This window comes from Eleutherodactylus coqui, chromosome 5, assembly GCF_035609145.1.
Source record: "Eleutherodactylus coqui strain aEleCoq1 chromosome 5, aEleCoq1.hap1, whole genome shotgun sequence".
Lineage (NCBI taxonomy): Eukaryota > Metazoa > Chordata > Amphibia > Anura > Eleutherodactylidae > Eleutherodactylus > Eleutherodactylus coqui.
The window spans coordinates 197,979,850-198,124,028 of NC_089841.1; the positions used below are offsets into that span (position 1 = coordinate 197,979,850).

A 144,179-nucleotide genomic window follows, 5' to 3' on the forward strand; every position below is an offset into this window, starting at 1 on the left:
TGGTTCTGGGGGCCGCCCTGAGGAGTGGGGGCCACTATTGGTTCTGGGGGCCACCCTGAGGGGGAGGCCACTATTGGTTCTGGGGGCCGCCCTGAGGGGGGAGGTCACTATTGGTTCTGGGGGCCGCCCTGAGGGGGGGGGGTCACTATTGGTTCTGGGGGCCGCCCTGAGGGGGGGGTCATTATTATCGCTGGTGCCGCTGTGGGGTGTCACTATTATCGCTGGGGTATGCTTACATGCGACAGAAATGGACAGGGCTGTTTCAAAATAGATGGGGTGCAGATTTTGACTGCTTTTTGGATGCGGAAAGGCTGCAGAATTTTCCAAAGTATTTTCCGCTGAGGACATTCTGCAGTATTACCGCATCCAAAAAGCAGCCAAAATCTGCACGCTGTCTATTTTGAAGCGGCCCGGCCCTTTTTAGAACGACGGAGGTAAAAGCATGCGTCGTGATAAGCCCCGCCCCCTGACATGTTGGCACTTTGCGGTAAATAGGTGGGTTTTGGGTTGCAGTTTGGGCACTCTGTCTCTAAAAGCTTCGCCATCACTGCCCTAAAGGGTGTTCCGGGCACAGACTAGGACTTTAAAGTCTAATGTACATCATCACAATAAGTCATTTTGTAAAGGTTCCCTGTACCCGGTCTGGATGCTTTCTTCATTTTCTATCCATGCCACATGACCCTGCGCCTGAAAAATATCTCCATAGTAGCCTGAGGGACGGCTGAAGGCTTATGTACCCGACAGTCGTCCCATGTAAGAATTCTCTAAGGCTACAATCACACGGTCGAGTGCAATATATAATGCATCGCACTTGTTAACCTATGTTTTACCTGTGGAGGCGAGGCTTTTCATGCATCGTTTCTGTGAAGTGCCGCTCATAACGCAGGATAGAGGATGGCAAGGGTTTCCCATTGATTTCAATGGAAAACTTCCACTTGGATACACATCATAGGGCATGCGACAGCCATGCGAGGTTTTTAAAGGTCCCATTGAAAACAATGGGCAATGCGTTTCGAGGAATGTGAAAATAAAAATAGTACATGCAATGATTTCCCCTCCCCCAGTATCGCTGTAAGGGAAGACATCACTCATGTGAATGACTGCGTTCAAAAGAATGGAGTTCATATTAGCACAAGTTTGGCGCTGGAGTGAATGTAGCCTAAGGGTGCTTTTAGACAAAATAATTATTGTTCAAAGAAAATCATTCAAACGTGCGAAAGTGAACGATAATGGTGCGAAAGTGAACGATAATGGTGCGAAAGTGAACGATAATGGTGCGAAAGTGAACGATAATGGTGCGAAAGTGAACGATAATGGTGCGAAAGTGAACGATAATGGTGCGAAAGTGAACGATAATGGTGCAGGGTAACGTGAGCCAACAAATGAATGACAAACAAGAATCATATGCTTCTTGCTTGTCATTCATTTTATGCAGGCATGATAATTAGAGATGAGCGAGCGTACTTGCTAAGGCAAACTACTCGATCGAGTAGTGCCTTATGTGAGTACCTGCCCGCTCGTCTCTAAAGATTCGGCTGCCGGCGCGGGTGAGAGGTGAGTTGCGGGAGTGAGCAGGGGGGAGCGGGGGGGAGAGAGTGAGAGAGATCTTCCCTCCGTTCCTCCCCGCTCCCCGCCGGCAGCCGAATCTTTAGAGACGAGCGGGCAGGTACTCGAATAAGGCACTACTCGCTCAGTGAATGTGAAAGACTGAACGATTCTCATTGACGGAGACAACAATGAATCTGCCGGCCTACATAGGCTGCACAAGAGCCAAAGAGCTGACGGTGACGTCACTTGCTTGTGCAAACGAGAATAGGGTAGTGTAAACGCACCCTTATGCCTGGTTTAGACAACGATTATCGCTCAAAAAATCTTTTGAGCGATAATCGTTGCATGCTTTTTTACAGCGCAAGGTGATCACTCAAACGCTGTCTTCTGCATCCAGCTGTTCCTCACTCGGAGCGCCCCGCTGTTATACAGCCAAGTGGCGTATGGAGAACACAGCTGGACCCTCTGGTTTTCATACCCCGCCTGTCATCAGAGAGCGGGATACAGCTGAAACAATAGTATCAGCTGTATTCCGCTGTGAATCCCTGATAACTGATCGCTGATCTTTCAGCATGCTGAAAGACAAGGATGAGCGACGCCTTAACGAAAACTGCAGGATGTCAGTGCAGTCAGACACAACGATTATTGCTCAAAAGACGGCATTGAGCGAATTTTTGAGCGAAAATAGTTGTGTCTAAAAGGGCCTTTAGATAAGTTGCAGTAAGTGCCGAGGCAACATCTGGTGAGGGTAAAGGTCCATTTAGACGGGGCGAATGTCGGTCAAACGATGCCCAACACTCATCCCTGTGTGCCCTCGTTCCAGTGCTGTTGCATGCGAGCTGGTATCGCTGGCTGGCTCACAGTGCGACCAGCAGGGGGCGGGGAAACTGCAGGAGATTTCTCTTCTTGCACTCCCCTGCCCCTCTCCATTGAATAAACATAGCAGCTGTTCAGTACTGAACGGCTACTATTTACACTAAACGATCAGCTCATCCTCCATCGCTTATGCTACATATTTGAAATATAAGCCCTACCCTGGAAATAAGCTCTAGCTGCAGAAAAAAAAAACACATCACCTAGAAGCGCTGTCAGCTCCGGCCTGTCTTTTTCCCGGTCCCTGGCAGTTGTCTTCAGCATCTCTTCTGCTGGGGGATTGGAAACTTCCTGCCTCCAGGAAGCGCTGCCTCTGATTGGCTGACTGCTGTGACACTCAGCCAATCACAGCCAGCGCTCGATGAGCCAATCACAGCCATTCATTGGCCATGACTGATTCATTGAGTGCTGGCTATGAATGGCTGAGTCGTGGCCCTCAACCAATTAGAGCCAGCGCTTCCAGGAGATGGGAATTGTCTAATTGCCAGGCACAAGAGATGCTGAGGACAACTGCCAGGGACCGGGGAGAAGGCGGGCTGGAGCTGACAGCGCTACTAGGTGATGTATGTGTGTTGTTCATTTTTCCTGCAGTTAGGGCTTTGACAGTCGCAATGTCGCAGGCTACAAAACATGGCTAATGTGAAGGAACCCATAGAAAAGCACGGGCTTCACATACATGAGATTTGTAGCGCTGCCGCATCGCAAGAAACATCACACGGCTTTGTCGCCCGTGTGAACGCATGGATGTGACCGGAATCAGGCAGGAGGGACCCACTGACTTCTATGGGAGAACCTGTGCAGAGCTGATTGTGCAGGGAGGGGAGGAGGTGAACTGTGACCATCAAATATTGTGAATGGTGGATCCTGTGTTATTTATATATAGGCATCACATATCACTGTAATCATGCGGACTGCTGAACAATATTCTCCATATTAGAGGAAGTGTCAAACTATTATTACGCTGTGTGGTCACAGTACAAAATGTAGATTAAGATTTGTTTTAATACAGATTGTGCCATCAAAAGTTACAAAACAAACAAACACAATTCTTTAGGCTGGGTTCACACAGGGCGGATTTGCCGCGGAGATTCCGTGTGGAATTTCACCGCGGCAAATCCCCCTGCGGACGCTAATCCCGGGATTAGCCAGCCATGTGGACGAGATTTCTCTGAAATCTCGTCCACACGGGACGGCAAATCTGCTGCGGCTAAGCCGGCACAAGCCGCCGCTGCGGCGTGAATTTGCTGACCGCAGCATGTTCATTTTTTTTCCGCTGCAGCCGCGCTCTCCTCTATGGGAGCGCTGACCGCAGCGGAAGAGCAAGCGGCCGGGCCGGTTCAAAATCGCCGCGGGTTTTGAAGCAGCGGTTCTCCCGGAGGAAATCTCACGGTTTTTCGCTGCGGCCAAACTGCGAGATTTCCGTCGGGAATACACCCCATGTGGACCCAGCCAAAAAAAAAGAGGTTTTCCATGCCCCAAAGTAACGTACTTTCTGTGAAGAACACAAGGTTCAAAAAATGTCAATCATGTGAGTTTTCTCATGCAGCGGTGTGGAGATAAAATGAGAAAGATGGGGAAAACACCCAGGGAGATCCAGATGTAAACACAGCAAGGATGAAAGGGGTCGGAGGAGGAGGTCGAGAATCGTCCAGCAGACTGCAGCTTCTCTGAAGTACAGACAGATCTATGGAGACCCCTGTGAATAAGATCAGCTGCAGCTACAGGGGAGGCTATGATACACTAGCGCCCCCTGTGGTGATGGGTTGTCAGTCCTCCCCCACGTACAGGACAATGCTAGCACTACACAGTACTTCTAGCACCCCGGTCCGTGCACGCTGATACAGTAACACATAGGGCTGCTGACTGCTCATTGTACGTGCCGGCAGCTGCATCCAGCACGGGGTGCACACAGCCATACACCATTACATAGCAGCACTCACCTGCCGGACCTCGTACACCGGAAGCTGCGCTCTACCACTTCCCAGACCAAGCACCGCCCCGCCACCTCACAGCCCACCAATAGCTGCGTGTCTTACCCCCGGAACTGCTACGTCACGTCATGAGCCGAGGGCTATGATTGGACGCTGGAAGAGCCGTCCAGGAGAAGCGGAGATTTCACAGGAGGGGACGGAGGAGTCACGTTAGAGGCTGTGGAGCGGAACTACAAGTGTCTGCGCTTAAAACTCTTCAGTCTGCTGCAATCTATTGTGGTTTTTTTTAACTGGTTTCCTTTGCAGCTTATTTAAAAAAAAATCCTATTAAATAATGGGGCAGAAATTGATGTGGATTTTGGGGCAGATTTTCCACAAATTTCTTGGCAGTTTGTAAAAGTTGGCTTTAAAAAAAAAAAAAAGGAAAAATTGAAGTTGGCAACCTTGACTGCACCGTGTGAATACAGCGTGGGGTGGGGACTGCACCTGCAGTTACAGGTGTCGTCCACTACATGGAGGTCGGAGCCATCTGCTTCCACTCTGTAACCTGGGTTTTATGGGTGTCAACAGGTGCCAGGACAGCTGATTGGTCGGGGTCTCAAATGGCAGACCCTCTCTGATCTACTAGCATTGTGTACTACAGACCTGTGTACCTTTACACAATTTTGGCACTGAGACAATGACAGAAAGCATTATAGTGTAAAGATACCCATTGTCAAAACATCCCTCCCCTAGAAGTAGTTGTCGGAGTGAAACTTTCTCTGTGTGATTGTAACATTGATAGAAGTGATTACAATATCAGAGCATCATGGCGGGGGCCCTTGTTGGCAAAGGGGCTGGGTCGCAATTGCAACCCCTAGCGGTATGCCGATGTTTGGAAGCCGCCATGAGAGGAACACATGTGGCTGCAGGATGTCCTAAACATATCACTGAGCTGTCATTGTCCCTCGTACCACTACTAGGGGTGACCGACTTGTATACGATGGCACCCCCGCCTCCCCAGACCATCACACCAGCAGGGGGCAGTATGCTGCTACACAGCACATGTAGGATTGAGGCGCTCACCCCTAGGTCTCCAGACATGAACATGACTGTCATCAGCACCCAAACTAAACCTGGATTCATCAATGAAGACAACCCAGCTCCCCTCCGTAGCAGTATAGTTTTGTTGTTCACAGCACCGCTGCAAACGGAGGGTAAATAGAGACGCTACAGAAGGGGAACGAGCTTCTGCATACTTGTGTGACATTTTGGAGGACCTTACCCTTTGGCCGCCTGCAGACGAGCGAGTCAAATCTGGCTGCGAGGATTCTCGCCGCAGGACCCGACCTGAGCGCCTGCAGAGAGTAGCGCGTACTCACCCGTGCCCGCGGCTCCGGCTGTTTGATTTGCCGGGCAGCCGGTGCATGCGGAGACCGGAGCCGGCGGCCGGGCAGTAACGTTTCTGTGCGAGGCTCTGCGAGCCCCGCACAGAAATAGAGCATGCCGCAGTTTGTTTGCTGCGCGACATTTCGGGCGGACAAACCATGGCCGTCTGCCTAGGATTGCGTTTGCTAACACAATCCTATGGCAGCTTCCAAGGGCGGAAATCCCCCGGAATTTCCGCCCGTCTGCAGGCGGCCTTTCTCAAGCATGAGCAGAGCATCCTCCGCCGTGTTAAATACATTTAGTCACGTATGTCCCGTGTAATTAAAAACACATTAAACGAATGTCTGTTTCCACTGCCTGCCATTATACCATCATTTGTTCTATTACCCATTTTATGTGAACGCTCATTTCTAATAATGCTAGGGTTACTAGGCAACTGTGGTGGAGGCACGTGTTGGGTGCGCAAAGTGCAGCTCTGTGATCCCGGAATCTAATAGAAGTCAATGCGGGGTGCGTTGTGACTCGCAAGTAGCTTTAACCTGCAGATCGTAAAAAGTGCAACTTTGTGGTATTTTTTGCGATGTTGCCAGTTGGGGTCCCGGGTATTAGCATGGAGACCTGCATTGACTTCTGTTAAATTATCGGTTTGCAGAGCTACACTGTGACTTTTGGTTGCAGCTGAAGTTGTGTACCCCAGGCTGATACTCTTGTACAATATCATATTACTAAAGGATGTTAAGGAAGAGCCCCAACAATTATCTTTCTATAATTGACTATCAATGCAATTCAAACAAACTAAGGGTGCATTCCCACGAACGTATATCGGCTCGGTTTTCACGCCGAGCCGATATACGTCGTCCTCATGTGCGGGGGGGGGGGGGGGGGGGGGTAGAGGATGGAAGAGCCAGGAGCAGGAACTGAGCTCCCGCCCCCTCTCTGCCTCCTCTCCGCCCCTCTGCACTATTTGCAATGGGGAGAGGCGGAACGGGGGCGCGGCTAATTAGCGGAACTTATCCCCTCCCCTGTCCCGCCCCCTTTCATTGCAAATAGTGCAGAGGGGCAGAGAGGGGGCGGGAGCTCAGTTCCTGCTCCTGGCTCTTCCATCCTCCCCCCTGCAGATGAGGACGACGTATATCGGCTCGGCGTGAAAACCGAGCCGATATACGTTTGTGGGAATGCAGCCTAGAAGAGCAAAAGCTCTAAAAAAGAAACATAGTAACAAACCTGATATTATAATACACTAATTAACTAGATCTCAAAAGAGTACATTAAGGCCACTCCCACATAGGTGGTTTTTTCAGCGTTTTAGCAGACATTTAAATACCTGCTATGAATGCTGTACTGAGCCTCCATTGATTTCAATGGGGCTTCTCAGACGAGCGCTTTAGTGCGGCGCTTCTAACACTGTGCTCATCGAACGCTGCTTGTTCTATTTTAGTGCATTTCACGCACAACATTACACATTTCAATGATGGGGTGTGTTAAAAATGCTGTCAAACGGGTTTGAAAACACTGTTCCAAAACGCTATAAGGGCGCATTCAGACGACCGTATATCGGCCGGGTATTCACGCCCAGCCGATATACGGCGTCTCTCTCTGCAGGGGGAGGAGGCTGGACGCAGGTTTCATAAGTCCAGCCTCCAGGAAGCAATGGCTCTGATTGGTTCAGTGAGCACTGCTCTCAGCCAATCAATGCAGCCCTCACTGAACCAACACAACGGCTGTGATTAGCTGAGAGCAGCGCTCACTGAACCAATTACAGTCGTCATAACAAACTCAAATATATGATTTTACGGCGGTGGTGAGGCCGTGACAAATCTAATGACACCAAAATCATCCACCAAACGTCACGCAACGGGGTCAAAGTGCGGTGTAAGAAAAAGCCTGTAGACTTGTTTATATTCGATTTACCAAAAATGAAGTTTTTGTATTGAAAAATCCCTCTAAAGTACTAAGCAATAGGGGCTGCTCTCTAGAGAACCAATCAGTGTAGACACTGCTGTAATACAGGTGATTTATTAGTGAAATATCCATGTTGATTGGCCAGCAAAGTGCATGTGTGGCCAATCTGGACATGTGGCACTGTATGCCAAAGGGGTATTCCAGCGATTCAAAGTGAAAGCCACATGCTTCATAAGGCGACAACATGGGATTTTGCATTAGAATGTTATAATTGGCATTACAAAGCTGTAGAGATGTCACTTTACCTGCGGTCTCCTGCTTAGTTCTCCATTGGCATCCAGTGGTTATGACCTGTCTGCTCTGCTGTCTTACTGGTCAGGCATGCTCAGTGCCTTCAGATTGTGTAATCATGACACTGTAGGCATAAATTCATTTTGACATTGTTGGATTACTCCCAGACATAGAATGAATCATGTGACCTACTTGAGTGCACAGCTGATGCAGTCATGAACAGCCTGTAGAGGGAGGATCTCCTTCAACCCACTCCAGTCTAGCCCTGCTCAGTACAGACAAGCCAGGTCACACCGTGCAGAATTACTATCACATTGAGAATTGGCTTTATCCTTACTTCACAGGTACATCCTTGCAGTTTCTGCATCCATTTCTATGTTGCACAACTGCCCGTCCAGGATAAACTGCATATGAGCTTTTGCACTGGGCAGTGCCGTTTTGAACCCTGTTTTTGGATGGAGCCCTGGCAGCACAATCCGAGCATGCTCTGTGAAGTGTGCTCCGGTAAGGATGAACGGCTAGGGTAGTTGCTGAAGAGATGTTCCTGGCATTCAGGAACAACCAGATTATGTGTTCTGCACTCCGAGTATGCTCAGAATGTAAAAAGAAGGGCTTATTTAGACGACCGTATATCGGCTCGGTTTTCACGCCGAGCCGATATATGGTGTCCTTGTCTGCAAGGGGGGGGGGATTGAAAAGCCAGGAGCAGGAACTGAGCTCCCCCCCCCTCGCCACTATTTGCAATGGGAGGGGTGGACGGGGGTGGAGCTAAGCGGTGGGACTTAGCTCCGCCCCTGTCTCGCTCCCTGCTATTGCAAATAGTGGCAAGGGGCGGAGAGGGGGCTGGAGCTCAGTTCCTGCTCCTGGCTCTTCCATCCCCCCCCCCCTGCAGACAAGGACACCGTATATCGGCTCGGCGTGAAAACCGAGCCGATATACGGTCGTCTAAATAAGCCCTAAACCTGTACCAGTTATAAATGCGCACTCCTCACTAACAGGCGATGGGGCATTGTGGGAGATGTACTCCCTGCTGGCCATTTTAAATTACAAGAGGAAATCTGAAGCTGGCTGGAAAGCAGTGGTGGTGCAGGTCAGCAAAAAAAAAAAAAAGGTACTGGAGTTCAGTTTGATGATTTACACAGATGTTTGGAGCTGGGTAGCCCTAACTTGTATATACACTCATTGTCAAAAAAAAATCAAGCTCCTAGAAGTTGTTATTTTGCTACAAAACTTGGCATGCAGTAACATCTCAGGCAGATATGAAAATAATTTGAGTTGCGTGGTGATTAGATAGACAGTCTTGACAGCTGAGGCTCCAAAAGTGCTTCCACTTTTGGCCTAAAGAAAGGCTCCCAGAGGCTCCTTGTGTGTAGTGACCTCTTTGCCCACTTGTGTAGAGCTTGTTGACCGCTAGACGCCTCTACGCCGCAATCATAGAGATTATGCGCAGTTAACAGACTTTGAGAGGGGCGCATTATTGGAATGTGTAAAGCTGAAAGGTCTTGTTGATGAATTGCCTGCCCCTTGGTTGTTCTGACCAGACTGTTAGGAGGTTTTGGGACCAGTGGATGCGCGAAGGCAAGCACACAAGATGCCCTCAATACACCACCAGTAGAGAGGATCATCTGATCTTTCGGCAAGCACGAATAGCTCCAACTGTTTTGTTGTCCCCTATCCACAGACAAGTGACAATCATTACAGGACCCTGTGTTTGTCAGAACCTTTTCCAGGCGCTTGACTGAAGGATATTTGGTCTCATGGCGCCCATTATGTATACTGCCTTTGATACCCATCCACTGTTGCCTCTGTTTGCACTGGTGTCGTGAACAATAAAACTGGACTGCTGGGTTGACCTTAGCGACAAATCTAGCTTTAGTTTGGGCACTGATGACGGCCGTGTTCATGTCCGGAGACCTAGGGATGAGCGCGTCAATCCTGCCTTGCTGTGGATCAGCACACTGCCCCCACTGCTGGTGTGATGGTCTGGGGCGCATCGCTTACAACAGTCGGTCACCCCTAGTAGTGGTACGAGGGACAATGACAGATCAGCGATATGTTCAGGACATCCTGCAGCCACATGTGTTCATCTCATGGTGGCTTCCAAGAGGCATTTCCCAGCAGGATAATGCTTGGCTGCACACACAAGGGGGTCATAGGAATGTATCCACAACATTGTCACATTTCCTGCCCGGTCACCAAAGTTATTGCCAATAGAACATGTATGGGACCATCTGAAACACCAACTTCGACAGCCTACGAGTTTACTCGATCTAGAGGCTCAGTTACAGCAAATGTGGCACAATAGGCCAAAGGATACCATATAAAACTGTATGCCTCCTTGCCCACCCGTATCACATCTTGCATCCAAGCTAGAGGCGGTACAGCAGGGTACTAGAGCTTCCATGCCCACCTGTATCACATCCTGTATCCAAGCTAGAGGCAGTACAACAGGGTACTAGAGCATCCATGCCTGCCCGTATCACATCTTGTATCCAAGCTAGAGGCAGTACAACAGGGTACTAGGGCCTCCATGTCTCCCCGTATCACATCTTGTATCCAAGCTAGAGGTTGTATAACAGGGTACTAGAGTCTTCATTCCCGCTTGTATCACATCTTGTATCCAAGCTAGAGGTAGTACAACAGGGTACTAGAGCCTCCATTCCCGCTCGTATCACATCTTGTATCCAAGCTAGAGGTGGTACAACAGGGTACTAGAGCTTCCTGTCAAGGGGTCACTTTTCTTTTTACTCTGATATTATAATCACTTACTTATATCAACTTTGCAATCACACAGAGAAAGTTTCATTTCATTCCGCCACTCCTTGTAGGTGCTTGATATTTTTCATCGATGAGTATTATTATCCATTGGTTAACTGGTCTTTGCTTGTGTGTGTTTATTGTAATCCACTGACTGAGTTGCTTTTGTTTATATATAATGTAATCCAATTTATTGGCCTTGCTTATGTATATTGTCATCAAAATATACGTATCTATTTGTAATCCTTATGTATATTACTATTAATTGTTAGGAAATTATAGCACCAGTGTTTCTGGTGGCACCACACAACTCTGCGCAGAGGGGCGGAGAGGAGGCAGAGAGGGGGCGGGAGCTCAGTTCCTGCTCCTGGCTCTTCCACCCCCCCCCCCTGTACATGAGGACGACGTATATCGACTCGGCGTGAAAACCGAGCCAATATACGTTCGTGGGAATGCAGCCTTACACACACAGCTCTACTACATCCACTCTGATTACCACACATTACACACACAGCTCTATCACTTCCATCCTGATTCCCACACATTACACACACACGGCTCTACTACATCCATCCCGATTCTCACACATCACACACACAGCTCTACTACATCCCTCCTGATTCCCACACATTACACAAAGAGCTCTACTACATCCCTCCTGATTCTCACACATCACACACACAGCTCTACTACATCCCTCCTGATTCTCACACATCACACACACAGCTCTACTACATCCCTCCTGATTCTCACACATCACACACAGCTCTACTACATCCCTCCTGATTTCCACACATTACACACACAGCTGTACTACATCCCTCCTGATTCCCACACATTACACACACAGCTGTACTACATCCCTCCTGATTCCCACACATTACACACACAGCTGTACTACATCCATCCTGATTCCCACACATCACACACATAGCTCTACTACATCCTGATCCCTTCAGCTCATCCAGCAATGATGACAACCAGCAACAGCAGACTCCTGGATACAGTGATCAGCCCCTGATCAAGTGATCCCTGACTCCACCCACACAGGTGATCACATGATGGTGACATCATCACAGGTCCTGACATCTGCTATTTGGCTCTGTAGGTGGCTCTTTGGGTTGGTGCTTATCCAGTATACAGTACTTTCTAACAAACTCCAGAATAGCTCATCCCACAGAAGCACTGGTCATGTGGAAGTGACATCACCGCAGGTCTTTTAGCCTGCTGGATTTCTGTGGTGGCGGTAGGTCGGTGTCTCCTGTCAAGATAATGATGGTTTAGTTGTATTCTCATTTTGTTATTTTTGTTTTCCCTTTCCAAGAGCCCCAACTTTGTTATTCTTCTCTTGGTCAGGCTCTGTGTTTTACATATGCTGTAGTACCTGCAATGATGTCACCGTTATGTGACAAGGGGCGTAGCATGAGAAGCACCCACACACATACTCACGGACAAGTGATCATTAGTAGTTTGATGATGTCACTACTATTCTTCTGAATTTTTATTTTGCCTCTTCTCTATTTTGCTACTACTGCAGAGTATAATGTGGTGGTGAGTTTACAACATCCACTTCCTGTCAGCATCACCAAAAGTTAACATCTATCCATAAATTGACATTTGGACCAACTGCCAAGTGTCACTTTCTTCTTGTTGCATCATCGCCTGAGACTCCTCCCACCTGCAGCAATCTGAGGAGTTCTAGCCTCAAATGCATGTCTTGTCCCACAAGATCTGCAGACTTCATGTGACATGGCATACATGTTAGTATTTAGAGGTTAGAGGGGCTCTATATACATTAATATATATATATAATTAGTTGAGTATAGAGACGCCAATAGGACAATAGTGGTAGCCTGGTTATATCTAGTCATTAGAGACACAAGGAAAATATTTAACCTCTTCCAGCTTTCTTGTTTTTATCATTTACAGTTTTCCATGCACACTTTCAAGAAATCTGAACTTTTTAAAGATTTTTTCAGGTACAGGAGGGCTTTTGTTTGTGGGACGAGTTGTATTTATCACTGGTACCATTTCTAAACCAGTAAATTAACACACACACACACACACACACACACACACACACACACACACACACACACACACCCCCCCCCCCCCCCCAATAAAAGGAGCTCTGCATCACCAGGAAGTTCAAACTGCTAGCTATGGACGAGCCAATCATGTACAGCGTGTTGCCTTACTCGTGAATACATTATCACTTGGACTTTCCTTGGGGTGCAGAGTTCCTTCTGTTTGTATGCAGTGGTTTGGCACCCTTTTCTTAGATTCTGTTGTGCAGTGGAACAACCTTAGGTCTTATTCAGACGTCGGTAGTTTTTATCAGTATCTGAAAGCCAAAACCAGGAGTGGAACCTACAGAGAGAAAGTATGGAGGATATATTTGCATCTCTTCTGTATTTTTGACTACTGACGTGTAAATAAAGCCTTACACGGTATATATCTACTGAGCATACGCTTAGGCCTCCCTCACACGGGCGTTTTTGTACAGCGTTTAGCGCTGCTTTTTCAGCACAGGGTAAACGCTGTACAACGCCCCTATTCATTTCAATGGGGCTGCTCACGCAGCGTTGCATGTCCTATTTTTGTCTGTTTTTAGCCCTGCGTTGCCCATGGAAATGAATGGGCAGTGGTTTCAGCTCTGCTAAAAAGACGGCACAACTTGGTACCACGCTTTTGGCTGCGCCAAACTTCCTAGCTACACTACCTGAGTAAAAAAAAAAAAATCAATACTCATCTCACAGGTGATGTCGCTGTCATCGGGATGCGCTCTTGGGACTTGTCAGCTGGCTGGGAAACTTTTTCACTGGTGATGGGGATTTGAAATCCTCGCCTCCAACGAGAGATTGCTCTGATTGGCTGAGCGCCGCTGAGTGACAGCCCACTCAGCCAATCACAGCTAGCGCTGGATGCTTCCAATCACAGCCATTTATTCATTGAATGGCTGTGATTGGACGCATCCAGTGCTGGCTCTGATTGGCTCAGCCAGCTGTCACTCAACGGCGCTTAGCCAATCAGAGCATTCGGCCGACTTCACAAGGTCCGCACAGCAGCATCGGGGACAGCGACTTCACCAGCTAGGTGAGTATTGATCTTTTTTCTTTTATCAGCAGCCTTGGCTGCGCTTTCAGCTGTGCTGAAAACGCAGCCAAAACGCTGGCATAACGCATGCTGGAACCGGGCGGAATCTGCAGAAAACGCAGCAGTTTTAACGCTGCACTTCTGCAAACGCCGGTGTGAGGGAGACCTAAGGGTGCTTTCACATGACAGTTTTTGTGTTCAGTTGTTTGTGAGCCAAAACCAGGAGTGGAGAGAGAATAAATGGAAAGATTTGGAGTTCTTCCATATTTTGGACCCACTCCTGGTTTTGGCTCCCAAAGAACTGAACACAAAAACTGCCATGTGAAAGCGCCCTAACACCCTCATCAGGTTATAAGGCAGATGTACCACTAGGTGGCGCTGGGTAGGGACTTTTTTTTTTTACTACAGTACAGTCCATTATTGTCTGTACAATCTCAGATTATACTGCATGTAAATGATATAATTTAGATATCTGCTATTCTGCCAGAGAAACAGCAGTATTCATGTGTCATACAGAATTTATTTTCATTGTGATCTCAGTGTAACTTGGTTAATATTTAAAGGAGATTTACAGGTTTTTTTTTCAGAAACACCAGGGCCACAGCCAGGTAGCAGTTGCATCATTGCATCGGTGCCTGAGCGGGCCCAGACCCCTTTGCAATATGAGAATACACTAGTGCTTAAATGACACATGGTAGGTGGGGGCCCTGTTATAGATCTCATAATGGGGTGCCCAACAAGTGGGAAGTTGGAGGAAGCTAGGTTCCACTTCTCATCCGTCCTCTGGTAACACAGTATGTTAGGCTGAAAAAAGACCCATGTCCATCCAGTTCAGCCTATTACCCCCCAATGTTGATCTACAGGAAGGCAAAAACTCCAATGAGGTAGAGGCCAATTTTCCTCACTTAACCCTTCCCAATCCAATTATTTTTTCTCATTCATTCTCCCCAGCTCCAAATAAATTGGAGCTGGGGAGAATGGATGAGAAAAAATACATTTCCCTGCACCCTCCTGAACTGACAGAGTTCAGGAGGGTGCAGGTGCTCACTGCACCGTGGGGAGGGGTGGGGGGGGGGGGGGCCTGCTTACCTGTCCGGCGTCTTCTGCATTCTCCCTCTGCCTCCCGGCTCGGTGATCATGTGACCGCTGGGGTCAGGTGGCACCTAACGGTCACATGATCGCCGAGTCGGGAGACAGAAGGGAGGATGCGGAAGACGCCGGACAGGTAAGCAGCCCCCCCCCCCCCCCCCCACAGTGCAGGCTCCCAGCTCGGCGTTCATGTGACCGCTGGGGGTCTGGTGACACCGGCGGTCACATGAACGCCGGCCGGAAACTCCTGCATTACATAGCGCTAATTGAGCGCTATGTAATGTGTAAAGGAGAAGGCAGAAAGGGTTAAAAACCCTTTCTGCCTTCTTCTCGGTGGTCCTCAATGAGGACCAGTGCAGGAGTGCATCTGCACCTGATGTGTCTGATGATCAGGTGCAGATGCACTCCTGCACTGCAGTGTCGGGCCTGCCCCGACATCGGAGCTGTGGAGGGAAATGATGATGTCGGGGCAGGCCCGACATTCGATTGGAAAGGGTTAAGGGAAAATAGTTCCTTCCTCAAGTAATCAGTGATATAACATGTAATTTTATTACACTCAAGAAAGGCATCCAGGCCTTCTTGTACTCTTTTATCAAATTTGCCTCACCACATCCTCAGGCAGATAGTTCCACAGTCTCACTGCTCTTACAGTAAAGAACCTCCTCCTGTGTTGGTGATGAAGCCTTTTTTCCTCTAGACGTAGAGGATGCCCTCTTGTTACCGTCTAAGTCCTGGGCATAAACAGATCATGGGAGAGATCCTTGTATTGTCCTGATATATTTATACATTGTGTGACAACTTGGGAGTTGTTAGCTCATCAGATCGCCATCTTTATCAGATCGCCATCTTATTTAGAATATGCTGCGGTTTATTCGTGAGCATTGAGCTATTAGGTTCAATAGAACCTAATAGCTGCGGGGCCACGCTGCGTAAAACGCGGCAGAAATCCAGCTGTTGGCATTAGCCCTGATTCTCAGACTAGATCCTTTCCCTGCCAAATATTCCTTCAGAAAGTCTGCTCTCAAGCCCCCTAAAGGCCATTACTGGTACTGCCCTCCTATAATACTTATTAGCTCACCACTCAGGCGTCTTTTTTCTAAACTAAATAATCCCAATTTTGATCACCTCTCTGGACATTGTAATCAGCCCATTCCATTTATTACTTTAGTTGCCCTCTTCTGTACCTGCTCAAACACTGATATGTCCTTCTTGAGTATCTGTGCCGAAAACTGTACACAATATTCCATGTGTGGTCTGACCAGTGACTTGTAAAGAGGTATAATGAAAACAAAGATCTGGTACGGTGTTAGCCAGTAGAGCAAAGTGTGATTGTTCTCAGCAAGAGAAACGACGTAATCTTGTAGATATGATACCTTTTAATGGCTAACAAAAATACATGATGTAATAATAGCGAGCTTTCGTACCAACGCAGGGTATTTAGTAGATGCCCATGTTACCCTATAGGAGGCGATCATCCGCAATTCAAATCCGCCCGTGGACACTGGGCTCTATTCTAGTCAATAACGGACAAGCAAAATGGCGCATTAACTTTGAGCCTTGTCTCTTGCCAAGGGGTCACCGAACGTCAATCAGAACCTTACATTTAATACGCTGTACCAATATTCCATAGACTTTCACTCCGCCTCCGCGCAGTGTGAGACATACACACGGAAAAAAATATTGTGGCATGCACTACCTTGGCACATATTACACGCCAAGATAGTGTATGGGCATTGTTGGCATGCAGCGGGTACACACGTCATTGCGGACTTGCCCTGTGCGGATGTACACTCTGTGGGGCGGTAATGCATCACGTCGGCCATTGTTTTCAACGGGACGGGGAAACGCCTCGCACGGCGCGCACGTGAGTGCGATACGAGGTTGTCCATTGAGAACAATAGGAAACACTTGCTGATCCTTCGCGCTGAAAGCCGCGCCGCAGGATCGCCACTTTACCTAAAGTGATCAAAGGCGTTTTTAAACACCACGCATCCGCGGGTAAATCGCATGTTGGCGAGCGTGATATCGGGCGGCGTTTGTACGAGGCCTTAGGCTATGTTCCTATTGACCCGATCCGTCACATTGTACGCTTTTTCCTCTTCACGCCTGTAATGACCGGAGCCATCAGTGTTCTTCTTGGCAGACTGCAACACTGCGTGGCGCTATAATGGCCAACCTTAAGCGTTGCGGACCATAACGCCAGCGGGGCCTATTTATTAAGATGACATTTGCGCCAGTTTTCTATTAGCTCCCGACAGCCGTAATCTGCGCCATATTTAGGAAAGAGGCGAGCGCTACTTGGAAATGTGCGGAATATTCAGAAGAGCTGGAAAAATGAGTAAATGTGCCAATGTTTTTCGAAATGCCCCAAATTTGGACTAGGTTTCTGAAAAAGACGCACATTGGTCAGGAATCCGACAATAGAGGAGGCGGAAGAGGCGGAGATGCGCCACAATTTGTACGAGCGTTTTTTTTTACGCTGCACAGATGCAATCACATTACGTACGTGGGGCGTTTATACGAAACGTCACTCAGCGACAGAGCAGGAGGTGCGCCGTCATACGCAGGCGAAAACCGCTGCCATCCGCGGGTCCACACTGCAGGAAAGCTTTTGGTTTGCGCGAAAAAAATTGTGCCAAATTCATCAACTACAGAGCGGGCGCCATTACATATATAGCGGGCGCCGTAAAATACAGAGCGGGCGCCGTAAAATACAGAGCGGGCGCCGTAAAATACAGAGCGGGCGCCATAAAACACGCCACGCTCTGCTATCTTGACCCATTTTACTCGGCTAATCTGCGCTTATTTTCAGCCTCATAAATATGGCGCACACCTCTTTTAATAAGTGGATCTTTAAAAAGCGGCGCTGTTTATCACCTTTCATTCTTTTTGGCGCAAATCAGTGGTGAATCTAGAAGGCTGGTATTCTAGTGCAAATCAGACCACAAAGCGGTGGGAAAAGGCTTTATGAAGGAGCTGAGGGGCCACGGGGGCCCCACGGGGATGGGCGGCGGAGGCTGCGCTGCCCTGTGCCACCACCTGTGGCCGCTCGGGGTGCCCGGCTTTGTCTCCTCCTCCCAGCCCTGATCACACTGACTCACACCGAGGGAGGGGGAGATGTGAAGCCATTCAATTCCTCTCAGCAGCCATCTTCACTTCCTCCCGGTACATCTCCGTGCTGCCGGCCGGGCTCGCTGCACCGCTCGTGGTTGCCCTGGCAGGGCGGGAGGAGCAGCCGGCGGAGTCCCAGCACATCCCTCACAGCGGCGTCGGCGGGGAGCCGGGAGGACGGAGCGGGGAGCCGGTGAGTGCCCGGTGAATGCTCGCCATTCCTCGTCCAGCATAGTGTGCGGGCGGCAGCATCCCCATCACTGCCGGCAGCTGTGGAGGCTCCACCGCTGGCAGCCTGCCGGCCATTGCTGTGTGCCCATGTTATACCCATGTGGGAGATGTCTATATGTCATGTATGTGTATATAGGGTATATACTGGCACCTGCTGTGTACCTCTAGACAATGGTGCCCACCTGTGCCGCCACCATGCCCGGGCACTGTGGGCACGGACGCGCCTGGATTGCTGTCACTTTTCGTTTTCTGCCATTTTCCATTGATTTTGGGTGTTTCCCCTTTTTCCGTGCTGTATATCCCCATCTATAGGCTCCGTGTTTACTGTCAGCGCTGCGACCATCGCGGTCATGGCGCCATAGACGACTAGTGCTTTAGTTTTTGGTGGATTTTCGTTGCTGCCCTAATTGCTGGCGTCGTCATTGCGCCGTGTAGATAGTAGTCGGCGGCGGATCCGGTGATGCAGAAGCGGGTTGCATCGTCCGCGAAGATCAGCAGTAGATTCACCATCATCATCAGGTCTTGGTACAGTATTATGGCGGATTCACGCAATACCCGTGTTATACCGTAGCCACAGATCCCAAGCGCGCGGCGGATTGACTGGTGGGGTGACGCCGCTGATTTAGGTTATTACCGTTGGAATGGGATTTGCGGCCGTAATAATGACATTTTTGGGATGGGATGATGGATCGCACGCTGAGGTCGGCGGCACACGGATGGATTTGCGCACGCAAAGTTTGCTTTCGCAATATACAGGATTGATTTCAAGGGATTCGTTGACGTGCGAATTTTGACTGCGCAAAAAAAGATAGAATGTGCCGTGTTTTTCAGCGTTTCTGCGCAGCAAAGGTCCCAATAGAAATCAATGGGGGGCGCGGCGCAAATGTGCGGGAAATACACAAGGAGATGCATTAAACGTTACGCAATTCCAATGGAAAGAGAACTCGTTAGATATTTCAGGCATTGCGTGTTTGTGTTGCGCAGGCGCAAAAAAAACGAAAAGCCCCGCAGGCAGAAAAAGCGTGGCGAAGTAAACAGACGTGCGCAAAAAAAAAAGCTTTGTCCATCATGTGAAAAAGTTGCGCTACGCATGTGCAGTTACGCATAAATCCGCGTGCAGCCGGCCTTAGACTGGATTCACATTAACGTATTTGCGCGCAGTGAATGGAACCCGATGGGCTCGTTCACATAAGCGGGTTTTGTTTGGCACGCTCTATGTTCCTGGGTGTTTGCGTAGGGCGTGGGCACAGAATGAAGTGATTACACTAATTGCCCATTTCAATGAATGGCAGCAAGGTTGTGCGTTTTTTTTTTTTGCGTGCGAGTACAGTAAAACACAGGCAAGCGGGCGCAAATGCGCTTACGACGTGTGACACCGGCCTTAATGCGGCACGTTTTAGTTATTCCATTTGCATGCGGTATTCCGTAAGGCGCCTATTTTCCGTGGGGGCCTTCAGTACAACTTGTAGATGGAGGTTGTTGGTGATAAGACACTTTACCCGTCATGTGATGGCGCCCATCCTGGAGTCCCTGCGGCCGTGGCGCCGTATTCTGTAGAAGTCATACCTCTAGGGAGGAGTTCCTCCACAACGTGGCTTCTGGCGGGCGGGACCCTTTTTTATGCTTTGGACATGTTTGGGGAGGTAAGCCACTGGTGGACAGCTTTGGTGCCAGCTTATCTGCTGGGTATTGAAATGCAGCATCCCTGATGATATTGGGGGAAAGCCGAGCCGCCTCCATACGTATCAGACAGGCGTTAACTTAAGTGGAGCTGGCCATGCATAGCCCACACAAAATCGCAGCATGCTGCGATTTCTCCCCCGCGAACGGAAAATCGCAATCTTTTTCCGCTCGTGGACAGAAAATCGCGTATTCTCATATGCTATGGGCTTGATTTGCTGCAGAATCCGGACGTGGAATCCCGTTCCAAATTTCACAAAGCAAATCCTCCCGTGGTCAGGAGGCCTAAATCTATGGCTTACACACAGAGCAGTATTATGGGTGAATGCAGCCAAAATCCGGTATTTCAGGACTATTGATAAGCTATTCTTAGGATAGGTCATCAATAGTTATCAGCGGAGGTCTACTGCTTGGCATCCCCAGTGATTAGCTGCTATGGTGCCCGCTGTCACTGGTGATGGAGCTTATTTATAGCGTGGCAGCTTGTTGGTCATTGCAGATATAACTCCCATTGAATTTAATGGAACTGTGCTTGCAGCTACCATCCCGGACTGCCACAGTACGGACAGAGCTGTCAGCGTCTAGCTCCATCCCTGCTGACAGCTGGTCGCCACGGCTTCTGAGTGGCAGAGCCTCCACCGATCAACTATGGTGACCTGTCCCGGGAATAGGTTAGCAATACAATACTACCCCTTTTAAGTGTTTCCACGCATGCTGTTATATGTCGGGTGTCTTTTGTACCGAGCTATAAGGGTTTCCATAGGGAAGAATATCTCCACACATACAACATAGGGCACTATGGCGGCACACCGAGGACGTGCGGCTTTGTATTGAGGAGCTGTATGGCTCATGCTCTTCCTTAGGCCACTTGCAGACGGGCGGAAATTCCGCAGCGGGATTTCCGCTGCTGGAAGCCTGCATAGGATTGCGTTAACAAACCGTGCGAAATATCGTGCGGCAAACAAACCGCGGCATGCTCTATTTCTGTGCGTTACTCACCCGCCGCCGCCTCTGGTCTGCTCATGCGCCAGCCGGCACATGAAAGAGCCGGGGGCGCGGGTGAGTACGCGCTGCTCTCTGCAGGCGCTCAGGTTGGGTCCCGCGGTGAGAATTCTCGCTGCCGGATCCCACCCGCCCGTCTGCAGGCGGCCTTAGGCCACATTCACACAAGTGTATTATGGACTCATTTTTGGGTTCCTATTATGGACAAGTGTCCAAACCCGACTGCAAACTACGGCCGCTCAGGTTATGATGCTGTGGCTTTAGGTGAGTAGAAACACCATTGCGTAGGATACCTGCCCATAATATGGGTGCTGATATGGACCCATAATACACCTGTGTGAAATCAGTCTTACAGGCGCAGCTGTGTACAGGAGGAACGCTTACACGCAGGCCGGACAAACCCAAGAATGTAATATCCAAGGTGTTGAGATACTTTTGGATTGTTATCGTCAACCTGAAAATGAAACCCGCGTGGCTCGGAGCGGCGCTCTTCTACCTACTTACCTTTGTTCTGCTGATGACCCACCTGTAGGAGTGTCAGACAACATGTGTTGGTGAATACAGGTACATACAGTCAGCGCCCAGCGGGACGTATTCCTGTACTTCAAGACACCGTCGACATGTTCACCATCCGGTAGCGCCTGTCACACTGATTACACTGATATGTCTGCTGTGTGGATCTGTGCAGTTGTTTTGGAGAAACTTGCGTTTAATTAGTAGCACTGGAACACAGAAGTAGTCCTGTATATTCATGAGTTGCAGCTAGCCACACCCACCGCGCCCTCCAGCCAATGATTGGCAGCTCTCTCTCTATGCACAGTAATAGGCAGATGGCTGTCAGTGATTGGAGGGCGGAGCTAACCTGCAGCTCATGAATATCCAGGACTACTATAAGTAGTCCTCTATGCATGTGCTGCTACTGATAAAAGACAAGTTTCTCCCAAACTACTGCAGAGATCCACGCAGCAGACATATCACTGTAATCAGTGCGACTGGCACTACCCTGTGCTGCCCTCAGAGAGGGGTACTAAAAGCTGGTGACAATCACTTCTAATAATACTCTGCCTCAATAGCCTTAGTATGTTGGTGCTGTCAGACAGCTGTGGCTCCTGCTTCGCATAGTGGGCCAGCGGATGAAAGAAAATCTCTATATAGTAGCCAAGATGTAGCCTGGTGAGCCCTGGGCACACGATTGTTGTCTAGTTCGTGGATTCGGCGCCCCCCCACTGGTCGGAGCTGTGTGTTGGGGCTCCCAACCTTGTCCGTGGGGGGTTACACCGGACCTCCACTTTATGAAAGCATTCTCTCTTGCTTTAGTTATTTGCATGGTCATAACACAGGTGACTGTATAGTGCAGAGGCAACGCTGCTCCCAAGAGCTTACACTCTACTGTATAATGACAAGTGACGCGGGCAGCGCTGTCTTCACCAGTGCCGCCATCAGTAATTAGTGGGTGCTTCATCCCCTTCTTCCGGAAGGAATTTCTTCGCCTCTAACATGGAAAGGATTTGACGCTGCTCTCAGCCGCCCGCCTGGGCACCCGACCCTCATAATCACTCGGCCTTTATACAACGGCTGCACATAAATGGGGTTTGTGGGCAGCTGTTCTTCCCCGCCCTCCTTATGCCCGTGTAACGGATACTTACATCGGTGGGCGGCAATGTTGTTTCTCTTGTCTGCCGAGGCCTCGCCTTCACTTCTGCCGCGTTATACGTATACGTGTCCGCCACGATTATTGATACACGGCAAAGTTAAATGGGGGTGTAGAGGAGGCATGACAGTCAGGTGACGGTGCAGAATACTGTGTGTCGCTTTGTGGCCTCTCACTAGTACGTATAGCGATAGTTAAAGAATTACCAGTGACAGGTAGTGGCTGTTGGAGCTGTCTGATCCATATTTACACATTTTGTGTATATGTATGTGTATATGTATATGTGTATCATTATATATATATTCATATTCGAGTATAAGCCAAGGCACCTAATTTTACAACAAAAAAACTGGGAAAGCTTAGTATAAGCCTAGCTAGACTAGGTAAAAAAAAACAAAAACTCAATACTCAAATCGTAGCCGGCGTCTGTGTCCCCCACTATGGTCTCCCCAGCAGTGCGGTGGGCTGCTCTGTAATCCTCCCCGCTGTCATCTCTCTGCTAATTCCCCCACCTCCAGCAAGCAAGTGCTGTGATTGGATCGAGTGCCAGCCAATCACAGCCAGGGCTTGATGAACGAATCACAGCCATTCAATGATGTCATTCACTTGCGTATAAAGGCCCCGTTACACGGGACGACTGTCGGGCAAACAATGCCTGACACTCGTCCCTGTTTGTTCTTGCTTCCCTGCATCTTGCACGGGAGCTAGCAGAACTGTCTCGCACACGGAGCGGCCAGCAGGGGGGCGGGCAGTGCTGGAGATTTCTCTCGTCTCGCTAGGGCATCGAGTATCAACAGTCTTCTGGCTTATCGTGTGTGTGTATATATATATATATATGTGTGTTTTATTTATTTATTTATTATATATGTGTGTGTGTGTAAAATATATATAAAATGTGTGTATATTTGTTTTTCGCTCAGAGGGTGTAGTACAATGTGGCTCACGCCTTATTCACGGGATATAAGATGAATATCTGTTTGTTTTGTTTGTAAGTTATTGATTATATACAACTGGTAAAGACGGTCAGGTGTCCGTGCGACCAGCGATGCGCTTTGTGCCACCTTTAACTCTCTGCCAACGGCCGTTCTGTTGGTTATTAGATGGTACCAGCTCCCCATTACAGTATTGATAAGTCTCCCCCATTGTTTCCTGTTACTCTGGCAGCGCTGATAATGACCATTTGAAGTCTCTGCAGTGATGTAGGGTGACATGGAGCATTTTTAATGCTTTTTTAAAATAAAGCTGTGATTTCCCCCAAGAATGTGGCCCCGCTGCAGTGTCAGAGATCATGCCGGCGCTGCATCATTAGCAGACCGGCCTCTTCTGTGATGTATTGTTTGTGCGCACATCACCAGCTCATTCTGTAGTTTGCTGATGCCGGCTCTTTGGTTTACACTGCGGCCCCTCCGTGGTTTACGGCTTGTCGGGTCTTTTCAGGACACAGTGTTGCCTCTAACCTGATGGGAGATCCATCAGCTAAAGGATGCTGGAGGGGGAGAATGGCAACTGGGGTGTAACTGTGTGTCACTTGTCTGCAGGGCGAGCTCACAGAACACGCTGAGGGACGTCAATGAGGATACATCGGGGTACAGCACGGAAAAACAAAACAAAGTTTTAGAACTCCTTACCCCCCTCCCCCTTTGTATCTATCTATCTATCTGCCATGTAATGTTAGGACTAAAGTTACAAACATTCAAGAAGATGTTACATTTTTATGGAGCGATTATCACTTGAATTCTCACTGGAAACGGCAACTTTGGGCAGCAGTTATTACCACGGGACCGCCATCGGGTACATAATCACCTGACTGTCGTCCTACCGGGCGGGCGGAGATCTCTTCTGGCCGCCCGCCTCCATTCACTGCAAGAAGGCAGTCATTTAAGGGTTAAATGGCTCCTATTTACATCGAGTGAGAAGTCTCTTTTGTTTCAATCATCTGATCAATGACTGAGATTTCCCGCTCGGTGGCTTTGTGTTCGCGGGACCACTATCGCCAAAGATGGCTGTTTCGAGCAATTATTTGGGAGATAATCGCCCCTCGTTAAGGTCCTTTTACACAAACGTGTCAGTAGGTGTGACGGAACAATGGTTCGTTGACTTGCAGTTTCATCGTCGTTAGTGGGACATCTCCCCAATGTAAACAATGACTTGTAATATTTGTATACGAGGTGCCGTTGACCGACAAATGAGTTTGCTTGTTTGTCAACTGATCACTGGATTGTTGATACTAGGTCAGTCATCAGCCATTAATAAATACGCTTATGCCCCTCTCACGATTCTCGTATGCCCGATGGTACAAGTTAATGACATCCTCACCCGCTCATTGGCGCCCGGGCCGCCTGTACGATTCTCGTTGAGCCAAAACTGCCATTTTCCTCCCTGTTTTATGAACGCTATTAACCAAAAGGACAATTAAAAGACCTTTATCTTTACTATCATAAGGCCCGTGTGACATGAAATCCTGTAAGCGCTTCTAGCAGTGAGATGTCACGGAGAACTTGAGTAAAGAAGGCGCCGTTCATCCAAATCCGCTCGCACATGTTCTCAGGAACTCGCTTGCTCATAAGAAGACTCGATGCCACATCAGGCAGCATAATAACAAGCGTAATAATCCTCTGGACTCCGTAATTATGAGACAATATGATAATAATTATGAAGGTATTATAAGGATGGTGTACGTCCCCCTTCCTGGAATAAACACTAACTAGCTGTGTGTTATCTGCTGTCTGCTATAATTGCCAGTAAGAGGAGCAAATAGTAACCTGCTGGAAGTGTTGTCGTAAGGTGTGGTGTTTATGGGCAGCCATCTAGGCCGCAAGACACAGGTATGTGTCACAAGGTGCAGAATGTGGACGCCGCGCCATAGAAGTGCCGGCGGCGGACGGTTCTCTTATCATTCCTGACTCCTTTAAGATTGTAGCAAGAATTTCCTGTGCTAAATGTACTTTTACAGGGAGCTGAGTGACCGCAGCGGTGTAAGAAATGAAAGCTGCGCTGTGATTGGTTGCTGTTGGAAATTACACAGGAAGTCGGGGAGTTTCCGTTTTTTTTTTTTTATTACGTTGGCATTCATCATGCAAAATGTCACTCAAATCAGACGAGAACTGTGGAATTGTATACGACACAAACAAACAGATCTGCACATGCTCAGTAGTAAAGCTCCGCCTCTGCAGAGCAGAGGAAGGAGGTGCTGTGCAGCAGGCATGACTGCACTCCTCTCAGAACTGCCAGAGAGAACAGGTAGACAGTATTAAGGCAGGTAAAAACATACATTATGTTTATGATTATTTTATCACAATGGTGATGAAAACCTTGATTTCACCATTTTAATAGAGTAAGTACGCCGCAGCGGTAGGACACGAGCCACTTATCTAGTGTGCGTCGTAAAGCAGCAAGGAGGTACAGAAGGTCAGCCGTGACTCAGCCGCCTTGTATTTACAGGTGTGCTGCAGGTAAGAGGTGTGTTTTACAGCTCCGCTATAGCTTCAGCCTGGTATGCGGATGGATCGCTCTGCAGCACTGTATAAACCTCGCTAACATATTATAATTGTCAACCCCATAAACTTGTAATAATAGGTTGTGGAATTTTGCGGGTCATCTTTATTTTGGTGACTACAAGTTATGGCTGTCATTGGAATAGTTTGTAGCTTTCCATACTTTGATGGCTTTATCAGGGAGCGCTATAGTCAGGCAAGGAGAAGATAATTGGGGGATTGGACATCATTTCAAATATTTGGTACTGTCAACTTTGCAGCCGCTTTCTTGGGCACAAATTACAGTTTTTTTTGTTTTTTCTTGTTAGAGTAAGGCCGGGCGCACATGAGCGTAATTTAATCGTGTATTACACGCGCATAAGACACGGTGAATGGAGTCCGTGAAAGTACACTGATGTGCATTAATCCAGTCTCGCTTCCGTGTATTCATTGCGCAGAAAAAAAGAGCACAACGTGTTGTATTTTACCGAGTGTTATGTGCGATGGAGCCCTGTTGTTCTCTATGGGTGCATACGAAAACGCTGTACATGCGCAATTGCATTGCGTATGTGCGGCGTTTCTACGCAGTGTCACTGAGCGAAAATAGAAGGAAAGTTTAAAAGCCAACCGTGAAGCCAGTGCATGGCAGCGTGCGTGGGACGCACCGGTGTACGCGGTCACAAACGCGGTGATATGCAGCTTCCAATGCCGATAAAGCGCTGCGATCTTTTTTACGCACTGTTTTTTTATCCAGTGACGTGAGCCCGGTGGCGCGGCCTCGGAGTCCCAGATTTATTACCTCTTCCTTTATGGTGGATGACCTTGTGCTATCCTGTAGTGTGACGTGTTAAAGGATACGGCTCTGCATTGATCATAGTGAATGTGTTGGTGAGCCCCAGGCAAACTTTCTTTTTTTTTTTTTTTCATTCCCTTTTATTTTGTTGCTTTTATGTCTTTTTTTCCTGATCTGAATAGTCTGTTTAATGGGAACCCCAGAGCAACTTTGTGAATGAGCAGATGTGGTCTTTGGTTTTGGTGGAGAGAGGTGACCGTCATGAACAGAGAAAGGGTACTCCACCAACTACCCAGCTCCGAGTGCCATGGTTTGTAGATTACAGCCGTACAATTCTTCTCCGACCTCCACGATCTGACTTCTATGATGTGTTTGAGTACCTGGGATAGTTGTCTCCACCATAGTATATCTTTGTATCTCTACACCATCTTGTATAGTTTTGAGCCTTTGTGTTTGCTAAGTACTTTATTCTTGGCTTTGGTAACTTAGTATAAATAATCTACAGCCACAACAACCGGTGATTCTCTTTGATCGTTCTACACCAATCTATTGGAAGTATCCCGTTTAGTAGATGGGGTCATTTGGGTGATTGTTATTAGAACGTCTTTCCATATTTGAGAAGTCTCCCTGCTTCAGACGTTCTATGACGTCGGTAGTGGAGTTCTATCTGTTGGCACATAGAGGAGACGGTGGACGGCTCCTGATGATCTTGCTATAGTACCTTCACACAGAGCAAGGATCCTTCTAGTAGTCGCTCAGAGAAGTTGACGCATACGAGGGACAGTTTGCTTTTACACAGAGACGATTGTTCATAGTCGTTTGCCAAGACATCATTCCTAGATGGGATTTCCATCCAAATTCTTTGACTCTGACTTGACAGCGGACAACTTTTAATCAACCATTGATATATATATATATATAATATATATAGTCCCCGGGATCTCTTCTGTTATCACGCGCTATTTGTACCGTTTAACGTGACCAGCTCGTTCTGTCTGGAAAACGAGGCTCGCGAGATTCTTGGCCTGTGTGAAAGGGCCATAAATGTGTAGTGAGGATGTGCATTGGTTTCTGATGACCTTCCTTTTAAGGGGGTTAAAGAAAATGGATGATGTCAACAAAACTATTGTTTTCTTGGATGAGACTTAAAGGGGTTGTCCCGCGGCAGCAAGTGGGTCTATACACTTCTGTATGGCCATATTAATGCACTTTGTAATGTACATTGTGCATTAATTATAAGCCATACAGAAGTTATAAAAAGTTTTATACTTACCTGCTCCGTTGCTGGCGTCCTCGTTCCCATGGAGCCGACTAATTTTCGCCCTCCGATGGCCAAATTAGCCGCGCTTGCGCAGTCCGGGTCTTCTGCAGTCTTCTATGGGGCCGCTCGTGCAGAATGCCGGCTCCGTGTAGCTCCGCCCCGTCACGTGCCGATTCCAGCCAATCAGGAGGCTGGAATCGGCAATGGACCGCACAGAAGCCCTGCGGTCCACGGAGACAGAGGATCCCAGCGGCCATCTTCAGCAGGTGAGTATGAAGACGCCGGACCGCCGGGATTCAGGTAAGCGCTGTGCGGGTTGTTTTTTTAACCCCTGCATCGGGGTTGTCTCGCGCCGAACGGTGGGGGGGTTAAAAAAAAAACAAAAAAACCCCGTTTTGGCGCGGGACAACCCCTTTAACAACAGTCATTTTAAGGCTGGGCTGTGGGTATATCTGCAGCCATGATGCACAATGTCACGGATTCTGCGCTAAAATGGAACATCCTGCGCTAGATTTTCCGCAAGCAGATTCTGGAATTCCGAACCGCTAATGTGAGTGGAACTGCGTAATCCAATGCATTTAAGTGATCCTCATATTACTGCGGCTCAATCGCTCACAGAATCTGCAACTCCTATCTGGTCGTGTGAGACCGGCCTTAGTCTAGAAAGTGTGTTTTTTTTTTTTTTTCTCTTTTGTGTGTTTTTTTTTTTTTTTTGTTCAATAGTTGGATGAAAGATCTATTAAAAGATATATGTATATACCCAAAAAGAGCCATCACCCCGGTGACACTGATCATGTCCGGTCAGTTTGAACAATAGTAGTGGCCAATATGAAATAAAATGTGCACAGCTGTGTCTATGGAGCGATTGTTCAACAGTTCATCCATCAACCTACTTCTTAATGTGCCCCTTTATATGGTACGACTGTCCGGCTCTTTGGACTGCCGGAGATCTCTTCTGCCCGCCCGCCTCCATTCTCCGCAAGCATGCAGTTGCTCAAAGCTTGAGCAACTCCTGGTTACACTGAGCGAGTTGCAGCGGAACGACTAGCAACTACCGAGCGACTTCCCGTTCAGTGCCCTGGCGGGGGCTGTTTTTACACGGGCCGTCAGTAATCACCTGTTTCAGTGACTATTCGGGCGCCTATCGGACTGTGTGAAGGTACCTTTAGTAACTCGGGTCTAAAATTTCCGTATTTTTTTTATTTTTTTTTCACTCCCGCTGCCCACTTTTACCGTGCACTACTCCTGATAGACCAGTTTTGGCTGGGTTTTTCTCATAGCAGAGAATCTGCCCCCTTGTGGTGGTGGTCTGTATTGTGGGCCTCGTTTCTGAACTCTTATGTTCCTGCTAGGTTAGGCCCTGCGTCTAGACATGGCCTTCTTCTCAGTCCGCTGACACGGTCTGTCCCGCCGTAATCCAGTTGTCGTCTTTTGCATTTCATCTGTAATGACCTTTGTTCCAAAGTAGAAGAGTAGTTTATTTTTACCCCAATAAGACGGCCGTGTCCCTTCCTGACCGCACGGTGTGCCCAGCCCGGAGATGAGCGGCACGGTGTGCCCAGCCCGGAGATGAGACATGGCATTTTACAGGGTTCAGTTTATTACTAAAACCTCCCTGGCAGCTGTCCTCATTACTGGTTCTATAGGGCTGGGAGGTCAGACCTCCTCTCATAGTATTGTGTTAAGTGGCGACGTTCTGACAGTGCTAATAGATGGCTGCACACAAGGGAAATCCACTTATGATGTGTTGTGGATGGTGACAGTCTGTCATATAAACGGCTCAGTAATTGCAGACATCTTCTGTCTTACATGGCTTGTGTCCCCTGTCTTGTACGGAGTGTAAATTTTAGCTCTTGGCCTACTTTACTATCCTATAATGCTCTATATTAAGTGTGATCTTTAAAGGACCCCAAAGCCCTAGATGGTTCATCAGCGAATTTAATTAGTCCTGTGTCCCCTCTTGGCCATAGGTGCCTAGTATGCAAAGCACACCCCACTTGTGCTCTCCTATTTAATGTGCTGCTAGTAATAGGTGTCACTTAAAGGGGTTGTCTCGCGGCAAACCTCAAAATTTTACCATACCCCATTCCCCCTGTCACCCCCCTGGCATAAAATAGCAATTTAAAGCAGTTTTTAAACCGCTTGCTACTCACCGATCCGACGAAATATGGAGTTATAAAAATCTTCTGCCTAAGATGGCCGCCGGTCCTTTCCCAGGCATGCACTGCGGTTTTCTCCCATGGTGCACCGCGGGTCTTCTCCCATGGTGCACCATGGGCTCTGTGCGTTCCATTGCCGATTCCAGCCTCCTAAAAACGCCAGACGACATCAGAATTAGACGGATCCATGGCGACGGGGACGCCAGCAACGGAGCAGGTAAGTGAATAACTTCTGTATGGCTCATATTTAATGCACGATGTACATTACAAAGTGCATTAATATGGCCATACAGAAGTGTATACCCCCACTTGCTGTCGCGAGACAACCCCTTTAAGGATGATTTTAGACACGAGAATCGCTAAAAAATTTGCATCAAAATCTTTTGAGCGATTCTCGTTCTGTCTAAATGCAGAAACACTCTGTAGTTTTCGTGCACGAGTCACTGATCGCTGAATTCTAGCTTCCTAGAATTGAGCGATCAGCTGTTATCAGCCGGCTGCACTGATAAGATTCTCTGTGCCTGTGTCCTGCTGTCAATTCACAGCTGGGCACGGGCTGTAGTGTTCGGCAAGAGATAGCGGCAGTGTCCCGCTGCGCCTGCATAGCTGTATAGTAGCGAATTACTATAAAGCATGCGAAGATGATCGCTCAGAACTGCTACTCAAACTGTTTGAGCGATCATCTGTCAGTGTAAATGGGGTTTTACTGAAAGCATTTCATGTATTGTTCCTTTTTGTATGGCACATTGAGAACCATTTTACAGAACTGGAAAAGCCAACATTAGCAATACATAGTCCAAAAGGAGGTGCTTAAAGGCAACCCGTCACCAGATATGGTGCTCATACGGCAGGTTCCTTGGAGTCCGGGTAGGTATTTCTTATACGTACCCGGCTCCCTAATCCAGCCCCCCTCTCTTCAAAAAAAAAAAAGTCATTGTGGACCGTGCTGCAGGTCTGCGGGCTGCACTCCCATAGTAATCACTGTTATATGGCAATCAATATTCCAGTGCATGTTCCCTCCAGGGCTGTGGAGTCGGAGGCTTGGCTTACTGACTCCACAGCTCAGTCACTGGCAGTCCCATTGAAATGCTTGGAACGATGGTGCATATGCTTAATCTCTGCAGGTTAGGGGATAGCTATCTTATCGTGGAGGTAATACTGCTGGGACCCCCCACCATTCACCAGAACGGGAGTCCCGTTGCTACAGAGAGGCGAAATTAATGAAGTGGCAGCATGCCTGACTCATTTCAATGGGAGTGACGAAATTAGTCAAGTTCCAAGTTCTTGGCAATTTCCAGTGCTCCCATTGAAACAAATGGAGAGGTGACTGAGCATGTATGCTGCCAATCTATTCATTTTGCCAGTTTTTCGGTGGACACGGGACCCCCCGTTTTTGTGATCAGTGGTGGTCACAGCAGTTGGACCCCCCCCCCCTCCGATCAGCTAGTTATCTCCTATACCGCAGATGAAAGATAACGGTTAACGTCACCAGAATACCGCTTTAAATATAAGGACATGGAACGCTAGAAAAAAACTCAGGTTTGTAAAATATGAAGCCTAATTCTTGGTTTAAAGAATTGTCATTTTCAGACTACACCTTTCCCTTACAACATACCTGTCATTGCAGATGATATTACAGAGGAAGCAGTCATGCCAGTGTGCAAGAGCAGTATGTCTGGCGCTATATTGCCCCTCTGCAAGCTCTGGAGAGAGAACTCTTTAGCAGTCATCTCATTGTAGATAACACAGGACCCACCATTCACAATAGATGATTATCATCACAGCTCACCTCCTCCCCCTCCTTGCATAGTGACCTCCACATTGGTTACAGATCATGCCTTTAACAATTGAACAGTCTCACAGTGAAAATCCCCGAACTACAGGGTTCTGTTGTTCATGTGGTCGCCGTAAAGAATTCTGTATATAGATATTAAGTGTTCCTCTGCAGATCCCCTCTTTTCTACAATTGACCGATCCTCGTTTTGATAACTAATAGATGAATAACTTGCTGATTATTCTGAATTAATCACTTATTTCTCTCCATGCAGCCTATGACCTTCAAGTTAATGTCTTTATTACACTAGTAGTTGTATAATCTCCTAGAAATGTCTGCCCGGTCCCTCATAGGGACTTGTAACAGCTGCTGACGCTCTGCCAATGCCAAGCACATTTATACTGGTCCCTGCCAAAAATGGTTTTAATATGCCTTAAAATGCTGAAATCTGACTTCGCCACCACCACCGCCGGCGGCTCTGGCACATTCTTCAGGCGACTCATCCGTTTACACGTTCCATCCCACTAGTTTTGGGCAGAGCAGTGTGAGTAGTTTCTGTGACATGGATGTGGCCGGGGCATATTGTCACACAGCAGGATAATCCTGTTGTCACACAGGAAGCTGAGCAGCACTAGATTCTGGAGCAGGATGGCACTGCTTACCCAAGATATTGCCCAACATGTTGTGTTCGTGCTCTGGTGCTTGTGGAGAATGTCTGCTGTTTTGGCTTTGGTTTTCTGTTTGTTGATGTTTTAGATCTTGTTTTCTGTAATCGGGGTTAAGCCGGCTGCACACGACCGGTTCGGATTCCGCATGAGGAAGCCCGCAGCAGAATCCGTCCCTAACCACAGTCAGCGTCCGCACGTACCACCTTTATCAGTACTGCGGATTGCTGTGGCGAGCCAGCGTCAGACATGCCAAGTACAGATAGATATAATTTTATTTATTTTTCCCGCACCATCACTAGGCAATTAGCGAGTACCCGCAATGATAATTGCAGGTTGGACAGCTCCCACTGACTTCACAAAATTGTTTTTTTGTTTTTTTTTATTTTCCTCCTCTTCGCTCACGAAAATTACAATTGATTTCTGCAAGACTGTAGGAAAAAGCAATTTTACGTAGCGTGTTAAGAACTGTATTTGCTGCGGATCCGCGGTACGAACACAGACTACGGGTTCCGCAATGCAAATGCATTCGTGTCCAGCTGCCCTAAAACGTTATTTGCATCATTTTTTTTTTAATACAAATTCCTACTGAAATATGAATTTCCCTGACTTCCTATGTGCTAACAAGGTAGACAGAAAGTAGAAAATAAAGTAGATTTACAGAAAAACTGAACACTTAGGGCCGGGCTCACACGTTTTACTGCTGTGGAGCTGGCCTGTCGCTGCGTATGGCAGCGGTATTGTACTGTGCATGACGGCGTATGTCAAGCTGAGCCTTCCTGGTTGTCTTTTTTTTTCTTGTTTAAAAAATTGCGTTCGCTACACGTCCATAGAGAACAATTTGCTCTCTTGCGTGTAAAACTTTGCCTGTGTGAGCCCAGCCTAAAGCAAAGTGTATGGACATCGAGGCGTTGTTACATGCAGTAATATAACCGTGGCAGTACTGGTGAGGGGGCAGAAAGTAAAGGCAATAGAGAACAAGTACAAGGGTCCCTCAGATGACCAGATTAATTCTAACTTGAAAAAAATATCCAAAAACCATAAAATGTTACCCAAAATAAACTAAGAAATGGAGATCAAGGATGGCTAAAGACTTGTTCACATCTGCATAAGGACTTTGCGTCTGTCTGGTCCAATTTGTAGAATAGAAAAACAGATTTATAACAGAAATACGGGTTTCCGTTTTTCCCCATTGATTCCAGTGGGTTTTCAAAATAAAAAAAAAAAAAGTGCTTTCTTCCATTTTGTTAGTTTTCCATTTTATTTATGAATTCATTTAACGGGCCACCTAGCGCTAGAGAGAGACTGCGCTACTTGTCCCCCTAGGGGTATCCCAAGGAGGTGGCGGTAAGCTTTCAGGGCTGACCCCTGGATGTCCTACAACTAGCTGCCGCTGGGCTCTACATGGGATGTGCTAGCTTCTTGCAGGTATACTGAATGATGCCCCCTGTGGTTCCTACCAGCTATTACAGTTGTCATGTGGACAGATCTGGAGCCATGATAATAGGTTACGGTAACATGGAATCTGGTCGGACTAGAACGGTGGCCATTACTCTCCAGATGACTCATGGCTCCACCATGTAGGCCAGTCTATAAAAACCAATAGTACTATGTAGTGTATTTATAATAATAGTTGTCTCCACCGGTGAATGCACGGTGATGGCAGTGAGACACTTTTACTACAAAGCCTGAAATAGTTTCTACATATATAGATACATAAATAGGAAAGTTGACTGGATGTGTCTAATATAATATGCAGTAATCATATAATATGTACCCTATGTGTTTCTAACCCTGTTATCTCATCCCCTTCCCTACATCATTATGGTAGTGTATCTTTTGAATGTGCCATATATTAGTCATAGGTGGTGATGCCAAGGGATGTTACCCTGAACTTTCAGAAAAAGGAGTCTGTGTGACCCCTGCTTGGCTTTAGAAGAAGTGGAGGGCCCGCTGCTTATGTGCCTGGCTCTCTTTGGTATAATGGCATACAGGAATGGCTCTGCGAGTGTTTCTATGCCTGTAACCCCCTGTGTGCGGCACCTTACAGGTCTGGTACATGTAGATACAATTGTATCTAAATACACTTGCAGCACACATTTGTGTCCCAGTAGTTTCTTACAATGTATCAGTGTCGTTGTAAGGAACCTTTATGCTACCCTCACTGGGGGCACCATAAAGTAGCACCAGTAAAGCTGATTTCAAGAGTCTGTCATGTATGGGGTTAATGTGCTAAGCTTTTTAAAGGTGTTTTCGAAGTTATTGCCCCCTACATGCCCAAAACTCTAAAGTAATATACTCATTGTGGCCCTGGACTGCCCCTACAGCATCCGACTGGGGATGTCCTCTAAACCTGTCACGTGAGCTTCCAATTTAGAAGCCCCAAGGTAGGTTTATAGAACCTCACTAATGACGTGTCGGTCCGGCCTCCTATTGGCTGCAGCAGTCACAAGGATAATCAACCCATGCTGCCTATGTAAACAAAAGATCAGAGCAGTGACAAGTGGGGGGGGGGGGGGGGATTTGGGTTTGGACCTCCGCTGCCATCAATGATTTTTTATTTTTTGGGGGGGGGGGGGGGGGGGCGGACGCCCTACTAAGGAACTTCCAGCTTGACCGTGCAGCGCCCAGCAACAGATGAGTCCAGTTTCTTCATGGGGTGCTGCCAGCTCCGCCCATCCTGTATAGCCAATTTTCTCAGTATGCAGTATAATGGCTAGAAGGCAGTACGTCAGGTGGGTGGAATATTGAATACATTGGGATCATCAGTTGCTGGGAGCTGCAAGAACAAACTGTAAGAGTGCTTTTACACTGGAGACCTGTCGGGGGCAGATACCCAACAGGTCATCCCAGCAATAACCATCCCTGTGCTTTTACATAGGAATGATCACTGGTGAATGGAGGCAAAGCGGGGCCGGGGATCATTCCCACCCGCCTACATTCACAGTAAGCAGGCAGTGGTTCATATGTTAACTGCATGTTTACACGGAGCGACCTGCTGTTCTCTGCATGCAGGAACTGAACGAGTAGTACTACTCAGTAAGGACTTGCAGTGAATGACCCGGGCTTGTTACTGTATGTGCGTTACATTGTGATGTGTAATGATATATATTGCTATATGATTTAAGTCTATAAAAGTTACTGCAGTCTTTCACCCTCATCACCTAAATCAGTGGCATTAAGTCATGGTGTGTCATAGGGATTGCTCCAGTGACTCAGAATGTTATATCGGCACTTCTGACTATCTGCTGCCCGTGTAGAAGCTGAGCTGCTCCTGCGGGATCTATCATCTGCTTCATAGCCCTTCTGGAAAGTTGCTATTGGTACATGCACTACCTTGAGGGTAAGCTGGAAATGTCTTGGATCACTTTGGAGTCTAGTGATGTCTGTTGGGTACATCTGGGGCTGTGCGCTGTCCGTGATACGGCTAACAAGTCCCCCCTTCAATGTCATGTTGGCTGACACGTTCTATATATACATATTGATCTGAGACATGTAGTTCAAAGGAAAGGCAGACAATATTTAATGGAAGTGTCATTACCTATTTGTAACCTGCTATGTAGTCCAGAACGAGCCCTATAAGTTCTGCTCTCCTCTGGACACGGCATGACAACGGCACCGAAGTCCTAAATGTCCTCGGCTGTCACATCACTATCCCCTCCAGCCACTTCTCTTCTGTCCTTTCCCCCATCCACACTGAGGACTCGCTGAGGACGGTTCAGAGCCGCGGTGGGATTATGCAGGACGGAGCCTGGCTTGGGCTGATGGTTGGGTAGTACATGTAGAGGTAGGTGAAATTGTACCGGGTGGCTCAGAAGCGCTTCTAGCCTTTGTAACGCAATGCCAGGACAAAGCCAGTTCCATGACACAAGTTGTAACAAATGGAAATGAACCATTCAGAAAGTTCATCTAATGTCTGCTTTTGAGATGGTGATCAATCATTGCAGCCTTGGAGACCCAAAGCCACATCTTCACATTTGAAGTGGAATGATATTGAATTCCTCAGTGATGGCGAACTTCGATTTGTCCACTGGTGAAATGGGACAAATGTACACTTTATCCTTAAGATGGTCTCAAAGGAAAAGGTCAGGTGGGGTAAGATCTGGGAAGAGAGCCGGCCAGACCACTGGCTGATGTGCGGGAAGGAGGACATCGCATGGCCTTCTCTCATCCATGAGTTGGACCAGAAGAGGACATTCTGTGATACTTCTTTTCTTTATCAGGACCATCAGTCCATTAAAAAAATCTAATGTCTGAAAAACCCCATTGATTATAATGGGTCCAAGTTTTCTCAGTTGAAGGGTTGTCCAAGTTGTAGCTCCTGTGTAAAATCCATTCATCATGCAGTAACGTAACTAATCAGCTTACACGCACGTCTTCCTACTCCGATGTTTTCTTGCGACGCTGCTCGGTCCTCCGCTGCGTTGTGTACAGCTGCAGTCCGGTTTACAGGAAGTGGCAGGCGCCGCAGCCAATAACAGAAAAACAAATCACAGCCATTTCAGTGCGGTTCCCGCCCGGATAGCATTAGTCAATGGAAACCATTCGAACCGCGGCCGGCAGGTGACACTACGGACGGGCTGCGGATCCCAGGGGAAAGCGGGAAATTAAAAAAAAATATATAAAAATCGGTATTGCGCATGTCCGCACTACAGAAAACCTGAAGGTGCAGAGGTCCACACGGATACCGCCGCCTACCCGCACAGGTACGCAGGGTCCTTCGGCTGGTGGACGTGAGGACGTTGGTTATGGTTGAATGAGTGATCAGCACTGCGCTAATCGCTGTATAATGCTCCCATTGGTTTCAATGGGATCACTCAGATAGCCGCTCGATCGCAGCACTTTTCAGTGCCGCGTTTTTCGAGTGGTGTCCTTTCTATTTTCGGGAGTTCTAGCGCTCCTCATCGTTTATGTCTGTGTCAGGTAGAAACCGCGTTTTACTTTGAAAGTAAAACGCGGCAAAGCACTGCCATTTTAATCGCAACGCTTACTGCAACGCCTGTGTGAGGATTTCACACATCTCCCTGCGGATTGTGCGCGCACTTGCTCACCCCCCATTAACTGCTATGGGGATCTTTGGTGCGCAAATATGCAGCAACATAGAGCATACCCTTTTTTTTCTTTGCAGTATTACTCGTACGATTGTGTATTTACTTTGTTTTTTACGCAACCCATTAATTTCAATGGGCCGTCCCGTACGTGAAATACGCACTACAATGCTGTAAATAGAACATGAAGCGTGTGATTTTGCGCGCATTAAATACGCTGTGCAAAAACCCTGGCCTGAGAAACCCCACTGAAATAAATAGAGCTTTAGTGCTGCGTATTTCACATGCGTAATACTCAGTAATAATACGCTGGTGTGAGAGTGGCCTCGCTGGACATGTGTACATCCTCGGGTGCACAAACCGCTGTCCATATCGCTTACCAAGCGTGTTTAGCACTTCTGAATGAAGTAGTGATGGTGATCTGGGAGGGCGGCCTTGGACGAGTGTGATATCCTGTATACTTAGAAGCTGGTTACAGGCCGTCTGTACGGCTCTCGGGTGCAGTGTGAGGGTTGTAGTGGTGCAGCCGTGTGGGACGAGACGTCTGAGCCGCTCCTCGCTGGCTGCAATGTGTTACATTAGCTGAATCGCACTGAGTATTGTTTCTATTTTTACGTTCATCATGTCAGAGAGATGAGCAAGAGCCGGGATAGTCAGATCAGCGGGATCGTGTATCCATGGTAATATACAGCGTGGGAGGCGCACTACAGGACACTACTACCCCCATCCTCCACACCTGGCCAAATCAGTTGTGGCCTCCAAATTCTGCCGTCAAACTGGTAAGAAATTATGGATTTTTTTTTTGAGGGACTCCCAGCAATAGGGGAACGCACATCTCCCTCTGCTTTTGTCGCATCCCTGCCTAGCGATGACATGGGATCCACGACCTTTCCGCAGTGTTATTGTGGAAGAGCCGCGGATTCCATTAACTTCAATGAAAGCCATCCACGCGGAATCCACACAAAAATACAACATGCTGTGATTTATTTATTTTTGTTCCGCGTGGGGAAAAATTGCAATTGATTTCGACCAGTGTGGAGGAAAAAGCGGTTTTCAGTAGAATGTTATGGGCGGTATTTGCCGCAGAGTCCAGAGGCGATCGCCCGCTCTGCGTTCCGCAATGCAAATCTACCCGTGTGCACGAGGCCTTCCACTAATTTTCATAACTCTTCCTCCATAACTTGCATGGCTGTATGGGTCAAAGCCTCTTGAATGAACGGTCCGCTGTTCTGATACAACTTGCGCATACGAGGATACATAAACTAGGACAACACGAACAAAGCTTGCTTACATAATAACAACCGTAGAATGGTGGAACGCGGACTGTAACAACAACCTTAATGATGTCACTTACATGCCATAGGATTCTTCTGTCCCGCTATTGCCTACTAAATGAATTGTCTTTTATTGCCAGGGAAAGAACAGAGCCGTCGTTGTGGGAGACGTATATAATGCTTCATTCATAGTCTTCCATATGAACAGCCGTTGACTTTGACACTTTGTAAGTGACTGGATTGACTTGCAGCATAGTGTCTGGTTTTAGGTGTAGGTGGCCAAAGTGAAGCACCAGTACAATGTGCTCCTTCATTCTATATTTGGGGACCAGCTTCCACCTACAGTATCCCAAATAGCCCAATGCAACCCCAGTGTAGTCTTCCAGTAGAGCTTTAAAGGGTGGCTTGTAAAAATGCCGGCTGTGTTCGGGATGTGGGAACTTTTTGGCTATTTGTGAAGGCTCCCATAAAGTAGCCCGGTCAGTATATGTACGGCAGGATGGCAAGGGTGCCATTATAGGGTAAGCATGTCATTTGCTTAGAATACAGATATTTTGATTTTATAATAAAATGAAATACATGTGCCTGTTAAAAAGGGACCGAGGTATTGCGGTGTGCATGTGAGGGTTGGGGGTCACTTTTGTTCCAGCATACTGCAGATAGGGTGTCGTCAGTGGCAGCCCACCTGTTAGTGATGGGAAATAATCACTATATAATATCATATCTTTAGATGACTACTTGTTTATCATTTGGCTCTTAGAGGGGTTTTTGAGGCAATTGTTATTGATGAACTATTGTCAGGATCAGCTGGGGTGCGCTTGACTCAAGGCCCCGACCGATCAGCTGTTTGGGCGCCCGCTGTCAGTGCCATTATACCCAAGAGTAGGGAGAAGAAACAAATCATTCCAACCCATTTAGTGGCCAGCGCTGGTAACGGCAGGCGCAGCTGTCATTGAGTTTAATGGGAGCTATATCTGCCATTACCACTGTTCAAAGCTTTCTGTTTCTGCTCCTTAGCCAGTGTGTTGTGGCGCTGACAGCGGCTGTATGATCAGCTGATAGAGATTCTGACCAATCGGCTATGAATGATGTATCCTGACCAGGTATTAGTGTATCTTGACGCCACCGGAAGCTAGGGGTTTGACAGTAGCAACGCCCCGTCACACCCCCAGCTCCCGATAGGGTCAAGTCTGCCAGGTCGTAGCAGTGCATTGTGGAACAATGTCAGGCGGCCCTGCTGCCTTAGGCTGTCGGTTAGTTGGATTCTTTTCCTTGCAAAAGAAGACAAGTAATCGCCAGCGTAAGGCAGCAGGGTGGCTGAAATGCATGGAAAAACAGTTGTGTCTCACCTCTGTCGCGATTGGAGATTCGGTTATGTATTGCAGCACACTGCCGGCCGGACACCTCCGTCCCTGCGGCAGCTGTGAGTTCCGTAGCAGCCGGCAGCGGCTGTATTGGTCGGCGCCTGTGAGCTATGTGCCGCCAGTCCATTCTGAGCTCTGTTGCAACTGTCGACTGTCCGTTCCATGACAGCCGGGGCTCAGAGGTGCGTTGCCACTGGTCGTTTGTACTTGCTTTGCGGCCGGCGCCTGTGAGCTTTGTTGCGGGCAGCGGCTTCTGCGTTCTGGCGTGGCGCGTGGTAATGTACTTGCAGCTGTGTCTGCACACCCAACGGCCACGGTCAGCCTTTTCTGCCTTTCTTCAGTGGTCTTGCAGGACCTTGTGGTCCAAAGGCTGCAGAGCCAATCAGCTACAGGAGGCATCACCCACCTGGTGATGCTGGTGGCATCAAGCTACACTAATACCTCCTGACCATAGGCCATCAATAAAAATTGCTTGGAAAACCCCTTTTAAAATCCAAATTATATACAAGTAATCATCTGAAAATGTGATCTATGGTGAAAAAAAAGTATTAAACATTACATTTTTTGTGTGGGGGCACACAAACTTGATGCTTTGTGCATCATCTGCTGCATAGTCAACTCTGCTATCCTGTCCCCCAAACATAACGGCAACAAACAGGTGGATTGTCAGAGACCGTAATGGTCTCCATTCAATTAATGAAAGTCATTGGCTTATTCCGGAGTTCCTCTGAATACAGTTTTTTGGGGATTTGGATGGAATTCCGGGACCTACTTGTAGGCAATATTCCTGTGTGAATGGACCCTCATATTGAAGGTTTTTTGGTCCCATGTATAAAAGCAGTTTTTACATCTGGAGTCAAAAAGTGCCCACACCAAGTAATAGGACTCCAACTGTCATTTCTACACAGCAGGTTTGATACTGGATTGGATTCCTGAGGAGTAAGAAGAGGTCTGGCATCGGGTTGCTTCAGGACATTCCTCCAGTTCTCACAGGCAAAAGTTTTGATAAACTTTTTTTTTTTTCCCTCCTTTCTTGCATTCATGGCTCACTGACAGTCCGTGTGTTTCGCACATGTATCGAGTTGTCGTCTAAAACCCCTGGGATTTGAGCCTTCTGTGATTGCTGTTACGTAAGTGAAGAATGTCTGTAGATTCCATAAAGATGCTACGTGGTTAATTGTATAATAGAGATCTGAGGAATCCGTGTGGTTTGGTTATTGTCATAGTGCGTTTTCTTCATTTCCTAGGACTATAGACTTACATTACAATGATATGGTGGCCTGCTGCCACATAAGAAGTAACCTCCCCATGTAAATGGCATCACGGTAGCAGTTGTCTTCTATCGTCATGTGACCTCGTTAAGGACGGCACGTCACGACCTACAGCATTGTGCATGTATTCATTGCCTGCGGCCGTGACGTTGACCTAGAAAACATTTGCGCAACTTTCAGTGCCTTTCCAGTTGTTTCCCCTTGCAGACAAGGCTCTGTTTGTTTGTCGCCGTGTCGTCCCAGCTTGTGACCGCAGGATCATTACCGCACACAATTGGATTGTACTTTTTGTAGCAGGTTATCGGTTCTTGCAGCCGCTTGAATTGCCTTTGTAGACAAAGTGTCACGCACTTGCTACATTGTCCCTGTAATGCTGCTAGATGGCAACATTCTTCATGAGGATCTGCTCTATACACGGCACTACATGACTTTGCTTATAGTATATTCATCTGCCGGACTTCTGCTTCCTTCTCTCTAAATTGGCCTGTTTTGTATTAGATTTACTGAAAAAATAGAGAAGAAAAAGCCATTTAATGCCTTTGAGCCAACTATGCTGGAACAGATGTCTTCCGCTGCATCCGTATGTGACCTGCAGTGGTTGGCAGAGATCCTGCATCTATGGGGCACTGGAGATCAGCGGCTTAGATTTCCTAGATGTGCTTCTTTTAAAGGGGTTTTCATGCAAATGCAGTTGATTTTAATGCATACATGGAAGTGCGGCCTGCAAGGAGCGAGAGGCGCAGTCCGTGACCGGGTCACTGACCAGGCTTTACATTTGTAGTATACTATTTGGGATGTATTTTAGAGGTTGGATGGAAATGATACAAATACTTTTAATCAAGTTAGATGCTTTTCTTTCTTATGGCTGATATTTACAATGATGGTTTGTGGCAAGAATAATGGTGAACCTTTCCTGGCTCATTTTATAATTCCTCTAAGTTATGCCCAACTTTTCCGACACTTTTCCAAACTTTTGCAGTAGGTGTGGCAAGTGTCTAAACACATAATGAATTAGACACAGCCCAACAGAATTGTGCTACGTATTTGTACATCTTCTATGCATCTCATAAAGTAAATCAATGGCTGACTTTTTCAATAGTTCTTGAATTTACAAAATCAAGTAAACCCTACCATGTTGGGTATAGAAAGGAGTTGTAGGCAGATGTACCTCCATGCTTTCAGATGACAAAACTTGTGTGCCGTCTGATCCTTTATACTTGGATACCTACTGAACCCATGGAAACAAGAAAAGGGCCAGATGGAAGAGAATGACTGCGAAACGAGGCTGTTCCAAGTTTGTAACCATGGAGACACATAGTTCTGCTTGGGAGCTGTAGGGAAACGTGCCGTATGTTACTGAAGAATACTTTAATTTCTGTATTTGATACATTAGAGCAATAAAGAACAGCTGATAAAATGCACATATTCTGTAAATTAAAGTTTGTCTTGCTTTTTAAATCTCCTGCTCCCTTGCTTAGTGACCTTGCATAATAAACGCCGCACATATGCAATGTAATTGCGTATTTGCAGCGTTTATTATGCACCCATAGAGAAAAATAGGGCTTGATCGCACATAATACGCGGTGAAATAGGACATGCTGCGTTTTTTTTAAATGAGTGTATTATACACAATAAAACCGCTAGTGTGAGTGGGTCATTGAAAATCAATATACTGTGCGTGACTCCATTCACTGCGTAATACGCAATAAAATTACGCACATGTGAGCCGGCCCATAGAGTTACAATACAGTTACAGCAGTAAATTCATAGCTTTTTTCCCCCCTCTATATGGGAACAAGATTTGCTTTAAGCCCATTAATTTTAACCCTTTCTTATCCAATTTGTATCCTGGTTTTCCTAGGTTGCTTACTCTTTTTTTCTGCCATTATACAACGGCGCTATCTGCTGGATAAAGCCAGTACTGCATGAGGTGACACGTTGGATAGGCACCGACAGCAGAGTGGCTGGCAATATACAGTAAGAGAACCCCGACGGGCGTCTTCCAACATCGGAGCTGTACAGCCTTAAATCATAATGTCTTCAGAGGTCAGACAGTGGATTGGAAAGGGTTAATATTAAATGTTTCCGCTGCGGTTTTATAACACAGAATGATTATTGTTAGAAAAAAAATCATTTTCATTTATTCAAATTGTAACAATCATTGCCGGCTCACTAGGTGTTCAGTTGTTCTCGGTCACGGGTGCAGACAGCTGAGCGGTCCTATTAAAAAAAAGATTTCTCTTTTTGTAAAATCTTTTTGTAAGTCCGTAAGTTGACTGAGCGAACGGTGACACCATTTGCTGGCTTACTCAGGCGAACGTTTACCGCTGCGTGTAAAAGCACCTTAAGTATATGTTGAATTTCATTGGTATCATTAATTACATAGTCATGCTCCAGTCACCGTTCTTAGTATGCATGTTTATGGAGAAGTCGAGGGGAAGGAGGGATAGAACTGCAAGGTAAACTGCTTTCTGGTCTATGGTTTCTAGTTTTGTTTTTTCGTCCACCCCTTTTAGAAAATCGTAACTCCTTTATTTATCCATTGACGTCGCTGTATGAGGCCTTGTTGTTTTTTGCGGGACGAGTTGTATTTTTCAATGGTGCTATTTAATGTACCATATAATGTACTGAAAAACTTTTACAAAATTCTAAGTGGAGAGAAATGGCAAACAAACCCAACATTCTGGAATACTTCGGTGTCTTGTTTCTACGGTAAACAAACTGCAACACAAATGACATAACTCTATGGGTCAGTACGATTGCTACGATACCAAACTTAGGTAGTTTTTAAAGATATTTAATTTTTTAAAATTATTCTGTCTCCATCTTCTGCGCACAATAACTAACTTTTTTTTAGTTTTCTGTCGACATAGTTGTGCGAGGGCTCATTTTGTGCGGTACGTCCAGGAGTTTCCGTTGGTACAGTTTTTGAATACATGCGACTTTTTGATTGCTTTTTATTATATTTTTTCTGGGAGACAGGGTGACCAAAAAAAGGGCATTTCCGGCGTTCTTTTTTTAAACTTTTTTTTTTCGGAGGAGCTTCACCATGCTCAGTAAATAATGCGTTACTTTGATAGATCGGACTTTTACATGTGCAGCAAAACCAAACATGTATTTTTGTTTTATTATTTAGATTATTTTATTGTTAATATGGCAAAAGGGTGCTTTTTTTTTTTTAAACTTTTTTTTTTCAACAATTAGTAAAACTTTATTCTTATTTATACATTTTCTTTTAGTCCTCCTAGGGGGCCACAACATGCAATGCTTTGATCGCTCCTGCAGTATGATGTAATGCCATAGCATTACATCATACTGCAATCTGACAGGCAGTCTATCAAGCCACCCCCTGGGGCCTTTTTTATTAGGCCCCTCGGCTGCCATGACTCCCGCATGGCTCCCTGTGCTCTCGCATTGGGGGGAGGGGGGGCACGCGTAGGCGTACGGGACCCTCGAACATGGGGGTCTGGGAATTTATCTGTCGGCAATTAAAGGGTTGACAGGCCAGATTGGCCACGCTGCTGACACCCGCGATGTATGGAGGGAGATGGCAGCGGGATCACCGTCCATACACGTCCTGCAGCTGAAGGACGTAAAAACCCGATGGCGTGGTCGCTAAAGGGTTAAAGAGCAACTGCGAGCTGTAACGTCTGTTTTAGTGAATCCGTGCATCCTCCATAAGATAACCGCTCTGGAGCAATGAATTGTGCTGTTCCTCTGTTATTCCTCCTGGGAATGTTAAAATAAAATGACAGCTGGATGTTAGCACTGCCTGTAGGCCCTTTTACATGGAATGATTATAATCATAATTATCGTTCAAGCGAGTGAAAATGAAGAATGATTGTTCAGTGAAAACGCAGCCAACAACCAATGATAAATCCGTCGCTTTTTGTTCATTTTATGCAGCACAAGTCCTCATTGGCTCGTTCACTAATTGTGGAGCTTCAATACCGATCGTTCAGTCGTTCTCAGTCACTTATACAGCAAGTGTGAACGACTGAACGATTTCTTGTTTTGAACGAGCCAACGATGTATCTGCCCGTATCAACAAGCTGCCCGACTATGAGCGAACTCTGACATCGTTCGCTCATTCAAACGAGAAATCGGCAGGACTAAGCAGACTCTCTTCTCAAAAGGTCGTCCCCTACACAGCGTGGACCGTGCAAAGGGGAACTCAAGCTTTTAACAAAGTTTTCAAAGTCTCTTCTAGTTTGGCAATTAGTCTGGGGGAGGGAGATCTAGAACACTCCTCAGCCTGATGGGTCATCAATCTAATCCCAGAACATGCACAGTCACAGTATAATGAGAGGAATAGGAGGGGTAGAACTAGCTGTCATTCATGGCCTTTGGGAAGTTGTGTGACTGCTGCGAAAACTGTCATTCACGGCTTTCCCTAGGCAATATATACATTTTTTTCCCCGGATCCTCCCATCACGGCATCAAGAAAGTCACATTCCTGGTATTTTTTCCGAGACCTGTGCCCTTTCCATGTATTGTGTACGGCATGGGTAAAGTACATCTAGGTGTCTGCGGGTTGGGATGTCCTTGTTTTTACAGACTGCAGTTTATTTTTGCCTCTGGTTGCACTGTATTGAGGGTTTGCAGCGCCAGCCGTTTGAGTCTTAATGTGTCTGTTAGGCTGGCGGACCGCCTGTCAATGTTCCCTTAATGACACCAGCCATGATCTTGTGGGGGAGGGCGAGGTAAAATAAAATGTGGCTTTCTGGCCTCCAGAAAAAATGTGAAATGTCCTTCCAAGGTGGTATTTACTTTGCATCATTAGAGGTTTGACTCCCACTAGATAAACATGAGCGCCATAAATCCGCAGCTCCTCCTGTCTCTATAGAAGGGGCTCTTCATGTATTTGTGGTAGCAGCGCTGCTCCGGTGTCTTATTTCTTAGTACAAGTATTAGTTAGATTATCTGCTTTGACTACATTGTAGTCGTGAAGAATCACCTTTATAGACTCTGCATTCATACTGGGGAAGGGATGGAGTGGCTGTCGCCAGTTGCACCATAATCGTGCATGCTGGGGTCTGTGGTACGTGCGTAATTCAGTGGGAAGAGGATGAATATGCTTTTTGCTGGTTGGTATCTCCAGTGCAACAAATAATCAGGGATGTTGAAATCCATTTCATTCAATTTAGTTTTTCTCATTTTAACTAAATGGTCACACAAGTTCTGCTCATCTAAGAGCCTATGTGTGTTTCCTCAATCTTGTAATGTATCTGCATTGCATTTTATTTTGTTTTACTGCTGAAAATCAAGTGTAAGATGGCTGTCGCTAGGGGTCCCCCTTTAAGCAGTTTTGCAATCCACTGCCTGTGATTGGGCATCTGGCTTCTCAATAATGGGGACACTGCTAGTTACTGCATGCAACAGACAGGCGGGCATTCAGATCAAAATTGACTTCATTGCTGCTTAAACTTATGTTGAAGCCTTCATCTTAAGCATGGGCACGTTATTACCGGCATCTGATGGGTACGGGGGCCTTCAGGGAGTTGGAAAGAAGAGCTAACGGGAATATTGCTGTATAAGGGGATAAGAAACCTTAATTGGGGGTAAAGTAATATCAGCACTATACTTTTACAAGCCGCTCTTCATGTATTGCTAATGCTGCTTGGGTGATTCTTAAAGCTTTAGCCACTTTTCCAAGTGGGGGGGCGTAATTCTTGGGAGCAGCAGGATACATAGAAATCCGGCAACTGTACTGTCTTGGAGGAGGATGGCCGATTAGTAATTTGTCTGGAATTCTTCATTAAGAGCTGACGTCCTCCCTGTACATGCTGGGGGTCTGCGGCTGACATCACGTTGTGCTGTAGTTGACGAAAACTTGTTTGAATGTGCCCTTTAAAGGGACCCTATTGTCTCGGGGATAGAACTTGTCCAGAATCAGAGAGGGGGGGAAAGTTCTATTACCTGCCAGGGTCCTTCTTACTTGTTCTGCTGCCAGTCTGCTTCTTCCTGGGGCCTCTCCTACTTGGCCTACATTCTTCCAATATGGCCGCTGTGTCCCATTGCTACATGAAGCACACTTGGGTGTTCTTAGTACCAGTGCATGCTGCTTTCTGATTGGCCAGTGTAGTGTCTTAGAGTACCGATGCGCCAGCAGTAAACCGTCTGCATCAGGTAGTCTGTGAATCACTGCAGCCATCTAGAAAATGCTGACCAGTTGTTCGCCAAGCCACTATCACGGTATATGGAGCAGGAAGCTGATGGCTCCGCACAGTGGGCTGGCCTGGTATTGCACGTACAGTTCCCATTGAAGTGAATAGGAACAGTGCCTGCAATATCGTGACTGGCCACTGCAAAGTGTATGGAGCTGCCTGCTTCCTGTTTTATACATAAACACATAATTTAGCAAACAGTTGATCGGCCGAGACTTACTCTTGCCAATCAACGAACGATGACTTGTCCTGAGAATAGGTCATCAACTTTTTTTTTTTAGAGCTGGAAAACCTCTTTTAACCCAAATCGCTAAAAGTTAAGGATTTAATAATGAAATGTATAATAATCCAAGATGTGGCCTGTTTTCAGCCCACCATCGGCATGAGATGCCCTAGTGCGGAGCCAGGGGCAGTGCCATTTCTGACCGCGTATCATGACTGAGGCGAGTCGGAAGGAGAAAAACAGGAAATGGGATTAGTAGGCATGAAATAGCATGGCACTTGATCCTGTCACTCTGTGCCACCTGTGACCTAGATATGTCTAATGATGTCAGAGGCTGGCAAGGGCTCCTTTCCCCGCAGTTCATACAGGTTCTACAGGTATTCCTACTAATTAGACTCAAGGCTATGATCTGCACCAGGCCTCTCACACAAGCCGTTCTTTGCAGCGCACATATCTTCCGCACGGGAACACGCGATGATGTGTACTTGCTGCGTGCTGACGATCCCCATACACTATGTTGGCATGTATGCGCGCGTAATACATGCTGCTGCGTACTAGGCATGCAAAACCTGTGCATATAGAACGCAGTAGCATCCTCGCGGGTGAGAGCGCCCTTACAGTAGTAATAGATGAAGTGTCTTCAGTATGACACAAGCGAGTGTAAAGTTACTTTGTCTTTTAGTTTGGAAGGGCCCATTAATTGCTGACTTTTCCTTCTGTGGCGGCTGCAGTTGTCTGCTATGTGTGATATGCTGGTGGTGCTCACAAGAATAGCGGGTGTAATTGATAGGACCAGCGCCTTCCTGCTACCTGCCTGACACCTGAGATAAAGCTGTCAGCAGGCGCTCAGTGATTCTCTCTATATCAGGCTCATAGCTCTGGAGAAATCTGTGAAATGCTGGGAGGCAGCAGACTGGAAATGATGCTGAGTATCTCTGAAGTGCTCCTTACCCAGATAACACTACAAAAATGCCGGGCGGTGTGAAGCGGATCGGTATATGTGCCCACGTTGTGCGCCCAACCCCAACAGATATCAAGGAAATCTTCCACCGCAGCTTTAGCTGCTGGTGACTAAGCAAGCATGATTGCAGGGGACAATGTCACCTCACTGAAATATTGATGCCCTTGGAGGGCTTCGGGGGGGAATATCTAAATCGCTGTCTCTGTGGCACCGTAGGAGGCCGCACGCATCCACGGCTAGATCTGTTAAGCCTTTAAGACCTTATTCGCACCGAAGCAGAATTTGTCTGGCAATGTGAACCATAAATAGGGCCTCAATACTGAATAGGCTTTTTCCTGGGTAGAAATGGCAGGGAGGGAAAGTGTAGCCCAGAGTCAGGAGATGTGCGTAGTTCTAATGCTAAAATGGGACATTATGGTTGCATAATGTGATGTTAAAATGCTTAAAGGGGTTCTGTCATTGAAAAATCCTATACTTGCCTATTCCACCCCAGGCAGTCTCCTTACCACCTCTTCTCCTCCCCGATCTTCTCTTGGCTCCTGCAGTCCCCCGGGTCACGTCATCTCCATCGGTCCGGATCCTCTTCTTCCTGTGACGAAGCGTACATTGTCTACGTTCTGCTTCCTGCAGGGCAATGTATCCAGTCACTAGTGACGTAGCGTTCACTGCCTAGCAGGGAATGCCGAATCCTCGGCATCCTGCTCTAGCGCGCGCATGTGCAATGTCTCACCGCTAGAGTTTCACATGCTATATGAAACACTACTGACGAGATATCATGCATGTGCGCTAAAGCAGGCTGCCAAGGATTCGGCATTCTCTGCTAGGCAGTGAACGCTACGTCACTAGTGACTGGATACATTGCCCTGCAGGAAGTGAACTGCAGCAAGTGAGCGCCTCAAACAAGAAGAGGAGGAGGATCCAGACAGCTGGAGGTGTGGTGACCCAGGGGAGTGGAGGAGCCAAGAGAAGATCGGGATGGAGAAGAGGTGGTAAGGAGACTGCATGGGGAGGAATAGGTAAGTAATGAGATGGATGGAATTTAAATGACAAAACCCCTTTGAAGGTAACCTGTCACGTCCCCACACAAGTTATGCTGCTGTCAGTGGAGGTGACAGGAAGCTGGTGAAGTCATGCTTTCAATGTTAGTGTCATCATAGGATTTAATTCACATGAAAGAAACTGAAAATAAAGCCCTGTGATTATAGAGTAACAGCGTGAGACCCCATAATATAGAGGAGCGCATCACAGTGCTGTAGAAAGGTTTTGTGAGATGAATACATGTAGGTACATAAAGGTACCTGCTATAGAATACCCCTTGTTGTGTGCCCTTTTTAATGTGTACCTGAGTTTTCAACAAGTTTTCTAAAGCTCTTATTTGCTGCTGTTTGCACCCTGTTTTATGTCTAAGTTCTGATTTTCAGGTGGTCTTCTGCCCTACTGTTTGCAATCTACATTCAGGGAGGGGGCGTGTAGCATCTTGACATTCTGCCAGTAGTTCATTGTCTTGCACTTTCTTTCCCTCACTTCCCATACTACAATGCTAAGTCTTTGGTCCAGACAGCAAGAAGGCAGTATATGATTGCCCACCCCTCTGCTTTCTCAGGACAATTCTGGCATTTAGAGACATTCTGGCCAAATGGTTAGTAAACCCAATATAATGTGTGTGTGTGTGTGTGTGTGTACACTCACACTCACACTCTCACTCTCACTCACTCTCACACACTCTCACTCACTCACTCTCACACACTCACTCTCACTCACTCTCACTCACTCTCACTCACTCTCACTCACTCTCACACACTCTCACTCACTCACTCTCACACACTTTCACTCACTCACTCTCACACACTCTCACTCACACACTCTCACACACTCTCACTCACTCACTCTCACACACTCACACACTCACACACTCTCACACACACACTCTGTTAGTGCAGGGAGTGGCCTCTAAAGGCCCCCCCCCCCCCCCCCCCAACAATTTATAATCTAGCACTCTGTGATGTCTGCGGTCTTCCACTATGTAATCACAGAGGGTGGATGGGTTGCCATGGCTTGTGATCCCTATTGTAAGCAATGCATTGAAGTACTACAATGCATTTTCATAGCAATCATAGCTTTTCTGGTTCAAGTCCCCTACGGGCACATATAAAGAAAAAAATTTTTTTAAGTAAAAATTCAATATTTTTTTATGCACTTTCCCCTTCGTATAAGGGCTCATGCCCACAAGTGATGCTGAAGATGCCTGCCGATTTACGCCGTTTAAACAAAAAAGTGCCAGCAAGTGATTGTGTTTTTCTGTGCGGAGTTCCGCGGTTTTGCTTCCTTTGATATCAATGGATATCAATTTTTTTCATGTTCGCGGTACAAATCCGCATGCGTGCGTTGGCAGGCAGAAAGCTATTGGCTTCAATAGAATCTTGCCACTGCGGAATTCACTCGCGGGAAACACAATGCAAGTCCGCCCATGGGCATTCGCCCTTACAATAATACAAAACATGTTTGTTTTTATCTGTAAAGACCTGCACAATAAATTGAACACCCTTTTTATTCCGTGCAGCAAAAACTTTAAAACAACAAAAAAAAGCAAAGCCTAAAATCAGAGCCCAAATTCTTATTTGTTCATTTCATCCCCTTTCCCCCCAAAACTCTATATGTGATCAAAAAAGCCATATGTACCCAGATACGGTCACAATAAAAACTACAGCTCATCACGCAAAAAATAAGCTCTCACATCACTTTTTTATTTTTCCATTGAGGAGGTTATGGGACAGTTTTTATTCTGCAAAAGTGGAAAACCTAACGGAGAAAATTAATCTCAGTATCCTCAGGATCGCACCAATATGCAGAAAAATGTATTGTGTGTTTTATGTCATTTAGGCCGCCTGCACACGGGCGGAAATCCCGCGGCAGTATTTCCCGCGGGATTTCCGCCGCTGAAAGTTTGCATAGGAGTGCATTACAATACGCACTCCTATGCAGACGGCCGCGGTTTGGCCGCGCGAAATCTCGCGCGGCAAACAAACCACGGCATGTCCTATTTTTGTGCGGGGCTTGCACTCACCTGGCCGCCGGCTACGGTCTGCGCATGCGCCGGCTGCGCGGCAGCCGGCACATGAAAGAGCCGGGGCTGCCAGGCGCGGGTGAGTACGCGCTCGTCCCTGCAGGCTCTCGGGTCGGGTCCCGCGGCGAGAATTCCCGCTGCCGGATCCGACCCGCTCGTCTGCAGGCGGCCTTATGCTGTATGTTTAATGCTGTTAAAAAAGGTAGAATTTGTTTTAGTTTTTTTTTTTCTCTGTGCCCCTTGGAAATGTATTAAGTTTTATAATACATTATATGTCCCCTAAAATGGTACCAATAAAAACCTACAGTCCACGCAAAAAAACAAGCCCTTATATGGCTGCGTCAATGGCAAACTAAAACGTTATGGCTTCTGCTAAGTAGAGATGAAAAGCCCCCAAAAATCGTTGTCCTTATGGCTAAAATAGGCCATGTCCATAAGGGGTTAAAGAGCCTCAGGCTTCCATTAAAATCCATCAATACTAATGCAGGGAAAAACCTATCTTCTTTACAGCTGTGATACCCCGGTAAGTGGAGAGAGCGGAGCGTGCCGGAGCAAGCTTCACACTAAGGGTGCCTGCACACGAACGGAATTTCCAGCGCGTTATTTTAGGCACATTATGGCCGCCTGCAGACGAGCGGAAATCCCGCCGCGGGATTTCCCGCGGGATTTCCGCCGCTAAAAGTCTGCATAGGAGTGCATTACAATACGCACTCCTATGCAGACGGCCGCGGTTTGGCCGCGCGAAATCTCGCGCGGCAAACAAACCGCGGCATGTTCTAATTTCCTGCGGGGCACGCACTCACCTGGCCGCCGGCTCCGGTCTGCGCATGCGCCGGCTGCGCGGCAGCCGGCACATCAAAGAGCCGGGGCCGCCAGGCGCGGGTGAGTACGCGCTCGCCCCTGCAGGCTCTGGGGTCGGATCGCGCGGCGAGATTTCTCGCTGCCGGATCCGACCCGCTCGTCTGCAGGCGGCCTATCTGCCCCAGACCGCAGCCAATATACTCCTATGAGGATCCGCAGTTGTCCCCAGATGGACGGATTTGTATCGTGTTTTTTCACGCGCGTGAAAAAATCTGCGACCTGTTCTAATTTGGGTCGGATTCTGCGCGTGAAGCCTCCAATACAAGTGAATGGGTGCGTTTTTTCACGCAGTACATCCGCAGTGCAGCTGCGGATGGAGTCACTGGTTGCTATGACTACAGGAAGTAGGCATGGTAGGAGGCGTCCCAACACACAGCACAGAGCTTCACAGGCAAATTTGTAGAGGGAGATAGGTAGTATTTCTTGCCAATGCAGGATCTAAGAATGCAAAATCTGTAGTAATGAATTCGGCCGCCTGCAGACGAGCGGGTCGGATCCGGTGGCGAGAATTCTCGCCGAGGGACCCGACCCGAGAGCCTGCAGAGACGAGCGCGTACTCACCCGCGCCTGGCGGCCCCGACTCTTTCATGTGCGAGCCCCGCACAAAAATAAAACATGCCGCGGTTTGTTTGCCGCACGAGATTTCGCGCGGCCAAACCGCGGCCGTCTGCATAGGTGTGCGTATTGTAATGCACTCCTATGCAGATTTTCAGCGGCGGAAATCCCGCGGGAAATACCGCCGCGGGATTTCCGCCCATGTGCAGGCGGCCTTAAAGTCACGCTGGAGAAGCACCTGAAAAAAGTTACATGGATCAACCATGCCCACAAAGACATCTGCTCACCGGGTGAAAGCATGTTGCCAGAATAATGTAACGGTGCTCGCACAAGCAAGAGGGACAAAACGGAGTCTGGGTGTTGGTTTTTAAGCGGTTTTCCAAGGAATGGGCAGTTCTCTAGGGGTTGGGTTTACAATAAGGGGTGTCTGCTGGTTTTTCTGCGCGTTTTTTTCCGCAACACATCCGCGTATATCTGCGCGTGTTTTTTCACGCATCCGCACCTATCCGCAAGCACATTTAGGCCTCATGTCCACGGGGAAAATCAGATCCGCTGCAGATTCTACATGTAGAATCTGCAGCGGGTCCCTCCTGCCCCGCGGACATGAGCGCCGAAAATAAGAATTTAAAAGTATTTACCATCCGGCGCGGGCGGAGAAGATCAGCTGTTCCTCACGGCCGGATCTTCATTTTCGGCCGGCGGATGAATTCCTGACGCCGGCGGCACGTCGCCGGCACGTCGCCGACGTGCCGCGCGCATGCGCCGGGCACATCCGCCGAGCCGAAGCAAGGAAGATGCGGCCGTGAGGAACAGCTGATCTTCTCCGCCCGCGCCGGATGGTAAATACTTTAAATTCCTATTTTAGGTCTCCCGCGGATCCGGACGGCTTCCATAGGCTTCAATAGAAGCCCGCGGGAGCCGTCCCCGCGGGAGACCCGCACGAAAATGGAGCATGGTCCGGATTTTTCCATGCTCCATTTTTTTTAAAATCCCTTTTATTGACGATCCGCCGGTATTTATCTACCCGCGGGTGGTCAATGCATCCCTATGGGATGCGGATCCGCATGCGGGAGATCCGCTGCGGATCTTAAATCATATTTTGCCCGTGGACATGAGCCCTTAGGTACCATACGCGCGTGAAAATCCGCTAGCGGAATCCGGAACGCTCGTGTGCAGGCGGCCAAAGTCCTCACAATGCAGAAAACGAGATGCGGACGGAACCCTGGAGGAAGCCATAGACTGTCCTTACAAGAAAGGCCCCCTGAACCTTAAGCTTCGGTCTCAGCTTCAGGCATTCATCTGGACAGAACAGCATAGTCGGAGACACTATTCTGCCTGGAACAGACGCTGGAAGTGAATCTGAGACCAGCGCTTGCAACTTTGGTCTCCGCTTTAGTAAAGACCGTCTATGGTTTCTTTCTTTACTCCTCTCAGTAGGTATAACCTTTTTGAAGCCCCGTATGCAGTAACTCTAGTGCTCCGCGATCCGGATACCTGGTGAAAAGTTTCCTGCCCAGGTTTCTAGTTAAATAAGGAGCCCGAGGTTTGGGCATTGTGGCGGCTTTGTTTCTTTTGGCTGGGTGGCGTGTAGCAGGGAGATGTGGGATGCCATGGTGTCCGCAGTGTGCGATGTGCACTCACATAATGGGTGTCTTTGTGCCTCTATCAGGACATACATTCTAGGAGACAGTGACAGTGCAGCTGCATCCCTGGCAACAAGACCTTGGGAGAAAGAAGTAGGGCACCCTTCCAAATACAAAGCGGCGCTCCGCCTGCAGCCAGGCACATTAGTCTGTTGGACTGATTCACGGCGCACATCCTGACAATGACATGCCAGATCCTAGGCTCACATCTATAGAACTTTCTTCAGTGCATAACTTATGCTAGCTGGTGGATGGTGGATGGGATCTATCGCTTGGGCTTAACTTGTAGTAAATGTAAAAAAAACAGGTCCATTGTCATTTAATATGAACCAAAACTAGCCACAAAAGCATCAGATACAGAATCGGAGTACAAGGAATATGGTGGAAGGACTTTAAAGGGCTGTCTGGTTGCGAAATGCTTTTTAAATGACAGGTGCACAAGGGTTCAAGAGAACAAAACCAGCAGTACTCGCCTGGTCCTCTTGGGGTTTGCTGTGGAATGACTACCACACAGGTGCTGTACTATTGGCATCATGGCACCCAGGATCTGAGCGGTGATGCCAGGAGAATGGCACGTGACCCCTGCGGCCTCTGATTGGCCACAGCAGTCAGGTGGTAACCATTTCACCACAAACACTGGGAGGCCTGCAATGGGTTGCCAAGAATGAGGATGGGTAAGTGCCATTGGTTTTGTTAGTTTAACCCTTAAGTAACACAATGTCTTAGGCCAGCAATTCCCAGCCAGGGTGCCACAAGAACCCGCTGGAAGTGCTGTGACACCCCAGTACTATCTGCATCTAGCAAATGTGCTGCACAGGAGGCATGTCTGCTAGAGGTAAGCTGCCGGTCTGCCTTGATGTCACACGCATACCCTGATTTCGGAATTTACGCAGTCCGAAATGCACAGAATCTCTATCTCAAAGGGTCTGGAGACCTCTATTTTTGAAGGGGTATGGTTAGCAGCAATGGATAAAGAGAGCCCATGCCAGTCCAGTAAGTGAACCACTCATCGGACAGGCGACATAGTGCGTGCGCAGCTTGAAAATGAAAACCTTTATTTATTTATTTTTTAAGACAGTCCAAAAGCCTGAAATCTATGTTTTAGATCTCTGTTTTACAACATGCTTTTTTTTTCTCCTTTTTTCCGTTTGGTTTAGGCGGCAATTTGGAAATGACAGACTTTTTACTTTTTGGATCACATATCCGTTAATTTTAGGCATGTTACTTGTTTTTATCCATGTGTTTTAACAAAAACACAAAAAATGTAATATTGCGTCTTTAGTCCAGGTAGAGCCGCGGCGTATCTGCTGCAAATGTGCAGTTTGGCTTCTGTACTGTAAATCCCCAGCAAGTTGTAGTAGAGTACAAGTGAATGGGGCTTTACAGAACGCCTGCAACATGCAGGGAGTAACGTATACAGACTTTATGGCGCACTGACTATCGGCCGCATGGTGCAGTTGGGGAGGATTTAGTGTGAATTTTTGCCAAATCTGTGGTGATGTACTGGAACATTCCTCCACATCAGAACATGCGTATAAAGCGGACTTCTGGCTTTCTGTAGACACATCGTGATTGTAATAAGGTGTTGTGGGTTTTGACGCGGGTCCGCAGCCGCTTTCACCCTTCCAATTGAAGGAATAAAGCCTGTAGAAGATACACAGCACAATCAGCCCCAGTGCTGTAGACGAGACTTGATACAGATTTTGATACAAATTTTCTGCTGTGGAAAATCCACACCAAATCTGCTTCATGTAAACGCACAGGAAGGCTGTGTTCACACGGGGCGGAATTGTTGCCGTATTTCCACTCGGAAATTCCACCGCCAACCTGAAACCCGCGCCTAAGCAGCAAAGTGGACGAGATTTGCAAATCTATGGGGAGAGTTGGCCACAGCGGAATACTGCACGGCGCGGGTTTTCAAGCTGCCTTTTTGACGTGGAAGTCTTGCGGGATTTACGCCCTGTGTGACCACAGCCTGAGGCCTCCCTCACTAACATTTTAGTACAGCATTTAGTGCTGCTGCGCTGAACGCTGTACAAAGCTCCCATTCTTTTCAATGGGGCTGTTTATACAAGTGCGGAAACGCAGCGTCTTCAATGCTGCGATTTGACAGCAATGCATGTTCTACCTTAGGCCGTTTTCAGACCTGCGTCGCCCATTAAAATGAACTTGGTACCAGCGCTGACTGCACTACCTAAAACAAAACAAAAAAATCAATACTCTCTTTTCTGGCACTGTCTGGGTGCCTGACGCTGGTTTTTGAAACTCTGGGCAGGCTGCCGGGCACTTGTCATCACCGATGGAGCATCTTTCGTTAGTGACAGGGGTTCGAAGACCCCCACCTCCAGCAAGACCTTGCTCTGATGGGTTCCTCAAGCACCAGCTCGAAGAACCAATCAGAGCAGTCTCTTGCTGGAGGCGGGGCCTTCTAAAGTGCAGTTCTTTTCTGGCATGTGTCCGATCCGTCCCCGGCTGGTATCTCAGTAGTTAGAGCTATCAGTTACCTACAGAAACGCATTACACATAGTTTGGCATTATTTTAAGTCATGCTATCATCTAGGAAATGAAAACTCAATCCCTTCTGCTTTTATGTTTGACGGACATGAATAATTGTGCCCCTTTTACACGGGGTGATTGCTGGGTTTTCCCGCTACAGGGATTTCCAGCACATGAGTTATCCCTGCTGCAGGTGGGATCAGTGATCATTAATTCAGAGAGCATGGTGGAGTTACAGCGCAGCGTCCTACAAATGGTGATAAGGTCAGTCGGTCCGGGCTTGCAGTAGTCTGTGCCTGGAAAGCTTACGTCTGACGTACAAGCCGCTCTCTATGCTGTGCAGCCCAGGGAGAACTTCCCAACAATTGTTGGCTGCTGCGCCTCCTGTCTGTGACTCACCTGTACCAGGCCAGAAATGTGCAGGCGGCTTCACCCCTATTGTGCTTCATTTCCAGTCTTTCCAAAGATTTAGCACATTCCTTTATTGGGTAATCGTGTAACAAACCAAGTGTCCTAATATTTGGGCATTCCTTGATAAAAGCAGGGCAGCGTCAGAGGAGGATGAGCTGTGTGCAGATAGATGCCCCATTCATCTCCTCCATCACATGAAGGTTTGTCTGCAAGGACTGGGTGAGTTTCACGAGAATCCTATTTTTACACAGTAGACTTCAGAAAATCCTGTCCAATTAGTTCTAGGGAGAAGTCTGGAGTCTCCAATTGTCATTCTGTATTTTGGAACTTTTCATTTTCTTTTATTTTTTTTCTGTGGTGGTTGGTTATTCTAGCTAGTTGCGCTCTTGTAGTGTATGCCATTCGCATTGTGGGTAAATACATGTCGCTTCCAACGTTCTTATAGCCGCGCTATATGTTGTGAATTAGCGGTTCGTTTCCATTGACTTTATTGGGGAAAAATCTCAACAATGTGCAAAAAAATTGCATGTAAAAACTGAGATCATGGCTTTTCATAGAAGTAGCTCCAGGAATGTTTTTCCATAAAGCAAAACTGCCTAGTTGTATTTTTTTTTTCCTTCTGGGCACCAATGGGGCATCTTTGTGTTGCATTACTGCCAACCGCCATGTATAGTACGGCATATGTGACCGATGCCATAATTCCAGCTTTGACTGCCAGGAAAAGGAAAATGCCGTCGGAATCATTGATCTTTTTGAAGCAATTTGGTCAATAGTCATCTATCGTAAAGTTACTTGAGACAAATGCGCTTGACGGTAGGCTGTCTTTCCTAACGGCAAAAGAACCAACATGCCAACCCTTCTTTATCCTGATATCTGCTATCAGGGTAGAGTCGGGCAGCTCGCATACTGATTACATGGTTGATTGTTCTTACTGAAATTGGTTGGGGATCCTATGGTGCCACACAAGGGTTAATTTGACCCTAACATTCATTGTGTGTGTGTGTGTGTGTGTGTGTGTGTGTGTGTGTGTGTGTGTGTGTATATGTATATATAATGTATACATACATACATACATACATACATGCATCACATGCATACATCACACACATATATATAATGAAAACAAAGATCTGGTACCGTGTTAGCCAGTAGAGCAAAATGTGATTGTTCTCAGCAAGAGAAACGACGTAATCTTGTAGATATGATACCTTTTAATGGCTAACAAAAATACATGATGTAATAATAGCGAGCTTGCGAACCAACGCAGGGTTCTTCTTCAGGCTTATGGATTGGATCTGAAGAGGCATGGATATTTATACACACTTATAACATACATACTTATGACAAGGCACAGATATGGATGTGATTGGTTCGCACTTAAAAGGAATTCTGCAACATCAAACAAACTTTTTTTGTCTAGGCACTAATAGCGGAGTGAAAGTTTTATGGTCCCTAAATTACTGTTGGAGGGGGGAAAGTCAGCAGGCTTGAATTGCTACAAGAGATACAAAAACATTTTTATATTTTATATATTTGGGAATATAAATTGAGAACAACCTTTGACACGCTGAATACTGGGTTAAATTATTCCCCAGGATTTATGCGTGAATGGGAAGAGTGAGACATTTATTGCACAGATAAGACCCCCATCAACAGTAATTCAGGGACCATAAACTTTCACTCCCTTATCAGTGTTTAGCTAAAAATGTTTTTGTATCTCTTGTAGCAATTCAAGCCTGCTGACCTCCCCCCCCCCCCCCCCCTTCCAACAGTAATTTAGGGACCATAAAACTTTCACTCCGCTATCAGTGCCTAGACAAAAAAAGTTTGTTTGCTGTTGCAGAATTCCTTTTAAGTGCGAACCAATCACATCCATGTCTGTGCCTTGTCATAAGTATGTATGTTATAAGTATATATAAATATGCATCCAATCCATAAGCCTGAAGAAGAACCCTGCGTTGGTTCGGAAGCTCGCTATTATTACATCATGTATTTTTGTTAGCCATTAAAAGGTATCATATCTACAAGATTACGTCGTTTCTCTTGCTGAGAACAATCACATTTTACACATATATATGTATATATTAAACTTTTATTGCCCACATGCACAGTGCCCCCTCTTCTGTGGTGGTAATACGATGTCCTATATAGCCCTATAATAAAGTAAGACAAGCGTCGTCTGCAGCGCTGGCGTCGGAACGTGCCTCGTTAGAACAGTCTCCCCAGTGAGCCGTTGCTTGAAGTCGAGCTTGAGGTGATATATCTGATACCATCAACATTTCATATGCTGCTTCCTTTATAGAGGAAACTAGCAGGGGAAATAGTAAGTACACAGAAGAGAGCGGAACTTCACACAGCATCTACTCTGTTCCCCTCTGCAGACTGTATTCATAATGCACATAAAAAGACTTGTGTAAATATATACATATACGGTGAATATATATTACCTGACCATCTGCTAGGCTATTTAAGAATGAATGGCAGACTTTAATGCCAGGCTCTTTCCTCTTACTTTCTACTCTCACTATTAATATATTAATTCTCCTGTTTCTTGTGAGCGCCTGGAACACTCAGAATTGTAGACACAACTTATAGTCATAGCATTGCTGATATTTTGTAACTTGTTGTTGTGGTCTGATGTTTGGCTTCTAGGTGTAAGACGGGTCTCACTCGGGTTTTTGACTTCTTGTTAAGTGGCTTTACACTTTTGTTCACTTTCCACCACAGAGGCTCTCTGAACCGGGCTGGAAGGGTCCGTTTCCTGTAGAGTCAGACCCCCCCCACACACACACACCCACCACCACCACTTTGTATTGGCTGATAATGGAGAACAGATATATAGTCTAACTGCAAAACATATTGCGTAGAGAGATTATTTAGATTTTGTTATTTTACACAAACGCATATATGAAGTGTTATTGCAGCATCCTGGTCCATAACACTCTGTGAGATCATCTGGGTACAGTAACACATGGTGGTTTGGCTTTAGGTGTGACCTCAGGATACGGCCTAAAGTAACCCGGTCTTTCACCCTTTAACCCCACCAATTGAGATGTGGCCTTCACTGTTGGTTCCCCTGGCCATTATGAAAGAAGTGGTCCTAGTACTGTGGCAGCTGACACTATCAAAGGCCTAGCAGAGGTATTTGAGGGTGTGAACAGGATTGTAGTCGGACAGTCAGAGCAGGCGGCACACATCAATAGTAATCAGGCCAGAGGTAAGACCAGGCAGCGTCCAGAAGCGTAATTGGTATCACAAGCCAGGGTCAGGAACGTGGTCGGGGGGAGCCAAAGTTGGGAAACTAGGGAATCGGAACAACTTGAAAGCATCTTGAGTAGGCCAGAAGGACCTCTATACCCGGGCACCTCCTATAGAGGAAACTGGTAGGCAGCGAAAGAATTTGACTGAGGCGCACTGGCACTTTAGGAAAGTAGCCTGAGGCACGTGCGCCAACCAGGCTGTAGACGCCAGGAGTGGATTTCTGCTACAGGAGGTGGCGGGGGGCGAGCCACGGCCGCCAGGAGTGGTAAGTCGGCGGTTGCATATTGTAACACCGGGAGATTATACACTATAGGTCTTTTACAGACTATGTATAAGCTGTTCCTCAGAAACTCCGCATTGTGAACCACATTACGAAGACTTCATTAGCCTTTCAGCCATGTGAGACAGCCTGAATTTAATAATTGTTAATCATGTTAATGAAACGAAGCCATGTCAGCACGGTTCACAGGCGTGTATTCATTCTACAGAGCTGGAGGCATCCGCGGCTAGATAGTCAACTTGGAGAAGAATTGTTGATGAATTCCTTGTGTATACCCAACCTCGGGCTTGTGCATACAGACATAGTTAAATGGCACAAGGAAGAGCAGAGAACGCAGACAGATTCGATTTGCTTATGAAGCTGCTTAGTCTTTTTTTTTTTTCTCTCTTTTAATAGATCATTTCTCATAAAATAAAGATCACCACTACAGTCCTTCATTTGTCCTCTTCTGTGAAGTCATTAAAAATTCTCTGTGATTTCTTATATCAGGGATGACTGCCATTACATCCATTAAATAGTTACTGCTATTGCAACAGACTTTGCATAAATCAATACTACAAGCATATATAGGAAGCTCTCTACTATATCTTATATCTTATTAGAGAGAAATGCCTTTCATTCCAGTGATGAGAAACTTCTTCCCTTCCTGCCTCCTGCACTTATTACTCACTCTGGAGTGCTGCTATGGTACATCTTGAGAGGGATCTTCTCATTGAGGCGCCAGGTTACATGCTGCCCATAGACGACCATGGAGAGGAGGAAGCTTGCAGAGACAGTTTTCGATCTCTTTCCAGACCTAGATTCGCAGCTACGCGGCTGCTGCTGTATAATGTCCTCCATGCTGCAGCTAATGAGGGTCTGGTAGAGGAGAGGAGCAGGATCTCCCCTTCTCTATACATCTTGTGCGTGAAAGATGACATAGGAGCTAGACTCCATCCATTAGCTATGGGAAAACTGGTGAAAAATTACATACACAAGAAACAAAAATGGTCAAAATAGCACTACTCCTCATGTAACATGATGGCTTATTGTAAAAAGTCTCCTGAAAACTGGGTATGCGTTAAGCTTGTGATCCTACTTTTCCAAACTACGGAACAGAAGACTATGCATTTGTGGGGATGTAACTCTGTTATCTTTTTAATTATTCACTTGTTTGAAAATATTAGGAAAACCTAATGATGACCCCGGTGACAGTTGTAGCGACCGCCATATTGGTTGTCACTCAGACACAGAGATAAGAAATGTCTAAATGGGTGTTTATGGAAGACAATTCAAGGACCTTTATTTACTGGTCATTACCCTTTAGCTCATTGCTGATGTGTGATCATGCTAATAAACCCAATTCTTGCCAAGAATTAACCTGTAGGCAAGGAGAAATGGAAGCTGTTCCCATTTTAGTGAAGGTAAATCCAGGGACTTGACTCTTCAGCCTTCAGAGAAGTTTGAAGAATTTTTGTTAATTTTGCTTTTTTAATGTTAGCGGAGCAGAATCTTCTCTGTGTGCAGAGTATAGAGGACATCCTAGCAGCCAGTCTCCACCCACCAGCTCAGGGAAAATGTAAAGAATTTAGAGCTGCAGTCTGTCTGCACAGGCGGAAATCTGAAGTGTCATCTGAAAAGTTAGGTAGACTTGAAAGAAAAATATATCATGAGTGAGTTAACAATATATAGACAGATGGTGCAAAAATGGATGGGAGACTACTGTTACCTAGATCTAGACTTGAATGTCGTAAGATGATTGTTCTTTACATTAGCTGTGCGGGCATGGGCTCTGATTTGGAGCAAATGCATTACTTGGTGGTTTCAACCAAAGACAGACATAAGGCCTCATCCCCACGGCCGTGGAGAACTCTGCAGCGGAATATCGCAACAGAGTCTGACACAGCGCCCCCAAAGACTCCTTCCTCGCCTCTCTGGATCCGCTGTGCGAGTCTCGTCCGGCTAGTCGGCACGCATGCGCAGTACAGCACATGATGCATCGGCAGTGGGCGATGACGCGGCCGGTGACGCGTAATGACGCAATACTTCCACTGTGCTCACAACGGGAGTATCGCGTGACAGACAGCTTCCATTTCCCGCGGCAATTAGATCATGCTCTGGTTTCTTGCACACAGTGGAATTCTGCAGTGTGAACATTGAGCCATTGGGTTCAATAGAACCTAATAGCTGCGTGATAAGGAAGTGGCTTTCCACCGAGTGAAATGCGGCAGAAATCCGTCCATGGGCATTAGCCCTAAAGCGTACATTCACATATTCGAGTAAGCAGAAGATCAATGTATAAACATGAGATGTTTACTTACAATTTAATCAAATTGTATAAGCCCACTATCCACGTCACGGCGACCTCTATTAGTGGGTCCTCACACTACATGTATAAAATCTTGCTGAGAAGCAATAGATTAATGTATAATATGTGGATGTGCGGTCCGTGTTTTTCTTCATAAGCCCTAAATATACATGTTTTGTAGCTCCAAAGAAGCAATTCTTGCTACATTTAATAATTCAACTATAGCTACTGTGATATCTTCTACACCCCTTTCTACATGCTGCTACATTAAATGTCACCTTCTCAAGTGTCGTCATGTTCTGTTCCGGAGTCTCGGCATCTGACAGACCCCTTAGTTTTAAGGCACTTTACAAACCATAAATTGTGTTGGCTTGAAGCCTTGGATCACACTTGTGAACAGATCTAGTATTCGCTGTCTGGGCACTGCTTTGTCACGCAAGGCTGGTGAGGGGCACAGGTGGCACAAAGCATTGAAACGTGACGCTATAGTGGCATCCTAATGTGTGAGGTTACCCATCAGGGATGGATGGGTATAGTTATAGAACTTCTAAAACTACCCACAGTCACCAATTACACTTTATACTGTACATAGATTTGATGATCTGCATCAACCTCATCAGTTTGCTTACTTTATGGACTGTTTTGTTTTCTATATACCCTGCTTTCCTGAAAATAAGACATAGCATGATTTTCCAGAAGTTTTGAGGCTGCAAAATGATTTTTCAGGCTTTTTGAGGATGCTTGAAATATAAGCCCTACTCCAAAATTAAGCCCTGCTAACAGTTAATTAAAAAAGTCAATTTAAATAGTGTCCAGGCAGCTATACATGTAAAAAAGTTAAACCTTTTTGAACAAAAATTAATATAAGACACTGTCTTATTTTTGGGGAAACACGGTATTCTAGTCCAGAGCCATATTCTCCCAGAATTCCTTGCTGGATCAGTGTCTGCACAGAGCTGACTTGTACCATTGACATGTGATCAGTAAATGAGTGCCTTGAGCTACAAGTAGTCTTGTTCCACTCCTGAAGTCTTCGAGTGTCCTCAGCTTGACTGCCTAGCTTGTTCTCTCGTTGGAACCTGAAGGGTTATTTATTATTTGCACAGTAAGGAACGACAAGTGGAAGAATTAAAGATAATTTCTCTTTTTGGGAATAATCAATTGATTCAAACCTTGGTATTTCATAGCGCATTTGGCTCTTGTGAAAGCTTTGGCTGCAGAAGCGAGGTTAGATCAGGTCAGTGCAGCTCTCTTCATGCTGAACTGTAGCACGCCGCACGCATCCGAGTCCAGCAGACTGCAGACGCTCCTGCATTAATGAGATGGCAGCGAGGTTACGGTCAGGGTATAGTCTCTTTTAATCCTCTTTTATATAGCAAGTACTGCCGGTATGAAAATAAAGTTGAAAGCTCAACGATTGCTGTGAGGAATGCCTCGCCTTCCTCCTTACTAATAAAAGCAATTTGCCGGTATTCATTAGGAGGTCCCTTAGACCATACCGAATCATATCTGCAACTAGGTATTGGTGCCGCAACCGGGTGGTTGATATAGACTGATTCCTACACTGCTATGCTGATCCATTGAGCTTACCTACTATAGACCCCAGGGGCTTGTCATACTGTATGTTCCCATATACAGGAGGGGGTTGGGGACTGCATAACACCACATGAAGATGCTTCTCCATCTCCAGTACATCAAATACAGGGGGTTCAAAAGTGCGGATTTGGGTATTTAATTACAAACTATAAAAGAGAGCTACACAATTCACACATCACTGAAAAGAGGAAGGTTCATTGTTTTTGATCACATCCCAATAAGTTCCATTTTCTACCACATCGCAGCAATGCTTCTTGTTGACAGTTTATAGATATTGGTGACGCCACAGGAGAAACCGTTTTTCATGCTTGGGTTTGCTAATTCTGAATCCATTGTTCAAGTGCAACAGGAATTCAGTCGTTGTTTCCTAAAACCGGCCGCCTCGTCACAAGCAAACTTTACAAGTGGTGCAGAAAGTTTGTTGAACTTCGTTGCATTTGCACACTTCATGAAAACATGGAATGTGGCCGGGTTCCTTTAAATGCTGCCGTTTTGAGAAGGAAGCTTTCTTGAATTGCATTGACAAAAACAAAATGTACATGTTTTTTTAAAAAAATAATAAATTTTTTTTTCTTTTGCTTAGGTTTCAATCTACACAGCGAACGGTGAAATCTCCTCGATGCAGGCGCAACTCTCTGAGGATCCAGCGTCGCTGAGCACCTGACATCGTATTGGATATTTACCTCCAGGACTCGACGCTGCTCCAAGTATTTTCCACCGGGTCGTGGAGCGCGACTGTCACCATTTTGTCTGCACTATAGAACAACTTTTGGACTATTAGCAATGAGTGAATTCTGGTTGTGTTTCAACTGCTGCATTGCAGAACAGCCGCAGCCTGTAAGTAGTTTTTCCACATTTTATTTCGCAACTTTGCAGGCAAATTGCAGACAGTTCTCAACTCCTGTTCCATACGATGAGGCAAATGTTGGTGTCTTCGTATCTGCTTACGAAATGTGAAGGTGTTCCATCTATACTACCTGTTTGTGAGTGCCCCGCAGCTGGAGGAAGTAGTGGTCAGTGTGGTGAGGGTCGTGCATGTGACGGCTGTCTGGCAAAGCACGGTTAATTATGTTCTGCTATTAATCTTGGAAACACATTGTCGTTTGGTGATAGAAACTCTTCTGCAATAGTATATCCTCTTATCTTTGGCAGCAGAGGTTAGGATTCTCTAGTCACTTCTAGGAAAACCTCTGTAGGAGGAAACACCTCTGCACAAGGTCAGCGACACATCTCCTTTTCTCACGTTACATCTGCTGGCCCATTTTATGTTTTTCAACGTAGAAAAGAACATCCTATGCGCACGTTCTGTATCGTATCTCCAGGACGTGCCTGACCGGTGGCATGGAGAGGCCAACCGGCCAACCTCCGGCAAAATGTTTGCAGTAGTCATACAGCTGGTGGAAAGTTACAGCAAACACCGGTAACAGAGCTGCTAGAAGTATATGGCGAGGACAAAGCTACAGACATGATTAGAAGGGTTTAGGGGTTTTAACCGTGCTATCTAAAGTAATGCTTTCAACTTTTTGCCTAATAATAGCAGAATCTAATCCTATACTTTATGGATGATGACAGAAAAAATGTAATTAGTCTACATGGGGGGGAAGGGACTTGTTATGTGTATAGCGCCAACTTATTCTGCAGCGCTTTCAGGTAATTTATGTATTACCCCCCAGCAAGCTGGGTACTCATTTTACCGACCTCAGAAGAATAGAAGGCTGAGTCAACCTTGAGCCAACTACCTGAACCACGCAGGGATTGAACCCACAACCTTCAGGTCGTGAGTGAGTGCTTAGGACTGCATGATGCTGCCTTAACACTCTGTCTTGTCCTATGAGCACCATAAACTAAGTGTATGGGCTTATAGAACAAGGGCTGCAGAGTCCGGGGATGTATTTTTTTTTAGAATTACTTTTCTCCCTGTTCCCTCTGTCAGCCAGGAAAGTCGACACCGGGTTCATTGAGCGGACTCTTCTTTGCTACTACTCCTAATTGCTACTACTTTCTGCTATTCCTGCATCCCAAAAAAGTGATCAAAAAGTCAACTGTAGCCTGAAATGATACCAACAAGAGCTACAAGCTGTCCCGCAAAAAAAATAAGTCCTTATACAACTCTTGCGCTAAAATATAATAATGTTCCTGGCCTTGTAATGCGGCGATGGAGAAACTATTTTAGTGTGCAAAAGTAGTAACACAAACTCTATAAACTTGGTCTCGCCATTATCGTGCTGATCCAGAGAATTTTTTTACTGCACAGTGAATGCCAATAAAGCAAAGCCCAAAAAGCTAAAGCCCAAAAAACCTGCCCCAATTATACGTACCCCAAAGTGGTGCCATTTAAAAAAAAGAAAAAAAAAATGCAACTTGTCCTGCCAAAATTCATGCCCTCATATAGCTACCTTGGTGAAAAATTAAAAAGTTATGGCAATTTCAATGAAACGATAAAAAACTAAGAAAATAGCTTGGTGTTCAAGGCACAAAATATGTGATCACTAGGCTGGGTCAAAGCCAAAAACAGACATCTGAGTGATGGTAACTGAAGCAAATGGATCCATCAAAAAGCAGTTTGTATCAGTTAGGCTGCCTTCACTTCTGTGCTGAAACCTCCATTCAGAGCAGAAACCGAACGGACGCCACTATAGTCAATGGCGTCCGTTCAGAGTTGTTTGGTTCCGTCATAAGACAGACCCGTTCAGCCACGGGATTCCCTTTTTATGCTCCCTGAAAGGAGCACGAAAACTGAAACCCCCAACGCAGATGTGAAAGCAGGCTTAGATGTCTCTTAAGAACGGTTTTTAGGGGATCCGTTTTTTTCTCGTTTTTGTTTGTTTGAACCCTAGGTTCATCTCCCAGCTGCTCCTGAGCCCGGGGTTACACTTGTGATGAAAATCATTCTGCGTGATTAAGCCTCTATTCGCACTTCTATCGGGGCTCCCTTCAGAGCCTCCAGCACAGATCCGGCATGAAGTGCCAGACAAAGTTGTGCATGCAGGAAATTAGTGCTCCTTGAACTGACTGACTGCTTGGTTTTTAACAGCCTTGCTCTTTTGCACAGCAGTCATTCTCAACTGAAGAAGCTGCAGTGCAAAGCATGGGGGAAATCTCAGCTGCCTGAGCTTGCGATGAGACAAGTGGTGGCTCCCAGTCTACCAATAAACAATAGTCACTAATAATAGTTTTGCCATAATAGAGCAGCGCTTAAAAGCAGCAAATACTAAAGAGGACTGAAATAGCAGCAGGCATTAGCCATAGTGGTAAAATGGATTTTCCGTTTTAATGTAAGTGCACTAGTGGACATCCGCTCATAATTCAGGGTATGGATTGTGCTGTCGCCTTATGATTGTTCTAGAAGTCTTTGTTGAAGCCGACTGCATTGTTCCGGCTGTTTAATACATGTACCAGATGGCTGACCAGGTCCAGATTGTGCACCTACTGGGGGCCGTATTACAGCCCTATAGCTGGCTTCTTATTAGTGACATTAGCTTGCAGAGAAGTCTAAAGGCACATTTACATGCAAAGACAGTTTTAGCAATCGTTTTGCATAAAGTGTTAATGGACACTAATGCCAATTAGCACTTGGCTTCATTTGCATGTAAAAGGGCCTCCAGGAGCTGTTTGCGGAGCACAGCATATGATCTGAGCTCTGCACACAGCTCCATTGTTCTCACACGGGCTGTCGGCAGAATACAATAAAATCTCCGACTCCCGTGCAGAACACAGCGTGCGGTCCCTGTTTAAGCTCACCTTTAAATCATCGTTGAGCCGAAGTGTTTTTTTTTTTTTTTTTTTTTATTTACACAGCATTTAGCGGGCGTTTGTCTAAATCCGCAGCTCCTGTTGCAGATTTGCTGTGTATTTTCAGGTATGTTCTCACGGGGCGGGAATGCTGCGGAATGTCTAACAAACTCCGCAGCATTTCCACTTCCAAAAAAAGGTCAAAATCCACTGTGTATCTACAGCCAAATTTCGCAGATACAGCACTCCCCTCACCTCGCTGTCAGCGCGCCCCAGCACCCCCTAGCAAGGTCTGGTCTGACGAGCAGCTCATCACTTACTAGAGGCGGCTGGGACATGCTGACAGCGCTAGCATTGCGCGGTGAGGGGAGCGCTGTATCTGCTGAATGCTGCGGATTTTGACTTTTTTTTTTTAAATTTTTTTTTTGGTGTGGGAACGTTGCAGAACTTTCTGCAGCGGACATTCTGCAGCATTTCCGCCCCGTGGGAACATGGCCCAAATGCAGATTTTAGCCTCTCCATCAAAGCTTACACCAGGAAGTTGCACATCGTATCTGCCCTGCGTGAACATGGCCTTCTGGAAACAGTAGTGCCGCGCTATTCTTCCCATGAAATGAGATGGGATTGCTGACGGAGCCTCTTGCATTAGTGTGATAACAGCCATAACGCATGGACTGCTTGGCATCAGTGACCTCTTACACTTGTTCTAGACCCTTACCCTACAGGAGTCCCCTAGTGACAGAGGAAGAGGTGACAGAAACGGCGTCTGTAGTCTGTTGGCAGGAAATTAGAAAATGTTCCCGGCTCTGCATGGATTTCTCCATCTTATAAAGAGAGGAATTTCACTAATACACTTTATATTAGGGAATTATTAGATGTAGCTGGCGTCCATCCCCGCTATATCCGTGCAGTGCAGCGCGGTCTGCCTGCCGGAGGGGAACAAGGTGGAGAGGAGGAGGATGTAGGTCTGAGGTGTTGGCTCTGAAACCAGAAGTAACAGAAGTGGAAACTATCTAACTAGTCGCACAACGGGCTTCTTTCAGTAAGTAGCAGAACGTTACAATGCTGAATGCCAACAGATCTAGTGAAAATACCAAGACCTGTCATTTCATAAGATGCGAGTGAGCATTTACTAGTGTGCAGACAGTTCTGCTCCCGACGGCTTCTCGGGCCCCATCCCACCGGCAGTACTTATAAAGTATATTTACTACATGATCATTTAAAATGCTCTCAGTTCCTCCTCCAAACCACAACTTGTAGACTTGTTAGGAGGGTTTCACATCTGCGTCTGGGGTTCTGGTTTCCTGCTCCGTTTGGGGAGCTGGAAAGGGGAATCCCCGTGGTCGAACGGCTCCGCCTGAGGATGGAACCGAAGAGTGCCGAGTGGACACAATTGACTATAATCAGGTCTGTTCGGTATCCACTCAGCTGCCCGGCTTTCAGACGGAAGAAAAAGGTGCTGCATGCTGCGCTTTTTTTTTTCTTCCGACAATTTGACCGGGATTTGAGGTTCCATCGCAAATGTGAAACCACCCCTAGTAACTCATGTGGATGTGCCAATTGTTACGTGGTACCCAATATTTGCATTATGAGTAGACGTATGAGTGGAGCTACAGTCGGGAGGGGTATCATCACTCCTCAGGGAGAGCATCTAGAAGGTGAGTGAGGAGACTTATAAGGCCATGCATGCTCCTCTGGGAAATATATGCAAATAAGGAAGATGGAACAATGCCTCTGCAGCGCCACCTATATTGGAGGGCAGCATTCCTGAAAATCAATGTCAGACCCTTTTATACAGGGCTTTGCAACACTATTTGGGAATGCAGAGGTATTGTTCCATCTTCCTTATTTGCATATTTTCCAGATTATCTTGAGGAGACTTAAAGGGGTTGTCCCGAGGCAGCAAGTGGGTCTATACACTTCTGCATGGCCATAATAATGCACTTTGTAATGTACATTGTGCATTAATTATGAGCCATACAGAAGTTATAAAAAGTTTTATACTTACCTGCTCCGTTGCTGGCGTCCTCGTCTCCATGGTGCCGACTAATTTTCGCCCTCCGATGGCCAAATTAGCCGCGCTTGCGCAGTCCGGGTCTTCTTCTTTTCTGAATGGGGCTCCGTGTAGCTCCGCCCCGTCACGTGCCGATTCCAGCCAATCAGGAGGCTGGAATCGGCAATGGACCGCACAGAAGCCCTGCGGTCCATGAAGACAGAGGATCCCGGCGGCCATCTTCAGCAGGTGAGTATGAAGACGCCGGACCGCCGGGATTCAGGTAAGCGCTGTGCGGGTGGTTTTTTTAACCCCTGCATCGGGGTTGTCTCGCGCCGAACGGGGGGGGGGGGGGGGTGTTTAAAAAAAAAAAAAACCCCGTTTCGGCGCGGGACAACCCCTTTAAGCCTGGTTTAGACAGAACGATTATCACTCAAAAGATGTCTTTTGAGCAAATTTTGAGCGATAATCGTTGTGTGCATTCAGCGCAAGGTGATCGCTCAAACGTTGAGTGATCACTTTGCGGTCTGAACAGGGGATGCAGAAGACAAGCCGGGCCGCTTGTCTTCTGCATCCAGCTGTTCTTTGCTCGGAGCACCTGGCTGTTATACAGCTGAGCGCTCCGAGCTGGGGATGCAGAACACAGCTGGAGCGCTGTGTTCTTCATACCCCGCTTGTGTTCAGGGAGCGGGATACAGCTGAAACAATAGTATCAGCTGTATCCCACTGTGAATCCCCTGATAAGGCTCATTGTTGTCTTTCAGCACGCTGAAAGAGAACGATCAGCGATTCCTTAACGACAACTGCACGATGTCAGTGCAGTTAGACACAACGATTATCGCTCAAAAGATGGCTTTGAGCGAATTTTAAGCGAAAATCGTTGTTACCCCTCCCGAACCATATCACAGGCCTCTCACTAGCTAAGCCAGAATTCTACTGTACACTGATGAAGGGCAAAACCCCCCAAACAGCTGTCTGTGTATGGGTATTATTGTATCTTGACGCCACCAGGAAGAACTGGTGAAGTCAAGATTGACGCCCCCTGGACCTGGTTGGTTGCAGACCTGGATGGGCTGCAGGTCCTGGCAGACCACTAAAGTAATGCTGCAGCTGCAATCTAGGGAGCCGTGCACCTGGGTTCATTGCCGGCCACCGCTGGAGGGCCGCATTGGGGCTGCTAAAACCCTCCTCCCCTCCGCTGCATTGGCCCTGCTGAAATCGCCTGCCTAGAAGAAGGCACGCTGCAGCAATGCATGGAGGCCTGCATATGCGTTCATTCCCCGCCACCGCTGGAGCCGACTGCGTCTCCGCTGGCCGTTCAGAACCAGGCACCATGCTCTGTGTTACATTGCAGAGCGGGGTCACCATGAGGTAGGCCACAGGGGCATCAAGCCTCTATGCCAGCGGCGCCACTGAGTGCCCTCCCCTCTCACCTTCCTTCGCCCTGGTCGGCATCTGCGAGAACACAGCGGCGGAGCTCCATGAAGTAAGAGACGCCGTCCACCCACAGCATCAGAAGAGCGGGGAGCCAGCAGCGGAGGCAAGACTTCCTCACGTGCCGCACACTGTATTAGGAGAGCAGCCAGGGAATAAAGGCGGGGGAGTCAGCCTTACAGACCCCGGGCCACATACAGCAGAACGAGGAGGACAGACGCTTAGCTGCTGAAGGTGAGCGCCAGCTAACACACGGAGGCCTCCTCTGTGACTTACCTCTTCTCCATGCACTTTACCTCCTTCCAGGCCCTTAGGTTCTTGAGCCAATCAGGAGCTAGGGGTGTGAGATGGGCGTTCCTGTTGTCAAACCCCTAGCTTCCGGTGGCGTCAAGATACAATAATACCCTGTGTATGGATCCTGGCTTAGTTTTCAACTCCCAATCAGTATTGCAAAGACCTGTATAAAAGGTCGGACATGGATTTGCAGGAGTGCTGCTATCCAATAGGTGGCGCTGCAGAGGTATTGTTCCATCTTCCTTATTTGGAGCTACAGTGTGATTCACAACTTATACTGGGCTTCAGCCTGCAACACCAATTGATACTACAAGCTGAAACCCACTTCTATAGGACTTATAGAACCAATTCGGCTAGAAACAGCTAGAAGCTAGAACCAAAACAGCTAGAAGTGGGACGACCCCTTTAAGCGGGTGGGTATACAGTGTATATATGAATTACTTCTGTGTTGTGACCTTCCCAATCATTTCACATCCTGTAATGTTTGGTCTAATCTGCACTGACATGTAACAAGCCTGTATATTGGTCAGATCTTAGTTTCTCTAATACAAGGCTCCAGATCCCCTGCATACAGAAGCTACAACTATATGCAAATGTTTGCCATCACAAGGGGATGCATGGAGGCTCACTACATCCTGTGTGTTGAGTTCAGTGTATGACGGTTTGCACTAAGCTCCACCTAGCTGTAGCAGAATCTTAGGACCTTAGCGAACACTGTAAAAACACACATGGGCGGTCACGAAGGGGCCTTGTATATAAGGCTTTCACAGGAGTCCTGTGCTGCAAAGAGCTAGTGCTCAGCGGTCTGACAGCCAGGCTCCTGCTTTAAGGGGCCAGATCAGAGAAATCTCCAAATGGTTGTTTAACCCCTTAGATGCCATTGTCAATATTATCCGCGGCATCTAAGGTGTTCAGAGGGAGGAAACTCCATCAGTACCCTGTCTCTCACAGCACAATTGCAGAGTGCTAGTGGGTTAACTTTGCCGCTGGGGGTCTAACCAAGGCACCTGGGGCTGCCAACAATCCTATTAGGCCTTGGGCAGGTTTAATAGGAGACCTGTTACACTACTGGCCAGCATAATTCCAAAAGTAGTGTAGTGTATTGTGGAAACGATCGGACGATCATTTATGGGACTTAATAAGCTGCCTCTCGAAAATGATTGATTAAAAAGTGGTCATAAAGTCACATATGCCCCAAAAGCAGTAGCAATAAAAACTACAGCTTGCCCTGCAACAAAAACAAACAAGCTTTCATATAGCTCTGTCGGCAGGAAAATAAAACCGTTAAGCGTCTTTCAATGCAACCGCACAAAAATAACTTATTTTAAAAACTTTTTTGTTGTGCAGAAGTAGTACATTGTGGTGTAATGGTAAGTTTATTCTAGGAGTCAATACTACTACCAAATTTATATAGTTTTTTTTGTTGTTTTTTTTTACATAGTGTTGGAAAAAGCGAAATTAAAAAAGATGTTCTGTATAACTATATATCAATCAGCTCCGCTCCTCATACTGTATAACATAATGCCTGCACTTTGGACGGCATGATCAAGCTGGCAGGTTCCCTTTAAACCTGTCACTTCCCTACAGCACCATAAACTAAGTTATAGCGCAGTTAGGGAGGTGACAGGGAGCCGGGGATGTATTTTATTTATAATTATCACTCAAAATTCGTTCAAACGACCGAAAATGGGTGCTAATCGTTACATGTAAACGCGGTCATCGTGCACTTTTTGTTTGAACAGTGATTTTAGGGTGAACTTAAAATCCATCGTTCAGCTACTGAGAGATAAAGCAAACACATGTATCTCTCCATAGACCACAGGCTGTTATCTCTGCGGGTGTCAGCAGATAACAAGGGAATCTGCCATCAGCTGCAAGCAGAACAATGCAGCTGTCTGCACAGCTGGGCCACTGGGCTTTGGAGGCCCCTTTACATGCAAATGAAGATGACAGTCTTAATGGCCATTCATGCAAATAGATTGCTAAATATTTCAGTCGTTTGAAAGATTATCTTTGCGTGTAAAGGGGCCTTTACCCACAGGCTTATGCGATTTGTGCGTCATTATTATGTGTACAACTTGGCGCTCTCACAGGTTTATAAGGATTGTGTGACCGTGATCAGGGGACTTTTCTTCGTTCCAGAGAGGACCTGGTGGTAAATGGACAAGTGCTCTGACCTACCATGCACTTTGTAATGCTATCTTTACCTCTCCGTCTCCTGCTCTAGGACAGTATACATTGGACGGTCTCCCGCTCTAGGACAGTATACATTGGACGGTCTCCCGCTCTAGGACAGTATACATTGGACGGTCTCCCGCTCTAGGGCAGTATACATTGGACGGTCTCCCGCTCTAGGGCAGTATACATTGGACGGTCTCCCGCTCTAGGGCAGTATACATTGGACGGTCTCCCGCTCTAGGGCAGTATACATTGGACGGTCTCCCGCTCTAGGGCAGTATACATTGGACGGTCTCCCGCTCTAGGGCAGTATACATTGGACGGTCTCCCGCTCTAGGGCAGTATACATTGGACGGTCTCCCGCTCTAGGGCAGTATACATTGGACGGTCTCCCGCTCTAGGGCAGTATACATTGGACGGTCTCCCGCTCTAGGGCAGTATACATTGGACGGTCTCCCGCTCTAGGGCAGTATACATTGGACGGTCTCCCGCTCTAGGACAGTATACATTGGACGGTCTCCCGCTCTAGGACAGTATACATTGGACGTTCTCCCGCTCTAGGACAGTATACATTGGACGGTCTCCCGCTCTAGGACAGTATACATTGGACGGTCTCCCGCTCTAGGGCAGTATACATTGGACGGTCTCCCGCTCTAGGACAGTATACATTGGACGGTCTCCCGCTCTAGGGCAGTATACATTGGACGGTCACCCGCTCTAGGGCAGTATACATTGGACGGTCTCCCGCTCTAGGGCAGTATACATTGGACGGTCTCCCGCTCTAGGGCAGTATACATTGGACGGTCTCCCGCTCTAGGGCAGTATACATTGGACGGTCTCCCGCTCTAGGGCAGTATACATTGGACGGTCTCCCGCTCTAGGGCAGTATACATTGGACGGTCTCCCGCTCTAGGGCAGTATACATTGGACGGTCTCCCGCTCTAGAGCAGTATACATTGGACGCTCTCCCGCTCTAGGGCAGTATACATTGGACGCTCTCCCGCTCTAGGGCAGTATACATTGGACGCTCTCCCGCTCTAGGGCAGTATACATTGGACGCTCTCCCGCTCTAGGGCAGTATACATTGGACGCTCTCCCGCTCTAGGGCAGTATACATTGGACGCTCTCCCGCTGAGATGTTTTAAGCAGAGTTGGCCTTGAGAACATCTTACAATAAAAGCCATTAAGTACAAGCAGTCTGGTTGGAGGAGGCCCGCAGGACTATATGCACAACGTCTTGATGAATTTCTTTACCGGCTGCTCCGTCGCTGCGTTACTTCTGTATTCCGGAGTGATGTTGCGCTCTGGTATGAAGTGTCGCTGGGCGCTGTGACCTCAGCACATCGGTCCCGGCGGGCCTCGTCAGATTGGATTTCATTATATTTACATATGTTTATTTATTGCTCATACTTGAAAGCTATGGATTACATCTTTTTGGAAATGCAAGTCTGTTTAAGACATCCTGACTGTTTTTAGAACTGCGTTTTGGGCTTATGTAATTACATAAACATGGAAGGTATGCAGCAAGTAGATATCCACAAATCTCACCCCTCGTTGGTTTACAGAACGGGGAAAAAGGGTGCCAAGAGCCTAACTAAGAAGTGCCAGGTAACTAGTCTGCCTCTGGCTCCTCTAGTCCTTGCAGGGGGGCAGATGCAGCAGTGAGGCCGGTCTGTACATTCTTAGCAGCCCCACATGCCTTTGGGTGAGACTTGTCTTATTGCTCCCACCATATGTACTAGAATTGGGTGCCGCCGGCTTCTGTTATCTCGCACTATGCAGACCTTTGTAACCTTCCGTGAACCCAACTAGTTTATTTAATCTTATGTAACAGGACATCCTTATTCCCTGTTTGCTTCCTTAATCACATGAGTCTTGAGCCTCCTATCTAGTGTGTACACATTGCTGGTTATGTATGTAAGTGTTAGTGAAACCACCTAGAGCAAAGAGTGGGGGGGGGGGGGAGTTCTACATGTAATTTTTAAGATTAAGACACTTTGCAATGTATTTTTTTTAAGAAAGTCTGTGTCATAGGAGTGTGAGATGGCTGATAACTCCCTACCCCATCTGCAGTAGGCGACCGATGCCCTGTCCAGGGACGTTCAGGGGCAGGTTAAAGAAAAAAGAAAAAAAACTTGCGCAAAATCGTCTGATTAAATATATTACAAAGTGTCTTAAAATTATACGTACAACTCAAATACCCCACCCCCTCCCAAAAAAAGTTAATTAACTTGAAGTAAAACCATGAAAAGGATATTGGATCTGTTATACTGCGGGCACCGGATGCAAAATAGTAGTGCCTTATCTAGGAGCCTGCAAATAACTACTCTGATCACTGATAGATTTACTTAGGGCATCAGTAGTATTTCAGTGGAAAACCCCTCTACCATCAGGATAGGCCCCCCCGACCGATCGGCTGAGCAGGCACAAGCAGTCAGCACCACATTAACTAGGTCGGAGTGGAAGCCTCTGCGCCAACCTCCGTGTAGTGGTCGGTGCTTGTAACTGCAGGCACGGCTCTCATTGAAATCAATGGGAGACGTGCCTGCAGTTACAAGCGCCAGCCACTACATGGGAGGTTAGCGCGGAGACTACCACTCCAAATACACAGAGGTCGAAGCAGCGCTTGTAACTGCAGGCTCCTATTGATTTCAGTGAGAGCCGTGCCTGCAGTTACAAGCGCCAGCCACTACACGGAGGTCAGCGCAGAGGCTTCCCCTCCAACCCCTGTGGTGTTGTGGCGCTGACAGCATGCACCCGCTCAGCTTGTCCTGATGATAGGTCATCAATAGTGTTTCAGCAGAAACCACTTTAATGACGGATTTCATTTAATGACCTCTGAATTTTGTGACGTCTCTGCGGTACATCAGCTGGGTTCCGTCTCTCCAGGCTACTCGCTGCTGTTCACAAACCTGCTTATAGCAAAGTCCCATCAATGTATATAACTGCATTTTCCCCCTTTTGTTGCAGAAAAGGAGGCGGCGTATCGACAGAAGCATGATAGGAGAACCCACCAACTTTGTTCATACTGCACATGTAGGGTCCGGGGATGTATTTAGTGGAATGAATTCAGTAAGTAGAAATCTCTTAAAATGACTGTTTTGTGCATAAAAAAACTTGCTAAACTGGATGATATCAACTGCCATGGCAGGAAGTGTGAGGAGTAGAACAGACTGCGTTCTATACCTAATATCTTCCAACTAAAGGTAGCTTTACGCAAGGAGGTTATCTTCTGAATCATCACTGGAAACAGCAAATTCGGGCGATAGTTGCCCCGTGTACAAGCGGACGGGGCACTGAGCGAGAAATCACTCACTTGTCAGTCTCTTGGTTTTTAGCACTAAAAGCCACGCCTGTTGAACCACCGCCCCATTACACGGGCCGTGTGTGAACAACTCCTGTTTACGGTGAATGGAGGCGGGTGGCCAGAAGCGATCTCCGGCCGCTCCGAAACATGTCGTTTTTGATATGGGGTTCTTGATACAGTTTTAACTGCACCCCAACTCAATACATCTTAAACCAAGTTATGACTAGACTGTACCTCACACATTGGGTGCTGGTTCTGCTGTTTGTAATTGTAGGCAACCAAAAGCACTGGCAGGTAAACCAATATTAATAGAATAAAGCAAAACACGCTTAGGGGGTTGTCTGGTCAGAATTTAATTTTTCAAAATCTGAGCCAAAAGGGTTAAAACAAAGGGTACTTAGATGTCCTCAGCCCCAGCAATCTAGTACTGCAGCCCCCAATTCCTTCAGTCCCTGACAGTGGAAGTCAGGTGACTGCTGCCTGCCAATCAGAGGCCACAGTGTCGCCGCCTGTACTTTTGGCATCAGTGCCCCCATCCTGGGCAGCATGATGCCAGGAGCTCCGGGCAGTGACGCCGCGGCGCCTCTCGGTTTGCACCACATTTACCCTCTTAATAAAGTTGATGCATTTAAAACTCATGCAAACGATCTCATTATAAGCAGACGTTTCTCCTTACTCCAATTAATGAATTTGGCCTAAACTGCAGTGGGTCTCCTGGAACATCCTGTCCTACTTTCTTGAGACCTTTCAGATTTGCAGAGAGTTGAAATGGCATCACAAATTGTACAAATCTGGCACATGGTCTCTAGAGACTTTGGATAGTCGCATTTTACACCCAATTTTGAGCCAATGTTTTCAATAAAGAATCCATAGAGCCTCAGATTGTATCACCGTCGGGCACAAATGTAAGTGCGAAGCATCTTTATGATGAACTGATCGAGGGTCTGGTCACACCCGGCCCTGGAGCTCAGACCAATACGACAAACCATGCATGATAACTGGAGGAGGGGGGAAGAATTTTTAAGGGGTGCCTCTGAGGGTCGGTAGTATGTCCTGGAGAAGCCAGCACCCTTGTAGACTGGACTGTGTAGCAGGACCGTCCAGATGCAATAACTGCGCTCTAATGCTTTTTTTTTCTGATATTGCAGGTGAGTTCTATCCAAAACCAAATGCAGTCTAAGGGCGGCTACGGTGGCAACATGTCTGCGAATGTCCAGATGCAGCTTGTAGATACAAAAGCGGGATAACCTTAGTATTACCTGGTCAGTAATGGATTGTCAACTAATGCCAGTTCCTGTAATGAAAGTGTGTACCAAGTGCTGAAACGTGTACTGCAAAAAACAAAGTAATCTAGCGCGGTCGCCTGCTGTTTCCTGTCTTTGTAGGGCGAGGATGTATTGTTCAGCGCTGTGTCTTAGTGGCCGGAAAATGTCTTTCTATGAAATTGTTACATTTGTGCAAGACGATATTTAACACTGTTATAACATAATCCTATCACCTTAGTTTATGACTGTTGTCTAATTGTAATCACTTGTCCCACCAAAAGAAGTTATTCCCTGCCCACAGGATAGGGATAACGAGTTGATTAGTGAGGGTCCAATCATGAGGACCCCCTCCTGTCCTGGTGGTCCCCTTCAGGACCCCTGTTCTTACTCCCTTCTTTTGGCAGGACAGCACTTTTAATATCAGTGCAATTACTTTTAGAGAGTTTATTTAAAGGTGATTTTCAAAGTTACATTATTATTTTTTGCTTACCTGTATCCTGATCCGTAGAAGCATTAGAGGGGTTGTCCGAGTTAAGTAAAGCCCTCTCACCGGGTCCCCTATTCTGTAAAATAACAAATCAGCAGTTGCTCACCTCCCGTCGCCGGCTCCGGTCTCCCCAGTGACGACCTCCTAATAGTTCTTGCCCATACCCTCTGCCGGCAGAGACCGCGTATGGCACTGCGCATGCCCATGAATCGCACGCCACGGACAAGCGCAGTGTGTTTTTCTTTTATTACCTCGCTCTGTTCAGAATGGGGATGCGTATCGAAACACTGCCAATACACAATGTATTGCGTATGGACAGCGTATCACACACAGCCCATAGAAGGACTCCATATCATACGCAGAGAAATAAAGCATGCCACGATTTATTTCTCTTGCGTATCGATACTTAGTGCCCACACGCTGGTGTGCATGGAAGAATGAAAGTCTATTGCCTTTCATTGCCTCCATTCACCGTGTAGCATACGTGTGTGCAACACGGTCGTGGGCATGAGCCATTACAGGTTGCAGTTAGCCGTAGCGGTCTACAAACAAGCTGCTGCAGCCAATAACAGCGCTCAGCGATGATCGCTGCAGCAGATGGTTTACGGGACGTCACAGCTTGTAAGCAAACAGTGGAGATGTAAGCTAGCAGAGTTAGGTAAGTAGAAGCGGACTTGTTATACTACAGCATGGGGGACCCTGTGAGAGGGCTTTACTAGCTTGGACAACCCTTTTAACCTTCCAGTAGACTTACATTTTCACACGTGCCCCCATTCTGCCATCTGGTGGCACAAGACGTGACCTTTTATTCTTGCTGTTGCAATGTTCTGTATACCCCGAAGCTGATAGTCCTAGTGTAGTATACGGGAAGTCCCTGATGATGTGACGTTCAGGGGCATACCCTTCTGCTGAAGGGAACACATATGTGCGAAGCTTCTGTACACTTCTAGAAAAAAAAAGTGGGGGAGTATTCTAAAAGGGGTTTACAGTGTGCAATGCATGTTGGGAAACGTAGTCTTGTTAGCAGGGAAACGATGACAAAAGATATTCCATGACAAGAACGTGGATAACTACCAAACCTAATCAAACCGCTGTAAGAAAAAAGTGTCTGAAAAAGGTTCTTAATGTTTTTTGGTTTTCCTGCTGGAGAATGGGGGATCTCCGAAACCCCGTATACAGCGCTTAGTTAGGTCCTATTATGTCTCACCACTTCCCTTTGTGCATAATGAATAGTACAGGGGCGCAGTGCTTCATTCTTCTAGGGACAGACCGCAAACTCTACAGGTCCCATTTCCAGGACTAACCTACGCTCTTCTTCTTTTCTAGGCTCTTCTGGATGGTTCTTAACTTCTCCTTCCCTTTGTCTTTAGCGCCCTCATTTTGCATCAGTGACTGCTTTCTGTGTTCTTCATTGTGTGCAAGATGATGCATTTGTACCCCCACGTGATGACCTGTGCCGACGGTCTTATAAAGGGCACGGAGGATCCACGCCAAAATTAACAGCAACAACATCTTCAAAATCCTTTTTTTTTTTTAAATTTTTCGCACATTTTTGACTCCTGCTTTTTTTTTCTTCTGTTTTTGGAGGGTTTTTAGTTCCTTTTTAGGTAACCATTGCTAGGTGCAGGCCTTCGCTCATGGATGTTGAGAAGGCCTGGGACTGTCAAGCACAATGCTTATTGAAACCTGGACTGTCGGTGAAATCGATGACTTGCATGCTATGTAATGTTGCTTTGTACAGTGGCCCCTATGCTGGGCCGAGAATCGGGGGAACTGCCTGTTGCTGAAGATGATGCTACTTGTATCTGCCAAAATGCCCTCCGAAAGCAACAGGAGTAAATGCGTGTAAAGACTCCTAGTAGAGCTATATCACTTTAGGTCTACCCCAAACTGATCTCGCTATGTTGACGACGACGACAATAATAATAATAATAAGTAATAATAAAACACTTCCATTCATAAGGAAATCTGTTGTAAATGTTCACTATATTTATTTGGAAGATCTGACCTCGAGATTGTAAACCAGTGTAGTAACCTATAAAGTGTTGTGTTGGTGCTTTTCTCTGTCCTAAAGAAATACTAGAATCACCATTCCTGCTTTCTTACCCATTTACCTGCCTAACGTTAGGTGGGCAGTAGTGCATGTCAGACTACCTATAATAATCCCATAACATAATATGCTGTACAGTACAGGCAAAAATCCATCAGGACTAGGCTGAGGCTCATTGATGAACAACGCCCAGCATGGTCTGTCCCACAGCTGATAACTTATTACACTAGCTGTATGGCCAGTTTTGCAGGCCTCTGAAGTAAGCCACACACTTTGGATATTCCGTAATCTTATTAGAGACTCTGTCGCCATCTTTTTGCACTCATCTCAGCATAAGGTAGTGCCTGGCCTGCTGATTACAGTGATGTGGATCTGTGCAGTAGTTTTGGAGAAACTTGTATTTTATCAGAAGCAGCAAATGCATGAAGGATTACTTAAAGTAGTTCTGGATATTCATGAGGCTAGCTCCATCCGCCCTCTGGTCACTGATTGACATCTGTCTGACTATTACTGTGTATAAAATGAGAGCTTGTCAGTCATTGGCTGGAGGGTGGGGTGGGTGTGGCTATTAGGCAACTCATGAATATGCAGGACTACTTCTGGGTCTTGGTGTTACTAATAAAATGCATTTTTCCTCAAAACTACTGCACAGATCTAGACTTATCAGTGTGAAAGGGACTACTTTATGGTGCTCCCAGTGAGGGCTGCAAAAACATGGTGACAGGCTCCCTTTAATATGGTACACCAGCCATGGAAACTTGTGTTGTGCTTATAAGTATTAAAGGGGTTTACTGGGGAAATACTCTTGAAGACCCATCTTCAGAATTGGTTATCAGAAGTTGATCAGCATGGTGCACCGCTCAGGACCCTGGCCGATCAGCTGTCATTGCTACAAATAGGGGTGCGGAGTGGAGGCTGATGCTCTGACCCCTGTGTAGTGGCCGGTGCTTGTAATTGCAGGAGCAGCTGTTAAAATCAGTGGGAGCTGTACCTGCAGTTACAAGCGCCGGGCACTACACAGGCCAGAGCAGCCATTTCTCTGTGTGTTGTGGTGCTGACAGCAGGCGCCCGCTCGGCTGACCTGCCGGGGTTCTGAGCGGTGGACCTCAGTCGAACAACTATTGATGACCTATCCTGAGGATAGCTCAATATAAACCAGAAAAAAGTAAATGTGTGAGAGAACCTGTAGCACTCCACAACAAGATAGCACAAAATCTCAAAAGGTCTAGAAACAGACACCATAAAAACATCTGAAAATCCCCCACGTGTGGGAATATATCAGCAGTGTAGTTATATAGGTGAGGCTAGGTCATCAATGGTATTTCCCTGGAAAACCTCTTTAATATTGTGCCCTTCCAGAAGTAATCATACGCATAATAACCAACACAACGTTCGGGCACAAATGGCTATAAATGGAAGGACAGGATTATAATTTATAATCTATAAAGAAAAATATAATATAACTTCTAGATTTATGATTAGAATAGCTCATATAGTCCATCATTTACAAGCTGTGTCTCCTAAATAAAGCAATTCCAACTAAAGTTCTTAAAGGGGTTTTCAGGACTTTAATATTGGTGGCCATCAATATCAAATAAGACTGGGCTGCAGTACCAGGCATGGCCACTAGAAAACGTTTGGCTAGGCCATCACGATTAAAGGGATTTTCCAGGCAGCACTCGCTGTTAGTGTTGGGATACATTGGGATTGGAACGCAAGCCGCTGCTCCGACTCATGTAGTGGATGGAGCCTGCAACTACGAGCGCAGCCAATACATGAGTCTGAGCTGCGGCTTCCGCACCGACTGTAGTGTATTCCAGCACCGCCTGGAAAACCCCTTCTAAGGTCCTGGAAACCTTAAAAAAAAGTTTATAGGTTGAACCACCCTTAAGAGACAAAAATTGTAAGTGATCCATATTAGGTATGGTCAGATGAGTAACTCAAGAGCATTCCTGCCTGGTGGTGTTTTACATTACACACTCTGCCATGGGGAGACTTGGGGCACATGCGTTATCGGGCACCACCCAGTAAATAAATTCGACTCCCTTAATTCACCCCACTCCAGTGCTAGGAAGTAGGCAGTTGGTGAACTCTTCCAAACTGCAAAGTGTTGGCGGTATATCGGCAATGTGTGCCACCTGCAGTTCTGAAATAAGTTCACAATATAGGTCACCTATTGCCCTTGCTTCTATTATTGAGTCGGACAGTGGTCCCCAAACCCCAGCTATGTGGCTTACTATAGGAGTCCTATCCTGGGTTATGACCTTGGGCACTAACAATTAGTAATACTGCAATGTATTTGCAAATTCACAATGTCTCCATTTCCGAGTTGAATGTGGCTTTGACCATGGCTCACCAGGTAGAGCAAGTTTGGTGGGGGCCTCTTGGCCGGAGTGTGAAGTGCAACGGCATTGAGTGTTTCTATGACTATTATTGCATCTCTGTATGACACCTAATTGGGTGGAATTGCTCAGTTTCCAGTGACTTCTGTTACTACAGCTGGAGGGGTACTTGGAGATGGTCGGACAAGGTTCTGCCTCTTGTGAAAAGAAAGGGTGATCATTTTTAAAGGGGGAAAAAAACATAGCTGGAGTTTTTCAAAGGAGAATTTTCAAAAGGGCAAAATAAAAGCCATGAATGGTGTTACATGGGACCTAGAACATCACTTTTTGAAGATCCAGTGTAGCCGGCGACAATACAATCAGTCCTCTGTCCCTTCCCGGTCAACCTTCTCACAGGAGACTCTCATGGGGATTTAAATCCTGATCCACATTGGTGTCCACATTTTAGCCGAAGTTGGGATAAGAACATCTAAACTTGATACTATGTAGCTTCTTTCCTTCACAACTCAGAAGTGTTGTCATTGGGAGCAGGTAGATCATTAAGATCTTAGTCCCAGGGACCTTGTTTTTCTTTCCCCATGTTTTGCCCTTTGGGGCTTTTATGATGTGTTTTTTGAGAGTTCTCCTTTAAGACAACATGCGGCCACTTACAGGCTATAAGATTGTAGGCCGCTGCTCTGTGGTTGAGAAGAAAATCCAGGGCAATGAAAAAGTTTTTTAAAAGGCTTTTAATAAACAGGGTGACATTTGACAGTGTCTGTAAAATGTATTTTTTTTGCTCAGGTTCCGAAACATGTATGTCTCTTACACATTGTAAAAATGACTATTTTGATATTGCACTGTCTACAGATATACATGTTGTTTGGTCCCGTGTTCGGATCCTGTAAGCGATGTGCTGCGGATCTAGCATGACTTGATCAGGTCCGGCTAGCTTCAGCACCACATCCAATACAGGATTGAACCAACGGGATGTAAATAGAAGTCCGACTAAATGCCTGTCGAGAACCGTGAAGCCAAAATGTTCTGGATAATACCTGCAAGTATCCCCTGCCCATGAAATGTCACAACTGAGCGGGCAGGTGAATAATGTGAAATTATTGCTTTACACCCCCACCCCACCCCCCTCCTTAGATCAAAGTTCCTTATGAACAAGAGGCGATGGGACTCGGATATCTGTTGCCTGCAGGATTGCGGCGGATCTCGCGTAAAACCAAATGGCGACAATGTTGTGATAGATTCCAATAAAGAGGTGTGATACAGTCAGTGTTGTGCGGTATTACACACTGTTCTGCAGAAGGCATCAGACTGTGCCAGGATTATTTGCCATGCTTTTTATCATCCTACTACCAATCTGTCGAAAGAGCAGGTTTGTCAAAAACTATTTTCACATTCTTTGATCAAGAGAATAAGAAGTAAATAATTGACATATTTTTATAACAAAGCATACTTTTTGTACATTGTGTTCATTCTTGAATAAAGTCAGTTCAGTGTTGGCTTGTAGATATTACAGAGAAGTATTGACATTGATTCAATAAATGTTTTCTTTCATCTCTGCGTCGGAGATTTTTATTTCATCTTCTCAACATTATCCAATAAAAGTGGCAACTGAAAAGATGTGTGACATGAGGAGTATTTCTTGTGGCGTGAGCCTTGTATGACTACACGGTAGAGGGACAGGACTAGGGCTCGTTATAGGCACGTGAAAAGATAGTTTCTAATAGAACCAATGGTTTCACATGAAGGAACTGATGTGCAAAAAGCTCGCACCAATCAAAGATAGGACATGGAGTGCAAATTCGCGTCTAAGGTCCGTGATGTGAGAAAAGATAACACCTGACCTATCCTTGGTGCGTGCTTTCCATGGACTCCTATGGGAGCTGGAAAACAGGCACCTTGCATCTCTGATCATGTGAACGGGCTAATTAAAATAAACGGAATTCACCCGTTCACGCAATCTTTAGGCTGGGTTCACACATGCCGGATTTGCAGCGGAAATTCCATGCAGAATTTCGCTGTGGCCGCTAATCATTAGCCAGCCATGTGGACAAGAGTTGGCAAAAATCTTATCCACACGGGACGGACCAATCCATTGTGGCAAAGCCGCCGCTGCAGCATAGATTCCCTGGCCGCAGCATGTTTTTTGTTTGTTTTTTTTTTCTTCTTCTTTCCGTTGCGGTTCTCTTTATGGGAGCTCCGGCCGCAACGGAAAAGCATGCGGCCCAGCCGCTCCAAAACCCACGGTTAAGTGCTGCGGGTTTTGGAGCTGCGCTTTCCGGGCGGAAATATCACAGTTTTACCCTGTGGCAAAACCACAAGATTTCCGTCGGGTTTCCACCTGGTGAGAGCCCAGCCTTAGTGCAATACAGCTGCCATCTTTTCACGCGCCTATACTGCGCTAAAGCAGAGCTCATGTCAACGAGTCTTAAAGTGGAGCACATGAGGTCACTTACATAAGCCATGTGCAGGTGATGACGACTAATTAGAAGTTCTGCTTTAAAACTTTCTTTGGAAATGGGAACTAATTACTATGGGACCAAATAAGCTGTCCCAAATGGGATAATTGACTGTCACATACAAGCCCCTACATTTCACGAGACACAGCAGGCCAGACCTAAATGAGGGTCCAGCTTGGTGGCATCACCATGGACAACACAACACATCACTGCAATGGTTGGCTCACTCATGTCATGTCGGATGTAAACAAAAGATGGGGGGACCAATGAGGAAACCTTAAACGTAAGCATTTTGGAAGGGGTTGTTTTAACGTGTTGAAATCTTTCAAGGGTGAAAAAACTTTTTACATGTCAAAGATCACCCTTCCTTTGGGATGGGGGGGGGGGGGGTAGGTCCATATTTGTGAGCTGTCCCCTTATAGAGAATTCCTATCGGTTCTCTTCTGTAGCCATCCTCTTCATCCTTTTGGCTTTAAAATAAATAAAAGCAAAAAAAACAGAAGAATCCATTTTAAATGACAGATCGCACAAATCTTTTTTTTTTTTTCTGTCCATTGTCCCAACTGGAAGAAAACCTATGTGAAAACTGATCTTTTTTTTCACTGTGGAAGTCAAAGTTTTTCCATGAACTGAAGAGATTGGACCACTGATGCGGATAATAACTTTCATCATCGGTCACAACATTTAAGTCTATTGTCATCTGCAGCATGATGGATTGGATGGGAACTGCATACATAATTACAATGGTGAAGGTCTCCAGAACCAAACTTATCAGGAAAGATATAGCCTGGAGGAGAGAAGGCAGGGGAAGTATGATGGAAACCTTTATATATGCTAAAGGTATAAATACGGTTCAGGAAGGAAGTGTTAGGAAACTAAACACTACAACAAGGGGGGAGAATCAGAAGCAACATCAACATATTTACTGAAAGAGTAGTAGAGGCTTGGAATAAACTTCCAGCAGATGAAGTTGGAAAACAAGAATAAATGATTTCAAGCTGCCTGGGATCCGCATCGATCTAGCCTAAGAGGGAAATAAAAAGGAAATGATGCAAGTTCAGACTAGATGGACCGTGTGGTCTGATTCTGCCATCAATTTTCTATGTTCCTCCTTACATATGACAGATGTGGTTACATCTTATTAATCATCCCTGTCAAAGTATTTGAAGACTTAAAGGGCTATTCCGGTTGTGAAATGTAAATGTCAAAAATTGCAGATATGAAATGTTTGTGTCATGTTTATGTACAACTGGTTATGGGTATACATCACATACTCAATACCATCTCATCCTGTCCTCCATTCCTGATGCTTTTCTGCATCACTATTTTCCAAGATGGCCTGTGCATCCCCGCTGCAATGGCTTGAAACGATATTTCTCAATTCCCTGCTCTGTACGTTCTTCCTGTTCACGGCCTCGCTAAGCGTGGCTTTGCTATAGGTCAGCAATTCGGCCTTGAGAGCCAAAGGGGCAAAAAAAAAAAAAAAAGCACCCTGGTGGTTCCTACTGGGCAAACCTAAACTGAAGCACTGGACTGCCTACAGGTCGTATCCAGAGGCAAGCTGGGAATAAACACTTCTGAAGTGCCAGCAGGATATAATGGTTTTTAGAGCTGCAGAGGCAAAATCCAAAGCAGAACCACACTGCAGACTTTAATAGGATTTGACAGCAACTTTGCATAATCTGGAAACCCCTTTAAGTTTAATAGGTTTCCTTTAAAAGTCAGTGGAATGCATCATTCCCACTGCAAATGTTGAGTCAAGAACACTCCACTACATTCCAGGTACCTCAACAAATACGGCATCTAGATAAAAATCTGCGATTAGTGAATTGTTTGTCTAGTTAGGATAAGTGTTTAATGGTTGCTAAGAGTAATTGGGAACTTTGCACCAGTGGATCAGTAGTGGACACTTTTTCCCCACATAGTCTAAGGCCTCTTTCAGTCCGGGACCTACACAAAAATCATGGGCGTAGGTCAAAAACACGCAGCTATTAAGACCAATGGTCTCCTATGGGAACTTTCAGCTGGTTTTAGCATGTCTAATATTCCTTCATCTGAACGCTCCCGTAGGAAACCATTGGACTTAATAGCCACGAGTTTTTTACATGCGTAGGTCACCGTGTGAAAGGGGCCTAAGCCAGAGTTCAGTGTTTGCTGTGAAGGAGGATGGAATTTCTTGTTCCTCGTTGGCTCCCATTTCAGGCTGGGATTGGCAACATAAAGTCCAGAAACGCTACCTTTTCTCCTTATAGAGAGCACCTAGATGGTATTATTCCATCTCCTTTATTTGTATATTACCCTGAGGAGCATGAATGGCCATTTGAGTCTCCACATTTACCGTCTAGGTGCTCTCCCTAAGGAGAAAAGATAGCGTTTCTGACCCCCGTCCCAGGCCTCTCACTCGCAAAGCCAGACTCTTACTGTACACTGAGGAAGAGCAAATACCCTGAAACAGCTGTCTGTGCATGGAGTCTGGCTTTGCTTTTGATTTCCTGTCATTGTTACAAAGCTTGTATAAAGAGTCTAACATTAGTTTGAAGGAATGCTGCCTTCCAGTTAAACGTCTAAGATTTCCAAGTGCTTTACATGTCACTTTTGCTCAGTTGTTTCACATTTAACACCAAAAAAGTCTGAGTCCGAGCTAGTAGGGACCTCACTCAGACGAGCACGGCATCTGCTTGGTTCTAGCGATCCGTGGGCGTCTAGCACCCAGACCCCGTTCGATCAAAACTTTTGACGTGTCCTTATGATACTTGACAAAGACCGTAAAGGTCGAAACATCGCATATCTGTTGGATACCATGGAGTTCTAATAAACCGTGTGAATTCTTTGATGAAACCATCTGGAGTGGCCATGAGGTCCTGAGTGCTGCACCCCTATCTACATTGTTGGCGTCCTTATGACGTGTCCAATGTTTATTTTTTATTGACCAACAACTTACACATCCTATAAACCGCTGTAACAACATAATGTCCGTGTCTTGCCTTTATAAGAATGTAGTACCTGCTTATCTCAGGTCTGAAGTATAAATCTAGAGTAGTCCTATGTCACAGTTTCCTCTAAATCATTAAGAATCGCATTCCGGGCAGTTTCTAGGAAATTAGCTCATGCACATAACAATAAGCATACATGACATCAAGGGCTAGAAGTTTGCTTTTGTAATGTAACAACAATATTCTCATCAAGATAACAAGTCCAAAGACAATCTGCAGTTTACATAGTATAATTAGTCCGAAACACGAATAGCCGCCAGTGGAGCGCCGAAGGAGGGTTAGGACAAAGAAGAAATAACTTAGGTGGGCAGCCAGTGCCAACAATAACATGCACTGATACTAATTACACGGGCCTGCAGCAGCCCGGTGCATCATTACAGGTTACTGATACAATGTGTTCACACTACTATAGATCCTCCAAAATTAATTTTATTAGTAATAGGCCGCCTGCAGACGGCCTGGGTCGGATCCCGCTGTGAGAACTCTCGCAGCGGGATGCGGACCTGTGCCCCTGCACAGCCCTGCGGCTTACCCGCTTCCGGCATCTCCTCTCTGTGCTGTGTGCCGGCCAGCCGGCACATGTGCATAGCGGAGCCGGCCAGTCACCACTGACATTTCTGCGCGGGCCACTGCGAGATCCGCACAGAAATAGAGCATGCCGCGATTTGTTTTCGGCATGTGTTTTCACGCGGGCAAATCACATCCGTCTGCTTAGGATTACGTTATCTAATGCAGGCGGGCATGGGCAGAAATTCTGCGGAATTTCCGCCCGTGTGCAGGGGGCCATAAACTAAAGCAACCAGAGTATTTAAGTTGATAACACTTCCCACTGACCGTGTAGGCAATGGCCCACCAAGGGAACTGTAATGTGTACCAGATTGGTTGCGGAAAACCGTATATCCAGCAGACGCCTCGTGGAAAGCGTATGGATTTTGATGCAGATTTGCTTGCAGAACTTCCACTGTGAAATGGCTAAAATGGAAAAAAAAATCTGTATACTCCTCTTCTGCCACTACGGCCTGTGTCACATGGGTGTATTTGCGCGCAATACGCAGTGACTAAAATCCATTGCCTTCAATGGATTCGCTCACAAGCAAGTATTTTGTGTGTGCAATTTCATCATCCAAAAAAATAAATGGAACATACGAATCTGATTAGGCTAATTAGCCATTTCAATGTATAGGACTGTGGCTACGGGTTTTTTGCGCATGCCAAAAGTACTGTAAGAAAACTCAAAAAAGCAACCCCGATGCACAAAAACATGGTGCAAATACACATATGCTCGTGTGACACAGGCCTTACATGGTAACGCTTGCCTAGTCCTCTACATCCTGGCCTCCAGCGATGACACAGCCATACACGTGTCATGCTTCTACACAACACATTATTGCTGGAGACCATTCTATTGCTGCCAGGGAAGCTGCAGAAGATTGGCAAAGTGAGTACAATGAGTTGTTTTTTTTAATTGTAGACATATTTGTTAAAAAATCATCTGTAATCCCCAATAACTTTCTTTCGCTGCATATTTTGTCTTTTCTATTGAATTCAATAGAGAAAATCTATGAGAAATCTGTGACCATTCTACATGAGAAATTGCAAATAAGGGCACATTCAGACAACTGTATATCGGCTGGGTATTTACGCCGGCCGATATACGGTGTCCCTTTCTGCAGGGGGAGGAGGCTGGAAGAGCCGGGAGCAGTGAACTGAACTCATGCCCCCTTTGCACTATTTGCAATGGGAGGGGGTGGGATGGGGTGGAGCTAAGCCTCAGAACTTAGCCCCACCTCCATCCCGCCCCCTTTTAGTGCAAATAGTGCAGAGGGGCAGAGAGGGGGCGAGAGCTCAGTGCACTGCTCCCGACTCTTCCAGCCTCCTCCCCCTGCAGAGAGGGACGCCGTATATCGACCGGGCGTAAATACCTGGCTGATATACGGTCGTCTGAATAACCCCTTAAGGAAGAGGAAACAATACCTCTGCAGCATCGCCTATTGAATGGCAGCTTTCCTGAAAATCAGTGCTTGACCCTATATACAGGTCTGTAGGCAATGATTGGGAATTAAAAACCAAGCCAGACTCCATCCACAGACAGCTGTTTCAAGGCTTTTTTTTGCCACTCATCAGTGTGCAGTAGGATCCTGGCTTGGCTAGTGAGAGCCCTGTCTTTGTATGGATTCTGGCTTGGTTTTTAATTCCCAATCATTGCCTACAGACCTGTATAAAGGGTCAAGCACTGATTTGAAGGAATGCTGCCATCCAATAGGTGTCTCTGCAGAGGTATTGTTCCATCTTCCTTATTTGCATATTACCCAGAGGAGCATGGATGGCCTTATAAGTCTCCTCCCTCACCTTCTTGCTGCTCTCCCTAAGAAGAGATGTTACCCCTCCCGACCCACATGAGAAATTGACATGGTGTGTACTTAAAAATAAGCACCGCAGGTCAATATCCCCGCTGACATTTTGTGTGGCGTGTGGATGAGATTGTCTTTATCTCACGCTCCTGGACTTTAATCCATTGCAAAGTAAGACACAAAATCCGCAGCAATTCCATAATGTGTGAACAAGCCCTAGGGATGCATTCGCATGGGGCAGTTTGGTTGTAGTATAAACTGCTCCAGAAAAAGTGTATGTTTTTGCTGCAGTTGTGCTGCATTTGCTGTAAAACACGGCAAAAGCACAGATGGTTATGCCAATGTGGCGGTTGCAGAGGGTGTCGTAGTTCACTTGCATCGTGTATTCCTGCATATGGAACGCCCATATGTACATCTGGATACGGGGGGTTAACATGATGTTCATCTAGGGCCATGCACCTTCCTAGTAGAATAAGTCTGCTGGTTTTTATTACTTTCGTCACACAGTTACTGCACAGAGGTTTCCTTAAGTGCTCTCTGCTATTTGTATTTCCTTTTTTCTTAATTTCACTGACTCTGGACCATTGGTTTGGCCGGGCAGATGTGATTGCCGCTCTCCGCAGTTGATATGTATATTAGATGAGGATCCTCCTTCTGCCTATTGAGACATATACACAAGGCTACCCAGGCATCTAGGTGTTGTTATACACTCCAATATTTTGCGGGCGATCCCACTCCACCTAGGGGAGTTTGTTCTTATTTCTCTTCCTTTACTCTCCCCCAGGGGCGCTGTCTCATTTTAGTGTGGCTCCTTTAGGCCAGTTTCACATGAGTGTATTACAGGTACATTCATATTTGCCCAGTGACGGCAAATACAGATGGAATGATGAAATACTGATGGCATACAATTGCAATATCATCTATAACACGTCTGTATTATGAATCCATATTACAGCCCTGTCCCGATATGCTTGTGTGAAACTAGACTTAGGCTATTGGCAAGAGCTGTAACTGCAAGTTGTGCCCGAAGAACTCGTATCAGGCAGCACATGGAGACACGTCCGTGTGTTGTCCGATATTCATGAGCAATGCACCTTACTTGTCCTAATTTTTTATCCATAAAATGAACAAGAACATGTCTTGTTACAAGTTTATACACACAGATCAAGGGTCCACGTGAAAAAAAGTCCATATGTTTACCCTCAAAGTATATACATTTTTTCCAGACCCTGTGGATGAGTTCCTTAAAGGGGTTGTCCCGCGAAAGCAAGTGGGTCTATACACTTCTGTATGGCCATATTAATGCACTTTGTAATGTACATTGTGCATTAATTATGAGCCATACAGAAGTTATCAGAAGTTTTTCACTTACCTGCTCCGTTGCTAGCGTCCTCGTTTCCATGGAGCCGTCTAATTTTCAGCGTCTAATCGCCGGATTAGACGCGCTTGCGCAGTCCGGTCTTCTGCTTTTCTGAATGGTGCCGCTCGTGCCGGAGAGCGGCTCCTTGTAGCTCCGCCCCGTCACGTGCCGATTCCAGCCAATCAGGAGGCTGGAATCGGCAATGGACCGCACAGAAGCCCTGCGGTCCACCGAGGGAGAACATCCCGGCGGCCATCTTCAACCGGTAAGTAAGAAGTCACCGGAGCGCGGGGATTAAGGTAAGCGCTGTGCGGTTTTTTTTTAAAGTCCCTGCATCGCGCCGAACGGGGGGGGGGCTGTTGAAAAAAAAAAAAACGTTTCGGCGCAGGACAACCCCTTTAAATCTCATCTACATGGCTTATTCTGTAAATTCTGCAGACTTTCTATACAGAGATCCTGCAGCCTTCCATCCCCTGTGAACATACTCTTAAAGGAACACTCGGTACTGGTGCATCTTGTCTCCACCGGAAGAATGGGTGGAGACATCGGTTGGCTGGGCTGAGTTGTAGGGGAGGGCGAGGTGATGCCCATAACAGCGCTCCCATCTTCCCTGCTGACCCCGCTGCTGTCCTGGCGAACACGCTGCTCCCAGTGTCTCAGCTCCCATCTGCCCAGGCGACCCCACGTCACCCCGCTGATGTGAGTTTTACCCGCCGAACCTGCTGCTTTCAGTGTCTCTGCTCCCATCTACCTTTGCGACCCTGCTGCTGAAGTCAAGTGTCCCCGGTAGCCATGCCATCAGCGGCACCTGTGCTCGCTGGTCCGCTGTGACTGTCACCCCGCGGCGGCTGTCTCTCAACTCTGATGTCACTAAGGGCCTCCCCCCATGCCAAATCGGCTGCTGTCAGTGTCTCAGCTCCCTCTCCCCAGTGGATCACACTGCTGCTGGCAGCTCTGCTGTCACTGTGGTCCCTCCGCCGCCCTCCCAACTCTGCTCTCGGCCCCCTGTCACTGTGTTCCCCGCGCCGTACCATGTATCAGCTCACGGGCCCGCTCTCTCACTCATCTCTGCCGCTGGCCTCCCCTCTGTGCTCCCGACTCCACTGTCAGTCTCCTCCTCAGCGGGCTGCAATGGATGGATGGATTGAATGAATGCATCGCTCTCAGTCTCCTCCCCGGCAGGCTGCAATGGGTGGATAGGATGGATTGCTGTCAGTCTCCTCTCCAGCGGGCTGCAATGGATTGAATGGATCGGGTGGCCGATGTACGCCAAGTTACTTGGGGACGGGCTAGTAGAGAGCTAATCGGCAGCTAGGGGCTTGACCAGGGCATTACCTGCAGCTAAGGCTAGTTAACTCCCAGCTTCCGGTGGAGACAAGATGCACCAGTACCGGAACACTGTAGGCAGAACTTGTACAATGGGGCACAATTACTAAGCCTTTCTATTATATAGACAGCATAAAATTTGTGGGCAGTCCGAACATGTGTCGGATCTATCACAGTGTCATATACTATACTTTGTGCCTAAAAACTGGCACCTTTTACTACTCAACAAATTCACACTCCCTTTATTAAACATTTTTTTAGAAGTGTGTAGCAAGATGCAAACATCGTGTTTTTTGGCACAAATCATTTACATTTTTCTCTAAAATGGTTATGCAACAAGATTTTGGCACAACTAACCCTGGAATTCTGGCACAAGTAGAATAGTAAACCTGTCCCAATGTATTCTGCATAGTGCAGCGCTTGAGGCTTGATATGTCATCAGTTCTTTGCTATCTGAAAAAAAAAGTCCCCAGCAACCTTGCAACTGTCACAAAAAATCAGTTTGCTTCTAGGAACTCTGCCTCTTGCATCCTTCTCATTTCAAAGCTGGTAACTATCAAATGAATCGGAGCTAGAATTTACATGTTGCTACAGCAAATACCAGCAACATCCTACAGAGCGCTTTCTCAGCTGTTGGATGAGTCACATCACTCATTTGTGATGCACAGCTCGTTGTGCAACATATAAAGACTTGTCATGATTTCACCTCCAGCAATCAAACCGCCTTATGATAAAGTCTTGGGCTGTATTTACATACAGCAAGGCGAGTTGTGCCTGAAATTCTCAGTAGTAGCTCGTATCGCACACGGAGATGCGGCACTCCGTACATGATATGATCTATTATCACAGTGTTGGTGAACCTTTTAGAGACCGAGTGCCCAAACTGCAACCCAAAACCCACTTATTTATCGTAAAGTGACAACACGTCAGGGGGCGGGGCTTATCACGATGTATGATTTTTACCTCCGTCGTTATAAAAAGGACAGGGCTGTTTCAAAATAAACAGGGTGCAGGTTATGACTGCTTTTTAGATGTGTAAATGCTGTGGAATTTGCCGCAGAAATTTCCATTGAGGACATTCTGCAACATTTCTGTCATGTGTAAAGATACCGGAGCGGTAGTAGTGACTGCCCACAGCGGCCCCAGCGGTAATAGTGACTGCCTACAGCGGCCCCAGTGGTAATAGTGACATCCCACAGCGGCCCCAGTAGTAATAGTGACATCCCACAGTGGCCCCAGTGGTAATAGTGACATCCCACAGCGGCCCCAGTGGTAATAGTGACACCCAACAGTGGCCCCAGTAGTAGTAGTAACATCCCACAGCAGTAATGGTGACATCCCATAGTGGCCCAAGTGGTAATGGTGACATCCCACAGCGACCCCAGTAGTAATAGTGACATCCCACAGCGGTCCCATTGGCAATAGTGACATCTCTCAGTGGCCTCAGTAGTAATATTGACATCCCACAGTAGCCCCAGTAGTAATGGTGACATCCCACAGCAGCCCCAGTAGTAATGGTGACATCCCACAGCAGCCCCAGTAGTAATGGTGACATCCCACAGTGGCCCCAGTAGTAATGGTGACATCCCACAGCGGCCCCAGTGGTAATAATGACATCTCTCAGTGGCCTCAGTAGTAATATTGACATCCCACAGCGGCCCCAGTAGTAATGGTGACATCCCACAGCAGCCCCAGTAGTAATGGTGACATCCCACAGTGGCCCCAGGGGTAATAGTGACAGGCCACAACGGTAATAGTTACAGCCCACAGCGACCCCAGTGGTAATGGAGACATCCCACAATGGCCCCAGTAGTAATAGTGACATCCCACAGCGACCCCCAGAAGTAATAGTGACATCCCACAGCAGCCCCAGTAGAAATGGTGACATCCCACAGCGGCCCCATTGGTAATAGTGACATTCCACAGTGGCCCCAGCGGTAATAGTGACAGGCCACAATGGTAATAGTTACAGCCCACAGCAGCCCCAGTGGTAATGGTGACATCCCACAATGGCCCCAGTAGTAATAGTGACATCCCACAGCAGCCACAGCAGTAATAGTGACAGTCCACAGCAGTAATGGTGACAGACTACAGTGGCCCCAGTGGTAATGGTGACATCTCACAGCGGCCACAGTGGTAATAGTGACATCCCACAGTGGCCACAGTAGTAATAGTGACATCCCATAGTGGCCCCAGTAGTAATAGTGACATCCCACAGTGGCCCCAATGGTAAAAGTGACATCCCACAATAGCCTCAGTGGTAATAGTGACATCCCACAGTGGCCCCAGTGGTAATGGTGACATCCCACAGTGGCCTCAGTGGTAATGGTGACATCCCACAGCGGCCCCAGTGGTAATGGGGACATCCCACAGCGACTTCCAGTAGTAATGTGACATCCCACAGTAGCCCCAGTGGTAATAGTGACATCCCACAGCGGCCCCAGTGGTAATGGGGACATCCCACAGTGACTTCCAGTAGTAATGTGACATCCCACAGTAGCCCCAGTGGTAATAGTGACATCCCACAGCAGCCCCAGTGGTAATAGTGACATCTCACAGCGGCCCCAATGGTAATAGTGACATCCCACAGTGGCTCCAGTAGTAATAGTGACATCCCACAGTAGCCCCAATAGTAATAGTGACATCCCACAGCAGCCCCAGTGGTAATAGTGACATCTCACAGCGGCCCCAATGGTAATAGTGACATCCCACAGTGGCTCCAGTAGTAATAGTGACATCCCACAGTAGCCCCAATAGTAATAGTGACATCCCACAGCAGCCCCAGTAGTAATAGTGACATCCCACAATGGTTTCGTAGTAATGCTATTACTATTGGGGCCAATATAGGGGACACTATTACTAATAGTATCCCCTATATCAGCCCCAGTAGTGATAGTGCCCCTCTGAGACCCATATATTTACCCCCTTCTCCTCGACGAAGCACCGCTGCTCCACTGCTCGGTGCTGCTAGCGGCGCTGATCCCAGGTTCACACTGTGATGTCAGTGTGCTGCCGGACGCCTCCTGCCCTCTGCTCTCACGGAATAATGGAGGAGACGTCAGGGGAGGAGGATCCCAGCTGCACACTATGCGCTGGGATCAGCGCAGCTGAGTGAATACCGCAGGGGAGCCGCGGCACCCCGGCCGATATTCACTACCGAGGTGAGCAGCCGCTGGTGCGTGCCAGCAGGTAGGGCTCTGCGTGCCGCAGGTTCGCCACCACTGTATTATCGTGCGAGTCTTGCACAAAAATGGGACCATTAGTCCGAGTGAAATATTTTTTGTGTACATGAACCCATTCAAAATGGCTGAGTGATAACTTTACTAAACAGTTGCATAATTGAAAAATTATGCTCCATAGGAGGATTCGTGCACTTTTAACGTTACCTACTAAGCTGGTATCATAAACTCTTTAAAGGATAGTCTTTTTAAACCGTTATTTTCATCACTTGGCATCTTTCACCAACATAGATATATAGTTCCTCTTTAGCTCCTACTGGCAGCAGCAAGGCACATGATGTTTACATCACTGCCTCACATAACTATCAGCATCTTTTGTACTTCTCGTTACTGTGGCATAACCGCTAAATACATCATCATGCTAGCTATAGGCCCCGCACTCAGTACCCCATAGGAGCAGTGTCCCCATATACAGAACACCTCCACATTTTAGGCGCCACTAGAATCCAGAGGTCGTCACGCATGTACATTACTAGCAGTTTAATTCCCGGGTTTCATTACTCAAATATCCCTACTGCTGTTCTGCATTTACTCGTCTCATCATGTGCCTTACTGCGCAATTGCATCCTTCGTCACGTACGTCACATCATGTACATTGCACCTATGCATAAACACCTACATAACACAACTATATCAGGTATGAACCCATTAACCCCTTGCAAGGCCTTGCTCGAATAAGTCATGGTGCCATAACTCCCATAGCTACATCACAGTCCTGTGAGTCCATTTAACCCCACCCTGGCCAGGGACTTTATCTCATATGGTACCGGGGATTTTAGTTTTTTCATGCTTTTCCGGAACCTCTCAGGCCACTTTCTCTCACTTTGGGTGTCGGAAGCATCCGTGGCGAATCTTCTGCACTGCCACTGCGGTGACCAGCAATGCAGGTAGCGAGGCTTTCTTTCTCTTCCCACGCTGGCCGTCCATCTTCACGCCCAGGTCTTCAAGGCTCACGGAAGTTGCTGTTTCAGGGTGCTCCATGGCTGTCCATGTCGCCGCTCTATTGTCCCTTGCAAAGAGCCGCTGCCACAGTTCCCAAAGGCTTGGTGCTGCATCTATCCCCATCGGGGTTTGTCTGTCTGTCCCTGTGATGCAGCACAGACCTTCAGATATTGCGCCTGCAGGGCGCCAAACTTTCTCCTGCGTTCCAGGAGGGGTCGTGGCCTATCCCTATACAGTTTTCTCTATTGTGGCCAGATCTTCTGGGTGGTGACACGCTATTCGCATTATCACTGAGGGGCAGAGCCCTTATCTTAAGCCTCTAAGAGGCCATTTCAAAATTGAAGGCCTCTGATCAAGCGCTACAGCTCTCGGTAGACCAGCGCCTGCAAGTGCTGATCAACCATGCCCCCACGTTTTCCTCCCGGACGGATACTGGACCAGCGGCTGCTCTGTCAGTGGCTGCATGCCACTCTATTTAGTAAGGGGACGGGCAGGCAGTGCCTTCCCCTTACAGCTCTATACTGACAAAAGGGACGTCGCAGACATTCTGCGGCATTTCTGCCATGTGTAAACATACTTTAAGTCAGCTTGAGGTATGCTGTCACGTGCAGAGAAGCCTCAGTAGTAATAGAGTCCCCTATACCTGCCCCAGCAATAATAGCGACCCCCACAGTGACCCCAGTAGTATTATTACTCCTCTATACCAGCCCCAACAATAATAGTGACCACACCAGAAGTTAGTTTTTCATACTTTTTGTTTTTTTAAAGTGCATTTTTTTGTATTATCGCATTTAAAGTCCCCCTAACATTGTCTTTTTTCCGTCCACAATTCTGCTTGAGGTTTTTTTTGTGGGACGAAGTCTACTTTTTATTGGTACCATTTGGTGATCCTCATGACTTTTTGATCGCTTTCTGTTCTGTTTTTTTGTGAGGCAGGATATCAAAATTAGCTATTTTTGCCAGGTTCTTTCTTTTTCTTATGGCATGCTCTGTGAACCACTGTGTTCTCTTGTGTAGTCTACACTGTAATATTCTGAAGAGCACCTATATAGAACTTATATTTGACCCCTATATGGTCACTGTACTGCAGTATTATTGGTTATATAGGTATATCGATATAGGTCTTTGTATGCTGGTATATGCGATCGGCGCTATTCAATGGATAGCGCCGATCGCATTAAAGTAAATAAAAAGTAAAAATAAGATCGCATCCATGAGGGGTGCTGAAACTACTCACCCCCGTCCTCCATGATGTCCCACAACGATCTGGTCTGAAAAGGACCTTTGGCCGTCTTCTGCGCATGTGCACCAAAGAAAAAACACATGCGCAGAAGACTGGATCGTCGCGGGACATTTGAAATCTCCTGCTTTCCAGCTACTGAAGGTAGCTGGGAAGCAGGAGATGTGACCAGGAACCGTGGTGACTGGACCCCGGGCCCGTGATCACCGCTATCCAATGCATAACGGCAATCACGGAAAAGTTCTAAAAAGTATAATAAAGTTAAAGTTTCACCCCCCATCCTCCGCGATGTCCCGCGGCGATATGGTCCTTCCAGGACCTTATGTCGCCTTCTGCGCATGCACGCCCAACAGAAACATCAGGCGCGTGCACAAAAGGGTTTGCGCTCCTGGGAGATTTAAAATCCCATTGGCGGGGACCACTATATGCCATTTACGTCACATGATCATATAAAGTAAAAAAAAAAGTGTATTTACGTACCTATCTGTTCTGGACAGCGTAAAAGCGGCCAGCCGGAATGCGCATCGTATGCACTATTATTTCTGGCTGGCCGATTTTACGCCCCCCCCCCCCCCCCAGAATCGCCCATCTGACCAATTGCATTCGATTCCAATGCTTCAGATGGTTGTGATTTTCGGCAAGCTTTTATCGTGGCAAAATCGCTGCGATAAAACGCCTGTGTGAATAAAGCCGTAGAGATAGGCTTTACAATAGGCTTGTGGATCATAGGAAACAATAGACCGAAGATGCTCTTTGACTTCTATGGGAGAATCTTGTGGGCAGAGGGCATTATGCAGGGAAGGGTGTGGGCTGTATCCCTTACTGCGAATGGTGGATCCTGTGTCTCATATATGTATGCGTTATTTTTCATTGTATTCCTGCCTGTTATGTTAATGAGAAGTTTTTACTACAGAACAGGAAGTCTCAGGCTATTATTAGGCTGAATGTGGAAACTGCAGACAGCGACATGGAATTTTTTTTTTTGTAAGTCATCAAAAAATCTTTAAAATATGTTTAATCTGTAAATCTTAATTTAAGCAATAGGTCATTTTCTGATTACACATTTCCTTTCAGTAGATATATTGGAAAATTCATCAGAATGCATTTTCCTATTATATTATTTTACAAGTAACTTCCCTTTAAATAAAGCCTTATTCACACGAGCATTTTTATGCAGCTATTTAGCCGCGATAGAACATCGGCCGAATATCACGACCATGTGAAGTATTAAATTCCACTGCATTCATTCACATGGGCGATTTTCGGACACGTTAAAAAATTGCACAGTTAAAACATCAGATCACCATCGGATTTCGGTCACCAATTTTTCATGCTGCGTCTTGACCTATCTTTTGACAGAAATCACTGGAAGCTCCCATAGACTCTTATGGGAGCTGAAAAAAAGGTAGGAGGAAGGAGTTTACCTGCATTCGGTGCTTGGAAACAGAGACAGCTGGCTCTATTTAAGCGTTAGAAGTCATTCCGAAGATTTCTGCGCTGCAATGTATTTTTCCTGCGGTACGCCTGTGTGAATGGACAAGAAAATGCTAATTAACCCTTTGCAATCCAATTTTGGATTCAGGGTTTCCTAGGGGGCTTTCTCTTTTTGCCATTATACAATGGCGCCATCTGCTGGCTAGAGCCAGTACTGCGCTATGTAACATGCTGGAGAGGCCAGTAATCTACAGTAAGAATACCCTGCCGGACGTCTTCCGACATCGGAGCTGTACAGGCTTCAATCAGAATGTCTTTAGACGTCAGACGGTGGATTGGAAAGGGTTAGTCTCGGGACTCGATCGCTGATGCAAGTTTTGGCCAGCGTAAAATGGCAACGCTCGTGTGAATGAGGCCTACGTATAATGATTGTCTGACACTTCCGCGGCTTCTGGTAACTACTGCATTGCTCATTTGGTGTTTTATTCTGCTTGGTTTGCAAAATATCCCCATGTGGCTATGCATTTTATACATTTACTTGAATTACAGCTTTTTATATCCTAGTGAAATTGTAACATGGAGAAAATAATCACAGAAAATTACAGTTGTGCGACCACAAACACATAAAGAACAACTCCTTCTTTTAGTGTTCTTTATTGTAACCAGGAATAATAAACTGTATTGTTTCCAGGCACTCCACTCTGGCTCTGTGGATACATAGCAGAAGTCCCAGTGTCATTCTCCTATATGGCAGACTGTGTGGCCCGATCTGCACAGATATTGTACGTTGCCTATCCTCTTCTCATCCGTGACATGAAGCCGTCTTTTTACCTGGACTTTTTCACCATGCCTCCGATTCAGTGCTGTCATCACTCATATGACTGTTTCAGCCAATTGGTGGCCTCCGCAGTCATGTATACATGAGTGGCACATAACCACTGAAGGCAGGGATTGGGTACAGCGGTCATGTGAGCTATCAACATGACGTCATCACTTCCTGTATCAGCGGGAACCAGAGAGGCTGGGACTGGGATGCTGGTGCTATACCATTACCTACCCTGGGGCTATTTATTTTTTTAACATTGCATACCCCTTTAGAAGATGGAAGTGTGAGTTTCACAGGTACTTTGCTTATTCAATAAAGGCACACAAAGCCTGGTTACTGACAATATGTTCTTCTCAAGAACGATGCCTCAATGCAAACAACTTTCCATAAGAAGTCGTGTTAAGAGATGCATAGAGCTGGAAATGCCTACAAGAGCATTGCTACTGACCTGAGTCCATGGTTAGACAAATTCTACAAATGGAGAAAATTCAGGACTGTTGCTATTCTCCCTAGAAGTGGTCATTTCGTTAAGATCACCGCAAAAGCACAATAGGTCATCCTGAAAGGGGGGAGAGAGAACCCAACTGTAAAGCCCCATTTCGCTCCAAATTTGCTCATACTATGTCTTTTGAGCATTAATCATTGCGTGTAAATGCTGCCATCTTTTGCTTTTCGGCCGAACGATGACTTTTAGTTGAGTTTAAAATCCATCGTTCGCGGGAGAGCTGATAGCAGGGACCGCACACTGTGATTCTCCACGGGGAGCGCTGATAACATTGTATTCAGCTACAGTCCCATGGTACAACAAAGGGGCTGTATGCAGATAACAGACCACTTGCTGTTATCTGCATACAGCAACGGGAGGCTCATTTACATACAAATGAAGCTAATAAGCTGCTAATGGGAATTAAGGCCCTTTAGCAGCCTATGCAAAATGATCGCTCAATCATCCTATTTTTTGAACGAATTTTGAGTAATCAGCTTTGCATGTAAATGGGGCTTAACAGCCCAGTGCTGTTTGCATAGCTCTCATTGAGGTGAATGGGAACTAAGGAAAGGGCATACTACAGCGTGCTATGCTGTTTGTGTAGCTCTCGCTCACTTCAATAAGAGTTACACAAACAGTGCTGGGCTGTAGTGTTTGGCTGTTTAGTTAGATTGTATATATCTATAAGGGCAAAAACAGACGTCCGTATGCGCTGCTACGGAGCATAGCTGCACATGAATGGGTTTTTATCAGTTTATTCGTCTGACTATTCAAAGTCCACGCCATGGCGTGCAAGTTTGAATAAAACACTGGAAAGAATGGTCCTGCCCTATCTTTCTCGTAATCAGTATTAACTACGTGCGAGAAAGATAATGCAAATCCTATCTTTTCTCCCCCGTACTATTAATGGGCAAGAATACTGCCATTGAAATCAATGGTTTTGTTTCATCCCGTTATGCGGTCGTGATTATCATGGCCACATAACGGGACAAATACACGCTCATCTGAAGAAGCCCTAATCGTGAGTTGATAACAATCAGACCACTTTTTAATAGCAATCAGTGCAGAAATCCAAGCAGTTCCAGAGGGTTCACTTACTTTATTTTGCAGCTGTTCATATAAATAAAAAATGAGATTGTGTATGTAAAATACTTAGTAACAAAAAGAGTTATATAATAGTATATTATATATAGTATAATATATAAAGAGTTCTATAGTTATATAAATGTAACCCACATGCCCTGTGATGTGAACTAAGTTCTATAAGTTAGCAGATGTTTGTCCAACTAACCCCTCCCCCTTCCAATTACGGTTTTGGCTTTAGCACAATATTGGAAATGTTCTGGATACATATGTAAAAGTACCCACCTAGTAAAATGCTCAAACATACCATTCCAATCCATGTAAAACTTCATTTACGGATTGCAATTTTCAAACCATTAATAAAAGTTCATTGGTGTGAAAATCTGCTCTGAAGGTCGGATGGACATTCCCATTATATGATGACACGTATGCAGCAGTTATAACGCCAATGTGATATGATGCCAATGTACACAGTCACACTATGGATTCTCCATTATCAAGGCACCTATAACTGTGAGATGTGTAAATGGTAGCATTATTCTGTTGCACTAATATTCACGTGAATATACAGTGTTGCAAGTTATAGACTTCTCAGCAGTTCCTCATCTTGGATGTATTTGTGTGAGCAATACAAAAAGAATAGAACCCATTAATTTCAATGGATTCATTTGTTTTTGAGCATAGATTTCACCTGCATGAAAATAAACACAACATGCTCTATTTAATGCACATTTGCACACTAGAGTGGTCTATGGCGGATGCGGAATTTCTCAGGAAAAATAACACATCTGGAAATAATTAGGCTAAATAGCCTTTTAACCCCTTAGTGACTAGCCCATAGTGTTTTTATGTCCTGGCCTGCTGGGCTTTAATCCCTGAGGACGTAAAAACATTCATCCTCTGGGGATTAAAACCCTGCCAGCTCTGACGTGATAGCTCCATGCTGTCAGTTACCGGAGGTAGCCGACAATCTGAAGCTGTCATCCTGGGTCGCCGGACCCCCTGGTCACGCGATTGCCAGTATCCACTGGTGATCGCATTAAAGTGAATAAAAGGAAATAAAAGCTAAAATTTCAGCTTCCCTTACGGATCGGATCCATAAGGGGAGCTGAGAATGCTCATACCGATCCTCCGTGATATCCGGCGGCATTCTCGTCCTCCCTGGACCCGACGCCGGTGTCTGCGCATACACGCCAGACGGCATTATGTCACATGCACGCGCAGAGAGCAGGGTAGCCCGGGAAGTTCCAAAAACCCCTGGCTACTATGAGTAGCCAAGAGCAGGGAGCTGTCACTGGGAGCTGCTGTATGCGGTTCCCAGTCACATGATCGCTGCTATCCAATGGATAACAGCGTAACGTAAAGTGTAAAAGTTTTTAAAAAGTGTAAAAAAGAAAAAGAGTTTGTTTCATCCATGAGAGGAGATAAAATTAGGTACCTAAGGCCCCCGGATTTATATGCAGGCCTTACCCCGCTTTTGCGCACCCGCCCATCACCAAGATGGCAAACACATGTGCAAAAGCTGCAGATTGCCAGTGTTATTTTAAAATCTCCCTGTACCTGGCTGCTAAATGTAGCCGAGAGCCTATAGATCTCACAGGGGGGCCGCATTACGCGGTTCTTTGTCATGTGATCACTGTTATCCAATGGAAAATGGCAATCATCTAAAAGTTAAAAAAAGCTAAAGTTTCACCTCCGCTCATGGATCTGAACTGTGAGGGGAGGTGAAATTACTTACCTAAGCCCTGCACCAATGTTCCCGTTAAGATTCTTATTCATGGACCTTTCCCCAGCTTTGGCGCATGCGCCGATCTCCAAAATGGCAGACACAAGCGCAGAAACTGCGGAGGGCAAGGGGAAATTTAAAATCTCCTTGCTCCTGGCTACTAAAGGTAGCCGAGAGCTTGGAGCAGTAACTGAGGGCTGCGGTGAGAGGTCCCCTGTCACATGATCGCTGTTATCCAATGGATAACATAATTTGGCCTGGTCACTAAGGGGTTAAATTGAAGCTCTGCTATATACCGCACCATTGTCAGTCCGGCCTTACTCATAAAATTTAGCATTTGGTTAACCGAAAAGGGTCTGCAACATTTGTGATTGATAAATGACTTCTGATTGTGGGACAGTTGGTAAAAGAAGGCAAATAAGGGCTGAACTAGTAATGCTGTATTTGGTGTAATACATTAAGAAAATGTTCATCATAACATCTTATTTTTTATTATCCAATGTTCTTGAAACTCGGAATTTTCATAGCTCATAGGAAAATGAGTTAAGCTCAGCAGCGCCCCCCACTGGTCACATTTAGGTACCAAACGGTTCATCTGAGAATTCAATTGATTCACAGTTTAAGTATAAAACCGAGCATAAGATTTCATCCATATGTGGTATTTAAACATGTATGGCCCAATACACATTGCCTATAATGGACTGATGATGCATCTCTGGTCACACAGTGAATGTGCTTAATGGGAAGGGTAGCCCATGGCTTGACATATTTACTATAACTTGTGCCAGGTATTTGCTGTCTGTATGACAGTCAGCTGTGCTTCCGGATGTCTCTGTGACACGTTTGTAGTCAGGAAATGATACAGATGACAGCTATATACGGCACTCATGTTTGTCAGCGCTAATGATTCTAACAGGAATACTATTTTAGGAGGTCTGAAAATATATACTTCTCTTTTCTCAGAAGAGATAGTTTAGTATACAGTCTGGACACAAGTCTGATTGCTACTTGTAATAAAGTATCGTACCACTTACTGTATCAGCAGAACACCATCTATTTAGGGCATGGGTGTAGCTTCAAACTCATTGGCCTTGGTGCACAAGTTCAACTTGGGCCGCCTTTCCCCCACTCATGGCTGCCAGCTGTGGGCCACCCGGAACTTGTCACTTCATCACTGGTCTCTTAACCCCTTCAGTGGCGGGTTTATAATTACCATATCATGCCTCACAGGGCATATTTTTTAAATGAGTCAACAATGCAATTTAATCTTGCAAGTATTTATTAAAGAATGCAACAATCACATTGTAACATTTTTTTCCGGGGCTTGCTGCGCTGAGTATGCAGTAAAAACCATGGAAGATTTCAGATGACAGCTCAGTGCTATGCACATTTCAGCTCTAGAGCTGTCCACGGAAATCTTCCGGGGTTTAACTGCATGGTCAATGCAGCAAGCCCCAGAGATTTTCCGGGTGTGCCACTAAAGGGGTTAAGTGACCATAGATGCAACACTATCAGCCAGGGACATTGCTTGAGTCCACAAAGATTAGGGGGCACAAGACATATGTTCCCCTTTCCACCTGTAAAAAAACTGTATACATTGGATCTATAACATACTTTTTATAACATGGTGGGCTTAGATACAGCAGCTCCGCTCTAGTATGCCTCTAAATAGAGCAGTCACCATATAATGGAGTCAGACACTAGCTGTACATAGAGATAGTGATTATAGTGCAGTTACCTCCAGTGATCACAGATGATGTCTTCTCTGGTTGGATTGATTCAATTTCCATTATTTTTCCTCTATCTGCTACAATACCATCATGATTTGTCTCTGCCCAGTTTACCCTGTCGCTACCTCAATGCTCCGCTCAGTGTCCTCCCATAGTAATTGTACCCACCATTAAACCCCATACAATTATTGAGTCCCTACACAGTAATAAGTCCATCATAGTGCCAACTACAAGAAACAATGCCTCCTGTGTGCCACTGAGCATTACTAATACCCCTCTGTGCCCTCTCAAAGTAATTTTGCCATGAAAAAGTAACTGTGATCTCTCCGTGCCCCAAAAAGTAATTTTACTCCCACAGCATAACTGTACCTGTCTTTGACCTCAAAGCTATAGTGCCACACTCTGTGCCCCGAAAGTAATTGTGCCTTCTGTGTTCCCACAAAGTAATTGTACCCCTCTTGTCCCCCAAATAGTGCTCCACTCTGCCTCCTAATAGTGCCCCCTCTTTGCTCTTTGAGCAATTGCATTCCTCTAAGTAACAGTGCCTTTTTATGTTCCTCCAAACCCCTAAAAAGTAATAGATCCACTTCCATGCCTCTTTACAAAGGAATTGTGCCAGGGCTGCCATCAATGTCCACCCAGCCTGCTGCACAGACCAAATTTATTTCTCCAATGCTGCCTTCCATTATAGCAGAATGCAAAGTATAGCCCAACTCTCTCCTCCCTCTGCCTGCTCGCTGCTCTCTTGCTCTTAGGGTGCTTTCACATGGCTGATCAAATCGTGCGATTTTCACCTGATGCAAGAGTCAGTAAAAAAAGCAGATTATGAATTAAAATGATATACAATGCTGTCCTTCCCTTTAGCGATGTTTTTACTGATGTGATGTTGAAAGAACAAAAATTCGCGTCATGCTCTCTTTCTGCAGTTTTTTTCATCTCCCATGTTTCCCTATGGAGTCTTTTTTTTATCGCAACGCATGAAACATGCATTGTGATGCAATTTTAACATTAGAAAGTCCTATTGATTTTTTGCGATAAAAAACTACGCGATTTTTATCGCGGGCGACAGCGAATGTGATGCGAGATTATTCTAAAACAAAAAGCATTACTGATGTTCAAAATTCACGGAAACAAAGATGCGATTTTGTCGTGATTTTCTTACGGCAAAATCAAGATCACCCGTGTGGAACTAGCCTTACAGTATGTAGCACCAGAGAACAGTGGGGAGAGGATGTTTAGCTATGTTGTACATGTTGCTGTTTGCTCATCCAGCAGCCATACAGTGGCATCCAAAGATTCCTTAGTAGAGATGAGCGAGTAGTGCCTTAGCCGAGTATCCTCCCGCTTCTCTGTAAAGATTCGGGGGCCGGCGGGGGGGGCGGGGGAGAGCAGGAAGGAACGGAGGGGAGATCTCTCTCTCCCTCTCTCCCCCCTGCTCCCCCCTGCTCACCGCCGCAACTCACCTGTCACCCGCGCCGGCAGCCGAATCTTTACAGACGAGCAGGAGGATACTTGGCTAAGGCATTACTCGCTCATCTCTATTCCTTAGCCTTATCACCTTTATTTACAGAAAAATGGAAATAAAAGATTAGTTTTCCCTTTCATGTTATGTTAATGTAAAACATTAGATCTTATTCTTCTATTTTATGTTATTCAGTGTTTAGGAAATACTGTATACAACATGATGGTCGGTTCATGTTCTCACATTTCTTGAAGGGCTTTGGAAATTGATGTCTGAATAGAGCAGAAATCTTGAACATGCGAACATTAGGCTTGTAATAAAATGGACATAGTCAAATATTTATTTTTGTCTGCAGACTTCCCTGTTGCCATTGTCATAAAAAATAAGTGGCGTGCATACAGTGTAGCTAATTGTAACTCTGAAGCAGATAGACTTTACAGGAAGTCCGGATCATGCATTAAAAACCAAATCAATCAGTTGATACAATTTCATCCAGCAAAATCTTTAATGTTCTAGGAAACCTAAATGTAAAAAGAATGAGTACATAACACGATCAGTCATATAGTCAAGCAGTAAATGGCACAATGACTCCGAAGAAGCACAAAGTCATACTTCATGTTGTACACAAGTCAGACCTAGAATAGTAATCAAACAATCATGGTGTTTGCCAGAAATAATGCTGCACAGAATAGATGAATCCCAAGGACAGATTCTCCATCCAGACACACTTGTAATTTCCGGGGGACGGGCACACATCAAGCCAAGTGCAAGGTAGGTATTCCAGAGTAGCCAAAGTTCAGCACTCAGAAATCTACAAACAGCAAACTTTTTGTCTTTTTCTTTGTCTCTTGTATTCCGAGTCTGGAGTGTCTCTTCTGATCCTCCAGCCAGAATCTGCCAATATTACATGGCTCCGTTTCCTTTGTAACGCTTCTCAATGACTGCGATATCCTGATGAAAACGCTCCTGATGTTCTAACACATATGAGAGGTAGTTTAATATACAAACATACCGCATTTGAAAAACGTATAGTACTGCGATTGTTTTTGTATCATTTTTTGACTTTTTCCCTCTGTAACTTAGAAACAAGAATCAGTCTCACATTTCAATGTCATTTTTCTGTTCAGCAGCACAAAATTATGTAAAATTACTTAAAGGGGTTGTCCCGCGATAGCAAGTGGGGTTATGCACTTCTGTATGACCAATCAGGAGGCGGAAATCGGCACACGTGACGGGGGCGGAGCTACGCGATGATGCGTACAAGGGGGCGGAGCCAGAACGCCGATGATGCCGGAGGGAGCCGAAGGTAAAAGAACCATCTGCGCAAGCGCGTCTAATCCGGCGATTAAACGCTGAAACTAGATGGTACCATGGCGACGGGGACGCCAGCAACGGAGCAGGTAAGTGAATAACTTCTCTATGGCTCATATTTAATGCACGATGTATATTACAAAGTGCATTAATATGGCCATACAGAAGTGTATAACCCCACTTGCTGCTGCGGGACAACCCCTTTAACCATGTCTCCGTTACTAAAAACGGCCTTATATTTGTTCATTAGTTGCTTGCTGAGATGTCATTCATAAAGTGGATCTCTTGTTCAAATATGAATGACTCTGACTTTACACTAGGCAATGTTTGATCAACCAAACTATTTTGTTTGGTAAGGTGAAGCAAAATGATTATTGACTTATCACTCATCATCCATCAGTAGCCATGTTTACACTGAATGACTATTGTTTGACTTCACTCTTTTGAGCAAATATTCGGCCAATGGTTGCCCAGTCTAAGCCTACTTTCAGGCTACTTTCATACAAATTACATTTCTGCCCGATTATCGGACTGAAAAATTGGTCCACAAATCGGATGGAAATAAAATCTATTGATTTGAATAGGTCAATTCACATGGGCTGTTTTTTACTTGCATGAATAGTCTGAGTGAAAAAATTTTCAGCATGTCCTATTCTTGTTCAATTTGCAGACTAGAATAGGTTATGCTAATATGCAGTGTCCCACATATCGGACAGCACATGGATAGCTGATCAAAGTTGCGCCTGAGAAAACTTTTAAATGATTAATTATCAAAGTAGCCTCATATGAACAATACTTCCGGACAATTTTCAGGGCTGAAAAATTATTCCAAAAATCAGACAGAAATAAGACGCAATCATTTGAAAAAAAACCCGTTCATTTGAAGAGTTCGAGTTAAAAAAAAAATTGCATCATATCCTATTCTTGTCTGATTTACAGACAAAAATATGTACCACATATCAGACAGCACATGGACAGAATGCCCAAGTGCTGTCCAGAAATAGCATAGAAGAGCAGCACCACTGATAGTCCAGAAATGTTGGCTTTATTTAATCCATAAAAATGGGGCAGCAACGTTTCAACTCCGTATGGAGTCTTTTTCAAGCTGTGCTGAGTTTTTTCTGCAGATAGCCATAAAAATCCTTAATTATTGGAACAAGTGCAATGTATTGTAATTAGAGTTGAGCGAACATACTCTGCCGAGCTTGATGCTCATTCGAGTATTAGTGTATTCGATGGTGCTCGTTACTCGAACGAGCATCAAGCTGTGTTCGACCCCACCCCAGAGAGACAGAGAGAGAGAGAGAGAGAGAGAGAGAGAGAATGAGAGGAACCTAGAAAAAAAAAAAAAAAAAAGCTCGGCCCCCGGCGTTCCACATACAGAAATGCTCGAGTCTCCCATTGTAGTCAATGAGGTTCGTTACTTGAGTAGAGCTCTCAAATTTTACGAAAAGCTCGACTCGAATAACGCAGACCTGAGCATTTGGGTGATCGCTCATCTCTAATTGTAATGTAATGGAGTTTTTCCTTTTTTATTGCCAAACTTAGAATTGAGAAAAAATCTTATTATGGCTTTTGGTACAACTTTTATAAGACGTGGTTAGGCCTCTTATAGTTGGGCAATATATTGTTAAAGGGGTTGTCTCGCGAAAGCAAGTGGGGTTATACACTTCTGTATGGCCATATTAATGCACTTTGTAATATACATCATGCATTAAATATGAGCCATACAGAAGTTATTCACTTACCTGCTCCGTTGATAGCGTCCCCGTCGCCATGGATCCGTCTAATTCTGATGTCTTCTTGCTTTTTTAGACGCGCTTGCGCTGTGCGGTCTTCTGTCTGGTGAATGGGGCCGCTCGTGCCGGAGAGCTGGTCACCGCGTCGTCATCGTAGCTCCGCCCCGTCACGTGTGCCGATTCCAGCCAATCAGGAGGCTGGAATCGGCAATGGAACGCACAGAGCCCATGGTGCACCATGGGAGAAGACCCGTGGTGCACCATGGGAGAAAACCGCAGTGCATCCCTGGGAAAGGACCGGCGGCCATCTTTGGGAGAAGATTTTTTAAAGTCCTTATTTCGTCGGATCGGTAAGTAGCAAGCGGTTTAAAAACCGCTTTAATTTGCTATTTTATGCCAGGGGGTGACAGGGGGAATGGGGTAAGGTAAAATTTTGAGGTTTGCCGCGAGACAACCCCTTTAAGCCACAATTGTGCAACTAATGTTACCATACAGCTTTATGTGTAGCTTTAATGTTCAAAACTGACAAAGCGAATGAGAACATAGCTGAAACCATTCATTTTTTAAGGGTTATTATGCACATGGTGGAATCCGACGTGGATATTTCCTCGCTTCTAAAACCACAGAAGAAATTGCGGCTAAACTGCCAATTTCTGCCGTGCATTTTGCCACGGATCTAAGTGCTGATTAAGCCCTGTGAATGGGCAAAATCAACATGCAGGATTTCCAATGCTATTCTGTGCAGATCTGCCTTATGAAGTGACATGTCACTTCTCAATGTGCCTCTGTGCAGAATTGTGTTGGAAATTACGAACACGGATTTTGCCCATTCGCATGGTTAAGTTTCTGTGTAGATCATAGTAACATATGTGCACGGCAATTAGCTGCTAACCAGAGTTTTACCACGGTTTTAGAGGCGGAATCCGCACAGAAAAAATCTGGGTTAGATTCCGCAGTGTGAAAATACCCTAACGGTGTTTCTGTTAATATATCATGTATTTGAACCCCCCAATTGCATGGCTGTATACCTAAAGGTAACGGGAATTTGAGGCTTGCTAGCGCAGATTAATAGTGTATTTGCAAGAGCTTGAACAGTACATTATAAAAGAAATACACTCATTTAAAAAAAAAAAATCAAGCACCTAGAAGGAGATGTCAGGATCGTCATTTGGTGTAAACGGATCCTAACAGGAGCCGTCTGTGTATAAACCTTAGTAGTTTTGCTGCAATTACTTTTAGCCCCTAATTGTATGTATTATTCATATGTACTATTCACAATTGATACACGGGTCTCTGATCCCCCTTGTGGTCTATGTCAGATCCTACACTCTGATTTTTTTTCTATTAGTAAATATACTTATTGTAAAAAATCAAGCACCTAGAAGGAGTTGGAATGACATTTTATCTGCGTGGTTGTAACGTTGATATAAGTAAGTGATTACAGTATAAGAGCAAAAGGATAATTTATTGTGGAAAACTGAACACTTGAAGGGAGGCTCTAGTACTCTGTTGTACTGCCTCTAGCTTGGATACAAGATGTGATACGGGTGGACATAGAGGCTCTAAGTACCCTGTTGTACTGCCTTTAGCTTGGATGCAAGATGTGATACGGGCAGGCATGGAGGCTCTACTACCCTGTTGTACGGCCTCTAGCTTGGATACAAGATGTGATATGGGTGGGCATGGAGGCTCTAGTACCCTGTTGGACCGCCTCTAGCTTAGATACAAGATGTGATACAGGTGGGCATGGAGGCTCTAGTACCCTGTTGTACGACCTCTAGCTTGGATACAAGATGTGATACGGGTGGGCATGGAGGCTCTAGTACCCTGTTGTACCGCCTCTAGCTTAGATACAAGATGTGATACAGGTGGACATGGAGGCTCTAGTACCCTTTTGTACGACCTCTAGCTTGGATGCAAGATGTGATACGGGTGGGCATGGAGGCTCTAGTACCCTGTTGTACCACCTCTAGTTTGGATACAAGATGTGATACAGGTGGGCATGGAGGCTCTAGTACCCTGTTGTACCGCCTCTAGCTTAGATACAAGATGTGATACAGGTGGGCATGGAGGCTCTAGTACCCTGTTGTACGACCTCTAGCTTGGATGCAAGATGTGATACAGGTGGGCATGGAGGCTCTAGTACCCTGTTGTACAACCTCTAGTTTGGATACAAGATGTGATACAGGCAGACATGGAGGCTCTAGGACCCTGTTGTACCACCTCTAGCTTGGATACCAGATGTGATATGGGCGGGCATGAAAGCTCTAGTACCCTGTTTGGCCGCCTCTAGCTTGGATACAAGATGTGATACCGGCGGGCATGAAAGCTCTAGTACCCTGTTGTACCGCCTCTAGCTTGGATGCAAGATGTGATACAGGTATGGAGGCTCTAGTACCCTGTTGTACCACCTCTAGCTTGGATACTAGATGTGATACGGGGAAGCATGGAGGCTCTAGTACCCTGTTGTACCACCTCTAGCTTGGATACAAGATGTGATACAGGTATGGAGGCTCTAGTACCCTGTTGTACTGCCTCTACCTTGGATACAAGATGTGATACAGGCAGGCATGGAGGCTATAGTATCCTGTTGTACCGTCTCTAGCTTGGATACAAGATGTGATACGGGCGAGCATGGAGGTATACAGGTTCTGTATGGTATACTGCAGGATATCATTGCATATTTGCTGTAACTGAGCCTCAAGATTGTGCAAACTCGTAGGCTGTCGAAAGTTGGCCTCCCAGATTGCCCCATACATGTTCTATTGGCAATAAACTTGGTGATCAGGTAGGTGACGGAAGTGTGGCAGTATAATGGAGACATTTCCGTGACCCCCTTGTGTGTGCAGCAGAGCATTATCGTGCTGGAAAATACCTCTTGGAAGCCCCCATGAGAGGAACACATGTGGCTGCAGGATGTCCTGAACATATCGCTGATCTGTCATTGTCCCTCGTATTTCTAATGGGGGTAACCGACTGTTGTATGCAATGGCCCCCCAGACCATTACACCAGCGGTGGGGGCATTGTGCTGTTCCACAGCAAAGGTAGAATGGAGGTCTCCAGACATGAACACGGCCGTCATCAGTGGCCAAACTAAACCTGGATTTATCACTAAAGACAACCCTGTTCCACTCCGTAGCGTCCAGTTTTGTTGTTTACGACACCATTGCAAACACAGATAATGGTGGATGGGTGTCAAAGGCAGTACATGTAATGGGCGTCATGAGACCAAATGTTCATAAGCCAAATTGTGTGGCGCAGAGTGTTAAGGCAGCAGAATGTAGTCCTAAGCTCTCACTTAATCCCCGCATGGTTCAGGTAGCCGTCTCATTCTTTTGAGGTCGGTAAAATGAGTACTTACTGGGGGGTAATAAACAAATTACCTGAAAGCACTGCCCCTCCTTCCCAAATGTCTGAGAAATGGTTTCAACAGACACAGGGACCTTGGTGCCACTTTTTTCCAAGCACAGTTGGAGCTGCTTTTGCTTGTTAGACGATCAATCACCTCTATTGTTGATCTGTTGAGGGCGTCCTGAGCCCGGTTGCTTTATGTCCGTGACCTCACTCGTCCCGCGTTACCTGGGCGAAATCTCTGCGATTGCGTCATAGAGGTGTCTAGTGGTCAACAAGCTCTACACAAGCGGAAAAAGAGGTCACTATACACAAGTAGCCTTTGTGAGCCTTTCTATTAGGGCCTGAGGTGGCATGACCATCTATCTAATCTAATCTCTAGATCACAAGTCTAATTATTTGTATATCTGCCTGAGATGTAACTGCATGCCGAGTTTTTCAGCAAAATGGAAACTCCTTCTAGGTGCCTGATTTTTTTTGACAATGGGTGCATGTTGATAGAGTGTTGTTAATCAAACACTTTTTATCTCACTTTATGCTTGTACAGTGTTATTATCTGTGGTCTTTGGGGGATTCCGCTTGGAGTATGACTGGACTCATAGTTACTTGTTTCTATAATAGCTTCTTGTCTTTTACTGTACAATGATTTGAATGGGATCATACTGACATTTATTATAAGGATTGGTATGCATGATTAGCACTGGAGCACAGACCTCTACATGACAACATGTATCCTTAAAAGACAACAATTACTGTCACCTTAACTGATGACTTCTGTGAAATAATACATGGCCTGCTATAAATGGCAAAACACCAATAACAAGGACTCGTGACTCACTTTGTAAAATTAGAACTTCCAGCAACCTGTCACATTTCTCAGGACACATCCACAAATAGCTTTGTGTTTTTCACGTAGTCAAAAAAAAAAGAGAAAACTATTTTCTTGAGACAATCTTACACTGTGCTAATACCAGTAGCTAGACATCAGGACAGGAAAGTGAATGGAGGTGTCATTTTGGGTGACACAGCAGAGCTCAGAGCAACAGCACCTGAGGCACACAGAGAACAGCTCAGATCTGTGAAGTGGAAGGGAAGTGGGCAAGAGTTGCACTAGAGGTCCCAGCACTGCCAGCGAACAGAGGCTGAGCGACACAGAGAGGGACCTGATGACATGGGGGCAGAAGATGTAACGCTGCATGAAAGGCAAGAGAGACTCCCTTCCCATATGGGACTAAAGGCCCATCTACCTGGAGCGATGATTGCTCAAAGGACAGTTTGAGTGGCAGTTTTGAGCAATCATTTTGCATAAACTATTAAGCAGCTACTTAGCTACTTAATAGCTCTTTAGCGTGCAAATGAAGCCTTAGCTGAATGCAGTTAATAACCTAAAGGTTCTTATCTCCATTCAGCTACTTTGTTCTCTGACTGGTAACAATGCTATCAGCAGTACCCGTGGAGAACTCCTGATAAGGCCGAAGGGCGATTTTTAGGTTGGCCTGAATTTAATGATCAGCTAGCAGTGCACGAAACGTGCATGATGGTCGCGTGTTTAGACGCAACGATTATTGCTCAAACGATCACTTCTTAGCGAATTTTGAGCAATCATCGCTCAATGTAAATCGGAGTTAATTGCAGAAGAAGATGACTTCGCCATGGACCTGGATTTGACAACAGTGCCATTGGATCCAGATGTGACCAAGCAGCAGGACATGTAAGGCTGGTTCAACAACTATTGAGTGTGTGTGTACACTATGGACTGTTTCCAACTGATGTGACTGTACCTTTCCGAAGGGATTGTAATCATGTGAGGATCGTGACGCGATGCGTGTGGTAGACCGGTTAACGAGTGGGTTTGACATTTCTTAGTAGTATGATATGTAACTAAGTGATATTGTGTGCTGATGTCATGTGTAGATATTGATTTGAGGATGACTAGGTATTTCAGAAGTAATGGCGTTAGGCGTCAACAAGAGATTTGGTGAGGTGGAAGTGTACAGAAGATGTCCTAATGCATTTATTCTGAGGATAGATCATCAATAATTTCCCTGGAAAACCCCTTTAAAGGAGTTGTGCCAAGATTCCCTATTGATATGCTATAATACAACATAATGTCATAGAGCAGGGTCCTCTGCCCAGACTCCCCCACTGCTTCCCACAATGGAGAGACACTCAATAAGAGCGGCTCCTGTCCTCTGTCCTGGCAGACCTTCAGACATCCTGTAATACTATATTTCCTCTGCAGGAGAAACGTCAGGCTGTCTTGCCTTTCCCTGCCAAAATCAGCTGTTTGCTGAGGGTGCCAAGAATGGGACTCAACGATCAGTTGGGCACCCAAGCTTCACATTCTCAAAAGGGTTGAGCACCACCCCTTAAACAATACTTTTTATTTTAGTTGCATAAAAGAGTGGTTACCTTTGATTTTTAACTAGAAATGTACAGACATACTTTTGCCTGAGCCGGAACTCTGCGGTAACATAGTATGTAAGGCTGAAAAAAGACAAATGCCCATCCAGTTCAACCTATTACCCCCAATGTTGATCCAGAGGAAGAAAAAAAACCCCAATGAGGTAGAAGCCAATTTTCCACATTTAATGGAAAAAAAAATCCTTCCTTCCAATCTGGTAATCTGAATATTCCCCAGATCAATAACCCTTCTGAAGTTATTAATGATTATAACATAATATTGTATCCCTCAAGAAAGGCAACCAGGGCCCTCATGAATTGTTTTAGTGAATTTGCCAACACCACGTCCTCAGACAGAGAGTTCCAAAAAACTCGCAAATTCTGGAATTGTATATTTCCTTTTCTTACAATGTCCAACATGTAATAAATGAAGCTATATTTTGATAGATCTGACTTTTACGGATACGTCAATACCAATTATGTTTTTTTGTCATTGTTTTGATTTTGTTCAATGTAAAAAGTGGAAAAGAGGATTTTTGAACTTTAGAATTTTTTTTATATATAATTATTTCTTTAATTAAACTGTTTTTTTACATTTTTTCAGTCCCCATAGGGGACTTGAACTTGCAATTGTTTTATTGCATGTACAATATACTGCAATCCTTCAGTATTGCAATATACTGCAACTTCAGTATTGCAGTATATTATACTTCTGATGTCAGCCTATTGAGCCATGCCACTGACTGAAATTTATGGCAGGCCTGAGTGCCTTCCTAAGGCCTCATTCTGCCTTGGTAACCCATGATAATATGCTCTGATTTCTGTCAGGTGCAGGACTATGTAGCCTCCAATACCACCTCTATGCTGATGACACCCAGCTATACACCTTTTCCCGTGACATCTCTGCACCTTTCCTCCAAAACATCACCGACTGTCTGTCCGCTGTCTCTAACACTATGTCCTCTCTCTACCTAAAACTAAACCTCTCTAAAACTGACTTACTGGTATTTCCGCCCTCCACTAACTGACTTCATCTTGACATCTCCATCTCAGTGTGTGGCGCCACCATAACTCCCAGACAACATGCCCGCTGCCTTGGGGTCATAGTCGACTCTGATCTATCATTTACCCCCTACATCCAATCTCTCGCCCGAACATGTCAGCTGCACCTCAAGAACATCACTTAAATCCGCTCTTTTCTCACTGTGGACACGCTAAAAACGCTTACTGTTGCCCTCATCCACTCTCGGCTCAATTATTGCAACTTGTTGCTGATCGGCCTCCCCTGCACCAGACTCTACCCTCTCCAATCCATCCTGAATGCGACAGCCAGGCTCATCTTCCTGTCCAGCTGCTACTCGGACGCCTCTGCCCTGTGCCGGTCACTGCACTGGCTGCCCGTTAAATACAGAATTTAATTTAAACTCGCTATCTTCATCCACAAAGCCCTCCACAGCAAAGCGCCCCCCTATATTGCCTACCTCATCTCAATCCATCACCCAGCCGGGGCTCTCCGCTCTGCTAACGAAACCAGACTGAATGCCCCTTTAATTCAAACTACTCATTCCCGCCTCCAAGACTTCTCCAGAGCAGCAGCGGTCCTCTGGAATGCACTACCAAAGGCTACCCGAGCAATCCAGGACTCACAGAACTTCAGGCGTGCTCTAAAAACGCACCTCTTCAGGGAGGCATACTGCATTCCCTAAACAAACCCCTCTGTACTCCGCCTGATAACATGCTCCCTGACCTACTGACTGCAATCCCTGCTAGCCATCATAAAACGCTTCTGCAGTCATACCACTTCTGCCGTCACACGGCCAAATGTCTGACCATTGTCTATGTGTATATCACCCCTCACTCTCCACCTCGCCATACAGTGCACATCTCCATCTCGCCATACCGTGAACATCTCCAGCCCCTTTACCTTCTGTATCACCCCATTACTTGTAGTATGTAAGCTCGGTGGAGCAGGACCCTCACCCCTATTGTTTCCATCAACTGATTACTATGTAACTGGTTCTGTAATTTTTGTCTTTCTGTATTCCCCCTGTCTATGTAAGCGCTGTGGAATATGTTGGCGCTATACAAATAAAGATAATTATTGAAACAGTACTGATGGGTGGTGTTGTACTGGTGTGTCATTGGACCCGATGCTTTTTGTTGGTAGTGATGGAAGGATGTTAAAAAAAACATATAAGTTTCTACAGATAAACATATGCCAATATGGACAGCCCCTTACTTGTAAGTTTGGGGTTTTTTGCATCCCAAGAAATGTACCTGTCAGTTGTGTCTTGCTCTACCTACACTATGGCTGGATTTTAACCCAATATTTTACTCTTGCTGATCAGAGTTCTAACAGAGCTAATTGGCATTTTCAAAGCTTTGGATGCCTGTATTTCCCTGATCTATGAGGTTAAATTACGTTTGCTTGAAGATTATTTGTTTTCCCAAGCCTCCGGTAACCAGCAAAGTCAATGCAACATGGATAAATTGTATGAAGTTCTCTCAAGAGCTAAGACACTTGTATTGATTATCTATTCAAAGATACTCCTTACTAACAAACAAGGTGCAGGTGCAGATACATATCCTTCATTGTTGCCTCAACTTAAATGTGTGCAAGTGGGTAAATTTTTTACATGTGGCACTTGCAATCCTCGATGATGGTGCAGTAACTGAGGTGCACAACAACTGTAACTCAAAAATACTTTATTCCATAGGAGGCACAAAGCATAGCAGTCATAATGGATATAAGCTTGATTGTTACATAGTCTGTATAAGGCACAGAACTTATAATAATAGTAGGCACTAAGCTTGACAGCTACAAATCCACTTGCGAGCTACCCCAAGGCTTGATTACCCCTCAGCGATATCTTACAGTGATATCCTCTTCTATGTCTGCCGCACATCTCGTTTTTAAATGAAAGGATGGTTGTGACTTGCCAAGTACAGCAGCCACTTCATTCTTATGACCAGTGAGAATCCCAGCGACCTGTATTATTTACCCCTGTAAATAAGATTTTACCTTCACACAGAGAAATAGTAAAAAATAAATCAGATCAAGTTTGGTAAGTCAAATAACGTAAAATATATTTTTATTAATGTGTTTTGGTTGTTGCCTCCCATTAGAGGGTATAGCAACACACAGGACAGGAAAACCCCCTGTGGAGGAAACCTGTAGGGAAACCATGGCTGCTGTGTTGCCCTTCTTCTGGGTATACTAAGGCTTCTTTCCCACGAGCATGTATCAGCCGGCCATTCTCACGGCCGGCTGATATGCGCTGTTATCTGATGCATTGGATTCCAATGCATCGGATCATATGGCCATCTTCCTGAGATGTAAAAGCACCCGGCCAGGCCAATATAGCGCCGGGCGTTTTTACGTCGGGCCCTAAAGATAGTCCTGGAACTATCTTTTGGGCCAGAAGATGTTTTAACTGAACGATTATAGTCCAGTTTCGCTTATTTGAACAATTTTCTGAGCGATAATCATTCCGTGTAAATGCAGTATTACTCTTCCTCCCACAGGCTGAGATCTCTTCCTCTTCTTGCCGATGAGTACTCTGTTCTCGGTTCGGAGCAGTGTTTGTGGAAAGTATACTATACGGCTCTTTCACACGAGGGAACTAATGGTGCAAAAATTCTACGCGCAATAAATTGCGGCGAACTGCGCAAAACATTGCATGAATGGACGATTTTCCTCAATCGAGTCCCATAACCTAAGTAGCATGAAAATTGTCCATTCACACAATCTGTTACAGTGTGTTGCAGAAAAAATGCGTTACTGTTCAGAATTCTCTCAGTCGGTGGAAATCCTCCTAATGATTTCTAATGTCTTAAATACAGGCCTCTGTCTTCTTTTCCGAGCGTTAGACGCAGCTAAACTCCCTTCCCCATCCCTTTTTTCCAGCTCACATAGGAGTCTATGGACACTTCTGTGTTTTGCGCACCGAAGATAAGTTAAGACCTATATTTTCGAGCAGCAGGGTATTTTATCTGCTGATGTCCTATTTTTCCGGTGTGATTTTCTTTGCGCACTTAAAATTCCTCCATCTGAATGTTTCCAAAAGAACCTATTGGTTCTAATAGTTGCGATTTTTTTATGCGGCTATCTTAGCTGCGCAAATTCCCTCATGTGAACGATCTCCTTGGGTGTGAAAGATGCAACAGAGCGAACACGACTTAGGTGGGAGATGTGTTTCAACAGAGCGTTTGTTTCGCATCCATGTGTGTGGGTTGTACCTTAGTTCTGTTCCCTCTCCCTATCTGTCATTGGTGTGCGCTGTATGCACATTTGCAGTGTGTTCTCCGTTTTTTTGGTAGGCCCATATGGATAAGTCCCAGACGTCTTTTGTCTGCCTGGTTTGTCTGAGGTGTCCTTTTAGTCGTTCCAGCGTCTAGCCTCCTGTTGCTATTTGCAGCTTTGTTCAGTGGTCTGTTAGTTCTGTCGTCTAGCCTTCTGGTGCTATTCACAATCTGTTCCATGGTCTGTCCTGGCATCTAGTCTTTTAGTCGCAGAATTTGTATTCTGTATTTTTGCCCTTTTGATCTGGCCCCTTGTGTGTTAAGGCTTTCTCATTTTCCATATTCTGTCTGGTTCCTGGGTTTTGCCAGTTTCGTCTGGTTCCTGTTCTTTTGCCAGTTTCGTCTAATTCCTGTTCTTTTGCCAGTTTCGTCTGGTTCCTGTTCTTATTCCTGTCCTGGCTGGTTCCTGTTCTTCTGCCTGTCCTGTCCGAATTCTTGTTCTTATGCCTGTCCTGTCCGAATTCCTGTTCTTATGCCTGTCCTGTCCAAATTCCTGTTCATATGCCTGTCCTGTCCGAATTCCTGTTCATATGCCTGTCCTGTCCGAATTCCTGTTCATATGCCTGTCCTGTCCGAATTCCTGTTCTTATGCCTATCCTTTTGCTCCGGACCCCTGTGTGTTAGGTACCTTTCTCTCCAGAGGGATCCCTTTAAGGGCTCGCAGCTTAAGTGACTTGGTCAATCCACAAACTAATTCCTCATACATTTATAGCAATTCCATTTGTTTAATCATGCGGGTATGCTGGTGAGTGTTTTGGGTGTTTGGCATCTGTCATGCCTCTGTCTGTCAACGAGTATGTAGTCCGTCCCTGTCCTGAGTTCCTGAGTCTGTTCTAAGTTCTATGAATGCCTTCTCAGTTCTGTCTGTATTCCTGAATCTGAGTTCTGTCTGTATCCCTGTATCTGAGTTTGTTCTGAATACCTGGCCACAGTCCCTCTATCTGAGGAGTCAGCTGCCAACCACTCCAGGACTGGCCTCAGCTTGGTTGGTTGGTCCAGTGGATCCATAATAGTATTCTGAGGCCATGGATTCTGCTGATCTCCTTGGGTGTGAAAGATGTAACACACATGACCGATATGAATGGCACCCAATGGATCCGGTTTACTACAATTTGGTCTTTTCTGATTCCACCATGTTTCTAGCATCTTGCTGGACAAAATACCACTGCATGTTGTGCTATCCTATCTAACATTTTGAGCCAGATCTGTGACAGAGGCTCCAAAGGGAGCCTGTAACGTAGATGTGAATACAGCCTTAGATGTTTCTCAATGGATCGCCATCTTCTCCTAAAATGGTTGGCACCATACTTATAAAAACTCCAGATTACTTCAAATTCTGGCTTCCACCAGTTTTATTTCACACACAGCAAACAGCTTTACAGAATCTACGTACTGGAACATAATACGATTTTAGGGTTTCCAACCCATAGGGTTCCTGTCACTATCCCCCACCCAGGATGTCTAGAGGGCGTCCTCCTCTGTCAGACACGTGACAGGCCCAGTCTGGTCAAGGCCAGACCTCAGGCTGCCAGTTCCTGATGTTGCTACCGCAGCCTCTTTCTCTGGCTTCCAGCTTTTTCTGTGGCTTTCTCAGGTTCAGCAACCTCACCGTCTGCTTTAGGTCGCCTTCACGCAGGTGAGAAAACCGTGCGATTTTTGAGTGATGTGAGAGTGTGAGAAAACGCAGAATTATGAAACCCATGATTTTCAATGACTTCATTCCCATGTGCGATGTCTCATATCATCCCATGTTGAGAAATTTGTAAACCGCTGCATGCCCTATCTTTCTGCGTTTTGCTATTTTTTTCTCACCCGTGTTTCCCTATGGAGCCTCTGATTTATTGCATTGCAATGCACAAACTTGCGACATATGTGCCAGGTGTATCGCTTTGTTGTACCAGCAACTCCTCTTGTAGTCTATCGCACAAGAAAATCGCAGACTGCAGTGATGTGATGCAAGAATATTTTCCAGGAAAAAACATCGCTAATGCTCAAACATTGCATGAGCAAATATACAATATCGACGCAAGTTTCTCATGGCGATATCGTGCTCACCTGTGTGAAGTTAGCCTTAGTGTCTTTCAACTCTCTTTGGCAACTCTTCAGCTGCACCTGCAGTTTCTAAATAGATTCTTCTGTAAAATGTTTCTAGAGGTGATTTGTTCCCTCAAGACTTTTCCAGTTTTCCCAAACTGTTCACCTGTAGTGCTCAGGTCACCTTCTCAGCATAATTTGGCATGTTTTACAGCCTGTATTTCACAATTCTCCAACAGGGTCTTCATTCCTTCTACCAATTGTTGGAACACGCTTTTAAGCTTTTCTTGTACCAGAGTTCTCTTTTCAGGATCCATCTTGGTGCTAATCCAGTCTTGTATTTCCATGCACACCTGCTTGTTAAGCAGTTTTTCTGCATATCTAGCCAACATTGTTTCCTTCTCAGTAAGCCACTGTTCACACATCTTCTGTTTCTTCTCCTAGTTGGACACCATCTGATGCTGGTGGTCAAGCTCCACACTAATATCTTTTAATTCCTGCTCAAGGAATAGACAGCTACTTTTTCTTCATACCGTTTATTTCTAGCTTCCAATTCTTCTAGGATTTCGCTCTCTTGCTCTTCAACAGAGACCCAGCATGCAGGGTTCTCCTCCATTTTCTTTGGCATATCTGCAACCATATTCAGAAGTACTGAAATCTGTTTTAACAGGTTTTTCTTCTTTTCTGCATCCCCCTCTAACTGCCTGAGGAAGACATTTCTCTCATTTTCCATTCTCTTCAGGTGTGCACCAAGGTCAAGATTCTGACTAATTTCTTCTGGCAACAGTTTCTGAGACTCTTGGATCTACAATTCCATTTCCACCTGCAGTCTACTTGCCTTCTCAGACAGTTCTGTCTGTAACCCACCGCTTTCTGTGACTTTTACTTGTAGCTCTTGAATCCACATCTCTTTTTCCTCGTCTTCAGTCACCCGTCTTGCAGAAGTACCTTTATCTCACTGTTCAACTAAATACGCTCCATGTTTAGTTTGCCCCTGCAAGCGTCTTTCTCCGTTTATAGGTATCCTTTGAGACATAATTTGCAATCAGCTTCATCTTTGGCTACATTTCTAAGGTATTGTATCTCTTCGTTGGCTTTTGAAAGATATCCCTCATATTACTTTTTCTCACTTCTTATTCCTTTCAAGTCTTGTTCACACTTGGTGGTTTGCTCTTCCAGCAACAACCTGTGATCAGCCTCAGCTCATCTTCTGAGGCGCTCATTCTCTTTTAAGAAAATCACACTCTTTTTTTAACTGAATGGCTTCTTTGAGAGCATCCTCTCTGGAGTCTCTTGGTTTCCTCTTCTACCAAAAGCCTTTGCCTCTTGGCCTCTTCTCCTAGTAACACAAGTTGGCAATTTGCTTTTCCAACTATGTGTCATATCTTCTATTTGCAGCTTGACAGGCTTCCCAAAGAAAATTTGTGCAAGCTTGCATCTGTACAAGTTTCTCCTGAACTCTGAGCAACTGTACACTTTCTTTTTCATTTAGGACCTCAGAGTCCGCACTGACTACATCTACTGTCATAACAGAAGCAGTCTACTTTTTCTCAGCAATTTTACTATCTGTAGTCTCAACGGATGTTTGGTTGCTACTAGCAAATACTTCAATTTCACAGGAAACTACACTGGCAACACCTCTCTAGTTTGCCTTCACTTATACCGTGTTCCCCCAATAGTAAGACCTACCCTGATAATAAGACACTGTGCCTCTTTTGAGGCAAAAATTAATATAAGACAGTATCTTATTTTCGGGGAAACACAATAGTACTACATGCATTCTTTTCATTATTTCTCCTCTCTACCACTAAAGGCACATTTGAGTCCCACATGGGCGGTGGCTGAACTCCCTATAATAGCCTGTTCAAACTCTGCCTTCACCTGTGTAGATTAGGGGAATACTTCTGCAAATTCTGGAAATTTGCAGAGCTTTAAACCTGCAGGACAGGCAGATTACACTACATGTGGATGTACCCTTCAGAAAAACTTGCTCATTTACTAAAAATGTTCAGTTCTATGGTCAAATAAAAACCACATAATTCATTATTTACTGTACTATTAACCCTTTCTAATCCACTGTCTGACATCTAAAGACATTATGATTTAAGGCTGTACAGCTCCAATGTTGGAAGACGTCCGTCGGGGTCCTCTTACTGAATATTGCCACCCTTTCTGCTGTCAAAGCCTATCCAACGTGTCACCTCATGCAGTACTGGCTTTAGCCAGCAGATAGCGCCATTGTATAATGACAGAAAAAGAATAAGCCCTCTAGGAAAACCAGGATACAAATTGGATTGGAAAGGGTTAAAAAGGTTGCACTTGACGGAGCGGTGTTCTTTTTTCAACATAACTGTAGCTTGCGGATTATCCTGTGTAGAAAAATGTAAATTCATCTTCATACAAATCTGTATGTAGCACCAACATACCATCACCACTACAATCCGGAGTAAGGTGGTCTTTATATTTCCAAATTAACTCACATGGTCCTCATCTGTATGTATTGGACTGAAGTTCAGAATGTTTGTACAGCTGGCTACATACACTGCTGCGTGGAATTCCATCAGTTGGCAGAATGGCTTCTATTAGCTTACATAGAGCCAGCTGTCTTCTTTTCCGAGCGCCGCATGCAGGTAAACCGGCCCCCTTTTTTTAAGCTCCCATAGGAGTCTATGGGAGCTTCCAGCGGTTTTTGTCAAACGATAGGCCATGACCTATCTTTTAACGCTGTGAGAAAAATCGGTGACCGAAAACAGTCGGTGATTTGACGCTGCAATTTTTCCTTCCATTTAGTATGGATGCCATCGAGAATCACTTGTGGATTAAACGATTGCCGCCACAGATCGGGAACACGCGTGGAACCATCTGTGGGGCGTTCTGGATGGGTTTCCTGCTGCTGACTGTAGAGGAGGCCTTCTTTGGATTGTTTTCTCTAAAAACCTTATGGACCTTTTACACGATTATAGTTCAAAAAAGCGAAAGTGAACGATCAGTGTAAACGCCGCCAACGACCGAATGAATCAATCGTTCATTTTTCGCTCATCATTCATTTTCTGCAGATGCAAAAATCATTGTTGGCCCAATACTAATCGTTCGGGTTAAACAGCGCTCGTTCTCAGGACGATTTCACGTGGGTGATAAAATTGCGTGATTTTCACATGATTTGAGAGTAAAAACGCAGAATTATGAAACCAATGATTTTTAATGGTTTCTTTCCCGTTTGCGATGTTTTCACTCAAGCGATGTTATGAGCAAAAAAAATAATTGCGGCATGCTCTATCTTTCTGCGATGTGCGATTTTTATTTTTTTTTTAATCTCCCATGTTTCCCTATGGAGCACGAACTCCTGATTTTCTTGCAATGCGATTTTAACATTAGAAAGGCCTATTGACTTTCACGCTAAAAATAAATAGCGAGAAAAATCGCAAACGGCAGCTATGGTTTCATGAAAAACTCAAAAATTAAAGGACAAGATGTAATTTTGCCGTGATTTTCTCGCAGCGATATCGCGATCACCCGTGTAAAACTAGCCTCAGTCATGCAGCAAACACGAATGACTGAGCGATGTATCGTTAGAACGCGGCAACAATGTATCTACCAGTATAACCAGGCTGCAGGAGCGAACTCTGACCTTTCCCACGCGTTCCAAGGACAAATCATTTGGAGTAAGCGGCCCCTCACGGAGCGCGGAGATACATATATTCAGCCCGCGTTCACACGGGCAACAAGAGAAGTTCGCATTGAATGGCTGCGATTGGTTCATCGAGCGCTGCGGTGATTGGCTGAGCCGCGACGCTTGAGAACCAATCAGAGCCTTCATGTAGGCGGGATTTTAGAACCCCCTGACCAGGATGTGCTGGCTGAAGACTACAAACAAGTGCCACGGAAATGCCGGAGAAGAGCGGCGGAGCGGACTGCGCCTGTTAGGTAATGTATTGTTTTTTGTTTAAATGAAGCCAGGGCTTATTTTCAGGGTAGGGCTTATATTTAAGTCCCCACGAAAATTCCAGGATAAGGTCGCCACAAAATCGTGATATCACACAGCTGCGATATCGCTGTCGACTGTGTGAAAGGCGCCTAAGATGCGCTTTTCCGCCTCTACAGCTATGACTATATGCTAGCCGTCTGAACAGCGCCCGTCCCATCAGCGCCTCCACTCGCTTCTGTCCGTCACCATAGTAACCACACACCCGTCTAGCGCGTTTCCCGCTTCCGCCACGTCACCCATGCCCCGCCCCAAGACGTCATCAAGGCCCCGCCCTAAGACGTCAGGCTGCCCGGCTTCTTGCTTCCGCGTGATGACGTCGCCTAGTAACCACCAATGACCAGGAAGCTTCTCCCATAGCTCCGCCTACCGACCTCTGTCACTCGCGGTTCAGGAAGCCGCCCGCTGGTTGTAGGTGCTCCAGCACTCCGGCCTCTCGGACGTCATGGCGGCCAGTCAGCAGTGGGTGTTGGTGGAGATGGTGCAGGCGTTCTATGAGGTGAGGACGGAGGCCATCACTGTCCCGGCGGCCGCACGCTGCCTGCTCTGTCAGGGCGCTGCTGACTACTTCAGAGGAACTTCCGTGTCAGGTGTGAGGAAAGGAGGGCGACTCCTCTGTGTAGCTCCCGGAACGCCCTGCAGGGTGCGCTCTCCACATGCTAGTAATGCACTCCTGGCCCGGTATGCTAGCCCGTGGGGGGCAGTAGTGAGCAGGCAGAGGAGGGCAGTGACCTGCAGTCACTTGTCACGTCAGGCCTGCGCACACCATGACTTTGGGGGGCAGTAGTGAGCCTACAGGAGTGAGAAGGCAGAGGACTCGCACCATGACTTTGGGGGGCAGGAGTGAGCAGGCAGAGGACTCGCACCATGACTTTGGGGGGCAGTAGTGAGCCTACAGGAGTGAGCAGGCAGAGGACTCGCGCCATGACTTTGGGGGGCAGTAGTGAGCCTACAGGAGTGAGCAGGCAGAGGATTTGCACCATGACTTTGGGGGGCAGTAGTGAGCCTACAGGAGTGAGCAGGCAGAGGACTCGCACCATGACTTTGGCGGCACAAGTAGAGGGAGCGCTGGAGGCAGCATGACACCCACTGGCAGCGGCTGTTGCAGGAGAGGTCCGCATCTGCATTAAATTTTGCTTTCTATTTCACCTGGCCTGGAGGGTTAGGGTGAGGGTTTATTTTCCAGTGAGGCTTGCATTTACACGAACCCTAACCCTCCAGGCCAGGCAAACCTCCATGGCCACGCTGCTGCTAGCAGCCTTGACAAATCTGCCAATCGGGAGGGGCCTCACAGGGGCGTTCCTCCTTTCAAACCCCTAGCTTCCGGTGGCGTCAAGGTACACTAATACCCAAAGTGTGGTACTTCTCTCTTAGTAAAACATTACAAAGGCAGATTATGACAAAACTACTTGCTTGGCGTCTGAGACCCTGTTAGTAAAATGACAGTAAGGCCGGCTGCACACGACCGGATGTGCATTGCAGAATCTGCAGCGGGTGTCCGCCCCCGGGGTTGCATGGCAAATACCGCCCATAACGTGCTATCGAAAAGTGCTTTTGTTTGTACAAGAGTGGAGATCAATTGCGATTCTTCGTTTGCAGAGGAAAAATTGCAGCATGCTCTATTTTAATGCAGTGTCCGCACGGATGCTTCCATTGAAGTCAATGGAAGCCATCCGACCCGCGGCCCGTATGTAACTTAACATTGCGGACGGGTCACAAATTTCTGTACTGTGCATGTCTGACGGTGAGCCGTCCAGACCAAACGCAGCGCAGACAAAGATGACAGGTGCACAGGGTCGGATTCTGGATCCCGCGGCGGAATCTGAGGGTCAGATTCTGCTGCGGGATCCGATCCGGCCGTGTGCAGCCGGTCTATGTGACTTTTGTACACGTACGTCTTGCTAAGCACACCGCAGAACTGCTTAAAGTATCATTCAGCCTACATAAGGGTGTTCTCATGGATCAACCCCCTTGTTACGGGAAGCATGAACCGCTGTGGCTTCGGTACCTGAGACCTTTGGTGGACCGTTGATCCTGCTGAGGAAGAGCTGCAGCCAGATGGGAAACGCACACTTTACCTTTCCTCTGCCGAGAACGACACGTTCCACGTCTTCCTGCGCATAATGGTCTCCAAGACATGAATTATCAAACGTGTGTGGTTCTCGGTGGCCCTCGGAGAATTGGTCCCCCTGTATTTCTTGGTCTAATTGAGATTCTTAAACACATTCTAGTAATGAACATATGTGAAAACCTTCCTAAAGATCTGCTCAGGCGATAACCCTTGGGTGGCTTGTCCCGGAATGACGCTGTGTAATTTCTGTTATTTCAGGCCCCTGCCTATCATCTGATACTGGAAGGGATTCTCATCCTATGGATCATTCGACTTATATTTTCCAAGACGTACAAACTCCAGGAACGATCAGACCTAACAGAGAAGGTAAGAGATAAGATAACTCGTTGGGTTATTAGTGCATGGATCGATACTTCAGTAGTTGATGAGTGCAATAAAAATACACCAATGTAAGGTGTTGATGAGCTTTAGATAAATACTGGCTGAACGCACAAATATCTGTGTGTGTCTCCCAAAATGCCTGATGGGGAAAGAAGGATCAGGCAATCTGTATTACAGCATGCTCGGTCCATTGTTCCCGAAGGTGATAAGGAACGGCCAGTGGGGTCCACTTACACAGGCCGATTATAGGGCGCGGACGATTGTTTCCCCGATGATCGGCCATCTGACTGCAGAATGGGCAAACGCTCATCCGTTGGCTAATCTGCCTGTTTTTTTTTTTTTTTTTTATAGAAGTGTAAAAACATGCTTGCTGTCAGCTGTATATCCTTGTGTGAACCAGGCAGTATACAGCCGACCAGGGACCGCTCTATGGAGACAATCCTAGAAATGATTGATTGTCCCCATGAAGTCGGTCATCTTCTGTGTGTGAATGGCAGCGAAGTGCTGTCACAGCAGGCCATTTCTCGGTCTATGTAGATGGGCTCTTATTCCTCTCTTCCATTGAAGAAGAAAAAGTGGTACAGTACAGGAATATCTGTCAGGGGAATTGGTATATGGCTTTGTCAATGCTGGGACTGAATGCAGCTTGGCCTGACTCTGCTAGTATAAGGGGTACTTTTTGTTGAGTTTGGGCCAAATGATCGACCAAACAAGAACCTGGCCCCTTTTCGTGAAAGACAATTTTTTATTTTTTTTAAACCTAACCATAAGGGGATACAAAGACTGATATACGGGTATAGATGCCTTATGCCAGAGATATGAATGTGCTGAGTATTATGAAGGGTACGATATATAGGCCCGTCTATCATTAGAGGTAAAGGCTTTTAAGATCATTAAAAAACTCTCATCCCAAGGATGAGGATGACTAGGGTACTTTTCACATAAGAGAACACTTCTGCATCACCTAATTAGCGGCCCTGGAGGCTACCGGGTGCCCGGTAAAGGAAGTATTGACCACCAAAGACTTTGGAGGTGCGCTTTGTTTCTACCGAGATCGGCTGCAGGTACGTATTTGATTTTTGAGTCAAAATCGGCACCAAATGCGCCGATTTTTGACTGTCTTGGATGTGTAAATTCCACGAAATTTGTGCTGCAGACATTCAACAGCATTTCCAACACGTGTAAACATACCCTGGGGGCTCATTCACACGGGGAGCTAGGCGCGCAAAAATCACATGCTTAAACATGTGGCTATGGAAATGTTCAGATTCCTTCACCTGAACGTTCCCATAGGAAACCATTGGTTCTAATAGCCACGTGTTTTTAAGCGTGTTTTTTTTTTTTTTTTTTTTTTTTTTTTTGCATGCCTAGCTCCCGGTGTGAAAGGCCTTAAACAGATTTTCATGGCAGTGGGATTGTAGGAGAGATTTCCATTGGCGTCTGGTATACTGAAGCCACCATTTGCAAGTTTGTGACTTGTTCAGGAAGCAAAGAATGGGCTTTATTACCCTGCTGATTATATCTTGGTTTAGAGAAATACGGCATCGTTTCTACTTCCACTAGACCAAGTTTTTTTAAAAGGCACTCCCCTGTTTTTTAGATTCATTATGGAGCTCGCCCCTCAGTGCGTATACATCAGCTAGTATTGTTTAGTTATATCTTTAGATCTGAAAAGTTCCCTTTAGTTGGGTCATGTGATCCCATAGTGACACCCATGAGGTGACCCCTTCCTGGGAATTTGTAACCTTCGTGTTCTCTGAAGGGGGATACTACTGTTGGAGTAATCCCTTTAAGTGATGCTCCAGATCATATTGAAGCCTCATCAACCAGATATGCCCAATTGCCTGTATGGAAGAACACAACATGGAGCACTCAAGTGTTCTTCCAGAGCCCTTACCAAGGAGGAGCGAGCTAGCACGCCAGAGTTTTCATTGGTAAAATAAAAATGGTCCTCTAGCATAGACCTATCATAATTGGGCAATGCCCTACATTACACCTTGTGCAGTGTTAAGACATCAAATCATTATAAAAGCTTGGTAGGTAATATGACGCATGCATACATTAATATCTGATCAGAAGTCCAAAAAAATTGGATATAGGGACTATAGATGTACTCCAAGAGATGCTCATATCCAGAGGTGAAACTTGAAGCTTCTGGGCCCCCATGCAGAATCTGTAACAGGGCCCCCAAATATAATGCCTTATTTACAGTACTGTGCTTCCTATATGGAGAAAAGTGGGCCCCTAAGGCCTCATGTCCACGGGCAAATTCGGATTTTGAATCCGCAGCGTTTTTCCTGCACGCGGATCCGCGCGCCCATAGGGATGCATTAGACACCCGCAGGTAATTAAAAACCTGCGGATGTCATTTTTCTCTGCAGGCGCGGGTCCCGCGTGCGGGAAAAAAGCCGGACATTCTTCATTCAGGCGCGGGTCTCCCGTGGGGACGGCTCCCGCAGGCTTCCATTGAAGCCTATGGAAGCCGTCCGGATCCGCGGGAGACGCGCGCCTGAATTAAACTCACCTGCTTCGGGCGATGCAGGTCTTCCTTCCTTCCTTTGCGGCCGGAAACTTCTTTCTTCGGCCCGGCGGATGTGCCCGGTGCATGCGTGCGGCACGCAGCCGACGTGCTGAGCACATCCGCTGGGCCGAAGAAAGAAGATCTGGCCGCGACGGAAGGAAGACACGCACGGACCGCTGCGGGTAAGTTTATTCAGATTTTTTTTTAGCAATATGTCCGCGGGGCAGGAGGGACCCGCTACGGATTCTCCATGGAGAATCCGTAGCGGGCCTGATTTTCCCCGTGGACACGAGGCCTTAAGGTTCCTGGGCCTGGGTGCATCCCCTATAATTGCGCCCCTGCTCATATCCTGCCCCCGAATCCCAAGAACACATGTCCACGAGCTTTGGATGAAGATTCACAAGCCCCTCAGATAAGATGACCAGTGTTACACTTGTTAATACTTTGACATCCCTCCCCCTTTGAATATACTTTTATTCCCAAACCAGGTATATCCCATGGGCTAGTCCCACAGAGGAGACTTCAGTGCCTCACCCTCCTAGAGCTAGCCCCTAGGGAGGACTTGTCTTCACTCTTACCCAATGTGAGAACTCCTCTGAGTTATAATAACTTGTTCGCTGGGTGAAGCAGATTATAGTTGTGTAGCTCATATGAGCGTTCTCTAGGGGGCACAACTTTGGTAACTCGTTTGGTTTGTTTTGTACACATTATATGATATACAAATCCATTAAGATTTAACATGCAGCATAAATAACGAAGCATGGCAATAATATTGGGAATAAAGCTTTAACTAGACCTACAATACATCCTCTCATAGATCTGAACCAATTACTAGCGTTGAATCCTGCAAATGTATCACTCCACCATGTGTCCTGCTTTTACTCATGTTCTTCCAGCCATTTATCTCTCGCCTCACCCACTACCTGAACACTAGCTTTAACTTGCATATTAGGTGTGTTTGGGAATCCTCGTATATGGGGGACCATCATGTGGGAGTACAAAGGTGGCCGGTGTAAGCCGAGCAAGGATACATAGCCCCGTCTTGTTTAACAGAAGCCATTTATTGACCCTCTGTGTACAATCTAGGTACTTGCAGGAAGTGCTAGGACAGTATGGCTGAGGACACCAGCTAATCACCGAGCCAGAATAGCCTCTATTGCCTTATAGTAAGACTCTTTGATAAAGCTTTTAGATAATGTTAGGGCTAATTGGAGGGTGTCATGAATACGGTGTAATCTCATCCCCCCCCCCCCCCCTCCTTGATTGCTGATACGCTTATACACTAAGTTTCGGACAAGTTTTATACGGGGTGGGTGTAAAAAGTGGGCTGACTGAATTCTCATCCTTAATCTGGACACATGAGCAACTTATCCCAGAAGGAAAACGTGTCCCTGACTGATCTGCTTTGGATAGATGTCCGTTATATCGCGTCAAAGGATTAAGTCAGATACGGGTAGTTTTGGGTTTATTTGCTCTGTGGATTTGTCATAGAGTGGTTGTAGATCAACTAAGGCCCAATGTCCACTGGCACGCATGGATTCAATCTGCTGAATCCCACAATGGAATCCAGCCGTGCCTGCAGGTATGGACAGAAAAATACATTTTCTTACCTGTCCAGATCTAGCGCAGGTCTCTTCCGTGCCGGCCGCATCTTCCTTTTTCAGCACGGCAGATGCGTTTGGAACGTGCCAGACACATGCGCAGTGAAAATTTTTTTTTAAAAAACCGTGCTTCTCCGCTGCAGGTGTGCTGCGGATCAAACGGCTTCCATTGACTTCAGTGGAAGCCGTCCCTGTGGGATAGGCAGAAAAATGGAGCATGTTGCGATTTTCTTCCCGCACGTGCAATCCGCACGCTGGTAACAAAATCACATCCGCATGCTTTAACCCTTTCCAATCCACTGTCTGACGTCTTAAGACCTTATGATGTAAGGCTGTACAGCTTCGATGTTGGAAGACGTCCGTCGGGGTTCTCTTATTGTATATTGCCAGCCTCTCTGCTGTCAGAGCCTATCCAACGTGTCACCTCATGCAGTACTGGCTTTAGCCAGCAGATAGCGCCGTTGTATAATGTCAGAAAAAGAATAAGCCCTCTAGGAAAACCAGGATACAAATTGGATTGGAAAGGGTTAAATTGTCTTGCGGATGCTAATGCATCCCTATGGGTGCTTGGAGGTGCGGCTCTTATAATTTTAAAAAGCGCCCATGAACTTTGGGCCTAAGAGGTGTGCGACTATATCCGGCTAAAATCCCTTCCCAACTGCTCAGTTCTTTCATTCTCTAGTTTAAAATTAGAACAAAGCCAAGAATAGACCTATAATAAGTGGCCAACGCCTACATTACAGCTTTACAGTGTTAAACAATGAATCATTATGAAACGTTTGATAATACGTCATATATGACAGTGCATACGTTATTCGATAAAAGTACAATAATTTGGATATAATGACTATATGTACTCCAGGAAGTGCTCATACCCCTCACGGATCCCAAGGACAGAATGTGTCCACGAGCCTCAGATGAAGATGTGTTTAACCCTGTATGATGAAATTACTTGGCGTGTATGACACATGCTGACTGTATACTTATGGTCTTTAGCTTGGTGACTGTAGAGGTTAATGATATTTACTGTCCACGGGGCAGTATGGGTTCTTGGGGCGCTCATGCTGCTCTAAGAATGTTAAGTGCTCATGCCCCCTATTAGTTAAAGCTGATGCCCATAGATACCTGTCAGAAAAAATATTCGTTAGACAACCGCTGTCACTCCCAATTCTTCTATATACATGCTAGGCCAAGTGTGCATGGGTTATCATTGGGGAGAAGGAATTAATCTACTGCCAGAGGCCTCTGACTGAGACTTTGCTCTGATAGGAACATAAAGATGGCAACAAAGCCAAGATTACTATGTAAATATGGTAATAGGAACAAGCTTACTATATGGATATGGTAATAGAACAGAACTCACTGCATAGATACGGCACCAGAGCCAAGCTTACTACGTAGAAGCAAATGACCACTTGCTTCTGGTACTGTGCCGGTCAGGAAAAAAGATATATCCACTGAGCTCAAAAAAAGAAAAAAAGTTGGTGTCCTTTTATGTAGTAAACTGTACCTTGATACAGTTGAAAACCTGGTGCAAATCTCTGAAGGTGCTGTTTCATCGGCCGTTAATCAGATTCTGGCGATCCAGCGATAATCTGAACGACTATCATTTAGTGTAAATGCATACAGAAAACCGAATGATTAATCGGCCTGCGGAAACGGACTGTCATTCACTAATGAACTACTGCATTCTTACTGTGAATGAAGGCGGGCGAGCCGGAAGGATCCCCGACCCGCTCCACCTCCATTCACTAATGCTAATCGTTCCTGTTTAAAAGCATAGGAATGATCATCACTGGGTGGCCGGTCAGGCATCTTGCGCCCAACAGGTCATCCCTTGTAAAAGCTCCTTGGGTTGCAGATATTGAAATATGCCCAAAACATGTGAATGTTTTCACACAACAATGCGCTTTTACATACTTGTATTAGAACATTTAACAGCACCTCTTACAAACATGAAAGGCTGTTTTAGGGCTGTTTCACATGGAAACGGCCTCGCATCCCTGCGGTGGTGCTCTTCATCCCCGCCGCGGCAGGAGATCGCAATGTTCTCCTACTGTCATCAATGGGGATGGAGCTGCTGCCGCTGGCAACATTGAGAACATGTGAAAACCCCTGGATAGGATTTCGATGTTCTCCCGGCTCCATTGAAAACAATGGGTGATATCGCAAAAGAAAGGAGATTTCTGTGTTCTCCCCCCCCCCCCCCCCCCCACCCTATGCATCGCGGGAGTGAAAACATCACAAATGAGAATGAAACCATTGAAAATCATTGGCTTCATAATCATGTGAAGTCGGCCTTGGGGTACGTCCACACGTCATGTATGTGCAAAATTCAGAGTATTACAGTACAAGCCATGTGAAACCCATCCCCACGCTGCAGGAAATATGTGCAGGGTAGATTTTATATCCCACAGCATGTACATTTATGTGGATTTCATATGAGGGGATGAAATCCACAGTGAATTTCCCTAAATATGTGGCAATCTTCATGTAAGTTGCATCGACCTCTCATTCGGGTGCCCATCTAGGCTTCCCGTCCAAATGTTTCATCTGACCTGCCGAAAATGGCGATCAGACTGAACTCTGGCCCCAATGCTCTCATTTCTCAAACTGAGATCCGAGCCACAAGTTTTGGTCTTTGTTTCGCAGGTTTCCTTTCTGTTTCTGACATTTCAGCCAGACATATTAGCATTGTAGACGACACTATTCTGTCCGCCCGGATGCTTACCTCGCACATGGCAGAATCCACCATGGAGTCTTCACGTTGATTCCGCCTGTAAACTACAGCAGGATTCCGCAGCTTCTCTGCCGTGGTTTTGGCAATGTATCCGTACACGGATTTAGCCCGGTCAATAAACAAAATCCGTGTGCGTAATTCTGATGCATTTCTGCATAAAGAAGTAATATGTCACTTCTTGATGGAGGTCTGTGGACGTGCAGCAGAATTCTACATGTGGATTTTGCTCATTAACCCCTTAATGACGTGTTTTTTTTTTTTTCTTTTTGTTCCAACTTTGTTTTTTCCTCCCCCCTTTTAAAAATCGTAATTCCTTCATTTATTTATCCATCGACGTCGCTGTATGAGAGCTTATTTTTTGCGGAACGAGTTGTAGTTTTCAATGGTGCTATTTAAAGTACCATATAATGTACTGAAAAACTTTTTAAAAATTCTAAGTGGAGTAAAATGAAAAATAACACGACATTCCATCATTTTTCAGTACGTATTGTTTCTACGGCGCACAAACTGCAGCAAAAATGACCTGATAACTTTATTCTATGGGTCGGTACGATTACTACGATACCAAACTTGTATAATTTATTTTTTTTTTTCACTGTACTACTTTATTTTTTTTTTTTCAAAGCCATTTTTTTTAATTATTTTCTGCTGCCGCCATCTGCGCGCAATAACTTTTTTTTATTTTTCTGTCGTCGTAGTCGTGCGAGATTTCCTGTAGTTTACGTTGGTAACATTTCGGAATACATACGGCTTTTTGATCGCTTTTTGTTGCATTTTTTTTCTGTGAGACAGGGTGACTGAAAAAGTGCATTTCTGGCGTACTTAATTTAATTTTTTTGGGGGTTCCGACGTTCACTGTGTGGGGTAAATAATGCGCTATTTTGATAGATCGGACTTTTATGGACGTGGCAATACCAAATATGTATTTTTGTTTCATGGTTTAGATTGTTTTATAATAGATATGGCAAAAGGTGGGTGATCTATTACTTTTTTTTTTAGCCCCCCTGGAGGACCATAACTAGCGAAGCTAGCGATGCTTTGACCACTCCTGCAGTATGATGTAATTACATCATACTGCAACATGACAGACAGTCTATCAAGCCACCCAACGGGGATGGCTTGATAGTCAGTCTGCTAGGGCAGCCCTGGGCCATTCAGAAGGCCTACTGCTGCCATGACACCCGCACTGCTCCCTGCGATCCTATGCAGAATTGACAGCGGCATTTAAAGGGTTAATAGTCACGATCGCCCGCACGGCTGATTGCATCTATTGCCCGCAGGTGTCAGCTGTAATAAACAGCTGATGCCCGCGCTATATGAAGAGAGGTCGCCTTGCAATCTCTCTTTATACATAGGCCGACGATACAGGCCGTCAAAAGGCATATCAGTGGTCGTTAAGGGGTTAACAGGGCTAAGCCCTTGTGTGGATCTGCAGCACGTACTGTGGCACAATGGAGATGGATTTCTGCCGCAGTTTTAAAGGCCAGAATCCACGTGAAAGTCTTCGCCATATTCTGCCGAGTGAATATGGCCTTATTAGAATATGTGGATTTTGCCACAGATTTGCTGCTATGGAATTGCCACAAAAGCAACGTTTTGCCATAATTTTCTTCTGGATTTTAGTCCATGTACAGCATGAATTAATATTACAGTATATGTATATTACACACCACCTTCCTGTTCACTTGAAATTTACTTATTGTTACTGTATTTGCAGGAAAAAGAAGAGTTAATTGATGAATGGCACCCTGATCCTCTTGTCCCTCCTGTCTCTAAAGATCACCCGCCAATCAATTATAACATTGTTACCGGGTAAGTTGCTCCTTGGTCTGTATGTTCGGTATAGCGGGTGCCAATATTCAAAAGGTTCCACCTCTGTTGTGTGTAAATTGCTTCAAAGTTGTCTGAGAAGCTATCCTGGTGTATCTGAATGACAATACCCGCTTGGCAGGATGGGTTTTAGATGGATCGATCCTGTCAAACTAGTCTGATCAGTTTCTATGAGGAGGTAAGCTATAGACTGAACCAGGGAAAGTTGTACAATGTTGTATATCTTAGTTTTTTCAAAGCATTTGATATTGTGCAGCATTAAGGCCCATTTACACCAGCCGATGATTGCTAAAAAATCGCTAATCGGTGCATGTAAATGTGCACCCATAGTCCGCTTTTCGGGCACTGCTGGCTGATCCTTAAATTCAGTCCAACCTAAAAATCGTTGTTTACTTTTATCTTGGTTCTCCACGGGGAGTGCTGATAACATTGTTTCCCCGTGGAGAACAAAGGATCTGAGCGCAGGTAATAGCCTCGGGCTATTAGCTGCGTTCAGTGAAGGCTTCATTTGCATACCTAGTTAGTATTTAAGTAGCTGAGTAGCTACTTAAATGCCAATTACTTTTTATGCAAAATGATCGCTCAAAGCTGTCACTCAAACTGTCCTTTGAGTGATTATCGGCCCTTGTAAACCAGCCTTTAGAGTGCATTCACATGTGGTGGAAAATTCCATCGTGGACAGATCCACACCAAAATCGGCATCTCCTACACTACAACTCATACATTTTAATACACCCCAAATAAGGCAAATGAACATGTTTTATAGTACTCGTGCATATTGTTTACTCTTGGATTGAGCCTCTGTTTTTTTTTTTACTCAAAGTATCCACGCTTAGTAGTGATAACCGTATTTATTTTCTTAAACAAATCTATATTCATAATCAGCTAGCTTGTTGGTTCATTTCCAAAAAATATGACAATTTGTATGGTGTATTGAAATTTTAATAACTTATCACATCTTGTATCCAAGCTAGAGGCGGTACAACAGACTAGAGCCTCCATGCCCACCTGTATCACATCTTGTATCCAAGCTAGAGGCGGCCCAGCAGGGTACTAGAGCCTCCATGCCAACCCGTATCACATCTTGTATCGAAGCTAGAGACAGTACAACAGTGTACTAGAGCCTCCATGCCCACCTGTATCACATCTTGTATCCAAGCTAGAGGCAGTACAACAGGGTACTAGAGCCTCCATGCCCGTCCGTATCACATCTTGTATCCAAGCTAAAGGCGGTACAACAGGGTACTAGAGCCTCCATGCCCGTCCGTATCACATTTTGCATCCAAGCTAGAGGTGGTACAGCAGGGTACTAGAGCCTCCATGCCGTCCATATCACATCTTGTATCAAAGCTAGAGGCAGTACAACAGGGTACTAGAGCCTCCATGCCCACCTGTATCACATCTTGTATCCAAGCTAGAGGCGGCCCAGCAGGGTACTAGAGCCTCCATGCCTGGCCGTATCACATCTTACATCCAAGCTAGAGGCAGTACAACAGTGTACTAGAGCCTCCATGCCCACCTGTATCACATCTTGTATCCAAGCTAGAGGCGGCCCAGCAGGGTACTAGAGCCTCCATGCCTGGCCGTATCACATCTTGTATCCAAGCTAGAGGCGGTACAACAGGGTACTAGAGCCTCCATGCCTGCCTGTATCGCATCTTGTATCCAAGCTAGAGGCGGTACAACAGGGTACTAGAGCCTCCATGCCCACCTGTATCACATCTTGTATCCAAGCTAAAGGCAGTACAACAGGGTACTAGAGCCTCCATGCCTGTCTGTATCACATCTTGTATCCAAGCTAGAGGCGGTACAACAGGGTAGTAGAGCCTCCATGCCCACCTGTATCACATCTTGTATCCAAGCTAAAGGCAGTACAACAGGGTACTAGAGCCTCCATGCCGGTCTGTATCACATCTTGTATCCAAGCTAGAGGCGGTACAACAGGGTACTAGAGCCTCCATGCCTGTCTGTATCACATCTTGTATCCAAGCTAGAGGCGGTACAACAGGGTACTAGAGCCTCCATGCCCACCTGTATCACATCTTGTATCCAAGCTAGAGGCAGTACAACAGGGTACTAGAGCCTCCATGCTGTCCATATCACATCTTGTATCGAAGCTAGAGGCAGTACAACAGGGTACTAGAGCCTCCATGCCCGCCTGTATCACAGCTTGTATCCAAGCTAAAGGCAGTACAACAGGGTACTAGAGCCTCCATGCCTGTCTGTATCACATCTTGTATCCAAGCTAGAGGCGGTACAACAGGGTACTAGAGCCTCCATGCCCGTCTGTATCACATCTTGTATCCAAGTTAAAGGCAGTGCAACAGGGTACTTGGAGCCTCCATGCCCACCAGTATCACATCTTGTATCTACGCCAGAGGCGGTACAACAGGGTACTAGAGCCTCCATGCCTACCCGTATCACATCTTGTGTCCAAGCTAGAGGCGGTACAACAGGGTACTAGAGCCTCCATGCCTACCCGTATCACATCTTGTGTCCAAGCTAGAGGCGGTACAACAGGGTACTAGAGCCTCCATGCCTACCCGTATCACATCTTGTGTCCAAGCTAGAGGCGGTACAACAGGGTACTAGAGCCTCCATGCCTACCCGTATCACATCTTGTGTCCAAGCTAGAGGCGGTACAACAGGGTACTAGAGCCTCCATGCCCACCCGTATCACATCTTGTATCCAAGCTAGAGGTGGTACAACAGGGTACTAGAGCCTCCATGCCTGCCTGTATCACACAGAGCCTCCCTTCAAGTATTCAGTTTTCTGCCAAAAAATGAACCTTTTTGCTCTGATATTGTAATCCCTTACTTATATCAACATTACAATCACACAGAGAAAGTTTTATTCCATTCCGACAACTTCTGAGAGCTTGAGGTTTCTTTTTGAGTGAGTGTATTTACTAATAAAAACAAAAAATCAAAGTGTAGGATCTCTCATAAACCACAAGGGGGATCAGAGGACCATGTATCAATTGTGACTAGTACATAGCAATAATACATACAATTAGGGACTGAAAGTAATTGCAACAGAACTACTTCTGTCAGCTGATGCTGAGCTGCCAGACGAGAGTCAAGTTACAAGAAGAGTATAATGAAATTAACAGCGAGAAGAGAACAACATACAAAAAGGTTACACGGCTCCACCGGCTGACAGACCAAGTTATGCCTCTTAGAAAATGACACAAAAAACATGATTCTTAGAAAACGTTTTTATTGTATAGAAATAATTAACATGTTAATATATATCTGTCAATGTATTTGGTACCCCCATAATTGTACTGGCCAGCAGAATGACGCTAGCATGTCCTTTGGAAATGCAACCAAGAAGGCCATAGAAACCAACCAACCAACCCCCCCCCCCCCTCCAAAAAGCAAGAGGAAACTTTTACAATACACCTCATGAACTCAGAAATGGTGTCGTTAAAAAATACAATTTGTCTTTTTGTCCTAATATAAAAAAAAAAGCTTTACACAGCTAAACTGACAGATGCATTAAAATGTCACTTAGAATACAGCGACGCAATGGTGTGTCCCAGACTGATATACACCTTGCCGTCTTCTGCCCTAAACCCCTTGTTCTCATTTGCTAGACTCAGGTAGACCCCCAAAGATGCAGAGGAAATGAAGCTCTGGAGCATTTTACTGCATTTGGATCTGAAGCCGAAGATTAGACAATACTGCCACGTGAATGCCGCATTACCATGTCCCCAGTAAGGTCATGCGGTAAATAATGACAACGCTCAGCGCTCATTCCCGAGACATATGAGGGCCTATTTATAATCAGGCCAGTCGCTGATCAGTAAATGCCACGCTTGCCCAAGCATCCACCCCTGAGAAGTGTATTTCCATAGAAGACTCTCTGATACATTTTACCCCAAGCCTAAATTCCATCATTATTAGTGTCTTTGAGGGGAAAGAAGCCAGGCACCACATAATCCAGCACTGCCCAATATGGCATACCTGTGAAAATGGCAATTCTGACTCTCTGCTCACCATCTGCTGCATACTTATTTCTGGAAGACCTCCTTGGGGTCAAAGTTTGCTTCGCGCCTATTTCATATGCCTTGAGGGTTGTAGTTTCCAAAATAGATCGCCTTTTTTTTGGGGGGGGGGGGGGGGCGGTCGAGGGTCACTGTACTGGTACATCACTGCTCCAAAGAACATTCTAGCAAATTAAGCCAAGTGCATGTGTAAAATATATAATTTAATATTATGTATATATATTTTTGTCTTTTAGCCCTCCAAGCCACAAGATTGTTGTCAATGGAAAGGAATGTATCAACTTTTCATCGTTCAATTTCCTTGGCCTTCTTGATAATGATAGGGTTAAGGTTGGTAACAGTCTGCAGTATGTAAGCTATTCCTTCTACCCCTATTGTTGATGTAAGTGACCACAGTAAGGTTGTGGCTCTGATCGTGCTAAGTATATTTTGAATCATGTTTTATTAGGCACATTAGTATGGCCTCTCTATACGTCCTGCAGTATAATCTGGAATGTTTGAACATTAACAATCTGTAGGGTCACATTTAAGTCAGATTAAAGGGAAGTTTCACTTTTAACCCTTTCCAATCCAATTTGCACCCTGGTTTTCCTAGGGGGCTTACTCTTTTTCTGCTATTATACACGGCACTATATGCTGGCTAAAGCCAGTACTGCATGAGGTGACACGTTGGATAGGCTCCGACAGCAGAGAGGCTGGCAATATACAGTAAGAGAACCCCAACGGATGTCTTCCAACATCGGAGCTGTAC

General features: G+C 46.0%; 3 protein-coding genes across 4 annotated transcripts in view; 2 read left to right on the top strand and 1 right to left on the bottom strand.

Annotated features, from left to right (window-relative positions):
- Positions 1-4,415, bottom strand: part of RABGGTA (Rab geranylgeranyltransferase subunit alpha) — a 40,464-nt gene extending 36,049 nt beyond the window's left edge. Inside the window, exon 1 of the mRNA XM_066605002.1 lies at positions 4,362-4,415. The gene's annotated coding sequence lies outside the window, so the exon portion shown is untranslated. The remainder of the gene's footprint in view (positions 1-4,361) is intronic.
- Positions 4,416-13,746: 9,331 nt separating this feature from the next.
- On the top strand, positions 13,747-86,047 carry CDC42SE2 (CDC42 small effector 2). Of its 2 annotated transcripts, none has more exons than XM_066604046.1 (5): positions 13,747-13,766; positions 66,001-66,254; positions 78,019-78,120; positions 79,504-79,617; positions 81,434-86,047. In XM_066604046.1, exons 2-4 carry the CDS (start codon positions 66,201-66,203, stop codon positions 79,600-79,602), a joined length of 255 nt encoding a protein of 84 aa, XP_066460143.1. In that variant the 5' UTR covers positions 13,747-13,766; positions 66,001-66,200; the 3' UTR covers positions 79,603-79,617; positions 81,434-86,047. The 2 variants fall into 2 exon arrangements, with proteins under 2 accessions (XP_066460143.1, XP_066460142.1); XM_066604045.1 differs by lacking the exon at positions 13,747-13,766 and adding an exon at positions 17,939-18,159.
- A 42,591-nt stretch (positions 86,048-128,638) lies between these two features.
- Positions 128,639-144,179, top strand: part of SPTLC1 (serine palmitoyltransferase long chain base subunit 1) — a 48,285-nt gene continuing 32,744 nt past the window's right edge. Inside the window, exons 1-4 of the mRNA XM_066605003.1 lie at positions 128,639-128,773; positions 130,604-130,711; positions 139,306-139,400; positions 143,665-143,758. Of these exons, the coding sequence (XP_066461100.1) occupies positions 128,720-128,773; positions 130,604-130,711; positions 139,306-139,400; positions 143,665-143,758 (351 nt within the window). The 5' untranslated portion in view covers positions 128,639-128,719. The remainder of the gene's footprint in view (positions 128,774-130,603; positions 130,712-139,305; positions 139,401-143,664; positions 143,759-144,179) is intronic.

What these genes read in the sequence shown, in the direction of transcription:
- CDC42SE2 (XM_066604046.1), top strand. Translation starts at nt 66,201, where the DNA reads ATGAGTGAATTCTGGTTGTGTTTCAACTGCTGCATTGCAGAACAGCCG. An exon ending in TTGCAGAACAGCCGCAGCCT is followed by an intron (nt 66,255 to 78,018) that starts GTAAGTAGTTTT and finishes CTTTTGTTGCAG; the next exon opens with AAAAGGAGGCGGCGTATCGA. An exon ending in TATTTAGTGGAATGAATTCA is followed by an intron (nt 78,121 to 79,503) that starts GTAAGTAGAAAT and finishes CTGATATTGCAG; the next exon opens with GTGAGTTCTATCCAAAACCA.